The sequence below is a fragment of the Erpetoichthys calabaricus genome, chromosome 9 (assembly GCF_900747795.2).
Source record: "Erpetoichthys calabaricus chromosome 9, fErpCal1.3, whole genome shotgun sequence".
NCBI lineage: Eukaryota > Metazoa > Chordata > Cladistia > Polypteriformes > Polypteridae > Erpetoichthys > Erpetoichthys calabaricus.
In genome coordinates this window covers 72,237,904-72,382,082 of record NC_041402.2, presented here as the reverse complement: position 1 = coordinate 72,382,082, position 144,179 = coordinate 72,237,904, and the positions used below count along the sequence as shown (strand labels likewise).

Here is a 144,179-nt window from a genome sequence, read left to right as displayed (position 1 = left end):
ACACACACACGTACATACACACACACGTACGTACACACACACACACGTACACACACACGTACGTACACACGCATATACACACGTTCACACACACACACGAACACATACACACACACGTACGTACGTACGTACACACACACGTACGTACGTACACACACACTCACACGTACGTACGTACACACACGTACGTACACACACACACACGTACGTACACACACGTACACACACACGTACGTACGTACGTACGTACACACACGTACGTACACACACACGTATGTACACACACATATACACACGTACACACACACGTACGTACGTACACACACACACACGTACGTACGTACGTACACACACACGTACGTACGTACGTACACACATGTACGTACACACACACGTACGTACACACCCACACGTACGTACACACACACACGTACGTACGTACGTACACACACACGTACGTAGACACATGTACACACACACGTACGTACAAACACACGCACGTACGTACACACACACACGTACGTACACACACACACACACACACATACGTACGTACGTACACACACACACACGTACGTACGTACGTACACACACACGTACGTACACACACACAAACGTACGTACACACACACACGTACACATACACACGTACACACACACGTACGTACACACACATATACACACATACACACACACATACGAACACATACACACACGCGTACGTACGTACGTACACACACACGTACGTACACACACACACGTGCGTACACGCACATATACACACATACGTACGTACACACACACGTACGTACATACACACACACACGTACGTACGTACATACACACACATGTACGTACACATACACACACGTACGCACGTTCGTACACACACACGTACGTACACACACACACACACGTACGTACGTACACAAACACACACGTACGTACACACACACACGTACATACGTACACACACACACACACGTACGGACGTACGTACGTACACACACACATACGTACACACACACGTACGTACGTACGTACACACACAAATATACGTAAACGCACACACGTATGTACATACACACACACACGTACGCATGTACGTATACACACACACGTACGTGCACTAACACGTACGTACGTACACACACACACGTACGTACACACACACACACGTACGTACGTACACACACACACGTACGTACACACACACACACGTACGTATGTACGTACACACATACACTTACGTACACACACACACGTACGTTCACACACTCACGTACACACACACGTAAGTACACATACACACGTACACAAACATGTTCGTACACTTATATACACACGTACACACAAACACGTACAAACGTACGTACACACACATACATACACACACGTACACACACACGTACGTACGTACACACACACGTACCTACGTACACACAAACACACGTACGTACACACACACGTATGTACATACACACACACACGTACGTACGTACGTACACACAAACACGTACGTACGTACACACACACACACGAACGTACACACACACACGTACGTACGTACGTACACACAAACACGTACGTACACCCACACACGTACACACACACCTACGTACACATACACACGTACACACACACGTTCGTACACACACATATACACACGTACACACACACACACGAACACATACACACACACGTATGTACACACACACGTACGTTCGTACGTACGTACACACACACGTACGTACACACACACGTACGTAAGTACGTACGTACACACACACACGTACGTACACACACATATACACACGTACATACGTACGTACACACACGTACGTACACACACACACACGTACGCATGTACGTACACACACACACGTACACTCACATGTACGTATGTATGTACGTACACACACACGTACGTACGTACACACACACACACGTACGTACACACACACGTACGTACGTACACTCACACGTACGTACACACACGTACACACACACGTACGTACGTACGTACACACACGTACGTACACACATGTACACACACACGTACGTATGTACGTATGTACACACACACATACGTACATACACACATGTAAATACGTACTTACGTACACACACACACAAAAGTACACACACACACGTACGTACATACACACACACACACAAGTACGTACGTACGTACACACACACACGTATGTACGTACGTACACACACACACGTATGTACGTACACACACACACACGTAAGTACACACAAACACACATACGTACGTACGTACACACACACACGACGTACACACACACACGTACGTACGTACGTACACACACACACGTACGTACACACACACACACGTACGTACGTACGTACACACATACACGTACGTACACACACACACATGTACATACACACACTCACGTACACACACACGTACGTACACATACACACGTACACAAACACGTACGTACACACACATATACACACGTACGTACACACACGTACACACACACGTACGTATGTACGTACGTACACACACACGTACGTACGTACACACACACACACGGACATACGTACGTACACACACACGTACGTACACAGACACACGTACATACACACGCACATACACACGTACACACACACGTACGTACGTACGTACACACACACACATACGTACGTACACACACACACACGTACATACACACACACACACACACGTACGTACGTACGTACACACACACACGTACGTACACATACACACTAACACACACACGTACGTACACACACGTACACACACACGTACGTATGTACGTACGTACACACACACGTACGTACGTACCCACACACCCACGTACGTATGTACATACACACAAACGTACGTACGTACTTATGTACACACACACACACAAAAGTACACACACACACGTACGTACATACACACACACACACAAGTACATACGTACGTACACACACACACGTACGTACGTACACACACACACACACACGTACGTACGTACGTACACACACACGTACGTACACACACACAAACGTACGTACACACACACACACGTACACATACACACGTATACACACACACGTACGTACACACACATATACACACGTACACACACACACATACGAACACATACACACACGCGTATGTACGTACGTACACACACACGTACGTACACACACACACGTACGTACGTACGTACGTACACACACGTACGTACACACACACATACGTACGTACACACACGTACACACACACGTACGTACATACGTACGTACACACACATATACTCCCGTACACACACACAAACGTACGTACGTACGTACACACACGTACGTACACACACACGTATGTACACACACACGTACGTACACACACACGTATGTACACACACGTACACACACACGTACGTACGTACCCACACACCCACGTACGTATGTACATACACACAAACGTACGTACGTACTTATGTACACACACACACACACAAAAGTACACACACACACGTACGTACATACACACACACACACAAGTACGTACGTACGTACACACACACACGTACGTACGTACACACACACACACGTACGGACGTACGTACACACACACGTACGTACACACACACGTACGTACACACACACAAACGTACGTACACACACACACACACGTACACATACACACGTACACACACACATACGTACACACACATATACACACGCACACACACACATACGAACACATACACACACGCGTATGTACGTACGTACACACACACGTACGTACACACACACACGTACGTACGTACGTACGTACACACACGTACGTACACACACACATACGTACGTACACACACGTACACACACACGTACGTACATACGTACGTACACACACGTACGTACACACACACGTACGTACACACACATATACTCACGTACACACACACACACGTACGTACGTACGTACACACACGTACGTACACACACACGTATGTACACACACACGCACGTACACACACACGTACGTACACACACGTACACACACACGTAAGTACGTACGTACGTACACACACGTATGTACACACACATGCACTTACGTACACACACACACGTACGTACGTACTTACACACACGTACACACACACGTACGTATGTACGTACGTACACACACACGTACGTACACACACACACGTGCGTACACGCACATATACACACATACACACACACACGTATGTACACACACACGTACGTACATACACACACACACACGTACGTACGTACACACACATGTACGTACACATACACACACGTACGCCCGTATGTACACACACACGTACGTACACACACACACACGTACGTACGTACACAAACACACACGTACGTACACACACACACGTACGTACGTACACACACACACACGTACGTACACACACACGTACGTACGTACGTACACACACACATACGTACACACACACGTACGTACGTACGTACACACACAAACGTACGTAAACGCACACACGTATGTACATACACACACACACGTACGCATGTACGTACACACACACACGTACGTACGTACGTACACACACGTATGTACGTACACACATACACACACATACGTACACACGCACAGACACACATACGTACACACACATATACACACGTACACACACACGTATGTACACACGTACACACACACGTACGTACGTACACACACACACGTACGTACACACCCACACACGTACGTACACACACGTACACACACGTACGTATGTACGTACGTACACACACACGTACGTACGTACACACACACATACGTACGTACACACACGTACGTACGTACGTACACACACGTACGTACACACACACACACGTACGTACACACACACACGTACGTACGTAAACACACACACACGTACACACACACACATATACACATGTACATACACACGTACACGTACACACACACACATGTACGTACGTACGTACGTACACACACACACACGTACGCACGTACGTCCACATACACACGTACGTACGTACACACATACACACACACACGTACGTACGTACGTAAACACACACACGTACGTACGTACACACCCACGTACGTACACACACGTACATATACATACACACGCACACACACACGTACGTACACACGCACGTACGTACGTACACAAACACACGTACGTACATCCACACGTACACGTACACACACACGTACAAGTACACACACATTTACACACGTACACACACACGTACACACACACGTACGTACACACGTACACACACACACGTACGTACGTATGTTCGTACACACACACCCACACGTACGTACGTACACACATACACACAGACATACGTACACACGCACACGTACGTACACACGCACATGTACGTACGTACACACACACACACGTACGTACACACACACACACGTACGTACACACACACACACGTACGTACGTTCACACACACACGTACATACGTACGTACACACACACACTTACGTACACATACACACGTACACACACACGTACGTACACACACATATACACACGTACACACACACACACGTACACATACACACACACGTACGTACGTACGTACACACACACGTTCGTACGTACTTACACACACACGTACGTACACACACGTACACACAGGCATACGTACGTACGCACACACACGTACATACGTACGTACACACACACTTACGTACACATACACACGTACACACACACGTACGTACACACACATATACACACGTACACACACACACACGTACACATACACACACACGTACGTACGTACGTACACACACACGTACGTACACACACGTACACACAGGCGTACGTACGTACACACACACACGTACGTACGTACGTACACACACATACGTACGTACACACACACACACGTACGTACATACGTACACACACGTACGTACACACACAGACACGTACGTACACACACACGTACGTACGTACGTTCACACACACACGTACGTACAAACACACGTACGTACACACACACACGTACGCACACACACATATACACACGTACACACACACGTACACACACACGTACGTACACACGTACACACACACACGTACGTACTTACGTACGTACACACACACCCACACGTACGTACGTACATACATACACACACACATACGTACACAATCCCATGCACACGTACGTACGTACACACACACACTTACGTACGAACACACACACACACGTACGTTCGTACGTACACACACACACACACACGTACTCACAGGCGTACGTACGTTCACACACACACATGCATACGTACGTACACACACACACTTACGTACACATACACACGTACACACACACGTACGTACACACACATATACACACGTAAACACACACACACGTACACATACACACACACGTACGTACGTACGTTCGTACACACACACGTACATATGTACTTACACACACACGTACGTACACACACGTACACACAGGCGTACGTACGTACACATACACACGTTCGTACATACGTACACACACACACGTACGTACACACACACACACGTACGTACGTACACACACACACACGTACGTACACACACACGTACGTACGTACGTACGTACACACACACACGTACGTACAAACACACGTACGTACACACACACGTACGCACACACACATATACACACGTACACACACACATATGTACACACGTACACACACACTCGTACGTACAAACACACGTACGTACACACACACACGTACGCACACACACATATACACACGTACACACACACGTACACACACACGTACGTACACACGTACACACACACACGTACGTACGTACACACACACCCACACGTACGTACGTACACACATACACACGCACATACGTACACATGCACATGCACACGTACGTACACACACACGTACGTACGTACGTACACACACACACACACGTACGTACGTACGTACACACACACACATGTACGTACTTACTCACACACACACGTACGTACAAACACACACGTACGTACGTACACACTCCCTTTCCAATTACACACATACAGAAGAAGAATCTCATTGACAGGTTTGCTGTCAAACCTCTGTGCATGTCTTTGAGACTGCATACTAGCTGTCTTGTGGACAGGAATAGATTCAAAGCAGTTTTTCCAGGAGATAAACAGAGGGTGCTGCTACTGCTATTCAAGTCAAAAGAAGTTAGAAGACCTGCCTTTTTAACACTGGAATGTGACCAAAAAAAACATTAAGTATTAAACTAACATACAGGACAGGAAGACAAAAAATGCTCACCTCTACCTAGGCCTCGCTAAAAAGTTGGAAATCTACTTAACTGTAGAACAAGCGTGCCTTATTTTGTTGTACAACATTAGTTTCAAGAATCAGGTAGCCAGAACTGAAACTATGTTATCTGTCCTGATAAGGTTACAGTATATCAGAACTACAATTATCCCATTATGATAGCATCAGGATGAAGAATTTGTAAACCCATGGCACCAGCTCGAGTTATTTCTTTGTAGGGATTCCCCTTAGTGAACTATTTCATCATTGGACCCATTTCCTTCTTATTGCTGGAAGCCCCCAGTGTGGCTCTAGCCAAACAGGTATCTTCAATATTTTAAAAATACACAATCTACAAGTTAAATATAGTTTAAATTAAAAAATGAAAGAAATTGTAAGTAATATATAATTATGGTTAAGGTCAAGTATTAAAAATAGGCCATAACCAGCTTCTTATTATACAGGTTACCACATCTCAAGTACTAAATCTTAGACATGTTTAGAGAGGGCTCATTTTGCAACATTTCTATCAGGAGATTCACTGATACCAGTTTCAGGAAAGGAGGCTGTGAATGTGAAATTTAACTAAGTGGCCCAATACTTATAATCACATTTTATGTGTGATTCTTAGCTGAAGTCCTGTTTGAGTCAGTTTTCTTAATGTTTTTTTCCTGAGTGAATTGCCTGATTTACTATTAAAGAAATATTTTTATGGTGTTTAAAGTGCAAATTGGTGCAGCGTGTGTTGCTGGGTACATGAGTGTGACCTATGATCAATTACAGTCTATAGTTAGATAAGGAAAAAAAAACAGGTAACGCCTGGAAGGACCGGGAGAGGGACTATGCCAACCCCGGACCACGAGAGGGCAGCTGCCCTGGTTTGTATGGGGGCCACGGGAACTGAGCATGGAAGCTCAACCCTGTAAGGGCCCGTGGCCACCCCCAAGGAGAGCCTGGGGGATTGAGGAGCCTTGGACGTCAGCACTTCTGCCACACCCAGAAGTGCTACCAAAAGGATTACCAGAGACACCCGGAGTGCTGGAGCAGAGGTGGTGAAAGGAAGGACTGTTGCGAGGCCTGGACTTAAGGGTGTTTGGTGCAGGGGCACTGTTTGCTGTGCGGGACTTTATAAACACTGTAATTAGTGTAAATACGTGTATGTTTGAACTATCGGTGTCTGCCTGTCTGTGTCCGGGCTGAACTTCCACAACATATACATATACATATGTATATTTATATTTATATATTTATCATACTCAAAACTCATTAATTTGCTAGGAGATCTTTTCAAGTCCTGCACTCCCGCGTGATGAGACTTTTGTTAGGAGATTCTTTCAAGTCCTGCAGTCCTCTCAAACATATTCAACCACGCACATGGTCCAATCACCTTTCATTCATGTGAATGCTTTTGTCAGACACAGTTCCTGCGCTCTCAACACTCATTAGTTTGCTAGGAAATCTTTTCAAGTCCTGCACTCCTCTCAACCATATTCAACCATGCATCATTCACTGCTCAAAACGTAGATTTACACAATTCTGGACCATACGCTATGAGAATCTATGGTCCCAGAACTATTAAAGCTACTACAAGTTTAATTTCGAAGAAACCAAAATTCGGTCAGGTCTATATTTATGATCACAGAGAAGCGCTACAATATAGAATCAAAAGAGAAAAACGATTGGATGTATTAGAAATTCTACAGCCAATAATGGATACAAATCCATAAATCCAAAAATTCACACTTTACACAAAATTTATCTGCAAAATATGGACAAAGAAGTTTTCTTGGATTTCTTTATGACTCCGAAAGACCACGGTCGCATTTTTATAAACCAATATGTGACGAATTGTCAGCAATAATAGTTCCGAAAGACGGAGATATTAAAGACAGAGCTGATATTCATCTTTATCCAAAAGCATAGCATGAAATCTGTCTAATAATTCACCACATTCAGATCCTTTACTCTTTCCTTTGCTTTTCCCTGATGGCGAAACAGGATGGATGTATAATATGAAAGACACGAAATCGAAAAAACGAATAACACCCACACAATATTTCGGGTCAAAATTAAAGATATGTCCCAATGTATTTAACCCACTTCTGTCACCTCAATGTCTATCACAACATTACATTATTAATGCGTATCTAAAAATTGAAGCTAATCATCTCTTCTTTATTAAATCAAATCAAGCAAAACTTAGAACGGAACATATGCAAGGTCTCATTGATCACGTTCAAAATTCAAATATCAATAGTTCTGACAAATTCAAAGTAGGTAAAGCAGTAATATTACCATCATCATATCAAGGTAGTCCAAGAGCATTGTAAAAGTTATATCATGATGCAATGGCAATATTCCGAACTATCGGTTGGCCAGATTTATTTATTACAATAACTTGCAATCCACAGTGGCCAGAAATTCATCAATTCTTGAGAACAATTCCATTGACTACTTCGGCTCTGGATATTCTGACTTTTGTAAGTAGATTGTTTTATCAGAAAGTCTTAATTTTATTGAGAGAACTCGAAACGGTGTTTGATCAAATCAGAGCATACATTTACACAATCGAATTTCAAAAACGGGGTTTGCCTTACATGTATTTATTGGTTAATTTGCAAAATAAATTATTAACTGCTGATGATGTTGATCGGTTTGTGTGTGCTGAAATTACAAACAGAGAAACCTATCCTGAATTATGGTACAAAGTCATTAAACACATGTCTCACGGACCTCATTTAAAAGATTCAGCATGTTGGGACTCAAAAGAAAAAAAGTGTTTAAAGAAATTTCCTAAAGCTTTCGTAAATTCAACAGATATGCCTAAGGCTGGCTTTCCCGGGAAAGGGGGGGTGCGATGTGAGCAGGGGACAGAGTCCCCTAGTATATATATATATATCAGGGCAGCACAGGAAAACAGGAAATTTTGAAACTAGGTGTTGTCAGCCCTGGGGCGTCGGCAGTTGTTTGGGACCTCGTTTAGAACCCCTTGCCATTAGTTATAATGGAGCAGTGGAGTGGTGTGCAACAAGCGTTTGCTGTAAAAGCCTTTTATAAGAATGGTAAAAGTGTAACTGCTGCGTAAAGGGAATTTCTGCATCATTTCCAGTTAGGCCATCATGACTGTATCGTGTCTGCTCATGCAACTACAACATGGGTGCATAATTTCAAAGAAACAGGTTCAGCCTTAAAAAAGAAGTCCCCAGGTGGTGTTCAAGTATATAGAATATATACTTTATATATATATAGAATATTGAGGCTGTACGAGCTGCCATCATGAGGAGCGCTCGCCGCTCCGTTTGACAACATGCATCATCGCTACAGTTGGGGCGACAACTTAAAAGCCAAGTCTCCCACACATGTCCTGCAACCACTGCTAAGCTAAAAAGGAGGACTAAAGAGGAAATTGCTGCCATTCCTCTTGACATGTTACGTTGAGTGATGCAGAATTTATATATATAGATATATATATATACAGTATATATATATATATATATATATATATATATATATATATACTAGGGGGCTCTGCCCCAAGCTCGCTTCGCTCGCCCACCCCCGGGTTTGTTTTACCGGATATACAATTTAAAAAGATTGTTATTTACATGGGAATTGTTACATATGCATTATTTTCACTTTTCCTTTAAAACTTTTGTAAAAACAATACTTGTCCTTTATTTACGGCTTTGGGTGTGGTTAAATCTCTTTCTCGCAGGACATATAACGCTGCTCGCGTTGTGAAGGTGGGGCGGCTGAACGCACAGTAAGGAGATGCCGTCGGATCATGTTGTGTTGCTGCTGCTGCTGGGGAGTTGCATGTTCTGTTTGTCGCTCTGAGCATCGATCATTTAAAAGCCTGTACAGAACCTGTCCTTTTGCCACTTTGTGTCTCTACCGCTCGCGTTGTGACGGGGGTGGGGCCTAAACGCACGCTAAGGAGAAGCAGTCGGATCTTCTGCTGGCTTACTGTGGCTGCTCCTGGTGAGCTGCGCGTTCTGCTTGTTGCTTGTTGTTGTTTTAAGAGCTCGGAGCACATGAAGTGTGTATGTCAAAAGCATTACAACAACTGCTAGGTTGGATATCCGTGAACTTGTTTTAAATGTTGTCTCACTGCCTTGTCTCGCGTATATATATTAGTTTACTGTCAAATAATGCAAAGTGTATGCGACACGTGTTTCGCCCTTATTTGGGCTCAAATGCTATGAATATATATATATATATTGCGGCAAGTGGCTGGGGGTGGTACCCAGCCGGGACGCATGGAAGGACCGAAGGAGGGATTGTGCCTCCTCCGGACCATGAGAGGGCAGCCACCCTGGTTGGTATGGGGACCATGGGAACAGAGCATGAAAGCTCAACTCTATAGGGGCCCGTGGTCACCGCCAGGGGGCACCCGGATGCCTGAGGAGCCCTGGCCCTCAGCACTTCCGCCACATCCAGATGTGCTGGGGGGGAGAAGACCAGGGACACCCGGAGTGCTTCTGGGTGCACAGCCGGCACTTCTGCCACACCAGAGAGTGCCGGCAGAAGATCATTGGGAGGTACCTGGAGCACGTCCGGGTGGGTTTAAAAGGGACCGCCTCCCTCCATTCGAGAGCTAGAGCCGGGTGGAAGAGGATGAAGCCTGGAGGAGAGGAGTGGAGGCGGTCAGAAGAAGCAAGGCATTGAGGAAAAAGCCTGGACTTGAGGGGTGATTGGTACGGGGTACTGGGTTGTGTGTGTATTCACTGTAAATAGTTATAAATAAACGTGTGCTGGGTGATAAAACATCGGCGTCTGCCTGTCTGTGTCAGGGCTGTTCCCCACTATATATAAAGAGAGAGAGAGCGTATATAAGGTGAGACAATAGGAAACCAAAGAAACCTCTCCTCCTGATAATAAAAATACAGTTCCTTTGTATGTTTTAAAGATTTTATTAGCTAAATTCAGAAAACAAGACAAAAACTCAAAAGTGACTCAAGAAGAAAAATGCACAAAAGGCAAACCCAAGCAGCCATCATACTTCTGCTGTAAACTTAAATAATCCTGGAGCTGATACCTAACTACACCATTTCACTTATACAGTAGATAGACTTTATCCCTTTTTCGGTCAGAGTATACCCTGTGCCCTGCCTTCAATACCTCACGTTAACCACTCTGCCACGAGACAGCAACATAGAATGAAACAAAGGTATGATGAATCAAAACGGGTCAAGGAGGTCAGCATAGAAGTCTCGAATTGGGTAAGAGTTCGGAAACCTCATAGCAATAACAAAAGGGCCTCTTTCTGATCCTTTCCAGTACAAGTCACCCGACAGCTTGGCCCAGCCACTTTTGGTCTTTCTGACAGTTCTTGGTGGCATGCCACATGTCTTCGAAAGGTATCACCACCATCATCTACTCTAGAATTTCAATATGCTGACAAAAACAATGCAAGTTCCTTGGCTATTCTGAATGCTGTTGCCCAGCCTGATGTAACACAAACTGAAGCTGAGCCTGTTATTCAGCCACAGGAGCCACCTCCACGACCCACTTGGTTGCATTCTTGCCTTAGACACTTGCAGGACTTTGTTACTACGTTTCATTTTTCACTATTCTATTATATACTTACATTTCTTGGCTGTTTGTGGGAGTGGGGAAGAAATGTTATGTATATGTGCACTCTGTAATAATTGAATTACAGGGTTTGATTATGCAGCCATGTGCTGCAGGTCTGCTTCATGTGAAATGAGCTTGATTGCTTTGGTCTGAGAAGTGTGAAATAAAAAAATAAAAATAGGAGTTTTAGTGTTGCACTTACCAGCTGTCAGCGTCTCTCTCTCTGAGACATAATACAGTGCTTTATAGGAATCTGTAAAAAGATGTACTCTGACACACAAGAAAGTCTAAATCAAAGCAGCATTGCAACAACAATGGGAATGTATCATTTTTTTAGATCAAACGAAATGAAAAAAAAAAAACTCTTAAAACAAGGGCTTACAGAACTGGGTCTACAGGTTAATCCGGCCCAATCCTGGTTTAATCAGATTACACTGGTAAGTGAATTTATAGCTATTAAAATTGCCATGAAGTCACTTACCTGTTAAAAATACATTAAGATTGTTAACATTTTCTTAAAAGAAAAAGAAGACGATTATGGAATAAACCTAGTTTTTGGAATCTTCAGTTAGCATGCGGTAAACGTTTTTTTTTTTCTTATTGCAGAATGATTGTTTTTTTTAGCTGATCTTATTTCACAAGAAAAGAGCACATCTCATTAAACAACTGCAACCCGTGCCTTCTGTCCTCTCTGATGACCCGTAGCGCGTTTGCAGCACATCAACGTCGTGTTTCCGGCCGGTTGGTGCTTGTTTATTTGACAGGGTGGTCTGTATCATCCGCGCACACAGATGGCTGAAGGTACGCGGCTAGAGAACGTGAACCCGCTGATTTATCAGCGATCTGGTGAGCGGCAGCTTACAGCAGAGGACGAAGACGAGGACTTTGTCGACCCTATTGATGACAGAGAGATTTTTGATATCCTTTTCGTGGTTGTTGTTTAAGTTCATTTTTTTGCACTAGTTATACAACCGAAGGGCAGTTTAGCACAAAGGAAGGGGAGTTCCTTAACTGCTTTGGGCTGTGTTGTTTGTATAAATATTTGAAATGTGCAATTCCACCCATTCTCCTATTGATGATAAATTTGTGTTCATTGCTGAATGTTTTAGTGAACAGTTATGGTGTTTGGCATAACGGATTTTCGTTAATAAAGCCCTACGAACAGCGTGCACCATAACACGGTGCTCTACAGAGAAAATGAATTACCTGTAAGTACAGTTTGGAAATGCTAGACTTGAGCAGGCATAGTGTTGTAGAAACCAGAGTACACCCGTAACTTGTAGGGAAATTTGTCTGAGGTCAGTTGCTGACAGTGTGGCATTTGTGTATTCTTTTTCTGTTTTGGTTTTTCCACCCACATCTCCACGACGTGTGTGTTACTTAGGATTAACTGGTGATTCTAAATTGGCTGTATGTCACCCCATTTAGAGTTGGTTTCTGCTTTGCAGCCAGTGTTGCCAGGATCGGCACTGGCCACATGTGGTCCTGAACCAAATTAACATAACCTTCTAAAAAAATGTTTAATTTCTAAAATAAGGGATTATAGTTTATTCAAACGTTGTACTTAATGATTAGAGGAATTGATATATACAATAGAAAACAATAGGTAAGAAGAAAGTTACTGTATGCAATATTTGGTTGGGCATCTGAATAGCTTTGTGAATTTTGGAAGATCTCCATCATGGTGGTGATCCTGAAATTTCTAATAGATTTACCAGAGACTTGATTGAAAAGGAAGAAATTTCAAGTGTTAGAATGGCTACCTTAAAAGTTCAGATGCTATATAAATCTAAATCAGTTAAAGTAGTTCTTTATGGAAGGAGGTTGGAAGCATGAGGTGATAGTGCTATGCTGCACCCAGTACACACCGAACCACCTGTATTGGGACCCGAGTACAGTGGCTGACACCTCAGCACCCCATTGGAACACTAAGAGTTGTTTTTTTTTTTTTTTTTTAATGCGGTGGCTGGAGTGCCAGTCCTGCCACCAACCCCCAAGTTTTCCCTGTTAGAGGACCTGCTTGCAGATTAACCCATGACAAAGAAATTGCAGGTTAAGGTCCTTGCTCAAGGGCCCAACAGAGTAAAGTCACTTCTGCTGTTTACAGGATTCGAACCAGCAACCTTCTGATTGCTTGCACAGATCCCTAGGCTCAGAGATACCACACTGCCCATGCTGTATGAAAGAATGGGAAAAATCCTTAGCAGCTACTAATTGTAGCTGCTGAAGAATGTTCCTTATTTTTTGAATTTAAAGATATATTTAATGCCAAAAATGATATTTTGCTGTACATGAAACTCATACATGCCTTTTACAGTGCTTTTGCTTTTTATTCAGAAAAATATGAGGATTCATCTGCCAAATATCAAGCCACACAAAAATGCATGTGAATAGAACCAAGTGTGATATCACACATGGCAACTCGATAAACTGCCGTTGTCACCGAAGACAGCATTAGTGCCCATGTCACTAATGTTAATCTGTATGACTGTTTTCATTTGCAGTTTACACACTGTGCTGCAGAAGCCTTTTGTTGAGCAAAATAAGTCTGTGTGCCAATAGTGTAGTGAAGGCAATCACAGTTTGTTTGTCCTTCTCCGCTTTAATGCCTTCTGGAAGAACACCAAACACAGCGGTTAGTGGATTAGGAGGGATTGTGACACCAAGGCTGTCTGAAAGGCACTTAAAAAATTTTGTCCAGAATGATGTTAATTTGGTGCAGACCCAAAACATGTGACCCAGTGAGCCTGGAACTTGATTGCAGCGTTCACAGGTTGGATCTTGCCCTGGAAACATTTTGGACAATTTTAAGTGAGACAGATGTGCTCGATAGATAATTTTGAGTTGAATAATTGTATGCTTTGCACATATGGAGTTTGAGTTAATTCTCTGCATCGCTACCTTCCACTCCTTTTCTGAGATGTTGAGTGAGAGATCCTTTTTCTATTGTCCTCTTGGATCTTTGAAAGGGAGGGACTGTAAAATGGTTTTATATATTGCAGAAATGCTGTCTGAGTCCTCGAAACTGTGCAATATTTTTTCCGGCATAGAGGTAGGTGGGAGGTGAGGAAAATTGGACAGGTTCTGTTTACCAAAGTTTCTGATTTGAAGGTAGTGAAAGAAATGTGTTGCTGGAAAGTTACATTTGGAGTGTAATTGTTCGTAGGATTCAAAGACGTTGTCTTATGGACAGATCTCAAAGTGATTTAATCCCAAATGTTTTCCAGACATTGAAAACTGCATATGTTTGAGAGGGTGGAAAAAGGTGGTTCTCATGCAGAGGTGCCACAGATAAAAGCTTCTTTATCTTAAAATGCTTCCTACAGTGGTTCCATATTCTGAGTGAGTGAAGCACAATTGTGTTATTAGTATATTGGCGATCACTTGCATTTATTGGGGTACAAAGCAAAGAATATAAAGAAGTACTACAGGATTTTATTTCTATTGCGGACCAAGCCTGTGTATGTTCATCTATTTGTGTCCATGTCCAGGTTTTAATAGCTTGTATATTTGCTGCCCAGTAATAAAATTGAAAGTTAGATAGAGCCATGCCACCTTCCACTTTAGGTCTTTGTAGGGTCGCTGTTTGGATACAGTATAGTGAAATTCTTAATTGCAAGTCCAACTAATGTATTAATATACAGTATAATAATAGTAGTGGAAGTGTACACTACAAAATGCCAGATTTGAAAAATAACATTAAACATGCAGGAATACATTTTTGTTTAGTTAGCCATTTTAATCTTTATAATGTAGTGAAAAACTATGGAAAAAGTAAAAAGATTTTGAGACTGGAGAAACATGGATAGGATGGAATAGCAGAAGTGCAGACCATAATGAGGCTATTAACAGCCATTTTAGGAAATACATTAACATTCTTGTTAATAGGTATTGTTAAGGCAACGCAATCTAAAACTACTGGAGAATGACAGTAGATTCAGAGTTGCATAGTGTAATTTGACATGCATACCCACTTATGGTACCTGTAGTGTCCAGGGCTTATCAGTCAAGTGATGTGCTTTAAAAAAATATTTCTGTTTCATGCTTGTGGAATCAATAATAAAGTAAAGGATTTTAATGGCATATTCATTAGGCTAGAGAGGAACACATGTTATAGCATAAGTGACATGTTTTTGGTCAGTTTCATAGATTGTTAACCGTGTTAGCTAAAATAACTGCTGCAGGGCCTTGATAATTTAAGTCGTAGTTAGCAATATCTGAATGTTAATGGTACCTGTACAGTGATCTGATTTTTTTTTCTCCTTAATATTTTACATTTAATAAGATCAATTAATGATCCAGAACATCCTCTGTCATTAGAAGAATTAAATGTTGTGGAACAAATGAGAGTGCATGTAAGTTTGTTTTTCCTTTTGTCTAATTGTTCTGTACCCATTTAGTTAGCAACTACTCGGTCTGTTTGGATTATTTGAAGACCTTTGTTAACTGGCATTTTGAAGTACTGCCTAAAAACAGAGGAGGAGGAGGAGGTTAGGAACAGGCCCTGATATAGTGCATTGCCGCACCCACCACATGACAAACCACCTCAGGATCCCAGATTAGGACCCGAGTATAGCCATGCAACAGGTGACACCTCCGCACCACACTAGTTCAGATGGAATGGAATAGAGGTTTAATGTAAAATGTTACTAATTTGATAATTGAAAATAAATGCAAAAATTGTATGAGATTTTTCTGCATTCAGAGTATCAGTATTAAGTATTCAGTTGGTATAAACAGTAAGTTGCAATTCCTCTTTGTGCATTAGTTTATACATGAAAATAAAAATTGTATAAATTCTGAAATCACTTTTCTCTAGGTGAATGATAATGAAAGCACAGTATCAGTTGAGTTTACCCCTACAATTCCTCACTGCAGCATGGCTACTTTGATTGGTCTGTCAATTAAAGTCAAACTTCTTCGATCTTTACCAGAACGCTTCAAGGTTAGTTTTTTCTTATTTTCTGTTCTGTGCTTCTACAATATAGAAGACCCTCATGATTAAAACTACACAGTCTACATACAGTAAAGACTATAGCATCCTGTTTGTCTGAAGGTCATCAGCTGACACTATCAAATATGATACTTGTGTACTTTATTTTGCACTAGCTGAAATACCCAGCGTTGCCCGGGAAGAAAATAAAGTGTTTTTTTGTATTGTTTTTTTTAATTGTTTGAGAAAAGTATAATTAAAAAAAAAACACAACTTTAAATATAAAAATAAATCAACAAACAATGAAGACTCACTGAAGTGCTTGTCTTGCGGTCTTGTATGTATGTTATCATACAGTTGATGCTCGGAACCGACCAACTTTATTTAATTTCAAAAGCAACAGGGGCACAGTGGTGCTCAAACATAAGGAATGCTGGCAGTCACCTCCAGTTCTACCTCTGGTGGTTGTTCTGAGTGTCAACTGGATGTTAATGTGCATACAAGACCTCAAGATCACCCCCACCCTACCAAGAAGTGGGTGGGTTAGGTCTGATTTCACCCTACAGTATTTTTGGTTGACCAATGAGAAACATGTGTACCATGTTTCATGAAAATCGCTCTAGCCGTTAAGTGATGCTGGAACATGAGCAGTACTTAGAGCTAGTGCTTAACAACTCCATGCTCCTGGGTTTGAGTCCAGTCCTGGTTTAAACCTCTATAGACTTTGCAAATCTGTCTTGCATTTACATGGTTTTCTGTAGGTACTCTGGTTTCACATCTCAGAAATTTTCATATCAGGGTGAGTTACAGTAGTTTAAACACTCGCATGAGTTTGCCCAAGATAGAGACTGGTGTACCATCCAGGGTTTGTCTCTACCTTCTGGTTGAGTTAAGGGACTCAGAACAAAATTTCTTGGATTAGTATTTGTAGTATAATGTTATCTGTTGAGTTACATGGATCCATTCATCTTTTTATCTAACCTACGTATCCAGACCAGGGTCACAGGAGCCAGAATAGACAAAAACTAAAACCGGTTATCAGCTGATCATAGACCACATTAATGCACAATTCCCAGCTTGTAATGGGTCTATAAAAAAGCCATAATTTCAAAAGGAAAACTCACAAGCAGAATATGCAAACTCCACATAAGGCAGTAACCAGTCTGAAATCTAAACCTAGGAATTCATTCTTCTTATCCACATTTTTTGTTTTTTATGAAACATATGAAGTCGGCTTGAAGCTTGTAAAGTGCTCTCCACTGCTACAGACCTTATGAAATCATCATGCAGGTTTTTTCATTTAGCAATGTAACCTACATTAAGATGTACATACTGTATATGCCAATATTAAGTTGTTGTTTTTGTCAATTTTCTATAGTTTCATTAACTAATTATGCATAAGAAGCTATATTGAGGCTAATACAGGTAAAATTCTGTTACAACAAACTGCCAGGGACCTAAAAAATATTTCATTGTAATGAAAATTTCGTAGTAATGAGATTCTGTATTTGTCACTATAGTGCTTTCTTTAACTTGCGTCCAGGCGTTTGCAATCATGTGAATAGCTTCTTTCGTGTTAATTTTCATCTCCTCCTGTGTACAAGTTATGCTGACAAGAATTTTTCTCAGCATTTCCTTGCGGTAATACACTTTCTGGGTGCGAATGATGCCCAAATCCAGTGGCTGAAGCACTGCTGTGCAATTGGGTGAGAGGAATTCAACGCAAACTTATCTAAATGTGGAAGCATGTTGTGGGCAGCACAGTTATCAATCAGAAGCTGAATCATCCTTTTCTTGATCTTCATATTTTGAGGTTTCTGAACTCTTTTGGGACTCGCCCCCCACCCAACGGGACGACACGCCGAAGTGCTGTGGAAGATTGTTTGTCCGTTGCCAGGGCAGGGCAACAGTAGGCTCCCAGCGCTGCAGTGAAGCGCCATGTGTCATATGGGGAAACTGTTGGGACCATAAAATTACTTCGTTGCAATGAAAATTTTGTTGTAAAGATATTCGTTGTGACAGAATTTTACCTCTATATATATATATATATATATATATATATATATATATATATAATACGAGCTGTATATACCCGGCGTTGCCCGGGGCAGAAGTAACCTAATCGGTCAAACACTTACATATATACCAAAGTAAACCTAATTGGTTAAACAGCTTCATATATACAGAAGCGAACCTAATTGGTCAAACAGTTATGAATGTGCAGAATGATTTTACAAACATTATGTGTGTTAACAATCATTAAAAAGAAAATATTGAGGAACTGTTCTTCTATATGTGATGAAGCCACTAATAAGACAGATTTTTTTCAGGACCCAGCTGTTTCATAACTAAACTACTGCCACCCCAAAGTAATGCCTAATACTGGTTTTTGGGGTAGCTGTGGAATAAAAAGGGTGTTTTTTAGTCAGTAACAATCTGACAGTACCCTTCAGTACGGGCTGAAGGGTGCCTATGTAAGGTTTTACATCCTTCCCGTATGGAAAAAAAAACATACTAAACTTTTTTTTCATCATTACAGATAATCTCAGTCAAATCGAAGTACGCATTCTCAATTTATTTTTATCTAATTTTTACTTTTTCACAAAGCCATCCCATGCCAATTTGTATGAATAAACTTTTGCTAGAGAGTTACCAAAAGTTTATTCATGCACATATTTTAATACAGATAATCTATCTCTAATCAAGGTTCTCATTTTCATTCTAATTTAAAATAATAATAGATACTCATTTTTTTGTTCTGTTTTAGAAAAACCAATCTATGCCACCTACGTCTTCGTCAAGTCAGCTTCATCCAGCTTCATCACATATAGAAGAAGAGTTCCTGAATCTTTTCTTTTTAATGATTGTTAACACGCATAATCTTTGTAAAATTATTCTGCACATGCATAACTGTTTGACCAATTAGGTTTGCTTCTGTATATATGAAGCTGTTTCATCGATTAGGTTTGCTTTTGTATTTATGTAACTGTTTGACCAATTAGGTTTGCTTATGTATATAGATTAGCTGTTTGTCCGATTAGGTTCGCTTCTGTATATATGAAGCTGTTTAACCGATTAGGTTTACTTTGGTATATATGTAACTGTTTGACCGATTAGGTTACTTCTGCCCTGGGCAACGCCGGGTATATACAGCTCGTTATATATACATATACACATATATTTTTATATATATATATATATATATATATATATATATATATATATATATATATACACACATACATACATACATATACACACATAGATGCACTTACAATAACATAGAAATCAATATAAACAACATTAACATCATTATCATATGAGAATATGAAGTAATATATAAGAAGCACATTTCATATAAATATAAATTATTAAACAGTAAAATCTTCTTCTATAATTTGCTACCGTGGCTTTTCGTTGGTCTGTCCAGGATTTGAAATCACATGTAGCTTGCAAACCGTTTCACGTATTGACTTGAAATATGGTACACATATAATACGTCACGTCTGCTATCAGCTTTATGGGTGATGAATGTATTACTCTTTTTATGTTTATTTTATTTTAGAATCAACTCCTATCTGCGCACACCAGGGTGGCCGTGGGCAGATGCGTATGGTGTATTCACTCCATGTTATCGTGCATTGCGCTGTCACTGGTATTTTGATAAAAGAATTTGAACAATATATAAGAAGCGTATAAATTATTAAACAGTAAAACATTAACATTTAAGAAGTAAAGTTACATTGAGTACTACTGCAGTGCCTTCGGGTATACCTCATTTTTTCTTTGCCCATTACATGCTTAAATGTATACATTTTTTGGTGTACCTACCCGAGAACACGCGACATATAACCGACCGTGGGAGAAGCATGGATTTTAAACACGCGTTGAGTTCATCTGCTGGTCTCCCTCGTGGAATAACTGGTAATGTTTGAGTAAAATCTACAGCGAGTAAAACGACATTACCTCCTTTTTTTTTTTTACGATCTGTGAGATCTTGCTTTTTTCGGTTCAAGGCTTCATAAGCTCTTTTATGTTCAATGTTGTACTTAATAAGTAGTAATTATCCCAAACCATGATCTTTGAATGTTGCAAGACTTTCGCCTTGTATGTAGATCGGGGTAATTACATTCATTGCATTCCTAGTCTGAATCACAATCTGATTGTATGGGTGGTTACCTGGCACTGTAGGGTTGCCACCCGTCCTTTAAAATACGGAATCGTGCCGCGTTTGAGAATGAAATTGCGCGTCCCATTTTCAATCAATACTGGACGGGATTTATCCCGTATTTTTTGTATCATTTTTTTTTTAAAGCAGCGTCTCATGCAAATCATCCCACACGCATTTTATGAAGATGCCTCCTTTCCTACTTTTGATTGGGTAATACTTGATGTCATCGTTAGTTTGATTGGTGTTTTTAACTGTCCAGTGAGTAGGGCGTGTCTTTCAACCGTAAGCAGATTTTTTGCAGTGGTATGACTGACCTCGACGACGGCGACGTTATACGTCAAAAATGAATTACGATAAATGACGATTTAGCGATACTTTATTACGACGGGGGCTACATAGACACGATCAAATAAAAACAAAAAAATCAAATAATCATTCTACATTTTCAAAACGTCGAAAAAACGACGGAATGAAAAAAAGGCCCACCCGACGACCCACCCATTCCATTTTTATATATATAGATGTGTGTGTAATATACTAGTCATTTAGCCCATTACAATAACGGGCGCTAGAACAGTATTGCATAAACATTAGTAGGAACAGTCTATATTAAATGGCAAGGGACTTTGACCTCATTCTTTTTGTTGGTCGCATTTTTCCTTGTCATTCAGCCTTTCTTTTGTTGATGTTTACTTGCTGAGCTGACCGTTCTTCGTGGGCTGCCGCTGTGTATTGTATGTCTTTAATTTTCTGTGACAGTAATACTGTCTTGTACGGTCTATTCAATAAGGGCGCGCACAAAAAGGCGAGCTTCAAAAGGGCAACCTCAATTTAGCGCGGCGAATAAAGGCGTTCATAGATAATTTAGTTTAAATGGCTCTGGAATATGTGAAGAGCAACAAATGTGCAGATCTTTATTTACGCGCTCCTTTATTTGCTGCGCCCAATTGAGGTTGCCCTTTTGAGGCTTGCCTTTTTGTGCGCGCCCTTATTGAAGGATGCCGTCTTGTACGTCTGCTGGCTTGTACGTCCGTCATATACCTTTAGTTTTCTCTGGCGGTAATACAGGTATGCGCGTCGGTAATATGCCTTTAATCTCCTCTGACAGTAATACTGGCTTGTATGTGGCTGTAATATGCGTCACTGTATTGTGTACCTTTAATTTCCTCTCGCAGTAATACTGGTTTGTATTTCCGTAAAACGCCTCTAACTTTCTCTAACAGTAATATCGCGCATTGCACCGTGCGCCGCGCGTGCGCACTTCATCAGAAGACACCCACACACGGACACCTGGACGCACAAAGGAATTTTTTTTATATATATATATATATATAATATAGTAACATGCATCGGTTTTGGCACCCTTGCTGAAAATGTCTGTTACTGTGAATAGCAGATGATGAACAGATCACCAAAAGGCATAAAGTTAAAGATGACACGCTTCTTTAATATTTGAAGCAAGATAAAATTTTTATTTCCATCATTCACAGGTAAAAAATAATAAAAATTAAAAAGGTCCTGAAGCAAAATTTCGGCACCTGACATTATCAGTACTTACTAACACCCCATTTGGCAAGTATCACAAGTTGTAAATGCTTTTTGTAGCCAGCTTAGAGTCTTTCAGCTCTTACTTGGGGTATTTTTACCCATTCGTCCTTGCAAAAGGCTTCTAATTCTGTAAGATTCTTGGGATCTATCCACATATTTTCAATGATGTTTAGGTTGGAGGACTGTGAGGGCCATGGCAAAACCATCAGTTTGTGCTTCTTGAGGTATTCCATTGTAGATTCTGAGGTGTGTTTCAGATTATTAGCTTGTTGTAGGACCCGTCCTCTTTGTATCTTTAACTTTTTTAATGTTAAAGTTTTTGTGATGTTAGCTTCCAGAATGTGCTTGTATTTATATTAATTCATTTTTCTCTCTACCAATGACATGTTCCCTGTGCCACTTGCTGCAACACAAGCACAAAGCATCATCAGTCCCCCTCATGCTTAATAGTTGGAGAGGTGGTGTTTTCCTGGAATTCAGCACCCTTTTTTCTCCAAACATACATTTGCACAATGTGGCCACAAATTTCTATTTTGACTTCATCAGTCCACAGGACTTGTTTCCAGAATGTGTCAGGCTTATTTAGATGTTCATTTGCAAATGTCAGGTGCCGAATTTTGTGGATAGGACACAGGAAAGGTTTTCTTCTTCTGATTCTATTATGAAGGTCATATTTGTTCAGGAATTGCTACATAGTAGAACAGTGCACCACCAGTCCAAAGTGTTCTATATCTTTCTGAAAATCTTTTGCAGTCAAAAGTTGGATTTTAGTCACCTTTCTAGCAATCCAATGTGCTGTTCTTTCAGAAAGTTTTCTTGGTCTTCCAGACATCAGCTTGACCTCCACTGTTCTTGTTAACTGTCATTTCTTAATAACATTATGAACCAAGGAGACTGTTACCTGAAAATGCCTTGCCTGTCTTATTGTAGCCTTCTTCTGCTTTGTGAACATCAGATATTTTATTTTATTTTTCAGAGTTCTAGGCAGCTGCCTATGGCTGCTGATTGTTGGGACAAGGTTTGAGGAGTCAGAATTTATACAGCTTTGCAACTTGCATCACCTGGGGGGTCCTAACGATGACTGTGAACAAACTACAACCCTAATGAGCTAGATAAGGTCTGAGACCTTTGTAAATGTTATCTGAGACATCTTGGGGTGCTCAAACTTTTGCAAGGTTCTCCTTTCTTTTTGTCACTGCACAGTTGTACAAAACAAAAACAATACACTAATCTTGCATAAAATGCTGCAAAGAAATGTGCCATCTTTAACTTCATGCCTTTTGATGATCAGTTTGTCTCTGCCCACTTAACTATTCACAGTAACAGACATTTTAAGCAAAGGTGCCCAAACCTTTGCATACCACTGTAAAATATTGATAGTAACTGGAATATTTGTACAAAAGATAACTATACCAAGTGCAATCAGTGACAATTTGTTTCTCTCCAGACTGAGATTATTCAAAGTATACTGAGACCTTATGATATCTTTTTAGCATGATCCAATCCAGTCCATCTTGAACAGATTACCAGAAATACATCTTAGAATTATTGGTGCTGATGTGGATGACTTTATATGTGTGTACCACAGAACACTGATGATGAAACTGCAATTATTTAGGCTGATGACTTCCACCTGTTATATGTGGAGCCTGCCTTCAGTAAATTAGGATGGATGGTTGCCAATAAAGACTAGCACAAACTGCCAGGAGTTTCCTTCTCCCTGGTGCCATACATTTTTTAATGTAATATAAAAACATTATATGTACTGTAGCAAAGCACTAGAACTATAGGGACTTTTTCGCATGTGTATGGTGACAGTATCTGGTGAAACCAATGTTCACTGTTATAAGTAATTATCAAAGGAATACAAATGTGTCTAACTGAGAAATTTGAATGTGTTGTACTTATGTGCTTTTTGCTCTTCTCTATGTGAATGCAACCGAGCAGAGACATTTCTTGCATTCTGGTGTAAAAAAGATTGATTAAATAAACTTAACCTTAAGCTGTAACAGAAGAGAGAATTTTTCTTTTGTTTTCAGATTGATGTACATATTTCACCTGGGACTCATGCCTCTGAACAAGCAGGTATTTTATAATTTTTCCTCAGTCTTTTGATATTTAATTTTTCCATTATTTTTCAATAAAAATAAAAAGTTTTACTACACAAATTATAGCCAGTTAAAAGACAAAATGTAGATTGATGTATAGCTGAAAAATATATTTAGGATAAATGCTCTGCAAAGACTGTATTATCTTAACTGCTCTGTTATATGGTAGCATACCCTGATATAAAAAAATCTCTGGTTTTTCAAAGAAAATTTATTGATCAGTTATCTAGTAGAAAGTAATTATTTACTTAATAACATAATTGTAATTTTTCTTTCAGTAAACAAGCAACTGGCAGACAAAGAAAGAGTGGCAGCAGCATTAGAGAACACTCATCTCCTGGAGGTTGTGAACCAGTGTTTGTCTGCAAGAGTTTAATCTTGTTATTCCATTAAATGTCAGCACAGCCTTGCTGTGTTTTTATTTACTATAAATGTAGTTTCTTACATTTCTTTTGTAAGAGATGATGGTTTGCTTTCTAGGAAGGTATTTTATTGCCCTTATCATTGATTAAGAATGAAGCACTGTACTTTTGCTTAGACATTTGAGAAGTTCCTAGATTTAATAAACTAATCTGTGTTAACTGGAAATTGTTCCTTTTAAATAAAAAAAATTTTCTTATTACAGTTTTTTTTTTTTTTTTAAGTTTTACATTTCTAAATAGACCAAGTAAAGTTTAAATTAGTACCTTACCTGGATTCAGACCCTATCTCTTCTGTTTAATAACCAGGTATTAATTCTGCTTCCTCTTCCAAAGTTTTGCATTTTTCTAGGTATGTTTAGTGCATATGTCTCAATAATAAAAAAGTCATAATATAATCAGCTTTATTCCATTTTTTTTTTTTTTGTCTCCCGTATCTTAGATGTTAATTTTTGAATGTGAATGAACACTTATTCACTTAAAATCTATACCAAAGCAAGACAGACAAAACACTCAGAGATTTTGAGTACTGGTATGTACAATTGTAACAGAAAATATCTCTTAACATTATTTTCATCATACACAATTAGAAAATAATTTCTATCACATAAAACTTATTGTGTTATATGCATTATCAACAAGAAACTACACACACACACACCCAACAATTTAGGGAAGACCCCACTTTTTATCAGAGAAAGCATCTTTCAGTGACTTTGTTGCAACAGTGTTTGTTATGTTGGAGTTAACTGTTGCCTAGCATAAATAATCCCCTAATTTCTCCCTTAAATACTGTCTTCTGTCCAAGGTCATGAACAAAAGTGTTTACTTTTAACAATCATTGTTTACAGAATATTTAAAAAAAAAAAAATGGTAAAATTATTACATGTATGCATGCCTGGGTGGTGAACTAATTAAGAAACAAGAATTAAATTAGGTTTTGGTAACTTTATTTGCTTACTTTATTAACATTCAGTTAACATATGTTAACATTGTCAGGCCTGCTTATGTTACTTTTCAGTTTTAATGTGACATTTTTAAATTCATATATCCTTTATAGAAGTAACTTCCTCCTCGTGCTGATTTGTTCAGATGTATACAGTGCATCCGGAAAGAATTCACAGCGCATCACTTTTTCCACATTTTGTTATGTTACAGCCTTATTCCAAAATAGATTAAATTCTTTTTTTCCTCAGAATTCTACACACAACACCCCATAATGACAATGTGAAAAAAGATTACTTGAGGTTTTTGCAAATTTATTAAAAATAAAAAAATTGAGAAAGCACACGTACATAAGTATTCACAGCCTTTGCCATGAGGCTCAAAATTGAGCTCAGGTGCATCCTGTTTCCCCTGATCATCCTTGAGATGTTTCTGCAGCTTAATTGGAGTCCACCTGTGTTAAATTCAGTTGATTGGACATGATTTGGAAAGGCACACACCTGTCTATATAAGGTCCCACAGTTGACAGTTCATGTCAGAGCACAAACCAAGCATGAAGTCAAAGGCATTGTCTGTAGACCTCCGAGACAGGATTGTCTTGAGGCACAAATCTGGAGAAGGTTACAGAAACATTTCTGCTGCTTTGAAGGTCCCAATGAGCACAGTGGCCTCCATCATCCGTAAGTGGAAGAAGTTCAAAACCACCAGGACTCTTCCTAGAGCTGGCTGGCCATCTAAACTGAGCAATCGGGGAGAAGCGCCTTAGTCAGGGAGGTGACCAAGAACCCGATGGTCACTCTGTCAGAGGTCCTCTGTGGAGAGAGGAGAACCTTCCAGAAGGACAACCATCTCTGCAGCAATCCACCAATCAGGCCTGTATGGTAGAGTGGCCAGATGGAAGCTACTCCTTAGTAAAAGGCACATGGCAGCCCGCCTGGAGTTTGCCAAAAGGTACCTGAAGGACTCTCAGACCATGAGAAAGAAAATTCTCTGGTCTGATGAGACAGAGATTGAAGTCTTTGGTGTGAATACCAGGCACCACGTTTGAAGGAAACCAGGCACCGCTCATCACCAGGCCAATACCATCCCTACAGTGAAGCATGGTGGTGGCAGCATCATGCTGTGGGGATGTTTTTCAGCGGCAGGAAGTGGGAGACTAGTTAGGATAAAGGGAAAGATGACTGCAGCAATGTACAGAGACATCCAGGATGAAAACCTGCTCCAGAGTGCTCTTGACCTCAGACTGCGGTGATGGTTCATCTTTCAGCAGGACAACGACCCTAAGCACACAGCCAAGATATCAAAGGAGTGGCTTCAGGACAACTCTGTGAATGTCCTTGAGTGGCCCAGCCAGAGCCCAGACTTGAATCCGATTGAACATCTCTGGAGAGATCTTAAAATGGCTCTGCACCGACGCCTCCCATCCAACCTGATGGAGCTTGAGAGGTGCTGCAAAGAGGAATGGGCGAAACTGGCCAAGGATAGGTGTGCCAAGGTTGTGGCATCATATTCAAAAAGACTTGAGGCCGTAATTGCCGCCAAAGGTGCATCCACAAAGTATTGAGCAAAGGCTGTGAATACTTATGTACATGGGATTTCTCAGTTTTTTTATTTTTAATAAATTTGCAAAAACCTCAAGTAAACTTTTTTCACGTTGTCATTATGGGGTGTTGTGTGTAGAATTCTGAGAAAAAAAATGAATTTAATCCATTTTGGAATAAGGCTGTAACATAACAAAATGTGGAAAAAGTGATGCGCTGTGAATACTTTCTGGATGCACTGTGTGTGTGTGTGTATATATATATATATATATATATATATATTGATAAAGGAGTCCATTTTATAAAGATAAGGGTAAGCATTGATTCTTTATAAAATAAAAAGGTTATTTCACAATAAGCTCTGTAAATACACAAAGCTCCATAGAGCACAAAAGGAAAAAAGGAGTTGCCAGCAACGGCAAACCAAGGCAAACAAGCCGCAAAATAGAAATCGAAGGCAAGGTCAAAAGCAAAGTAAACAGGTCAAATATTCAGTAATTCATAAAGAAAAACAGAAAAAGGCACCAGAGCTCACCAACAGCAGAGCAAATCCACAATGAACTGCCAGGAACTGTGGGAGACACTCTAGATTTATAGAGTGAAGGGCAGTTGCTGATTGGCAGGTGGCCCCGACACTAAAAATGCATAGAACATAACACAGGCACCTTACATACATAAACAAAATCAAAAACAAAGAATAATGCACATAATCAAAACAGTAACATAAATCAGAATCAAAATGAACAAAGGGACATAAATCATGAATTTGCGAAGGTAGGAATCCTGGTTGAGACAAGACATTTTGTTCTCCAAAGGACTTCTTGTTATTTCAGTTTATTTTTTTTAAATTAATAAATCTTTTATTTATAAAGATTCTCTGTGGCCCTATGTGTCTATCTGGATGCTTCCTCGCTTAGTGGGCATTTTTGGAACTGTTCGGGTCTTTGAAACCATACAGCACATAACAATACTCTAGCATTAAGTCAAATAATAATGGAACCAATTTAAATTTACTGTTTTATTAACAAATACATAACCGTTAGATTGTGTAAAAAATGTGTTTTTGGATCTAAATCACGGGTGTCGAACTCCAGGCCTAGAGGGCCGCCGCAGTGGCTGCAGGTTTTCATTCTAACCGTCTGCTTTATTAGTGACCAGTTTTTGCTGCTAATGAACTTCTTTTGCTTTAGTTTTAATTAACTTGACTCAGGCTCCTTAGTTGTCTCTTTTTTTAATTAGCAGCCAAACAATAATGAGACACAAAACAAGCCGCCACATGACCAGCTCACCTGTGCCCATCACACAATATCTGAAAATAAAGAAAAGTGAAGGTCTCAGTAAAGTTGATCTCTCAGGTCACCAAAACATTTTGACAAACAGAAAATCAAAGTTTTGGAAATGTCTGCTGTGGCAGAATGAGAGCAACAACAGGCCACAGAATTAAGTAACGGGCTTAATTAACAGCAAGAATCTGCTTCTCATTAATAGATTGGTTGGAGTGAAATTGGTTGGAGTTTGAAATCCCAGTTTAGTTGCTCATCTGCTGGCTCGTTTCACATCTCATTTCTGTTTGACTACCATTTCATGAAGAAACTAATCAGTTCAGAGGACTGAATCCTTAAAAACAGGGCTATTAAAATTAAGGGAAAATGAGTTAATTAGCAGTGAAAACTGGTCACTGATTAGGAAAAGGGTCAGAATGAATACCTGACTCCACTATGGCCCTCCAGGCCTGGAGTTTAACACCCCTGATCTAAATGATGGGCATCGCCATGGAGAATCGAGAATTACTACCGTAAATCATCACTTGGGGGCGTCCACCTTGGAGAATCGTTGACACACGTTAAAGCGGTGAAATGGCTTTTGCTTAAACTACCCCTGCTGCGACCATTGCAAGACACTCCGCAAACCGTTCGCGACCCTTTTCCATTATTGTAACCCAATATAAGATAACACATGCCATAATTTAAAAACTTAGGCTATAGGGGGCTGACGATGTGAAGCTCGCGGGTAAAACTATTACGGCTTGTTCATGCTTGGTGTGTTTGAGTCGCCGCGAGGGTCTTCTAGGGTGCGCGTGATGTAAATTTCGTCAGCAGTCCGGGCACGGGGCAAGTGCAAATAGATATTGCCGCAGACCGGAGTAATCTGGGCAGATCAATAGGGGACTTCGTAAAATTACTTTTGGAAAGTTTTGGCAGGTCTCGGCAAAGCCCGCAAAGTAACGTCGGGTCAAGGACCCGTTCAGAAATTAAGAGATAAAAACGAGAAGGGAAAAACAGTACAGTACATCAAACCAAATAATGCGCATCTTGTGAAGTTCAGAGGGTTTCTGCCATCACGACGTGTCATACATCAAACTAAACAATACGGATCGTTTCTGTAAAATACACTATTAACATTTACGTTGTGTTCGGGTCTGTGGGAACCATTTCATATGTCGACAAAATTAAAATCATCAAGCTGTGTGTTAATTGAAAATAGTTTTTCGTTTACAAAAATATAAAGTGCAATATAAATAAAATGTATTATTATTATTATTATTATTATTATTACATTCATGAAACGAAATATACAATATGATTACAATGTTTACACCACGTTAGAGTTTAGTAAAACATTAATAATACAAGTTATTACATTTTTTAAAATGTACAGTGCAATATTGTTCTAAACCAATTTAGAGTAAACATTTAAGCCAATGGGTGGCGCAGTGGGTAGCGCTGCTGCCTCGCAGTTGTGAGGCCTGGGGACCTGGTTTCGCTTCCCGGGTCCTCCCTGCGTGGAGTTTGCATGTTCTCCCCGTGTCTGCATGGGTTTCCTCCGGGCGCTCTGGTTTCCTCCCACAGTCCAAAGACATGCAGGTTAGGTGGATTGGTGATTCTAAATTGGCCCTGGTGTGTGGGTGTGTTTGTGTGTGTCCTGCGGTGGGTTGGCACCCTGCCCGGGATTGGTTCCTGCCTTGTGCCCTGTGTTGGCTGGGATTGGCTCCAGCAGACCCCCGTGACCCTGTGTTTGGATTCAGCGGGTTGGAAAATGGATGGATGGATGTATTTAAGCCAATCTAATATTTTTAAACATGAAGAAAACGGCAATACATATTCTACACTGAATTATGCTATACTGTATATTAATTGGCTTATATAGAATTGCTCTAGTTTTTGTCACTTATTATTATGAATGATGGGCCATAAAAAGAAAAAAAATTAAAATACTAATAAGAACACAATTTATTTATATAGCACCCTTCCTATGCCCAAAATTCAGAAAGAACAACAGGACCTATATAATATTGGCTACAAATAATATCTTCACTAAATAAAGATACAGGATTTACAAAACATTGAAATAGAATAAAAGACAATAATCCAGACTAAAATACAACATGTAATACTACAAAAAAATCTTGAACAAATAACATAAATTGTGATAAAAATTCAAACCCTGAGTAACTGGACAGATAGAGGGGGTAAACTGAAAGAAGGGGCAGAATGCCAGGTCTGTTTAAAGTCTTCCTAAACAAATGATTTAAAAAAAAATGAAGTGAGTCAGCTGATCTCATTAATTTTGGGAGGTCATTCCACAGTCAGGGCGCTATACAGCTGAAGCTGCTATCACCCACAGAGTGCAGGTTAGTGGGGGCACAGAATCAGAGGACCTTAGTGGGCAGGTTAATAACATAATTTGATATTCAATCCTGTAAGGCACAGGGAACAGGGAAGGTGCAGCAGGATGGCTGTGATGTGCTCGCTGTTGGTGGTTCGTGTCAGGACTTTTGCAGTTCCCTTCTCTGTGGGTGACAGCAGGACCTTCAGCTGTATAGTGCCCTGACTGGCATTTCATGCCATTACAGATAGGCAACACACAGGCAAAAACACCCACAGCTCCATGAAGAATATCACAATCAGCCTAACATTCTCATTACCAGGATTTCCAAATGTGATTGGGGCACATGGGACTGATCAGAGTGGAGTTTGATCAAACATTATTTGGAAGATGTACCTCTCCTCCTGATGAATAATCAGACACAGTATCTTCATCAAATATTTGACCTTCGTCAATATCTCATTGGTCAGACACAGGTTCAAGGGATATGACATTCCCTGCAACTGACCCAACAAAAAAGAGGGCTATATGGAACATACCTATGGCACACATGGAGGATAAAGATAGATAGATAGATAGATAGATAGATAGATAGATAGATAGATAGATAGATAGATAGATAGATAGATAGATAGATAGATAGATAGATAGATAGATAGATAGATAGATAGATAGATAGATAGATAGATAGATAGATACTTTATTAATCCCACGGGGAAATTCACATACTCTAGCAGCACCTTACTGATACAAAAAACAATATTAAATTAAAGATTGATAATAATGCAGATAAAAACAGACAATAACTTTATATAATGTTAACGTTTACTCCCCCGTGTGGAATTGAAGAGTTGCATAGTTTGGGGGAGGAACGATCTCCTCAGTCTGTCAGTGGAGCAGGACAGTGACAGCAGTCTGTCGCTGAAGCTGCTCTTCTGTTTAGAGATGACACTGTTTAGTGGATGTAGTGGATTTTCCATAATTGATAGGAGCCTGCTGAGCGCCCGTCGCTCTGCCACAGATGTCAAACTGTCTAGCTCCATACCAACAATAGAGCCTGCCTTCCTCACCAGTTTGTCCAGGTGTGAGGCGTCTTTCTTCTTAATGCTGCCTCCCCAGCACACCACCGCGTAGAAGAGGGCGCTCGCCACAACCGCTTGATATATGCAATGACCATCCTTTACCTGAAATGAGGTGACCACTGCATCCTGCCACTGGTTCTGAGGAGGAGCTTCCCCCTGGAATGCCCTCAGAAAAAGGGCAATGGGCATTTTGCTGGAGAGCCAACTCTTCTGCAGGGGTTAGGTCTGGACCGCGTGGACCTCCACCTGTTTTTTGCTTGCCTGCCTCCTTATTAGCTTTAAAATTAATGTTTTTTTATATTATATATGATTCTTTATGGGCGGCACGGTGGCGCAGTGGGTAGCGCTGCTGCCTCGCAGTTGGGAGACCTGGGGACCCGGGTTCGCTTCCCGGGTCCTCCCTGCGTGGAGTTTGCATGTTCTCCCCGTGTCTGCGTGGGTTTCCTCCGGGCGCTCCGGTTTCCTCCCACAGTCCAAAGACATGCAGGTTCAGTGGATTGGTGATTCTAAATTGGCCCTAGTGTGTGCTTGGTGTGTGGGTGTGTTTGTGTGTGTCCTGTGGTGGGTTGGCACCCTGCCCAGGATTGGTTCCTGCCTTGTGCCCTGTGTTGGCTGGGATTGGCTCCAGCAGACCCCCGTGACCCTGTAGTTAGGATTCAGCGGGTTGGTAACTGGATGGATGGATGGATGATTCTTTATGTCAACAATTCTTTAAATAGTTATATACCAATATTTACCAGTTTGAAGTATATTCTTGTACTTCACTTTAACCTGTTCCCATGTTCTCCTTGTGCTCACGTTTGATCTGGAATTATGACATATTAAATAATGATTAATCTGACACATAGGAAATGAAACGCTGCATTCAGTAAGTACAATGCACACTACTTAGCGTTTAATTTGTCGGCCACTTTTTGCCAGCCGTCTTTTCTGGTCTGGGCTGCTTTTGCAGTGTTACCCCTTGTGCATATTAAATCTTGAAATTCTTCATGTCCTTCAAATAAAAGGTCTTGCACCACGTGTGTGAAAAAAAATGCGCCCATTCTTTCGTCATTTTGTTACAGCCTATCAAAGACTTGCTGATCATGTTTTCTAGACTCAATATATATGGGCTTTTCACTCAGCGCGGGCGCGCGCATTCATCTCGTATGATTAGATCCAGCTCGACTAATCTAATACACGGCTGCGTTTGAAAAACCGACCTATCCCGGATGAGTGTCACCGGCATTAACTTATCCATGATGAGGCACCTGATCTCGGATGATTTAAGCGACGTACGGAAAATACCCCCACGTCCGAAAAATAACCCCCAGGTTGAATTTGCTCTGCTGGACCAAACATTCAAAGGTGTCAATCTGGAGCACATCAGAGAGGCTGAGAGACACAGCGCAGATCAGTCACCGACACACACGGGACACTCCAAGGTGAGCATTGAATGTATCAAGGTCGGCATTAAAGATTCTCTTGAGTGCTGAGGCAACAAAAATCAGCGGGATAAACACATCTGGACTTGCTGTCGAAAAAGCATTTGCTTTTATCAGCAGCATCCCTCCCTCGTGAGCACATCTTCAAGGTCCAGACAGGCGATCAGTAAAAAGTTGTCTTAGTCACAGCACAGTGCAATAATAAAACATTTCCTAAAACATATAGTTGTCCAGTCTGTATCATTCCTAAGCAATCTTCCAGTTATAGAGGCGCAATCCCAGTTACTAACACATTTACTGTGTAGCTCTCTCCCCCCCCCCCAACACTCAAAGTAAGAACACATTCCGCCTTATTAATCTAATATTTAAAAATTTAAACCGCTAAACCCGCCATCAACAACTACAATAACAGTTGAAATTGTCACTCAAATATTTATTTTTTTTTTTTTTTTTTTTTTTTTTTTTTTTGGGGCGGCACGGTGGCGCAGTGGGTAGCGCTGCTGCCTCGCAGTTAGGAGACCCGGGTTCACTTCCCGGGTCCTCCCTGCGTGGAGTTTGCATGTTCTCCCCGTGTCTGCGTGGGTTTCCTCCGGGCGCTCCGGTTTCCTCCCACAGTCCAAAGACATGCAGGTTAGGTGGATTGGCGATTCTCAATTGGCCCTAGTGTGTGCTTGGTGTGTGGGTGTGTTTGTGTGTGTCTTGCGGTGGGTTGGCACCTTGCCCGGGATTGGTTCCCTGCCTTGTGCCCTGTGTTGGCTGGGATTGGCTCCAGCAGACCCCCGTGACCCTGTGTTCGGATTCAGCGGGTTGGACAATGGATGGATGGATATTTTTTTTTGTTATAGACATAAAACAAGATGCCCATTTCCATTTGATATATCTTTACTAGTGTTCTCGCCTTGCTCGCTCTCAGTCCACAGTGGAATTTGCTGTTAAATGAAAAAAAAGAAAAACAGACTCTTTCGGGTCACAATTCATAATGGGTGGACATGGGACCCGAACCCACGCAAGCCTTATTATGGAGCCGCAACGCTACCGCTGCACCACAACTGTTTTCAGCAGGGTAGATGTATATAATGTATGTATGTAATGAAGACGAAAACAGTTATATATAGATGTATACTATATGACATACGTTCAGTGTTGCATGAAAACGTTGCATGAGGCAAAGAATGGATATTTATGAGAGTATTATAGTGAGAGATGTGTCGTCACCCGCATTACTAAAGCTCTTCTTTGCAGCATTATGCATTCTACAAGTCGGCATTTGTATGATGTATAATTTGTAATTTTATTATTTGCCACTAAGTATTATCAGGCACAATCATTTAACATGTATGGATCATCCACAAACATTCATTTCAATGGGAATTCTGTCGAGTTTTTGAACTCTGTTGATGCCATATGTACTTCAAACCGGAGCTCGATGAATAATGATTCGAAGCACTAAGCAGACATGCACACTGGAATTGTCAAGCTTGGTTAGAAGCACTGAGCAGACATGCGTACTGAGATTGCATCATGACGGGGCTTTGAAGCCTCAGACATGAGTAGTACTGAGATTGCATCATGACGGGGCTTCAAAGCCTCGAACATGCGCACTGGGTTAAAAGAGGCTGCGAAGCCTCGAGCAGATTGGAAGCCTCGAACATGTGCACTAGGTTAACAGAGGCTTCGAAGCTTCGAGCAGACATGCGTAGTACTGACATTGCGTCATGCCAGGGCTTCGAAGCTTCGAGCAGACATGCGCACTGGTTACTGAATCTTTGTGACGCCTCAGCACACTCAAAGGCATTGACCTCTATATTTTTGAGAGTCTATCTGACACTTAACTCTCTACTTACATTTTGTACCTGTAATTCGTATTGACATTACACACTTCAGTTTATAGTTAAGTGACAGCCTGAAACTACAATTCAGGTAGTTGCTGAGAATTCATTATTGTTCTTGTGGACTGCTGTGATTTCCTTTGTCTGAAACATAGTGTCAAAGATATATTGTCATATATCAGCTTTATATATATAAAAAGATTAGGTAAATCGTGCAACCTTTTTATGGAACGCTTAATTTTGTTCCAAACCGTACGTCATATAGTATACATCTATAAATATATTTTTTTCGTCTTCATTAGGAGAATTACAACAATGATACTCTCGTGTCAATTAAACCAATTTAACGTGCATATGTCAAACGACATATTTCTACATCTGCCGCAGTAAGAACAGTAATAGTACTTCAGTTGTGCGGAGCGCATTAATTATCCCGATTAGGTGGCTCAATGGTATTGCAACTGTCTCTCAGTAAAAACACCAGGGATTCGCGTCGTTTATCCTCCTCTTGTGAAAGGTTTTATTTTTTTCCAATTCCTCCATTTAACAAAATTTTCGAACTGAAGGTTGGACCGCCGAAGTCGGGCAGGGGGCACACGTCCCTAATTATATTGTGTATGTAAAGAGTTTCACTGTAAAACGTAGTAAGCTTCATATTTGTGTGTTTGGAGACCCTGGTGTCATACTGAATTTGTATTGTAGAAAAACAAACTACTGTGCAGCATGCCTAAATGTGTCTTTTCGTTTCTGATCGCTATACGGCACTTCCAACTTGGGACAATTCGCTATAAACAGTTTCAGCCAATCAGCGCCTTCTAAACATGCAGAATGACAGTGTGAACCTTTATTGTAGCGGCGCAGCATCTTCGTTTCAGTCAGTCATCGTCCTGTTAGACTATTTACTGTTAAGTGCTGCTTGAGCTACCGTTTATAATACAACAGGTGGCCTACCTAGTTCTTAAGTCGATATTGAAATGCACTGCGGTGGGTTGGCACCCTGCCCGGGATTGGTTCCTGCCTTGTGCCCTGCGTTGGCTGGGATTGGCTCCAGCAGACCCCCGTGACCCTGTGTTCGGATTCAGCGGGTTGGAAAATGGATGGATGGATGGATGGATGGATGGATGGATATTGAAATGCACACACGTCTTCTAAATTATTTATTGAAAATACTACGTTCACAGTGTCCGTTTTAGGAAGTCGTAGTTTTCACTTGTTCCCGTTATTAGGAATTATAATTTCTCAGTGTCACATAATTATTCGTTACTACTCGCGAGTCCCGCATCATTGAGATTCTGCTTTATATTACTTGAACCGACTATAGCATACTTGTCATCTTCTTAAAATGACTTTATTGATTTGATATTGACAATTAATCATAAGGTCAAAAATCAAGGCTGTGAGTTTGCATTGACTGTGCTGTTTCTTTTTTTTCGTGACATTGCGTCAGTAGAAAGTGCGTCACGTTAACAATGCATTTTGTCCTAAATGACAGCGCACACGCTTTTTTATATTTCCTAAAGGCCAATGTGTCTCAGTTTGCTCATTAATATATGTTCACCTCTGGATGAATTCGCAAAGTTTCTTTACAACTTTATTGTCTCATTAACGCAGAAATCCCGAGGCTTTCATTAAATTGCAGAAGACAGTGTTGATGGCGCTGAAAGACAGTTGTGATTAGTTATGCAACACACGCTTTTACTCACATTGCTTTTTTGGAAATCCATAATACAAATCAGCTACAGATCTGGGGATCACTGAATAGTAAAAACGTTTAATGAGGAGTGTCTTGCGCATATACTGGTGTAATAACCACGTCGGCATTAGCCAGGTTTCCATCCAAGGAGTTTTTGCGAAAAAATATTTAGCGCTTCAAATTTTTTTACCGATATAGCTGATGGAAATGCTAATTATCGATAAAATGTTGTACATGTCGACATAATATTTTTCCGTTTAACTTTAGCGCATAAATTCCATATCGATACTTCAGATGTCGCAAAAACTACATTGGAAACAGTTTTTGTTGGAAAAAAGGGCTTTAACGCAAATAAATGTGTCACATTTTCATCACGTGCAATCAAAACGAGAATGGCGGAGCGGCTCGCATGGTCTGATGAAGAGAATTTTTTTTTTTGATTAAACGTCGTTATTTTGTATTAATTCAAATTTCAGTTTTAATTAAAAACCTTAAGGGAAGCAGTTTAATTCAGTTGTTATCGCACTGTGAAGGGATGTTGAAAGGTAGGCTCACCTGTACAGATCCGATGCTGCAAACACAGCTGCATCATGGGCACTTCCAGGAGTGCCAACGCAAATGTCTCGTATCATGCACCTGTCATCAACAAGGGCCTGGAGAACAATAGATGGCCACCCTTTGCGATTAATGTAATCGCGGTAGCCTTCCGTCGGGGGAAGAATAGGCACATGCGTGCCATCCAGCGCACCGTAAATCTGTGGCACAAGATGCACCAAGGAATTGCGGTATGCAATTTCATTGGCCTCCGCTACAGTCGGAAGTCTGATATAACGCCGCATTAATTTTTCTTTAATAGCGGTGCACACAGCATATACACATCGATGGACGGTAGTTTTACTAACCACGAAAGTTTCTCCAACTACTCTATACTCGGCGCAGGTTGCCAGCTTGTAAAGGGCGATGGCAATCCACTTTTGGTTTGGAACCGGTGGTCGGTGGCAACCTGTGATGGGCGCAACATCAGGACTGATGAATCCACACAACATCTCAAACGTCGGCCGTGTCATTATAAAATGTTGTAGCCAGAGATTTTCTGTTAAGTGTCTCTCCACCACCTCCTCCCAGAAGGTCTTATTCCGTCGTCTCTCCCATACCCGTGGGTTTCGTCGCACTGGGGTACTTTCTTCGAGCTCTAGGGCTATCAGACAAGCAACTGCTTCATTCTGCTGTCGTCTTCGGATATTATGTACAATTCCAATTATTTGTGAAACTGAAATAACAGTAAGCTGGCAAATTTCAAAAAACTGTCTGAATAATCTCTCCATTTCTTTGTTTCTTTGTTTAGTGGAGGGGGTGTAACGTGGAAAACAAAAGGTAGATAATTTGCGACATACACAAAATTATGTATGGAAACGGCTCAAGGGCAGATTTTTTTCGCGATACAACAAAAGTTATGCGACAGTTCGTTTTGGGGGGGGGGATGACGTCATCACGCACACCATTTTATCGATAAAAAGCCAGTTTGATGGAAACAGGCTGGAGACAGCAAATTTCGCACATTTTTTTTACGTATATTCTGTTGTCGATAACAAAACGTCGCAAAAAACTGGATGGAAACTTACACAGACAAGTACTACATAGACTGTTTTATACAAAATCCTTATTTTAACATATGCGTGGCCCGATTAAGATTCGAACTTACGTCAGCGTACTTTTCCGCTATAGCAAGGACAACTGCTTTTACACATTTAAACCAAAGCAGTTTGACGAGTATCCACCTACAGAGCATATTTTTTTTACGTATATTCTGTTTGTCGATAACAAAACGTCGCAAAAAACTGGATGGAAACTTAGCTAGTGAAGCGTTTCTTAGCCTCTCTGATACGATCGACATGGAGTAGAGTAGATTCTGTATTGTTATAATACATGCTACCTTACGCAAAATATGCTCATTAATTTGTTACAGATTTTTGGTGGACACGATTCTGCACCAAGGAAAAAGGTGCCCCATGTAAATCGTTCATACTTTTCATCACGTGCAATCAAAACGAGAATGGCGGAGCGGTTCGCATGGTCTGATGAAGAGAGTTTTTTTTTGATTAAACGTCGTTATTTTGTATTAATTCAAATTTCAGTTTTAATTTAAAACCTTAAGGGAAGCAGGTTACAGTACTAATTCAGTTGTTATCGCACTGAGAAGGGATGTTGAAAGGTAGGCTCACCTGTACAGATCCGCTGCTGCAAACACAGCTGCATCATAGGCACTTCCAGGAGTGCCAACGCAAATGTCTCGTATCATGCACCTGTCATCAACAAGGGCCTGGAGAACAATAGATGGCCACCCTTTGCGATTAATGTAATCGCGGTAGCCTTCCGTCGGGGGAACAATAGGCACATGCGTGCCATCCAGCGCACCGTAAATCTGTGGCACAAGATGCACCAAGGAATTGCGGTATGCAATTTCATTGGCCTCCGCTACAGTCGGAAGTCTGATATAACGCCGCATTAATTTTTCTTTAATAGCGGTGCACACAGCATATACACATCGATGGACGGTAGTTTTACTAACCACGAAAGTTTCTCCAACTACTCTAGACTCGGCGCAGGTTGCCAGCTTGTAAAGGGCGATGACAATCCACTTTTGGGTTGGAACCGGTGGTCGGTGGCAACCTGTGATGGGCGCAACATCAGGACTGATGAATCCACACAACATCTCAAACGTCGGCCGTGTCATTATAAAATGTTGCAGCCAGAGATTTTCTGTTAAGTGTCTCTCCACCACCTCCTCCCAGAACGTCTTATTCCGTCGTCTCTCCCATACCCGTGGGTTTCGTCGCACTGGGGTACTTTCTTCGAGCTCTAGGGCTATCAGACAAGCAACTGCTTCATTCTGCTGTCGTCTTCGGATATTATGTACAATTCCAATTATTTGTGAAACTGAAATAACAGTAAGCTGGCAAATTTCAAAAAACTGTCTGAATAATCTCTCCATTTCTTTGTTTCTTTGTTTAGTGGAGGGGGTCTAACGTGGAAAACAAAAGGTAGATAATTTGCGACATACACAAAATTATGTATGGAAACGGCTCAAGGGTAGATTTGTTTCGCGATATAACAAAACTTATGCGACAGTTCGTTTTGGGGGGGGTGACGTCATCACGCACACCATTTTATCGATAAAAAGCCAGTTTGATGGAAACAGGCTGGAGACAGCAAATTTCGCACATTTTTTTTACGTATATTCTGTTGTCGATAACAAAACGTCGCAAAAAACTGGATGGAAACTTACACAGACAAGTACTACATAGACTGTTTTATACAAAATCCTTATTTTAACATATGCGTGGCCCGATTAAGATTCGAACTTACGTCAGCGTACTTTTCCGCTATAGCAAGGACAACTGCTTTTACACATTTAAACCAAAGCAGTTTGACGAGTATCCACCTACAGAGCCACAGCACCATACGTCACCGCAGTTTCAGACCCGCAGTTGTAGACCCGCAGCTACAGACTAATTAGTATTTTTATTTTTTTCTTTTGATGGCCCATTGTTTATAGTAATAAGTGACAAAAACTAGAGCAGTTCTATATAAGGCAATTAATATATTGCATAATTCAGTGTAGAATATGTATTGTCGTTTTCTTCACATACATGTTTAAAAATATTAGATTGGCTTAAATGTTTATTCTAAATTGGTTTAGAACAATATTGCACAAATGCATAGTACATTTTAAAAAAAGTAATCACTTTTATTATTAACGTTTTACTAAACTCTAACGTGGTGTAAACATTATAATTATATTGTATAGTTCGTTTCATGAATGTAAATGAAAAACTATTTTCAATTAATACAGATCTTGATGATTTTAATTTTGTCGACATGTTAAATGGTTCCCACAGACCCGAACACAACGTAAATGTTAATAGAGTATTTCACAGAAACGATCCGCATTGTTTAGTTTGATACGACGTGATGGCAGAAACTCTCTGAACTTCAAAATGATGCGTATTATTTGGTTTCTAAACGGGTCTTTGACCCGACTTTACTTTCCGGGCTTTGCCGAGAACTGCCGAAACCTTCCAAAAGTAATTTTACAAAGTCAGTCCTGAAACGACGGAGACATCACTTCCGGGTCTGTAACTGCGGGTCTACAACCGCGGGTCTGAAACTGCGGTGATGTATGGTGCTGTGGCTCTGCAGGTGGATGCTACTCCGACAATTGGATCGACTGCGGACTGCGCAGATATCAATGACGTCATTACGCTAGTGTGCCTCAAAATCACGTGACGGGCGCATTTGACTCCAATACTCTCCTTCGAGCTCCAGTGCTTCGAAAGCTCGGCACAGTGTCGAAACCTCAGTATCGAGTGGCCCATCACTAGTCATACCTGAGTTGCAGTATTTATTAAACATTAAAATATACAAGCGATACACTTTTATTAAGATGTTAAATGTTATATCAGTGAATAGTTATACCAGCAGAGTGGCGCAGCGGAAGCGTGCTGGGCCCATAACCCAGAGGTCGATGGATCGAAACCATCCTCTGCTAGTATATTATTTTTTTAAATCTAAAACGTTCACACTTATTTCATCAACTAAGTTGGTTTACTTTTTTTACTGGATATAATTTACTTTTCCATAAACTGTCCGTGTCTACTCAGTTCGATTAAGTTACCTCAAATTAAAAAATGCTACCAATTTTGCATCCGTACAGCAACGTAACATTTTTAAAAATAACATTGCCATCTTGTGGACAGTTTTGGAAGTAGAGTCAGCATTTTAAGTGTTTTGCCCAGAGGTAAACAGCAAGAGTCGCTGCTTCTCTTTCCAAGTCTTAAATACAGATAAAACAGATGTTAATTGTTGGAGGGAATGATGCTGATCACAACAATATTTTGTCATCATTTAACTCAGTTGGAATCCCAGTCAAATTTACTGAATCAGCCCGCAATCTAGGAGTTATCTTTGACTCTAGCATGTCATTTAAAGCGCATATTACAAAGTTGTCCAAAACATGTTTCTTCCATCTTAAAAATGTTAGGAAATTAAGGCGCTTTTTAAATAAACAGGATTCTGAGAAACTAATTCATGCATTTATCTCTAGTAGGATTGACTACTGCAATGCGGTGTTCACTGGATTTTCAAACTGTTCTTTATACAGCCTCCAGTTAATCCAAAATGCGGCTGCGAGAATTATTACAAGAACAAACTCAACTCAAACTCATCTTGCCTGAAGAATACGAACACATAACTCCAGTTCTTAAATCCTTACACTGGCTCCCGGTTAAGTTTAGGGCAGATTTCAAAATCCTTCTTTTAACATATAAAGCATTAAATGGCTAAGGTCCGGCTTACTTGTCTGAACTTATCATGACTTACAAACCAGAGCGCACATTAAGATCTCAAGATGCTGGTCTGCTTATGATTCCAAGGATTAATAAAGTAACAGTGGGAGGTCGAGCTTTTAGTTACAGGGCCCCTAAACTGTGGAATGGTCTGCCTGCTACTATAAGAGATGCCCCTTCGGTCTCAGCTTTTAAATCCCGGCTGAAGACTCACTACTTCAGTTTAGCATATCCTGACTAGAGCTGCTGATTAACTGTACAGACTGCATCTCTGTTGTTAGTCATTAGCACTTAAACATAAGTAACATGACAGTTATAATTGGATACTAACCCTCACTTATTCTGTTTTTCTTCTCGGTACTCAAATGTGGCACTTGGTGCCATGGCCCACCTGCCAAGTTGTTTTGCCTGCCTAAGGAAAAGTCATCCCAGATGGAGGATCGCAGGAATCGTGGGAAAGAGGGGTCCTTTCATCGGATTGGCTGGCCCAGCACTGTTTCACCCGTGGAATGGCCAAATGGGGGAGGCAGCTTGAAGGACTCTACACAAATCCAAATCTTATTATGGGATATATCATCCACTGTTAAATTCTGCTCTGTACTTCTAAAATTTATATTTTTTATTTCTTACTATATTGAGGAATTGTTCTGTTCTGTGTACTGCATTGTGTTGTGTTCTTTTGACACCCACTAAACGCCCAACCTACCTGGAAAGGGGTCTCTCTTTGAACTGCCTTTCCTAAGGTTTCTTCCATTTTTTCCCCACAAGGTTTTTTTTGGGAGTTTTTCCTTGTCTTCTTAGAGAGTCAAGGCTGGGGGGCTGTCAAGAGGCAGGGCCTGTTAAAGCCCATTGCGGCACTTCCTGTGTGATTTTGGGCTATACAAAAATAAACTGTATTGTATTGTATTGTATTGTATTATTTTCCATGGATTATATAGTGGTTCCCGTGTTCAAGCCTGGGGGACCTTTGTTGACGTGGGATTTTTGTTCCAGCCAGTTTCATAACTGGTGAGTCATTTTCCCTCTAATCAATCTCATTGCTTAATTAACTGGTCTTCTATTTTTCTTGTCTTACTGTGCATTCAGAAAAGTGCAGTAGTAAGTGTTACATTTAGAATAAATTTAGAAATATGTATATTTTTGCCATAATTATTGTTTTTCTTTACCATTAGTTTATCTTTTCTGTTTCCTTAATTTTATCCTAATAAGGACAAGCAGAGCAGACACGTAGGCAAACATCTCAATACTGAAATGTACCAGCTCTTTTACACCTTTACTCCTTTAAACTGTATACCAACTAATAAGCTACGTGAAGGTTAGGGGGGCGGCACAGAGCCACAAACACACAAAACAGTCCTGGGTTCAAGTAAAGGGTGTTTATAATCCAAAAATACCTCTGTACAATCAAATAAACCAGTTCTTTCTCCTCCTCTCACTCTTTCTCTACTGCACTGCTCTCCTCCATTCGAGTATTCTCCTGGACAAGGCAGTGCGTTCTCTTTTATTAAGGACTGTGAATAGATTAAGGGTCTCCGTGACCCCTTGAACCCTCAGACTACACGTCAGACACCAGGTAAAAGTCCAAATATGAATATTTATTAGGACAATAACGTGCACAAAGCACCCTCCTCTCCACAATACTCAGTAATAAATCAATAATAATAATAATTCCCAATAAACAATAACCAATCCTCCACTCCCAGACGCGTTGCCACCCTTCTACCCAGCTCAGCTCGACGTCTGGGATTTCCCATAGTCCTTTAATAGTCCTTGATCCGGAAGTGTTTCGCCCTCTCTGTCCACGTGACTAGGAACACTTCCGGGTCATATAAGAACTCTTCTTCACCCCGGAGGCACGTCGTTTCCTGTCATGTGATCATGACACACCTCCGGGTTATAGGGCACGTAAGAGTCCGACAGCCTCCCTACAGCGACTCCTGGTGGCCCCCATGGTATCCAGCAGGGCTGTGCATATAAACTACAGAGTCCATGATGCCCTGCTGGAATTCGGGGCACGTCCACACTGCTGGGAGAGCTCCTCCTGTCGGCCTGGGGGTGAGGGCCGGAGTAGAAAGCCGGCAATCCTTCACAGGACCCAGGTGTACATGTGGTGCCAGGGCTTTGGCCAATTGAAAACACTTCCAGGTCATACTGAAATCGCAAATAACAGGGAGTGTATCTCCCTTCAGCACCTTCATGCAGAACCCACAGACCCCAGCAGGGCTGCATTACTGGACTACAATTCCTAGCATTCCCTGCTGGTTTCTGAAAGGGCACCGATATCTAGGGCCGCTGCCATTTAGCGTCCAGGGAGAATAAACATCCTCCAGAGACAGTCCTCTGTCCTTCATTTTATCCCGGTCAGGGAAGGTACTACTGATATCTCCAATTGGGACGCCTGCCCATCTACCTGGGGTTTCCCATCTGGGTGAAGAATCTTCTTCTTCTTTGGCTGGGATGTTCGTCCACCCACTTGGGGAGTCCCGTTTGGATATCGCACCTTTCTCACTCTGTCCACTTGGAGCCTCCCGTCCAGGTAAGGAACCATCCCCTCTCCATCCCATGTGGCACTTACAGTTTATTAGTTAACAGTTGTAGTAGTAGGTGTAGTATATAGAGAGACTGGTTTGGGGAGTTTGGGCAGCTTTAAATTTCTTGGAGAGACCATCACTAATGAACTGAATGGAGCATAACAAAGTTAAAGACTTATTGTCAAGGAAGTTCACCATTTCTTCTACTTACAACAACAACATTTATTTATATAGCACATTTTCATACAAAAAAGTAGCTCAAAGTGCTTTACATAATGAATAAAATAAAAATAAAAGACAAAATAAGATATTAAAATAAGACAACATTAGTTAACATAGAAAAGGAGTAAGGTCCGATGGCCAGGGGGGACAGAAAAAAAAAAAAAAACTCCAGACAGCTGGAGAAAAAAATAAAATCTGCAGGGTTCCATGCTACGAGACCGCCCAGTCCCCTCTGGGCATTCTACCTAACATAAATGAAATAGTCTCTCTTTGTATTTAGGGTTCTCACAGAAGGACTTGATGACAATGGTCATGCAGACTTCTGGCTTTTAATCCATCACTGTTAGAACATCATGGTGCTCTGAGTAGATGGTGGTGGTGCAAGCCACCAACAAAAGGACACCGGAAAAGGAAACAGAAGAGAGAGTAGGGTTTAGTACAGATTTTGGAGCCACCATGAATAGTTATTATAATGAATTGGATATACAGAGTATCAGGATTAAATTACAGTGAAGTTATGAGAAGGCCATGTTAAAAAAATGTGTTTTCAGCAGTTTTTTGAAGTGCTCCACTGTATTAGCCTGGCGAATTCCTATTGGCAGGCTATTCCAGATTTTAGGTGCATAACAGCAGAAGGCCGCCTCACCACTTCTTTTACGTTTTGCTCTTGGAATTCTAAGGAGACACTCATTTGAGGATCTGAGGTTACGATTTGGATTATAAAATGTCAGACATTCCGATATATAAGATGGGGCGAGATTATTTAAGGCTTTATAAGCCATAAGCAGAATTTTAAAGTCAATCCTGAATGACACAGGTAACCAGTGTGGTGACATCAAAACTGGAGAAATGTGCTCGGATTTTTTTTTTCTGGTTAGGATTCTAGCAGCTGCATTCTGCACTAGTTGCAAATGATTTATGTCTTTTTTGGGTATTCCTGAAAGGATTGCGTTACAGTAATCTAGTCGACTGAAAACAAACGCATGAACTAATTTCTCAGCATCTTTCCATGATATAAGAGATCTAACTTTTGCTATGTTTCTTAAGTGAAAAAATGCTGTCCTGGTGATCTGATTAATATGCGATTTACTTACTTGGGTATTGGAGGAAAGCTCATATTTCCTCTTTGTTCATATTTCCTTTTTTGTATGAAAATGTGCTACATAAATAAATGTTGTTGTTGTTGTTGTTGTACAGGTGCACAGTGGAATCCATCCTCACTGGCTGCATTACATCCTGCCACAGAACCTGTTAGTAAAGCTCTGCAGAGGGTGGTGAAGGAGGAGGAGGAGGTTAGGAGCATGTGCTGATACAGTGCATTGCCACACCCACCACATGACAATCCCAGATTAGCACCCAAATGCAGCCATGCAATGGGTGATACCTCAGCACCACACTAGTTCAGATGGAATGGAACCTGTGTGAGGGTTTTTATGGTGGCTGGAGTGCCAATTCTGTTACCAACCCTCAGGTTTTTCCCCTGCAGGTTGGAAGCACAGAATATTACCGGCACCCAGCTGCTGTCTGCTCAGTACATAACACTTGCTGCCATCTTGCATAGCTGCTTTTCTTATTCCTCCCTTCTGACAAACAGTAAAGGGCCATTGACACTCAGACCCCAGACCTTTCAGTCCACGGGTTGTAAGGTTACTGAGCAGCCAGTCACAATAATAATAATAATAATACATTTTATTTATTCGTAGGTGCCTTTCTAAACACTCAAGGACACTGAACAATAGATAAAAATCACATTATAAACAAAACTAAAATACAAAATTTAAAATCAGACAGAGCAATTGTAGTCAAAGAGAAAAAGCAGTCTTAAACAAATGAGTTTTAAGTTTAGATTTGAAAAGTGAAAATGATTCAAAATTTCTAAGCTCAGATGGTAGTAAGTTCCAGAGCTGGGGAGCAGAGCAAATGAATGCTCTGCTCCCCATGGTGGTAAGACGGACGAAGGGGACAGTCAAGTGGATGGAGGAAGAGGATCTAAGGGTACGGGAGGGAATGACAACATGGAGGAGGTCAGACAGATATGGAGGGGCAAGGTTGTGGATAGCCTTAAAAAATAACAGAAGAATTTTGATTTGAATGCAGAACTTAACTGGAAGCCAGTGAAGCTGCTGCAAGACGGGAGTGATATGGTGAACAGAGGGGGTTCTAGTAATGATGCAGGCAGCTAAATTCTGGATCAGTTGAAGCTTATAAAGAGATTTGTGAGAAAGACCAAAGAAAAGGGAATTACGATAATCCAGATGAGAAGTGACAAGGCTGTGAAGAAGGATAGCAGTGGTGTGGGGAGTGAGGGAAGAGTGAATACGATTAATGTTATGCAAGTGGAAATATGTAGACCGGGAGATGTAATTGATGTGGGACTGAAAGGATAAAGTGCTATCAAGGATGACACCCAGATTCTTAACCTGTGGGGAAGGGGGGACAGAGGAATTATCAATAACAAAGGAAAAATTATCAGTTCTGGATAATGTTGATTTTGTTCCAATGAGGTGAACCTCAGTTTTGTCAATATTTAATTTAAGAAAATTTGAAGAAAACCAGGATTTGATTTCTGCTATACAATCAATGAGTGAGGAGGGTGGAAAGGATAAAGTAGGTTTGCTAGTGAGGTAGAGCTGGGTGTCATCAGCATAACAGTGGAAGCTAAGGTTGTATTTACAAAAGATATTTCCAAGGGGAAGGAGGTAAATAATGAAAAGGAGGGGTCCTTGTGAAAGTTTTAAGCTGAACAAACTGAGTGCGGCCTGAGAGGTAGGATCTGAACCAATCTAGTGGAGTGTGGGTAATGGCAATGGAAAATAATCTATTGAGAAGGGTGGTGTGACAAATAGTATCAAAGGCCGCACTCAGATCAAGAAGGATGAGAATAGTGATTAAACCAGAATCAGCTGCCATAAGGAGTCATTTTGATAAGTGCCGTTTCTGTACTATGGAGGGGGCGAAAATCAGACTGGAACTGTTCATACAGATTATTTTGAGATAGATGAGAGTGAAGTTGAATTTCCACTATTTTTAGCAATAGCAGGTACTGTACATGTCATTCTGTGGTTGATTAAAACACATAGTTGCATTTGATATGACAAATTTCACTATCAGTCAAAAGTTTTAGAACGCTGAAGCTTTTTCAGTTTCAATGGAAATGCACACAGTTTAATGTCTTTATGTTTCATGAAATCAAGGCATACAGTATAACAAACAAACAAACAATGGCAAATAAAAAGAAAAAAATAAGTCAGGGAATCATAAAGTGTATAAAATTCTATTCAAATTTTGATTCATCAAAGTAGCCACCTTTTGTTGATAAAACAACCAAGCACACATGTGGCACTCTTTCTATAAGGGAAAAACAAATACTGGTCAGAAAGATCTTCCGAACACTGTTGAAGAAATTCTCACAAATGTGTTGCACTGGTACGTCACTTTCCTTTCACCCTTCTGTCCAGTTAATCCCATACTAACTCAATGGGGTTTAAGTCTTTGAAGTGTGCCTTCTTGTTCTTTTCTTTTAACGTAGCTCTGACATAGCCTGGAGGACCAACTAGATGCAGACCAGAAGATACTCAGTGGTGCTACAAAATGCTGTGATAACCCTTTTGATTCAGAATGCCAGTCACTCTGTGCAAATCATCAACTCTGCCTCCAGCAAAAGAACCTCAGACCATCACACTTCCTCCATGTTTGTACTCTGTTGAGTTGGTGAAAGGATGGTTCCTCTTGGTCCGCAATAGAAGTAAAATCCTGTAGTACTTCTCTATACTCCCTGCTCTGCTCTCCAATAAATGCAAGTTATCGCAAATATACTAATAAACCAATTGTGCTTTACTCACTCAGAATATGGAACCAACTTAGAAAGCATTTTAAGATGGAAAATCTTTTATCTGTGGCACCTCTGCAAGAGAACCACCTCTTTCAACCCTCGCAAACATATCCAGTTTTTAATACCTGGAAAAGTTTTGGGATTAAAATGCTCAGAGATCTTTATATAGACAACATATTTGCATCTTTTGAACAATTACATTCAAAATTCAACCTCCCAGCTACACATTTCTTTCATTATCTTCAAATTAGAAACATTGTTAAACAGAAACTGCCCAATTTTCCTCACCTCATACCCTCCACAATGCTAGAAAAATACTGCTCAATTTCGAGGAATTAAACACCATTTCCGCATTATATAAAATCCTATTAGAGTCCCTACCTTTCAAAGATTCAAGAGGACATTGGGAAGAAGATCTCTTAATCAATATATCAGAAAAGGAGTGGAAGGTAGCAAAGCAGAGAATTCACTCGAGCACAGAATTATTCAACTAAAAATTATATATCGAGCTCATCTGTCTCGCTTAAAACTGTCCAAAATGTTTCCAGGGTAAGATCCAACCTGTGAACGCTGCAACCAAGCTCCTGCCTCGCTGGGTCACATGTTCTGGGCCTGCACCAAACTAACATCATTTTGGACCAAAATTTTTAAGTGCCTTTCAGACAGCCTTGGTATCACAATTCCTCCTAACACATTAATAGCTGTGTTCGGTGTTCTTCCAGACAGACTTGAAGTGGAGAAGGACAAGCAAACGGTGATTGCATTCACTACACTTTTGGCACGCAGACTTATTCTGTTAAATTGGAAGAATCCTAACTCTCCTCTGATAAGTCAGTGGGAAACCGATGTTTTATATTATTTGAAATTGGAGTACTAGGGTGTTGTACCGTGTTAGCCATTATGAATGTAGAGAAAAGCCAAGCAAAATGACACCTTTTATTGGCTAACTAAAAAGATTACAATATGCAAGCTTTCGAGGCAACTCAGGCCCCTTCTTCAGGCAAGATGTAAATTGGAAAAAATCAAATTCTCAGTTAGAGAATCTGTACAGAACTTTTTCAAAACCTGGCAGGATCTAATCAATATTATTTTAGAATAAGAGAAATAACTATTAGCGCATTTAATTCCCTTCTCCATTTCTTATTTACCTATATATATTTCTCTCTTTCTTTTGTTTATTGCCTCATTAAAAAGCCCTAAGCAATTCTCCTTTGGCTAAGCTCTCCTTCTCAGGGGTGGGGTTTGATTTGTCTTCAATTTTGTTTGGTTATAAATTGATCTATTTGTATAAAATGATTACAATAAAAATTAATAAAAGAAATTAAAGAAAAAAAAAAAAGGATGGTTTCTCAAGTGTGTGACACCAACTATCAAACACCCTACATCAGGGTTCTCAAACTCCAATTCTGGAAGGCCGCAGTGGCTGTAGGTTTTCATTCTAACCCTTTTTTTAATTAGTGACCTGTTTTTGCTGCTAATTAACTTCTTTTGAATTAATTTTTGTTTCCCTGAATTTCTTCATCGTTCTGCTGAATTGCTTCATTTCTTTCCTTAAATGGCACCCAAACAGAAATGAAACGTGAAGTTAGTGAACCAACAGAAGACCAACTAAGTCAAGGCCTCAAACTCCAACCAATTTCACTCCAACCAGTTGCTTAATTAGGTGCTAAGTCTTGTTGTTAATTAAACCAGATTCCAGATGTGTGGCAGATATAACGTGGGGTCATCATTTCTGTATCTTTGATATTCTGATTCTTCTCTCACATCCTCACCATGTGCATATTCAATGGATTGGTGACTTTAAATTGGCTTGGTGTGAGTGAAGGGATGTGTACAGCTGTTCCCCGTGATGAACTGGTGGCCAATCCAGGACTGGACCCTGCCTTGCAGTCAGGATAGATGCTGCCTCCAACCCTGTAATTAAAAACAGAAAACTGATGCGGTGCTAGGCACTTAGTGTAATAAGGCTATCTGATGAAAAAACATGACATGATGAAACCTTCTAAAAACTCCTACTGCCAGTTTGAACATAAGTTATTATATTTTACCTGATGGGAGGCAACCCCAGTTTTGTCAGGTGCTTCCAGCCGTCAAGGAAATAGTGGGACAACCTGCGCCCCCGAGTGTATTGAAGGAGAGTTTTGGCAAGGATTGGACTCTCTCTGCAGCTGTATATACATATGAATATATTATTTAATAAAATAAGATGTCATTCAGAAAAGCACTTCAAAAATATAGTTATCAAACTTTATCAAATAGACAAAACAGCAGATTCAAAATAAACACACCTAAATGATTTAACATTGAACAAATTAGAACATACATTAAAGATCTTGATAAAATATCAATAACAATCTAGTTAAGTTAGCAGAAGATACCAAATGATTAGCTATGGCAGATAATCAACAATAATTACAGATTAATTTGGGCAAAATGTAGACTTGGGCAAATTTTTCCAAGTAAATGATACGTACCAGATGGCTCACAAGAAAATAGCCTACAAATCTCGGAGTCCCTGCTGGCATGATTGTTGTGACGCACTTGTCTGTTGTGATAATCACCCCATCAACTTATGAGGACTTCTTTCCATATGATTAGCAATGTCTGTGACAACCTCTGAAAGAAAGGGTTCTTGCTTTTGGTGTATTACTCAAAAACCAAGTAGTAAGCCATCTTTTCACCTGTTGCTGAACTGTATATTTTGGTGGAGCATTCACAATACAAAATTGTTCCACAAACTTTTTACATGTCAATTTAAGGAGGCCCAGACCCCTCATGGACCCCGTGATCATCAGAGGTGACTGTGTGCAGATGGTGCAGACCTATAAATACCTGGGAGTGCAGCTGGATGATAAATTAGACTGGACTGCCAATACTGATGCTCTGTGTAAGAAAGGACAGAGCCGGTTATACTTCCTTAGAAGGCTGGCGTCCTTCAACATCTGCAATAAGATGCTGCAGATGTTCTATCAGACGGTTGTGGCGAGCGCCCTCTTCTACTCGGTGGTGTGCTGGGGAGGCAGCATTAAGAAGAAAGACGCCTCACGCCTGGACAAACTGGTGAGGAAGGCAGGCTCTATTGTTGGCATGGAGCTTGACAGTTTGACATCTGTGGCAGAGCGAAGGGCGCTCAGCAGGCTCCTATCAATTATGGAGAATCCACTGCATCCACTTAATAGTATCATCTCCAGACAGAAGAGCAGACTGGTGTCACTGTCCTGCTCCACTGACAGACTGAGAAGATCGTTCCTCCCCCAAACTATGCGACTCTTCAATTCCACCCGGGGGGGTAAACATTAACATTATACAAAGTTATTGTCTGTTTTTACCTGCATTATTATCAATCTTTAATTTAATTTGTTTTTTGTATCAGTATGCTGCTGCTGGAGTATGTGAATTTCCCATTTGGGATTAATAAAGTATCTATCTATCTATCTATCTTAAAGGAGCCCATACAAATATACATCTCCATAACTGAAATATTCTGATCCAATATAAGACATGCTTTCTCTTCAGAAGTTATACATATAGTAGGACTAACAAAACTAAACAAAACATGAATGTGGACTTCTTGGTAGTGTCACCTGACAAGTTTGCTGCTGCTAAAACAAGGGACAGGACTCCTTACTGTGCACAGGGCTAGTTTTTTTGTGTGTCAAATTGTATTATACTGTGCCAGTCCAGGTTGGCTGCATGCTCCCAGGTGTTTCCACCAGCCTCTTCAACCCGTGGCCATCGATAGTCATGTATTGAGATGTGCCAGGCAAATGAGGACACATATATTCAGCAAGGGGTTGGTAAATATGTGCTTCTGTGCTTTTATTAAAAATGAAACAAAATAAAAGTGCAAACAGTGCATCAATTAGAGTCAGTCAATAAATAAAAAACCTATTAAAAACAGTGACAGTCTGTGAGTTAAAATCTAGAGTTAAATCAGAGTAAAACCAAACACAAATAGACAGTCTTCAGGTCTTCAATGTTCCTTCTCTAATCCCAGGTGAGCCCAGCACAAGTCACTTTTTGTCTCCCCAGCTCACCCATAACTCACTCAGGTGGTGGAGACTCCAGCAGCCACGGTCAACACTAATGACCCCCGTCTTGGCTCCATCAATCCATGGCAGCCAGACAACTTGGTAGTTGTACTCCTTCCTTCTCGTTCATCTGGAGTACCTCAGATCCCTGGGTAGGACTCCACCGCAATTGCACCCGTTCCTCAAAGAATAATCAGCGGGGATGTTCTGCCACTAGAGTGCCGATTCCTCCCTCCTTCTGTGAGGCATACAAATTGAGCAGCCTCTAACTCACTTACTGGTTGGCTTGTCCTGCTTCACCCCTGAAACCCCCCCACACCCCCCCCCCCCCCCCCCGATACTGCTGTCATGGCTCTTTGTTTCTGTTCTGTTTCTTTTCTCTCTGACTCTTGACTTCACTGCGGTGCAGGCAACTTATATATGACCTGATTGGGTGCAGATGTGATGCACTGCCTCCTCTGAGGTGTGAACGAGGCACCTGACTGATCCACTCACATTTGCAAGCGAATGTGTGATCAGCCAAGCACCCCAATAAACCTCAGAGCTAAGTGTGCTCACACGCACCCACTCCCGATCGGAGCCTGCATACTCCGGGTCATGATTATTTATTTAAAAACTAGACTTTGCAAAGGACCTCTCATCACATATACTCACAGTTAGGGGTCTAAATCTTGAATCTTGAATATACAACTTACAAAAGGACCTAGGAGGTGTAGCAATATCAATGCTATCATCATCTAGTCAGATAATCTGTCAAGAAGGCCAATAGGATGTTGCGTTATGTAGCGCCGTGTGTTGAGTACAAGGCAAATGAGGCTATGCTTAAGTTTTATAATGAGGCCTTGTCTAGAATATTGTTGTGCAGGCTTGGTCTCCAGGCTACAAAAAGAAATAGCAGTACTTAGTAGTAGTTGGAGAAGAGTGACTTCCAGGACTGTCAGGTATGATGTAAGAAGAAATACAAAATGAGTCGAACCTTTTCAGTTCCAACAAAAAATAGATTAAAAGATGACATAATTACACTATTCAAAATTACAAGGGCAATAAACACAATGGATCCAAGCTGTTATTTTCAACACAATTCTTCACTAAGAACACAGGGGCACAGATGGAAATTTATTAAAGGTAAATTTCATACATATTTTTCAAAATCTTTCTTCACATTGAGAACAACTAATACATGGAATGAGTTATCAGGTGAAGAGGTAATGAGTAGGACTTTAGGATGTTCAAATCAACCTGATGTTATTTTGGAAGAAATTGGGTGAATGGGACTGGCACGCTTTGTTGAGATGAATTGCCTGTTCTCATCAAAATTGCTCTAATGTTCCACTGTTGTACTTCTATTCATTCTGTTGTAATGTGTGTAATTCAAAACATAGAACTCTGTAACGATTATTGTCTGGATTGACGGATGACTATTTATACAAAAGGCATACTGTTACTGAGTGCTAATGAAATGTATGTCATATTTGTAATTCATCAACAGTGATTCAGAACTAAGAACTATTGTCTGAATCTGACCTATAAACATCTTATGAGTTGCTGCCTTATAAATCACACTTATTTTGCTCTTAGTAAATACAAATAAAAATTACATCAGTTATAATTAAGAACAGATCAGAAAAGCTGGTGTCACTTCAGTATACACAGTACATTATGATTGATTTTTCTTCAGATCTAATTACGTTGCAACCTAAAATGAAAATTCACTTGTTTGGAATTTTGTGTCAGTGAACTATAACATTGCACTAAAGCTTAAAAGTGGCATGGAAATTCTTAAACAAAATTTTAGAACTAATTAAACAATGAAGTATTTTGCTATGCAATTTCTAGATGGAATCCACATTTGGTCACTTGAACTGGTTAGCCCTATTCAAACTGTCTGTTAAGGTCCTTGAATGGTGGAATACTGGCATGTGCTGCAGCCACACAGCTCCAAAAACCTGGTATGAATTCCCAGCTCAATCCACTCTCTGTGCATAGTTTGAACATTTTTCCTGTGTTCTTGTGTGTTGTTCCTGGCTGTCTACTACATGTTGAAGATATGCGTGTTAAGTTAATTATCTGGATTCTGTGTATATGAGTATACCCCGTTGAGCTCTGGCTTCCCTTTCAGGGTTTGCTTCCTAACTCAAGTCCTGACCCTACCTATATAAATACACTGAGTGGGCTCAGGACATTAATGAATGAGTGGATTTCAAAGGTTTTCACAGCTGGATGGTGTGTGAGACCAGCATTGGTATTTTAAAAGAAATCCAAAAATTGCCCTGACAGGTTCTTATAAATGCTGGTCGTAATGAACAAGTAGTAGAATTTGGCTAGAGATTCCATTTATTCTCAAAGTTACTGTTGAACTGGTGGTAATTACAATCTGCTACCTCTATAGGCCTCTCTGACTGCCTGTACCAACCCTTAGTTCAAACAAATAAACAAGGGTAATGGAGTACCAAGGTGGCAAGACTTTGTCAGCCAATGTGGCACAAGATAATGGAATACCTCAAAGAAATTGCTAGGAGAAAAAGAGACCACTATACTGTCAAGGACAAAGCAAATATTCTTGCCAGTAAAAAAATAAAGGGGCCACTAGAGGTTAGAAGACCCTATCAATCTTCTTGTCGTAAAAACTGAAATGTCCAGCAGCACATGAATGAGAGAGAGAGGTCCTATGAGAGGAACCTAAGGACATTGTTTAGATGTTCTAGAGATCAAGTGATCCAGTAGGTGTCAGGTGGGTCTCATCCCCTACTCATCTAGAGAAAGTGATGCAATGGAGGGCTGTCAAGTAACCTGAAGGTCCATTGACCAGCACAAAATGCATGTCACGCTATGGTATACCTGTGACACAGAAATTCTGACACATCACAGTTTTGTCTTTTTTTGGTTGTTCAGTGATATCTCTGCATTTCAATTTTGGTTATTTTTTTTAGGCACTCTCATTTTGTTTACTGTAACTGAGCACAACTGCAAGTCACATGATTTCACTAAATAATCAAATACAACTTTTTGTGGTTGTTTGGTTAACAATTCATTGACTCAGGCGCCGCCGCGAGTGGCAGCCTTTCCAGCAGCTCCGTGTATGACTTTATCTTTTTACCTTTTTTCTGTATTTTTCTCTATTTCACTGTCAACTCCTACCACTTTCTTTTATGTGGACTAGTTCCCTGGGCACTTTTTACACTTTTTTACTACTCTACTACTTGGAAATGGATTTTTACACACCGAGACTCATCTATTCAAGTAGTCAACTTCAAGCTCTGAGAACAAATGCCTGAGCCGGTGTGGTCCCCTATTTACCTGACGAGGTAAGAAGGTCGTATTGTGGCAGCAGAGCCAGCGCTAAGATAAAAGCCAAGAGTCTAGAGAGAAAGTGGCGCTACAAACCTTCAGTGCCTTCTGTGATCCTGGGAAATGTGAACTCGCTACCAAATAAGATCGACGAACTGGCTGCGCTGGTGAAAAATGTCAGGACCTACAGAGAATGCAGTATGTTGTGTTTTACTGAAACGTGGCTAACAACTAACATCCCAGATGCTAACTTGGAGCTACCTGGGTTTAGCACAGTTAGAGCGGACAGAGACGCAAGTACCTGCGGAAAGCACAAAGGAGGAGGACTCGCTCTCTATGTTAATACAAGATGGTGCAACTCTGGACATGTAAACGTTAAAATCTCCTCTTGCGGCAGGGACATAGAACTGTTGGCCATAGGTTTGCGTCCCTATTACTTGCCCAGAGAGTTTGGGCACGTCATTGTTGTTATTGTATACATTCCTCCTCGGGCAGACGTGGAGACAGCGAGTGACATCATTCATTCTGCTGTTGCTAAGTTACAAACGCAGCACCCTGAGGCGCTTGTGCTAATTACTGGAGACTTTAACCATGTGACGCTGGACAAAACATTACCTGCCTTCTCGCAGTATGTGGACTGTAACACCCGGGGAAATAAGACTATTGATTTACTGTATGCAAACGTTAAAGACGCATACAGCGCCACCCCGCTGCCTGTCCTTGGGAAAGCACATCATAAACTGGTGCTGCTTCAGCCTCACTACACACCAAGAGTTAGGGTCCTACCTACTACCACACGCTCATTCAGGAAGTGGTCCCCTGAGGCAGAGAATGCTTTTAGAGAATGCTTTGAAACTACAGACTGGGATATCCTGCAGGGATCACATAGTGAGAACATTGAGGAGGTTGTTGACTGCACTACTGACTACATCAACTTCTGTATGGACATTGTAGTTCCAGTAAGAACTGTACGCTGCTATGCTAACAACAAGCCATGGATTACAAGTGACATCAAGGGCCTTTTGAACCAGAAGAAAAGGGCTTTTAAAGGCGGTGATCAGCATGAGCTCAAGCACGTGCAGAAGGAACTTAGAGTTCAGCTCAGGGCGGCGAAGGAGCAGTACAGGAGAAAGCTGGAGCAGAAGTTGCAGAATAACAGCATGAAGGAAGTGTGGGATGGGATGAAGATCATCACTGGCTGCAGCTCGAAGCGGGGTGTCACCATCGAGAGAGACGTGAAGAGAGCAAACCAAATGAACAACTTCTTTAACAGGTTTGACCAACCTAACCCACTCTCACTCTCACCTCGGAGTACTGTACCCTCCACACATCCTTCTGCTGATACCAGCATAGGAGAGACATCCCCACCCACAATTACAACAGCACAGGTGACCAGAGAGCTGAGGAGACTTCGTGCCAGCAAAGCAGTGGGTCCAGATTGAGTATCGCCACGACTGCTGAAGGTCTGTGCATCGGAGCTGGGGGGGTCCTCTACAGCGCATCTTCAACCTGAGCCTGGAACAGGGGAGAGTCCCGAGGCTTTGGAAAACATCTTGTATCACCCCAGTCCCAAAGGTATCACGTCCTAGTGAGCTGAATGACTTCCGGCCTGTTGCTCTGACATCACATGTGATGAAGACCATGGAGAGGCTGCTGCTTCACCACCTGAGTTCAACACGCCCTCGACCCTCTGCAGTTCGCATACCAGGAGAAGGTGGGAGCGGAGGATGCCATCATCTATATGCTACACCGATCCCTCTCCCACTTGGACAGAGGCAGTGGTGCTGTAAGAATTATGTTTCTAGACTTCTCTAGCACCTTCAACACAATCCAACCTCTGCTCCTTAGGGACAAGCTGACAGAGATGGGAGTAGATTCATACCTGGTGGCATGGATCGTGGACTATCTTAAAGACAGACCTCAGTATGTGCGTCTCGGAAACTGCACGTCTGACATTGTGTTCAGCAACACAGGAGCGCCACAGGGGACTGTACTTTCTCCGGTCCTGTTCAGCCTATATACATCGGACTTCCAATACAACTCGGAGTCCTGCCACGTACAAAAGTTCGCTGATGACACTGCTATCGTGGGCTGTATCAGGAGTGGGCAGGAGGAGGAGTATAGGGACCTAATCAAGGACTTTGTTAAATGGTGCGACTCAAACCACCTACACCTGAACACCAGCAAAACCAAGGAGCTGATGGTGGATTTTAGGAGGCCTAGACCCCTCATGGACCCCGTGATCATCAGAGGTGACTGTGTGCAGATGGTGCAGACCTATAAATACCTGGGAGTGCAACTGGATGATAAATTAGACTGGACTGCCAATACTGATGCTCTGTGTAAGAAAGGACAGAGCCGGTTATACTTCCTTAGAAGGCTGGCGTCCTTCAACATCTGCAATAAGATGCTGCAGATGTTCTATCAGATGGTTGTGGCGAGCACCCTCTTCTACGCGGTGGTGTGCTGGGGAGGCAGCATTAAGAAGAAGGACGCCTCACGCCTTGACAAACTGGTGAGGAAGGCAGGCTCTATTGTTGGCATGGAGCTGGACAGTCTGACATATGTGGCAGAGTGACGGGCGCTCAAAAGGCTCCTATCAATTATTGAGAATCCACTGCATCCACTAAACAATGTCATCTCCAGACAGAAGAGCAGCTTCAGCGACAGACTGCTCTCAATGTCCTGCTCCACTGACAGACTGAGAAGATCGTTCCTCCCCCACACTATACGACTTTTCAATTCCACCCGGCGGGGTAAACGTTAACATTATATAAAGTTATTGTCTGTTTTTTCCTGCATTGTTATCAATCTTTAATTCAGTATTGTTTTTGTATCAGTATGCTGCTGCTGGAGTATGTGAATTTCCCTTTGGGATTAATAAAGTATCTATCTATCTATCTATCTATCTATCTATCTATCTATCTATCTATCTATCTATCTATCTATCTATCTATCTATCTATCTACAGTTACAGTACTAGGGCGAAGAAGGGGCCAGTGTTGCGTTGAAAGCTTGCATATTGTAATCTTTTTAGTTAGCCAATAAAAGGTGTCATTTTGCTTGACTTCTCATTACAACAGTTACAGGAAAGAATGTCAAGACAATATCAGGAGTTTTGCTTGAATATTTCAACTTCTGCACATTGGGCTTTGGCGTTTGGTTCCCTAGTTTGAATCCCAGCTTCTTGAGCTTCTGTCTGACTTTTGACCTTGATTCAGTTCACTTCCTTATTAAATCCATATCCTGTTCGATTTTTTTTCCTCACCATCTTATAATCTGTACTCATGCTGAGATGTCACCCATTGGACAGTTGCACTCGGGTCCCAATCTGGGTGCTTCGTCGTGTGTTGGGTGCGTCAACGCTCTGTAATCAGCGCATGCTCCCAACCTCTTCCTCTCCTCATGCTGTATGTAGGTACATAACAATCCCTTTCTAAGATCATGTTGCCTTTTCAATGATGAGGACAGGCAGAAATCCAGTATTCTCCCTTCTGTCTTCCAGGGGGGCAGTACATGATCTCCAGCAAGAGTCTTTAATTATTCCTTATAGAGCCAGGACTTGTAGTCAGCTCCCATGTTGGCCATCTTTTTAAAGCACAGAATATTTGGTATAGAGACATTGGCCCATGTTGTTCACTTGACAGGAATAATGACGACCCATTGTGAAGGCATTCTAAAAGCATCTAAAAGAAGCTCTAGCTTGGTAACTCTAGGCAAGAAGGCTAACACTCACCCCAATTGGGATTGCAGGGTTGGTCTGCACTGATCTTGGGAAGGAGTTTTTAAGTTGCCTCAGGTCAGGGATTCACTGAGTCTGGAATCTGGAGGAGAGGTCTGGGACAAGCCTCACTAGTAGATGGAAGAAGTCAGAGTCAGAAGGAACAGAGAGAGAAAGGGGGAGATGTGTGCTTGCAAGGTGGGAAAATGGCAGAGCCCCACTACTGAAATAGACTGAGAAATTACTGATGAAGGCTGGCCAAGACAGATAACAGAATTTTGTTTCAGATTATTTTTTTCACATTGCGCTCTCCCTTTTTGAGTCTCCTTTGTTTTTTTTTTGTTTTTTTTTAACTAAAACCACACTATTTTTGAGACTTTGAAACTAGTTTGGAGATACTCCAGTTGAGCACTCTCATGCAAGATATTTTATCAAACTATTCGTTTCCCAGGCCACAATATTTGCCCTTTTAAATATGCAGACTTTGGTTGAGTATTGTCAGAATCCTCACAATAAAATATTATCCTGATACTTGGGTCACATTAATATTGGGATTTTTTTCAAATTCTTTTGATGTATTAAGTAATATGATTTGATTCTGTGGTATATGTTCACATTTATTCCATTGTTTGTTTGACAGAAGTTAGAACTGATATTAAATCCATGTAAACAAAAAAGGTCAAATTGATACAAAGAATAGGAACAAACTTTTACTCAATGGAGCAGTTTACAGTCTGTCAACATGAGTTTTACCAGTAATTCCACTGCTCCTATCTTTAAATTTCTATACCCATTGTCTGACACTACCATCACCCATGTAAGCATGTCCATATTAGAACATTCTAGACGAGAACGGGCCATTCAGCCTAACAAAGCTCGCCAGTCCTATCCACTTAATTTTTCTAAAAAAACATCAAGCCTAGTTTTGAAAGTCCCTAAAGTATTATTGTCTACTACACTACTTGGTAGCTTATTCCAAGTGTCTATGGTTCTCTGTGTAAAAAAAAACTTCATAAGGTTTGTGTGAAATTTACCCTGAACAAGTTTACAGCTGTGTCCCCGTGTTCTTGATGAACTCATTTTAAAATAACAGTCCAGTGTACTAATTCCCTTCATAATTTGAAATACTTCAGTCATCCATCCATCCATCCATTTTCCAACCCGCTGAATCCGAACACAGAGCCAATCCCAGCCAACACAGGGCACAAGGCAGGAAACAATCCTCAGCAGATTGCCAACCCACCGCAGGACACACACAAACACACCCATACACCAAGCACACACTAGGGCCAATTTAGAATCGCCAGTCCACCTAACCTGCATGTCTTTGGACTGTGGGAGGAAACCGGAGCGCCCGGAGGAAACCCACGCAGACACGGGGAGAACATGCAAACTCCACGCAGGGAGGACCCAGGAATCGAACCCAGGTCCCCAGATCTCCCAACTGCGAGGCAGCAGCGCTACCCACTGTGCCACCGTGCCGCCCTACTTCAGTCATGTCCCCTCTTAATCTTCTTTTGCTTAAATTGAAAAGGCTCAGCTCTTTTAATCTTTCTTCATAATTCATCCCCTGTATCCCTGGAATCAGCCTAGTCACTCTTCTCTGGACCTTTTCTAGTGCCACTATGTCCTTTTTGTAGCCTGGAGACCAAAACTGCACACAGTACTCAAGATGAGGCCTCACCAGTGCATTATAAAGCTTGAGCATAACCTCCTTGGACTTATACTCCACACATCATGCTATATAACCCAACATTGCTAGCCATTTTAATGGCATCTGAACATTGTAGGGAAGTTAATAGTGTTAAGTCCATTTCTTCTTCTTCTTCTTTTGGCTGCTCCCGTTAGGGGTTGCCATAGCGGATCATCTTTTTCCATATCTTTCTGTCCACTATGACTCCTAAATCCTTCATATAAGGTGTACTCTCAATTTTCAGAATTCCTATTGTGTATTCAAACCTAACATTTTTAATTCCAATGTGTAACACTTTACATTTACTGACATTAAATTTCATCTGCCACAAATCTGTTCAAGCCTGTATGCTGTCCAAGTCCTTCTGTAATGATATAATGGATTCCAAATTATCTGCCAAATCACCAATCTTGGTATCATCTGCAAATTTAACCAGCTTGTTATTTATATTCCAATTTAAATCATTTATATATATTAAAACAGCAGTGGACCTAGCACTGACCCTTGTGGAACACTACTCTTAACATCGGCCAATTCTGATAAGGTCCCTCGCACCATCACCCTCTGCTTTCTGTGTCCGAGCCAATTCTGCACCCATCTAAAAACATCACCCTGAACTCCTACTTCTTTTAGTTTGATGCCCAACCTCTCGTGTGGCGCCTTATTAAATGCTTTCAGAAAGTCAAGGTAAATAATATCATATGCTCCACTTTGATCATATGTTTTTTTTGCTTCCCCATAAAATTCCAGCATCTTGGTAAAACTTGACCTTCTTCTTCTGAACCCATGCTGACTATTCAGAAAAACTCCTTTACTTGCCATGTGCTACTTAATCTTATCCTTAATAATTCCTTCCATTAATTTTCCAGTGAAGCACATTAAACTTACTGGCCTATAGTTGCTTGGATCTGCCCGGTCACCCTTTTTATAATGGATTAATGTTTGCTATTTTTCCAGTCATTTTTGGAATTTCTCCAGTGCACAGTGATTCCCTAAAAATATGTGTCAAGGGTTTATATATGTACTCGCTAACCTCTTTAAAAACTCGAAGGTAAATATTATGTGGTTCTGGAGGACCTTTTGATTTCAGCATATTTAATCTGAGCAGTACTTCTCCCTCTACAATTTCCAAATCCTTCAGTACCTCCTTAGTAGTCCCATTTAGTGCTGGGATGTTATCTACTTCCTCACTTGTGCAGACCTCAGAAAAATGCAAGTTTATAATGTCCGCTATTTCACTTTATTATTCCTGATACACTTCTTCCTTGACTGTTCATTTACTACCAAAATACTGAAAGACTCTCTTAGGGTCATCTTCCACCTTATCTGCTATATTCCTCTCCAACTGTCTTTTATCATCCCTAATATCCTTCTTAATGGTTGCCCTCATGTTCTCATATGCCCTGCAATTCACTTTGCAGTCATTAGTCTTATATGCCTTATAAAGCTGTCTATTTCCTTGGCAGCTTCTTTTTTAACTCCTTATTAACCCACTGCAGGGTTTTTTTTTAAATTTCCTATTAATTCCAAATGTAGCTACTGTATGTACCTGTCCTGCATTACATGTAAGACATTTTTACCTTTTCCACTGCTCCTTGACTGTCTCCACGCTGAAAAGCTTATCCCAGTCTATCCTCTTTAGACTTTGCTGCATCTGCTCAAAATTTGCCCTACCCAAGTTAAACTTAACAGTTTTAGTCATTGCATCTGCACTCTTCCAAAACACTGAGACTTGTATTATATTATGGTCACTTGACCCTAGTGGTTCCATCACTTCCACACCCTCAATTCTGTCCTGATTATTACAAAATACTAAATCCAGACAAGCTTCATCCCTTCATGGTGCTTTAACATAGTGTGTTAAAAAACAGTCACTGATTACTTCTAAAAACTGCTGCTCTTGTGCTCCTCCATTTGCAAGTTTATCCCATTTAATGTTTGGATAATTAAAGTCCTCCATAACTATTATATTCGCCCTGTAAACTTGCCTTTTTAATATTACTAAAAAGATGTGTGTTGAAATTACTGTCTGCATAGGGCTGTCTATAACACACTATTAAAATATGGCCTTTTTCCTTAATGCTTTCCATGAGAAGCCACATGTCCTCACTAAGACGGGTCTCATCATCCAACTGAAGAGGACTTGTGTTTAAATTCTGTTTGACATAAAGAGCAACCCCACCTCCTTTTCTGTCTGTCCTTCCTAAAAATGTTTATGTTATACTCATTCCCATCTTTGTTATTTAGCCAGGTAACTACAAAAGAGACTTTTTGATGCTTAGTGGGTTTAAATGTGTCATCTGGTAGAGTTTTGACTATCATTTTTTGTAAAATATAATCTCATGCTCTTTTTTATAGTTGGTAGTGAAACTTTTTTCATATAACTATCTTTTATAGCATTTTAAAAATGAACATGTGGGCTAAATGAGCCATCAATCATAAATTTGCCACAAAGTTGCTGCATACATAACAGCATCAGCTCCAGTTTGGATGACTCAAACATTAGTTAAATGTGGATGTTCATGGAGAACACTGAAACTAAACAAGTCCCTATACACAGCCAGAGTGCTAGTGAGGTGAGTCAGAATGTGACTCACAAGCTTCTGGTCTTTTTGTCGCTGTTTGGAACACCTTGTCATTTAATATGGCATAGGTACTGCTAAATTAAAGAGACTTTTGAATCTGTATCATTAGTCTCAGTATTGGAACATGCAGGTTTAGTAAATGAAAGAATGTAATTTACGAGAATACTGTATATATAGTCTTTATCAGGTTGCACACCTGGTCAAGGATATACAGCTGTGATTTATTTTGAACCTTCTTTCCTTTTCAGCATAGAAATAACATTTAACCTTTTTTATTTGCAGGTGCATGCTGATGCATTCCTACACTAACTCCACACACACATACTGTGTTCTGTGTATATACTGTACAAGTATACAGTAAATGTATATACACAGTATATTGTATACTGTATAGTTAAGAATGTGATCATTCTGCTATATTTTCAGGGACCCATTTAACTAGATCACAGAAAGGGACTATGACTTTACCTGAAAGAGTGCTAAATCCTTCTGTTTCTATTACAGTCTGGAACTGGTTGGCCTGGAAGAAGAACTTAGCCCCAAACTGAGTTTGCCTACTGCTTCCTATTTTATATAGGTTAAACTGGCAGGGAACTCAGCTGTTTCAAAACCTGAATGGGGAATAATGACACCTTACTTCATAATTCCTACAAATTCATTAAAGTCAGTGCCACACATTGTTAATCACCAACTCTTTTCTCTTCTCTTGTCTTTGACATATACTATATATAGTTAAAGTTATCTGAACATCAATAATCCAAACTGTCGATTTTCTGAATTGCTGCCCCCCCCCCCCAACCCAGCCTTCCTAAAAATTATAGTATGTACTATCTTTACTGCTCTGGTTGTTATGCTGAAATAATACTCCTGGCTTTTAATGCATTTGTTTCTGATTGTTTATTCAGAGGTATATTTAGTATAACATAAAATAGTCTTAATTTGTCATTACAAGAGTTAAAAATCAAATGTTGGCTTTAGTTACTGTGTAAGCGCAGAATGGTTTCCCATAACCTTGATGTGTCACTGTCTGTTGATACTGTTGATTGTTGTGAGCACTGGAGTATTGGAGGAAGTGACGGTCACTAGTGTTTAGATTATTTCCGGCATTTTGTTTCTAAACAGTCACTGTTCTAGTTTTCTGTCATGGTTAATTGAAAGTGAAATACTGTGTCATTTTTTTATTTAATACTTCCACACTATTATGTTAATGTTGTCTACAGGTAAAATAAACCTCAATTTGTTTTCAGTCAAAGACAAAATGACAAATTTTGTATTTACAGACCATTTCCTAAATCACTTTTTAGTAATACTTTGTATTTCAAAATACAGTAGTAATATTCTTGCATACAATATTTTAAGTGTAGGCCTAATTATACTTTATTTCATATAACTGGGTATTCTCATGTATGTTTCATTATCTGAACTGTTTAATTAACTGAATCAACCCTGCTCCCAATTAGTTAAGATAATCAACACTCTACTATATACTGTATAATACAGAATATATGATAAACAAAAAAGTATAATGAAAAACATGCATTACTGACTGTTTCAGCAGCTGCCTGTTGCCATTGTGGTTGAAACTCAAGAATCCCAATGCAATGGCAGCAGATCCCTGAATCTGCTCAGAAGAAGATGTCATCAGATCACAAAGAACAGATACTGCATTGATGGAGATAATTGCAGACGGGATTCCTGACCTCGGCAAGAAAAGCACATCATCATGACTCAGAAATACAGTTCATCAAAGGCCACAGACAGTGGGCTATTTTGAAGTATCTTGGACTGTGAGTGGAAATCCACACAAACAATGGAAGGATATGAGATAAACAGACAGCTCAAATGTTTTATTATATATGATTTATTCTATCAATAGTTAACTAATTTTTAAATGTAAGGGCAATGTATAATTCATAATTTATTAAGCTAACAGCACTAATCAATTTATGATAATGATGACGACTTCTCCAAAATAGCAAGATGTGGAAGTTCACACACCAATTAAATTGAATTACAAAAAGTCAACTAATGGGTTGTATTCAAAGGGATCTAGCTTTTAAGCCCCCATGGAGGAACAGAAAAAATTTTGTTTGCACATGTGTATATACGGAAGGGTCTAGGGGCCTGCCCAAGCAATCCAGAAAAAAATTAGCAGTGTCAGGCACAAAGAAAATTTCACATACTACAAAAAGAAATACATTTCTGGATAAGAAATTGCATTGAGCCTAACTTGAAAAAGGGAAAAATATCATTATGATGACTGAGTTGAGTTTGCTGTACAAATTTGAAAAAGATATTACATTTGTGAGACAGGTTTATTACGTAAGTAATACTTACATTTACAATTTGTTAATATTTATATTACAACAGTGCCATCTGTTGGGGAACTGGGCCAGTGCCCCACCAGCCCTGAATGCATAATATTGATTATGCTGTTTAGGCTCGAATCTAAAAATGAATAATGTAGCTCAGTGAGCAGGTTAGGTTATCTGTTGCCTGACCTTATGAACACTGTTAGACTAAGCAATGATTTTATCTAATCTAATTGTGTTTTAGTTATGTCCTACATTTTTGCCTTGATAAAAAGCTACCATACCTGCTCTTGTATGTGCAAGACGTCCCACACAATCCGCAGCCAGAGCCAGGACAGGCTTGGAGTGTGGTTCTTCCATAATGTCCACAATAGTCTTAATCCCAAGAGCACGGATTGATGCAGGTTTTTGATCTGGTATGATGCTAGATAGAACTACACACTTAGAAAGGAGAAAGTCAGACTTTAATTCACTGTAATACCACTTTCTCAAAACTACAGTCAAGTTACGGGCATATTTCCTTCATTATTTAATCCATTTGTCACTAATGTACATTTCCAGTCCATTTCACAAATACTAGAGAAGCAGGGTTTGCAGTGAGACTTTGGTCAACAGAAGTGTGTATTAATACATACACTTGTATTCAAAAATAAATGTACATGTCTAGCTACTGTAATTGTCTTAATAGGCAAAATTTTACAGTTGAAATATTTTATTGACAGGCATTTTTTATTTAATGAATCTTTCTTCCATGGTCACTGTATGTAAGTTACACTTTAATGACCTGTTAGTCTGTCCAGGAGTGATTCCTGCCTTGCACATGGTGCTGCTATAATACATTCTGACACTCTGCAGCCACGTAATGGACCAGGTATGTTTGGCGGATAGATCAAAGGCATTTTCCTGGTTAAGACTGTAGAAAGCAAGTTAGTAACAGGAGCTAACATTGGATGAGAATCCAGTTCATTACATGGAACATTCAGAAGAGCACCCACAATGAGCTATACTAGTGTCTCTAAAGACCATGTCTTTGTAATACTGGAGGAAATCTTTGTGAATGCCACAAAGCAGGCACTCTGTACTGAATCAACATTTCACATGTTTGCCATGACAAATGAATGCAGCATTAATAACACTACACTCACACTGGGGAATCAAATGCTGCAAGCATTCAAGAGCCAGCAACCATTCCCATTTTGCCACTGTTATGGAAAAATTAAATGAAACACATATGTAATTTAAAAAATTAGTTACTAAATATTGAGGGTCAGTAATACATCATTATTCACTATCCTTGTGGGCATATTTTATCAAAAACCTCTAGATAGTAATGAAAGTCAAAACATGTGCATGATTTCCCTTTATGTTGAATGCATTTTGAACCTCCTACTCGTTTTTATGTCTCACCTTGAATGCTTGTAAGCTTTGTAAAAAAATGTATCAGACACCTGGCCAATTCAAAAGGTTTGGGATGGCATGACTTTGGAAGCTGTGCATGCAGTTCTAAAATTATTCACAGATGTTATGTTTCTCCTTTTAAAATATGACTCTTCCCTCCATTCAATCTCTATAATAAAAGGGTCATTTTCGTTGGTTTCTCACATTAATAATTCACAGCAGATAATATTTCCAGAGTCTGATAAATACATACGATTTCCAATGTATTTCCCCATTTTAATAAAGACAGATAGTTTTCTATTACATTCACAGAGGGCTAGACATGATGTTATTTCTAAAAACAGAAAACATTTCTAGGTAAATGTATTTTTAGCTGATCAATGCCAGGAAAAAGTGAGCAGGATATCATTTCAGTCAGACAGAGTATAATGCAAAGATTTCCTAGTGAGGAGTCACTCTGAAGCACATTCAAACTGAGAAATAAAAATCATTCCAGCAGGTTAGGTGCATTGGCGATCCTTAATTGTCCCTAGTGTGTGCTTGGTGTGTGTGTGTGTGCCCTGTGGTGGGCTGGCGCCCTGCCCAGGGTTTGTTTCCTGCCTTGTGCCCTGTGTTGGATGGGATTGGCTCCAGCAGACCCCCGTGACCCTGTGTTAGGATATAGCGGGTTGGATAATGGATGGATGGATGGATGGATGGATGGATGGATGGATGGATGGATGGATGGATGGATGGATGGATGGATGGATGGACAGTGCAGGTTGGAGCTAATAGGTTAAGAAAGTCTCACTTGCCAAGCACAGCAAAACATAAGAACACATAACCGGGCGTGTATCTGCCCTGGAGATTTTGTTGGAAAGTTTTATCAACTTTACCTGGTGTTTTTGGGCAACACTGAGTTAGCCTGAGTTTACCTTTTCTAAATATTTTTTCAAAGTAAAGAGATGGCACAGCTAGACATTGTTGAGTTTTATTTTCAATGTTTAGGCCAAATATGAACAACACATTTCTGGACAATATGTATAGGGTAATTAAAGAGTCATTACTGCTATGCTTTATGTGGCATAAGAGCATGTGATCCCTGAATAAGTTAAACACACAAAATAATCAATTTCCAGAAAATGTGTATCTAACACAATGGTCTGTTGAATAAAAGCTATCTTTAAATTGCATTTTGAACAGTACCCATGTACAAAAACACACATTCAGAACTGGATTATCTCTTTTTAGACATCTTTTCTTTTCCTAACAAAAAAAAAGCAAGAAAGGAGAAGCCAATGTACTCCAAATATAGCATGACCAGAAAATAATCGTTCTGGATGATTTTTTAAAAGTATTTTTTTTACGTAAAGAAATGAGGTGAGAAATTAGCTTTACATCACAGCTTTGCAAGTTCAGGGTAGTCTTTGAGTACTCTGAATAGAAGAGGGTAATTTTCTACTTCAAAGCAGGTATTTTCCATATTTACCTTAGCTAACCTGTTATCAATCTGAAACTGTTTAGAAATCACGGTTAATATTTAAGTAACCATTGCTGCACCTGCCAGTGCTTAGGCACTTAGTTTTGCAATAGGCAGACACAAATAAAAATGTTAAAGAACAGGACCTGAAGATGAGAAAAAATGTGGTCAGATACAGGTGAGGGTCTGAAGCCTAAAAGACTGTTAATCAAAGTACCACAGCCCAAAATATTAAACCAATCTTAAAGTCAAAGAAAAACATTCAAAGTCCTAACTCCCAACACTGAGAATAACTGAAAGCACCATGAGGATTTTTTTTACAATATTCAGAAACTTGGGCAAACTGGTCTATGCACCTCCATCTTAAATACTTTTGGTGTGATGATGTTATGTGGTGCACTTCCAGCTGTCACTTGGTATCAGTGGGGAGCTGTCACTAACAACAATGCACATAATCTGCATGGGTCTGATAAGGTATGATCCATTACAAACCGTTAGATTGTCTTTGCGGTATTAGATGTTATCGTCACTGTAGTTGATGATCTACCTAGGTCTGGATAAGCAGATGAACAGGTGCTCCTAATAATTTCCTCAGTGAGTGTGCATGTCAGACATTTGCATACTTTATGACAGTGAACATATGGAAGAAATTGTTATGATGCTAATTGCACTTTTTGTTGTTGCTTTTTTTCTTGGCATAGTGTAAAGCAGTGCAGGGCACCTATTTCTGCAAATACCTTTAATGTCCCCTTACATACTGTTGCTTCTGTTTGACAGATTTTATAGGACACTGTCAAAAAGGGCTTGATCCTTATTCTTTTCTTGGAACTTACAACTTAATTTTTCATTTTTAAAAATGTAGCATAGAGTGATAACAATGACAGAGTCTGAAACCAATTGAGACTACAGTGTCTCCATAGCCTAACTGAGATATTCTCAGGTTGGCAGGGCTTTACGTATGAAGTAGAAGCTACAGCAGCTGTACCACTAAATTACATTGCTGGTTCCACAAACCTTTCAAAGTAATATAATGCAAACAAGACAGGAATTTGGTTCAGCTTAGTTCCAGCTGGTTCTTAGTGCTAGTGGTAAAGTGGCGAATTTGGTTATAAACTGTCCTGCTATAACAAGGACCATCCATAGTGAGAAAAAGCAATAGCACTTGTTTGGAGTGTGTTAATTTCAATGGGTCAAAACATACTTTAAGATTCTAAAATATTGAAAATAGCTTCAACAAACAAAATATTTTGAATAAAAATAAAATGTAATCTCATGTTCAGCATCATTTAATCTTAATATTTTTTTGCATGCAGAATTTTTACTGAGGTATGGTTCATCTTATCACACTTTGTGTGAACTCTTGTGAATTCAATTATGGTAGGCTTGAAAATAATGTTCTTTAGTGTTAATAACTTTTATGGTAAAATAATATCATTTTAAAGTTATTATCTTTTCTCATTGGTTTTTGAATATTATTTGATAGTGGGCACTTTCATATTGTTGTCTGAAACCATGCCTCATTGCCTGTCATGTGTACGGGCACCAGAGTGAAGCATAACAACTTTGCACTTATACCATTAAAGACAGAGATTCATACTGTATCACCTGATTTCTGAGCTTTTGGATTAAAAACAAACACAAAACAAACTTTTCACAAAGGACTAGATAGGAAAAGGGAACCTTTTGGCTTTGTTATTTTTACGTATTGTTGTGGTTTAATACTCAGCATTATTGACTTTCCTGGCTTCTGAACTGTAGCCCGTTTTTCAACAAATTTTTCATTTTGACCCTGTCATCACATCCTGATCCAGTCTGCTCAAAAATTCCAATCTTTGTCTAATATTCTTGGGCACGCCTTTTTAACATCATGCGTAAGACCTCCAATCACAACTTTCCATTCTTCATTTTCTAGTGTGGTTGTAGTCAGGGAAGATTTTACTTCATTCTGTTTTGGTTAATTCTGTGAACTGGTGTGAATTTCAAATTCATATATGGGTTAGAGACCATTGATGTTATGGAATGTTTTCATGAAATGTTTCTCTTTATAAATGGAATACATGATTAATTAGTTTGACACCTCCTGGATTAGATACATACAAAGCAAAAGGTTTATAGCATTAGCCAAGTCCTTCCTCACCTGGAAGGCAGCATTCAGACGTTCAAGTGGGTCACTGGAAAGGAGGAAAGGTTGAAAATTGTGCCAATGCACCCCACCAGCCTCTGCTATCTGCTTCTGCTGAGCCATGTTGTTAAAGGCAAAAGTTGCTATAGCAACCCCAGCGAGCAGGCGCACTTCTCTGAATTGGGAGTACAGGAGTCTAAGGATGAAGCTATAAGTGAAGTCACTGTGGCCATAAAGAAGCTCTGCATTCCCACGGTTGCCTAGGAGGACAAATAGATACCGTAAATCAGAAGGTTTAAATGTTACAGAAGACAATGAAAGAGACTAATAAGCAGGGAAGTCATGGAGTTTTTAGGCATACATAAGAGGCAGCAGTACTTCAAAAGAAGCCGGAACAAAGGATTAGCAGTCTGCAAAACTTGGTTTTGTAAAGGAAGACGTGATTAAGTTTCTTCTGCCTGTCAAGTGTTTTACCGTGTTGGTTTATACCATTCTTAAACAAGTTTTAATCAACCGCTGACTGTTACGTAACATCTCAAAGGAGCAGTTTGTTCTTGTTTATTTAAAGTCAAGGCCTGGAAATTGCATCAACAAAAACTACCTTTGCTAACTGAGAAATAAATTTAAAACCACACTCTGACTGCCAAGTAGCACTTTCAACATATGGGTCACATTAAACTATTTTTTCCCTCTTCTTGCAGACATTATACAAACCATCCCTTTCCTGGTTGTCCAATTCAAGATTATGTGGACCCTGCGCTTATGTTGATAACATCGGGCACACATCTGGAACTAACCATTAGTGAGGTGCTGGCCCATTTTAGGACATACTCACACACATATGGTATGACAGAACATGCCTGTCTTTGAGATGTGAGACAAAAACTACAGTAGTGAAAGAAAATTCTGTACAAACATAGAAACTTTACACAGAAAATATCCTGGCCTGTATTACAACTCAAAAATCAGGAGCAGTGAGGCAGCAGCATATAACATACCACACTACATGTATAATGTACTATATACTCAAATACACCGATGCAGCAATTTGTGTAGGCAGATTTTCTGTGATATTCTGTTTTTGACATGCACTCTTAACCTACTCAGCTAAAGCACTGTACCAAAAATTTAGAGATCCAAACTAGATTAAACAAAACAGGATACTGCCACAGCTTTTTTTTATTTATTTTTTTTTTTTTTCATTTTTTATTTTGAAGTCCTTTCTAAAGAGGAATAGCCCTAGCTGATGGAATAGTTGGGCAACCTAAAACACAGAATGAGTCTTCAGAAGGTAGTGTTTTCTATGAGTGCCACAAGGTTTGGTTTCACTTCACCTAGAAAGTGACACCACTCTAGGCATTAAAATATTGCACTAAGCCAGAAACCCTGGAGTTTAGAAATGGAAAAAAGATGGCTCTTTAGTGGTCAGGAATTATAGATTAGCATTTAAAAGCTTTTGCCAATTCACTGGAAAATGTGTAGCTTTCAGTCTATTTATACATTATATGTTGTCCCCCTTATTTATCTGGTTATCATATAGTAACATCTATCTATCTATCTATCTATCTATCTATCTATCTATCTATCTATCTATCTATCTATCTATCTATCTATCTATCTATCTATCTATCTATCTATCTATTACAGTTGTATAATGGGAGCTTAAAAAGGGCACACAAGTGTTGGTTGGTTACTATAGCCATAGATGTTTCTTATATTCCATCCAATAGCACATTTCTGTGAATGCATTTTTCTCCCTTTTACCATCTTTTGTACTTTCGTGAGTGCTGCACCACAACATGCTAGCAGTACAGACCAATGCGTTTTGGAATGCTAGCAGGCTATCATTTATTGTGCAGTGTCTAAGCAGTTAGACCATTGAGCACAGAACTGTCAGTTTAATCCCAAGTCCTGTCTCACTGAGTAACTTTGAGCTTCCTGTATTTCAAATATACCTTCCCTGCATGTAAGTAATACTGTAGTTTTCAACTTTGAACATGTCTTTGAATGTTGTTCATTAGGGAAAGGTGGGACTTTGTGGAGATATACGAGTGTAACATTATCTACAATACTTGGCTTTTAATATAAATTATTACTAGAATAAAAAACCTACCAGATTTTTCAGTGGAAACATGAAATATATAATATGTTGCAAAATTAATTGTTCTATAATTCTATCATTGTTCTGTGTTGTTTCAAACCTTATTATTCTATTCAGTATTCTTTTCTGCTATCAGGCAATTAATTGCTTCCTTCTGATGTAATCGCTAAATTAATTTTGAAATACCTGAACAGTATACATGTATTTGTTTCAATTTATTTATTCATCTATTGATTATTTGATTGGCTGTATCATTTGTCCTGTGAGTCTGTACCCTTGTTTTTTATGTTTCTGCTGATGTATGTATCTGAATTGCCCTTTGAGATTAATAAAATTGACCTAATCTAATCTAATCTGGCTGTAAAATAGGAATCTGCCCTGGAAGAAAAGACAATATATTTCAAGGTACATGCTAAACAAAAGCAAAAGTAATCTTGCAAAAATCATTAGGTGTTACACTAAGCCAAGGAACCTCTAAAGAAGCCACCATTTGCAGAAAGATAAAAGAAAAGAGAAGCTATATGCATGACCATTTTTAGTCTGCTTACCCAACACAGCTGAAGCGAGAGCACAGGCTGCCTCTGCCTGCAGCAGATCCGAGTGAGAGTAAGACATCAGTGCTACCAGGAAACTTAATCCCTGAGAATTAAAGAGCATTTCTTGGTTTTCAGTATTTGGAATCCAGCCTGCAAAGAGTAAAGTACATACTGAACCACATGAACAATTATGGATTTTTTTGTCTACTACAACAATCTAACCTTCTAAACTTAAAAAAGAACTGTAAACTACTGTAAAGCACAATTCTTTCAATCTTAATCTGCCATTTGAATTTTCCTCCACTTGTGCAAGCAGCATCCATAACATTTCTCCCAGTGTGAAGAATTTTTGGCAGCCTTGACTGATTGCAGGTACTTGTTCCTAAATCAAAACGGGTTTGTTCATTTGGCTATTTTGGCAAACTATACCAACAAATTTGGGTATATGAAAATCAAAAAAACTAAAAACATTTATATGAAAAGCACAGAAAATGTTTTAACAGCACCCTTCCACCAGAACAATCAGTAAGCCTCAGGTACACATGGTTTGGAGACTTCACTTAAACTTCATTAGCCTTTGAAATCTCGTATGTGGTGAAGTTAATCCCCAGGTCTTGTCCTTTAGATTTGGGACATGGCAGAAGCAGTGTCATTAAACAATGATCACAGAAGTGGATTTTTTCTTTATATTATTGTATTATACATATTGTGTACTGTACAAATAATTTTGACAAGAATAGGCCGTACAGCCCATCATATAATTTGTGAATTTCCACTTGGGATTAATAGATAGATAGATAGATAGATAGATAGATAGATAGATAGATAGATAGATAGATAGATAGATAGATAGATAGATAGATAGATAGATAGATAGATAGATAGATAGATAGATAAAGTATCTATCTATCTATCTATCTATCTATCTATCTATCTATCTATCTATCTATCTATCTATCTATCTATCTATCTATCTATCTAATCTGTTTTTCTCCTAAACCATCCTCGATAACATAAAATCAATGCTTGGATGTCCACAAGACAATCCTTTCAACAAAAGCTGACGCAGGATAATCAGCTTTGTTATATCGTTAGAATGACCACAGAGAGGCGTGGAAGATAACTGGCTATGTCGGTTGGACCCTCTCTCTATGTATGAATGCTGGGCCCATATTGATTTGCTTTTGTCCTGCATCAACATCATTTCATTGGTTGTGTTTTTCTGTTCTCTTTTAACATGATGTTTTTGGGCTTTGCTTTGTTTAATCATTAATGCTATATTTGATGTGTGTTTGACTTCATACATAAATGGACAGTTTTACATTTTGTGGCATGTTGCAGGATATGAGCAATACTGCCTTGAGTGCCATTCTCAGTGTGTCACAGACTGTGTTCATTTTGAAAGGAAGGTTTCTTTAGATATGACCAGTAAAATACCAAAACTCCAACATGATTTATTGCATTAGGGTTTGTCACAATTGCTCCAGTGATCAGAATTGTGGCCTTCAAATTATTTTTGATCTGCAACCAGAACAGAGGATTTAGGAGGGCTGCACATGTGGTTCAAGGATAATGCTGAACTTAAAAAATTTGTCCAAGACAAGACTGAAGTTAGATACAGTAGTCGTTCATTGGAAAGGACAATATTTGACTGTTCGTATCTTCCTTTCAGTTTGTGAAAGACCATCACTATCTTAAAAGTTGGCTTGGCTATAAAGCAGTTATTGTGAAGGGTTGTAGAGTTGAAAGCTACCCAGTACCTATTTAAAGTGGATGACCCCAATAGCTTTTTTTAGTTCTTTTAAAACAGAGATCAAAACCTCTGAAGTAAAGATTACTATACTACTGTCCTTAAAGGTACCTTCAGACTTCAATAAGAGATTTTAACTCTTCATTGGGTGCTTCTTTTCATAATCAGTTCCTGGTAAGACACACAAATTCATCAGTCAATCTATAACATTGCGATCTAGTGAAGCTTATCATTACAAACTGTATTCATCTGGCTTATTTTAGGAAGAAGAGCACATTTTGCAAGCTATCAAGTTGAGATATGGCATAACTTTATTGTCGGTGGTGACTGATTGGCATTGTTTTCTGACAGTGTGTGTGGTATATTCAGACACTTCATCTGTTTGCAGCACTGCATAAGCAGACATTCCTTTTCATGCTTTTCCAAGGCTATGCAACTTGGTTGCAAAGTGGAGCAAATCTGTTGAAACGTGGGACACTTACTCTTCAGGGAGATTTGTTGGGAAAATCAAATATTCATTTACATATGCTGAATACACTGTACTGTACACATATCTGAAATTTCAAAATCTCCCTTTGAAAAGAATCAGTAAGTTTGCAGACTCATCTATCTTGAAATAGAGTAACATTCTGTGCGAAATGAACTGCAGATTAGTTTGCTGTTTCAAATTTACCTCAAGGGAAGTTGTGTCAAATCGTATATTTTATATATTTCCCTCTTTTACTCCCCCAACAGCTGCTCCTGAAGGCAAAGCAGATCCCCAATACAAGTTAGTCAAACGGCAGGACAGGCGTGCATGTAAGCCACTTGTACAGCAGCTCACTTCAAGTTCAAGTTCAAGTTCAAGTAGGCTTTATTGTCACTTCAACCATATACAGTTAGTACACAGTGAAACGAAACAACGTTCCTCCAGGACCAAGGTGCTACATGCAATATAAATTTACAACATAAATTAACAGAAAAACTAAACTAGCTAACTAAGAGGCCTCGTTAGCTGGCTAGCAGAGACAAGACAGATTGACCTAACATAAATTACCTAACATGAATTACCTAACATGAATTACAACATAAATCAACAAAAACTAACTAACTATCTAAGGAAGACTTTTTTAACCAGACAGCAGACAACAAAGTGCACGTGCAATGTGCAAACAAAAGCAACAAGTGACAGTGCGACAAAAACACAAACGTAACATAATAATATGGTGTTGTGGTGATGAGTTGAGGTAGTGGAGAAACAGTAAACATTCCTTAGTTTAGCAGCAAAAAAAAATTAGGAAGTAAAGAAGTTAGTGCAAAAAGTAGTCCAGTAATGGATATTGTGCAAAAAAAGAAAGCATTTACAGGTTGGTGTGTACGATAGTTTGGTAGTGTAGGTCAGTGTGTTTGCGCTTGTGTTGATTAGTCAGTCCAATCTCAATGTTTTGAGGTAGTTGAGTTAAGCTAAGTGATAATGTTTGGGTGTGTGTGTGTGTGCGTGCGTGTGTGTGTGTTTATCAGTCCAGTCCCTTTTTGTTGAGGAGACGGATGGCTTGTGGAAAAAAGCTGTTGCACAGTCTGGATGTGTGTGCCCGAATGCTTCGGTACCTTTTTCCAGATGGCAGGAGGGTGAAGTGTGTGTGAGAGGGGTGTGTCCGATCAGCCACAATGCTGGTGGCTTTGCGGATGCAGCGTGTGGTGTAGATGTCTTCAATAGAGGGGAGAGAGACCCCGATGATCTTCTCTGCTGTCCTCACTATCCGCTGTAGGGTCTTGCGGTCCGATATGGCACAATTCCCAAACCAGACAGTGATGCAGCCGCTCAGGATGCTCTCGATAGTTCCTCTATAGAAGGTGGTCAGGATCGGTGGTGGGAGCTGGGCCTTTCTCAGTCTTCTCAGAAAGAAGAGACGCTGTTGGGCTTTCTTGTGTAGGGAGCTGGTGTTGAGGGACCAGCTGAGGTCCTTTTCCAGGTGGACGCCCAGGAATTTGGTGCTGTCGACGATCTCCACAGAGAAGCCGTTGATGCTCAGCGGAGAATGGTCACCTCGTGTCCTCCTAAAGTCAACAACCATCTCCTTTGTCTTGTCAACATTCAGAGACAGGTTGTTGTCTTTACACCAGTCCGTTAGCCCCTGCACTTCCTCTCTGTACGCTGACTCGTCGTTTTTGCTAATGAGACCCACCACGGTCGTGTCATCAGCAAACTTAATGATGTGATTTGAACTGTGTGTTGCTACACAGTCGTGAGTCAGCAGTGTGAACAGCAGGGGACTGAGCACACAGCCTTGTGGGGCACCAGTGCTCAGTGTGGTGGTGCTGGAGGTGCAGTTCCCGATCCGTACTGGCTGAGGCCTTCCGGTCAGAAAGTCCAGGATCCAGTTGCAGAGGGAGGTGTTCAGGCCCAACAGGCTCAGCTTCCCGATCAGTTGTTGGGGGATGATCGTGTTGAATGCTGAGCTGAAATCTATGTACAGCATTCGAACGTATGTGTCCTTCTTGTCCAAGTGTGTGAGGGCAAGATGGAGTGCAGTGGAGATGGCGTCGTCCATTGAGCGGTTAGGACGGTACGCAAATTGCAGTGGGTCTAGTGAGGGGGGCAGCAGGGTCTTGATGTGTCTCATGATGAGCCGCTCGAAGCACTTCATGATGGTGGGTGTAAGTGCAACAGGACGGTAGTCATTGAGACAGGACACAGAAGACTTCTTGGGCACGGGTACGATGGTGGTGGCCTTGAAGCATGTGGGGACGACGGCGCTGCTCAGAGAGATGTTGAAGATGTCGGTAAGAACATCTGCCAGCTGTTCTGCACATTCTCTGAGCACTCTGCCTGGGATGTTGTCTGGTCCAGCAGCTTTACGTGGGTTGACTCTGTGTAGAGTTTTCCTCACATCCGCTGTAGTGAGACACAGCACCTGGTTGTTCAGAGGAGGGGTGGTCTTCCTCGCTGCCACGTCGTTCTGCCTGTCGAACCGAGCGTAGAAGTTGTTCAGCGCATCTGGGAGGGAGCCGTCACCGTCACAGGCAGGTGATGTCGTCCTGTAGTGTGTGATGGCTTGTAAGCCCTGCCACATGCGCCATGTGTCGCCGCTGTCTATGAAGTGATTGTGGATTTCCTGGGCGTGTGCGCGCTTCGCCTCTCTGATGGCCCGAGAGAGTTTGGCCCTTGCTCTTCTAAGGGCCACCTTGTCTCCCGCTTTGAAGGCAGAGTCTCGGGTCCTCAGAAGTGCACGCACTTCCGCAGTAATCCACGGTTTCTGGTTGGGTCGTGAGATGATGTTCTTGGAGACAGTGACGTCATCGGTGCACTTACTGATGTAGCTGGTCACTGATGAAGTGTACTCCTCCAAGTCAGTGAAGTCGCCGTAAGTTGCAGCCTCCCTAAACATGTTCCAGTCAGTGCTCTCGAAACAATCCTGAAGAGCAGAGATGGCTCCTGCTGGCCAGGTTTTCACTTGCTTCAGAACCGGTTTTGAACGCCTGACAAGTGGTCTGTATGCTGGAATTAGTATAACAGAGATGTGGTCTGAGTAGCCGAGGTGGGGGCGGGGCTCAGCCCGATATGCGCCGGGGATGTTTGTGTAAACAAGATCCAGCGTGTTTTCCCCTCTCGTTGCAAAGTCCACATATTGATGGAATCTAGGAAGCACTGACTTGAGATTTGCATGGTTGAAATCTCCAGCAACAATAAACAGTCCATCCGGCTGTGTATTTTGCAGTTCACTGATCTTTGTATACAGTTCCCATAGCGCTTCCTTAGCATTAGTGCCAGGTGGAATGTACACTCCGATAATGAAAACGGTGGTGAATTCCCGTGGTAAATAAAAAGGTCTTCATCTAACAGTCACAAACTCCACTAGCGATGAGCAATAACTAGAAACTAGCACAGAGTTCTTGCACCATTTCGCGTTGATGTAAACACACAAGCCGCCACCGCGAGTCTTACCGCATAGAGCTGCATTTCTGTCGGCGCGAAACGAGGCTAGCCCATCTAGCTGAATAGCGGCATCCGGTACTTTGTCGCTGAGCCATGTCTCCGTGAAAACAAAGACACAGCAGTCTCTAACCTCACGCTGTGTAGCCTGCTGGAGTCGGATGTTAAAGTTAAAAAAAAAACAAAAAAAAAAAAACAAGTAACTGAACTGGAAGTGAATGTAAGAGTACAGGTATTATGTGAGCATCACTCTCTAAGTGCAGAGTGAACAAATATGTGTGAAAATGCAGGTTCTGCTCCATGCTCCCTTCTTGCGTTTGGGAGCCTTTGAACCTGACACCATCGGTAATGTCACCAATGAGCTTGGCAGTGAGGCATAACAATGAAACAAGGGGATGGTGCAAAAAGTGCAAAGTGCTTTTATTAAAACCAACAACAAAAACAAAGTGTCCAAATAAATAAAGTGCAGTGCTTTTCAAAATCTTCCTTAAATAAGTCCTTTAAAATCAGAAGTTAAAAATACAGTCTCACTCTTCATGATCTTAGCACGCCTCCTTCTCTCATTCTCCCCAGCTCACCCATAACTCGCGTAGCTGGCGGAGACCCCGCAGCAACGAGCTCCTTTTGGCCGACCTCTGTCTTGACTGCCTCCGGACATCGCAGCCAGACCTCCTCATCCACCAATAATGGTAGACGCTAATCCTAGAGTAATTAGGAGGTCTGGTTTAAGATTGTGAGAGATTTGGTACAGGAGTGCTAGGGGTGCGAGTTTTTGTCATGTAGCTAGGATTAGTCCTGTATGTAGGGTAATACTTCTTAGGGTAATACCTTGTATTACTTCTGGCAGTCAGAAGTGTATAGGAGCTACTCCACGTTTAATGACAATGGCGAGGGTTATTAATGTGGATGTCAGAGGGGGACACTTTTACATTTTTTTTGTGCACTGGGTGGCTCCATTAGGCACCCACTGTTGGGACTGGGGGGGTGAGAAGTTAAAAGGCTATCTGTACCTATTAATGGTATTTGCTATCCTGCAAGGGAATCACTGCTTTGAAGTCTGACCTTAGAGAATGTTTGTATTTACCTGGCTTGGAAATATTGGTTTCTAATCAGCATATCTGTACCTATTAGTGGTATTTGCTGTCCTGCAAGGGAATCACTGCTTTGAAGTCTGACCTTAGAGAATGTTTGTATTTACCTGGCTTGGAAATATTGGTTTCTAATCAGCATATCTGTACCTATTAGTGGTATTTGCTGTCCTGCAAGGGAATCACTGCTTTGAAGTCTGACCTTAGAGAATGTTTGTATTTACCTGGCTTGGAAATATTGGTCTCTAATCAGCATATCTGAACTTATTAATGTTTGGTAACCATACATTTTGTTAACTTATGTTTTTATTAATTGTTAAACCCAGGCAATTTAGAGGTGCCATTGATTAGACTGTTTGTCCAGGACTGACAACAGAGGGGTGAAGTAAATATAAACTGCTGGCCAGCAGAAGGCAGGAGGGAGAGTCCACAGGAAACACTGCCAAGACACTCGGACAGGGCACAGGGGCTCGCAGGCAGACAAGGGTACCTGGCTGGCACAACGTGAGGCACAAGGGCGGCAACACTTCCAGGGAGGAAGAGACAGCTGCACAAGGAGACGCCAGATGTGGGTTCAGTGAGAGAGGGAATCTGCATGAAAGGACCCAGTAAAGCTGACAGACGAGGAATGAGGCGTGCCTAGGTCCCAGCAACACAAGGAGCCCAGAGTGGAAGAAAAAGGGACAACGAAGAGACGCTGACAGGGAGTCAACAATTTCACACAACTTCTGTGAACAATTAAGTGTTGGGGTAACACAGTGCCCAAACTGGACTCTGCACCACTAAAGGTTGTATCCTCCAATTCCTGTTTTTACGGACTTTTAGAGTGTGGACTGTGTATTTTCCTTTTACAAAAAAAGGAAATTAATTCTTGATATGTTTAGGTTCTGTTATGTTTGTTTATCTGTTTAATGTACCTTATATTGTCCTGTACAATAGAATTACTGTTGCCTTTTCCTGAAATTACTGTTGTGTCTTTCATTGTGTGTTTACTCACCGCCCAATTTAAAGAAACCTGTGTGCTATTATTGGTAAATTTCAGGAGTTCCCAGTCTCTTAATAAAACTGGGTGGCGTAGTCAGATATTTTAATGGTGTCTAAGTTAGATTACCTATAAGTGTGACCAGACACCTGTGACATGGATATTGATATATTTTGGATTAATCATTGTCCGGAGTGTCAGACATTATAAATGCTTGCAAATAAGAGTACAGCCGCGGCTGCGGCTTGGGTGATGAAATATTTTGTTGCGGCTTCTACTGCTCAGGGATGATGGCGATTTGTTATTAGTGGAATAATAGCTACTGTATTAATTTCTAGGCCTATTAATGCAAGAAGTCAGTGAGAGCTGGTGAAGGTTAAGGTTGTACCTAGTCCGAGACTAATTAGTATAATGGATAGGATGTATGGGTTCATTAGTAGGGGAAGGATTTTAACTAACATATTTGGGGTATGGGCCCAAAAGCTTAAATTAGCTGACCCTACTAGGAAGGGGTGTAATGGGAGCACTGAAAGTTTTGATCTTTCCGGTGGAGGTTCAAATCCTTCTTTTCTAGGCACTAAGGGGGTTTGAACCCCTATTTTCTACTCTATCAAAGTAGTCCCTAGCTTTCGGGCATTGTGCCTATAGTTGAGGTGGGGATCCTGCTGTTGAGATTGGGAGGGAAATGTGTCAGATAATTATAGCAAGAGTCAGTGGTAGAAAGTTTTTTCAGACTAAGTGTATAAGTTGGTCATATCGGAATCATGGATATGAAGCACATACTCATAAGAACATAATTCATAATTACAACATAATGCAAGAATTACTGTTTTAATAGCTCAGTTTAGGTTAATAGTAATTATATTAAATGATGGGCCAAGGAATAATATAGCGGATAAGGCATTTATTAATAAGATGTTTGTGCATTCTGAGAGGGAAAAGAGAGCGAAGGGTCCGCTTGCATATTCAACATTAAAACCGGATACTAGTTCTGATTCGCCTTCTATTAGATCAAATGGAGCTCGGTTTGTTTCAGCGAGAGTAGAAATAAATCATATTGTAGCTATAGGTCATGTTGGTAGAATTAGTCATACCGCTTCTTGTGCTGTGTTAAATGTGCTAAGGGTAAATGCCCCTGTGAATAAGATTAGAGATAGAATAATAAGACCTAGAGTGACTTCATATGAAATTGTTTGGGCTACTGCTCGTAGGGCCCCGATTAGGGCATATTTGGAATTTGAGGCTCAGCCGGAGCCAAGAATAAAATAAACTGATAGACTAGATACTGCGAGAATAAAGAGAATGGTTAGGTGTAGATCTGTTAGTGCTAGTGGTATTGGGAGTGGAATTCAAAATAGATGGGCGAGTGTAAGAGCTAATGTTGGGGTAATAAGAAAGAGTGTTGGGGAAGAGGTTGATGGTTTTACTGGTTCTTTAATAAATACTTTACTCCATCTGCGATAGATTGTAGGAGACCGTAAGGGCCTACAATGTTTGGCCCTTTTCAAAGTTGTATATAACCTAAAATTTTTCGTTCAACTAAAGTAAGAAAGGCTATTGCTAGCAGAATAGGAATAATGTATATTAGATAGATAGATAGATAGATAGATAGATAGATAGATAGATAGATAGATAGATAGATAGATAGATAGATAGATAGATAGATAGATAGATAGATAGATAGATACTTTATTAATCCCAAGGGGAAATTCACAAAAATTATTAGTGGGTTAATAATTAGTGTGATAATAGTCATAGTTAAAGAGGGGAGTTGAACCCCTGGTGTAAAGGGCTTAGGCCTTTTGCAATTACCAGACTCTGCCACTCTAACTAACCCTGCTCTTGGGTTAAGGGTGTGTTCTTTATTATCTATTTGATTTGGTTTCAATAGGTTAAAGTGGGACGTGTTTTTAATATTGGCCCCATTTATCCAATCCTTTCGTACTAGGATAAATAACTTCATAGACAGAAACTGACCTGGATTACTCCGGTCTGAACTCAGATCACGTAGGACTTTAATCATTGAACAAATGAACCCTTAATAGCGGCTGCACCATTAGGATGTCCTGATCCAACAACGAGGTTGTAAAACCTTTTCGTCGATTTGAGGACGCCAGGACCCTCACGTTGGGGAATCCATCACCCAAGCCTCCCGACTCCCGCTGTCTACCACGGTGAGCCATCCTTTTCGCTGGTCACTCCCGCTTCTCACAGAATGCTCAGCGGGAGCGACCACTACCAACTGCCCTAGGTGTTGGCCAAACACCCTGCTAGGGCTCACTCTCTAGCTGCCTACGATTGCTCACTCACTCGCTCTCTCTCTTTTTCCCTCTCACTCACACACCGGCTTTCTCCACACTGCTTTCTACTTTCTTCCTCTGCAACCTCCATCTTTTTCTTTGATTTTTTTCCTTCCGCCTCGCGCTTCTATATATTACAGGGACGTGGATCAGCTGTGGCAACTCCTAACCTGTTCACTTAAGCGAGGTTTGCCTGCATCACGAATCACCCCGGGAACCGATCCGCCACATTTAGCACACCCACTCTCTAAGCCACGAGTGCGTCGATTATTTATTTAAAACTGGCCCTTTTGACATGAGCTGTGGACCTGCTATACCACAATATGTACTTCAGTATTTACCATACAAAAAAACTAAATCTGCAAATCATAATGATTCAATGTTTCTCTGATGCTATAATTTATCTGCAAGACTCCATACCTGCTTTCCAACTAACAATTTTACTTTCAGACTTCAACAAGTGATTTTAACTCTTCATTGGGAACTTCTTTTGAAAATATTAAATCTGAACAACATTTAGTAATTGATCCCTCCCCGACTATCACCTAACAATAGATCATCAATCACTGCCATTTTTACATTATTTAAGTTGAACTCTGCTGTCTTTGTAAGATACTGAACTACCACAAGCCTATTAGCATTAAATTTTTAATTACTATATTGTAAAGTTCTGTTAAAAAACATGCATGTAATGTAATCTACTAAACGTTGCATTGTTATCACTGATATTTTTGCATGTCTCACTATTACAAAAATATTTAACAAACAAAAAAGTAGTAACTGTAGTAACTAATGTGTCTGAAATTGCAAGATTATGTTACTGTTCCTGTTCTATTTTTTAACTGAATTTTATTAAGGGGTAGGCAAGCCAATGTACAGCAGAAAACAACACTGTAACATTACATATTATACTGTATAATCACACAACAATGAAATTATCTCTATTTAGCAATGTTACACAAGGCATTAATTAAAGGGGAAGTTAATACATAGAAGGTACATAGAACTGTGAACTAAAAGAGAAAACTCTTCATTAACAGTAACATATTCAGTCATAGTAGCGAAGGAACAAAAACAAAGCAGCCTCACCTCTTCAAACCCAATGATTACTTGTTAATGAGTGCAATCATAGATATTAGTCTGCAATACCTAATTAAAGTAACATCTTTATTTAATATATGGGCCTTTACATCAGTATAACCAAGCCTTTTCATATTTAGGGAAGGTATTGTTCCTGTTCTATTTTTGAGGCTAAGTGGATAATGTTTGAGAAAACAGACATTCAAACAAAATAACATGGAGATATTTTTGTAGAGGTGTGCATATCTTGGTTACTGAAATAACCCTTTATTGAATAAGGAAGCCAAAGTGAAATTGCACTTCGACAAAGGAGCTTTGTGATATTTTAAAATGTCCTGAACGTTTTAATGTGCTTGTTCCAATTTTACCACCATCTGAACATTTAGGTACATTTTTATAGGCTTACCAAATTAAAAAACAGAGAAACACCACCTTAATAAATACTCACTTATGCTTAGACAGATGTGCCTCATCATCCTAACAGATGCCAAAACAATCCGCTCATTGTTTGAGTGCAGCAGTCTGACCAGGAGCTGTGGGACACCTGCGCCTGCCAGGGCCCTGCCAAAATCTTTTGGACCACTAGCCAATATGGAGAATATTTCCAAACCCAGCAACTGCAGGTCCTCAGATGGGGAGTCTAGAAACTCACTTAGATGTGTTATACCTGGGCAAGAAAAAATAAGGATATGTGATTTTGTACATTTCTACAAGTTTTAAATTGTAATATTAGCAGGTTGCTATGATTTATTTAGATTTTACAAATTTTCATTGTTGCCAGTTCTGGATTAGTTTACAGGAAACATCAGTATCCTTCATCAAGGGCACCCAAATGCAAACAAGATGAAGTACACTTCACTTATTGAGACAAAACAATTCATTCTTCTCCTCCTAAATATATGCGGTAATTATTTGAAATAACAGTTCATGCTTTCATTTTCACTTTGACACTCATTTTGATAATTTATAGAAGCATACATGTAGATTTTAGACTAATTTTAACATTGTAGCACAGCTTCATTTTCTAACTTTCTTACAGCTTCTTATATTTTCATCTTGTGAGACAACTCCAGACTAGCTGGTGAAATCCTGATGAAATCTGAGGTTGTTTGCCTTTCAAATTTCCCCAGGTTCTCTGCTTTCCATCCACATTCCAAAAACGCATCGTCACCCAAGTGTAAGAATCTAAGGGTGAGTGGGTCATGCTTGTGTGTGCATTGGAGGTAACTGACATCTCTTTCTGGATGCAATACGGATTTGAGCCCATTTGCAAGATAAAGTAGATATTGAAAAATGGAAAGATGGGTTATTGACCGTCTGGTTCTCTAATCTATTATTATTAGATTACTATATTCTATGGTAAAAATGTATTTTAAAGTAATGAACCTGAAATCAAATATCTCTATAGAGTATAGTCATGGTAGGCACTGAAAGTGTTTGATAGGCGATACTGTATATACTGTAGAATGGTATCAGATGCTTAAAAAAATAAGTAAGTAATATGTCTCATATGTGGGAAAGATCATATTCTCTGAAATAAGATCCAACAAATTCTTAGCTGGTTTTCAAGAAAGGGAATGCTGCTATTAGTCTATAAGACTTTAAAAGCCAGACAGAATAAATTAATCCTTCAGAAGCTTTGCTATTTACAAGGTTGTCCATATATGTTAAAATATCTAAAGAATTGCAGTTTTGTTTTCCTTTTCTCCATAATAAATCACAAAGTAGACAAGTGTGGGAGCACCATGCACTCTCTAAGACTCTGTGGTGCCAGCTCCTACCACCCTGCCTAGCATTGGGCTCCTGAACTATGCAAAATGTGTCTTTAAGGCAGTTCAGTAGAAGAGCAAATTTCCAAAACTAACTTAAACTGTTTGACTCATTTTTAAAATGACACAACATATCAGTTTTCCTAAACAAATGTTAAGAAGCACTGGAGGAAAAACCAAAAGATTCAGAAAAAAATACCAGTAAAAAATTAGGTACATTTTCAGTGACCAACTAATTTGGCACATTCCTAGTTATCCCAACATCATTAGCGTCCTTGTAAGGTTATGGAAACAATTTAAATAAAAACAGTACTGTGTACAATCAGTGTCATCACTCATCAGTGCCTCACTGGGATTTATGTTTTAAATGGTTATATTTTCAGTTTCTGAGATTTTTTGCTTAATTTACACATATATTTAGACTGCATTTACTGTATATACAGTACCTGTATGCATGTATTTTAGCTTGTACTGTAAACACTTAAACACCATTAAGGATGATTTTTAACCTATAAGACATGGCCCCTTTCAAATGGGAACATCTATGGACAAACTACTAAACCAGGCAGATCTGTGGGTCAGGTATAAGATTTTTTAGATGTAAAAATGTTCTGGGGCCCCATTTATAAAGCTTGTGCTAGTACACAAAGAGGCACAAAATGTACAAACACATCTTCCCACACAAACATTGGGATTTATAAAAGAAAACTTGAAAGGGAAACATACGTATATTTATGGCAACTCTGACCCATGTGTACGCACAATTTTCGAGAAACTGGGAAATGATGACACCCTTGATCAAGTAGGGAAATACATCCAAATCAGATAAATGATGACTTCTACGCAAAATTCATATCATTTAAATGTTATTATAATGTGTGTTGATGTGACAAACATATTAAAAATTCACATGTAATGAATATGATGCACAGACTGTATTTTAGTTCCCTTTTAAGAGGGCCAATGCTGCATGTTTGCACTAAAGAATTTATTTGGTTATTTGTCAGTTTATATCGGCTACCTGTTTTCACTTCTCAGGGAACTGGCAGACACGTCAGGAATATCTCAGTTAAGCTTCACTCCATCATGCCTGCTGTGCTGGAAGCCATTAGCCAACCGATGAGGTGCTACATCCAGTTTTTGCATGGTGTGGGAATACATACTGTACATAAAACATAATGTGTTTTGCCATCATAAAAAGGCAATTTGCAGCAGTGTCTGGTTCTCATAACTTTACAAGGATTTGAGTGTGAAAATAAGCGCCTACAAAAAAAAAAAATAAAACAGGAAAATGTATACACCAAAAAAAATCTGATTTATAAAACCTGGGGTATGCACATTTCTACTAAATTTACGATTTATAAATCACAATCACCTTGTAAATATGCATGGGTTAGTGCAGGGGTGGGCAGATTCAGTCCTGGAGGGCCGCAGTGGTTGCAGGTTTTTGTTCCAACCCAGTTGCTTAATTAGAAACCAATCCTTGTCAATTATTTAATTTCATGGCTTGCTAGTGCTGTAACGCTGCCATGTCAGGTCATTCTCATATCCTAGATTTATTTTCCTTTCTAAGGATATCATCCAAATGATTTGAAGTCTAAAACAGACGAGTAATTCTCAGTGCTTCACTTTTTTCTCTTCACTTTCCTTCCAAGTATTTAATTAAACCAAATAGTGCATGATAAATACACACAGGTGTAAATGAAAACAAGCTAAATGGAGAAATGCTGGTCTCTTTTGTCATTTGCATGGTATTGCTAATTAGGAGCAATTAAAAACCAAGAATACAGCTGTTTAAGACTAAAATAAGCAATAAGGGTTCAAAATCTTAACGAGAGAGACAATTAAAGTGAAGCTGAAGTGTTACTTGAGCAATAAGGGCTTCTTATTAAGCAATTGGGTTGGAGCAAAAACCTGCAGCCACTGCGGCCCTCCAGGACTGAATCTGCCCACCCCTGGGTTAGTGCACCTCAAGTACCACCATGGAACGTCCATATTCTCATACATATGCAATCATGATGCTGCAGACCTTCACTGACTATTAGAACAGCCTCTCAACTGACACGTTAGACTGACACATTGAGACCCTGACATCTGTATTCAAAAGTATCTCTCTTTGGTCTACACACACATGATCATGCGCAGCATTATAGAGTCTCTCCTTTGCATTTGAGAGGTCACGGAAAGGCGTAAGGCACCAGTGTCTTAGCAGGTAGCCGCTATTATCTGACAAATGTATTGACATGATTGCTGTTACAATTAACAGTGCAGACCACATGAAAGATGGAGGGTTCAGCTAGTTACATTACCAATAAGCAGTCACATTTATCAAAGCTATTTTGTCTCAAAATAAATTAATCATGGGTTGACCCACTGATCCACAATGTTTTTAGTTCTTATCTTGGCTTGCTCATTGTTCATTAATGGACTGTCACTAATCACGGTTAACAAAAGTGTCTTCATTCTCGCTAGGTGCCTCTGTGACAATATGAGTGCAGTAAATTGCTCTGATTATGTCAGAACTGGACACTGTTGCAAATTGCCTTTTTATGTTGGCAAAAAAAAATACAAAAACTGGATGTAGCCCCTCGCCAGTTGGTTAATGGCTTCCAGGACATTGGGCATGATAGAGTGGAGCTTGGCTAAGATATTCCTGAACTGTCTGAGAAGTGACAACAGGTAGCTGATATAAATTGTGGAAAAAAACCAAAAAGCTCTTTAGTGCAAATATTCAGCATTGGCCCTCTTAAAAAGGAACCAAAATTCAAATTCAGTCTGTACATCATATTCATCACTTTTCAGGTATAATATACTTGTCACATTATAATTACAACTCCGTGATACGTATTACTATACATGTGAGTCATCATTTAGCTGTTTTGGCTGCATTTTCTTACTTGATCAAGGGTGTCGTCATTTTTCATTTCTCTGAAATGTTGTGTACGCAGGGGTCAGAGTTGCTTTAAATACAGTATATGCATGTTTCTCCTTCAACTTTTCTTTTATAAATTCTAATGTTTGCGTGAGAAGTTGCGTACACACATTATGAGCCTCTTTTGTACGCATAAAAAATCTTATACCTGACTCACAGATCTGTCTGGTTTAGTAGTTTGTCCATAGGTGTTCACATTTGAAAGGGGCCTTGTCTTACAGCTTAAAGATCATCCTTAATGGTGGTTAAGCATTCACAGTACAAGCTAAAACAAAGGCATACATATATATAAAGTAACAGAAATCTAAATATATATGTAAATATAGCAACAATATCTCATAAACTGTAAACATAACCATTTAAATCATAAATCCCAATGAGGCACTGATGAGTGATGACATTTATTGTATATAGCACTGTCTTTATCTAAATTGTGTCCATATCCTTGTGGCTACTTTACTTGGCGTAAAGCCACACACATTTCCATGGTAGCTCATACCCTGGCATACACAAGTTCTCCGCTCTGTTTTGCAGACAGGCAGCACCCAGCGTCAAAGCAGTGCTACTGTTCCAGTGTGGATTCCCTTTCTTTTTTAGATCCACATCGCTGACATGGCTTTATAAATACACTGAAATTAACCGCATATTGTTTATTAGTTTAATGCATCTGATTGTAATTAACCTGTAACAATATAATGGTCCACAGAATGATCAAATTATTCTAAATACAATAGCTGCTTTAGCATTGTTACTCTCATTGCACCTTCTTCTTCTCCTTTCAGCTGCTCCCATTAGGAGTTGCCACATCGGATCATCTTTTTCCATATTACTCTCACTGCACCACTCGGAGTATTTATATCACTGTACATGAGTGGGGAAAGAGAATTATCAGTATACAGCATCAAGCACATGCTGCCTCAGCCATGCTGTCTATTGAACTGCTCTCATACGGCAAACACTTCAGAGCCTTTCCTCATGGTTCAGAAAGTTTCATCGCAAGAACTATAAACACACTCAAATCAGTCCATCAAGTACTCCTTGTAGAACCGTTTGTACAATTTCCTCACTGTAAACTTGCGATACAGTTATAATATTGCACAACCTGAGCCTTTATAAAGCGCGTATTTACATATGATGACGATATCATTTTTAAGATAAAATGCAGAAAAATATGTTTATTATATTATAAAGATAAAACTTTAACTTCATTTAAATAATCTATATCTATATATATAAAATTCTTTTCACGTTTGAAACGGAACTTACATATGAGCGTTTGAAACGGAAATTACGTATGACCACAGAGGAACAGGAAAACATTCTTAATAAACCTGATTCTTGCCGAGAGAGCAAATCGTGACACAGCTCTGGCTGTAGCGTCATCGGGAATCGCTTTTACATTATTAGATGGAGGCCGTGCAGCACATTCGGCATTGCAATTACCATTAAACCTCATTCACGACAAAAATCCAATTTGCAACATACGCAAGGGCTCTGGAAAGGCAAAAGTCTTGCAACATTCAAAGATAATAGTTTGGGATGAGTGTACCATGGCACATAAAAGAGCTTATGAAGCCTTGAACTGAACAATGCAAGATCTCAGAGATCCTACCAAAATAATGGGAGGTACTGTCGTTTTACTCACAGGAGATTTTCATCAAACATTACCAGTTATTCCACGAGGGACACCAGCAGATGAACTCAACGCGTGTTTAAAATCCTTGCTTCTCTCACGGTCAGATATATGTCGCGTGTTCTCGGGTAGGTACACCAAAAAATGTATACACTTATGCACGTAATGGGCAAACAAAAAATGTAGTATACCCAAAAGCACTGCAGTAGTACTCAATGTATCTTTACTTCTTAAATGTTAATGTTTTACTGTTTAATAATTTATATGCTTCTTATATGTTCTTCAAATTCTTTTATCAAAATACCAGTAACGGCGCACTGCACAATAACATGCATTGAATACACTTGACTTGAGTATTCATGGTTTTCATCCTCTCTCTCTGTATGTTTAGCATTCATTTGCTCAGAGGTTGATGTGCTTGCTGCTTCCTGAGCAGCTCTTCTTTACTCCACCCTAGCAGCCCGCTGCTTCTCTTTCGTCTTCATCTTTTCGCATTACAAATAACTTAGTTTTTGTGTTGCAATTACTTAGTACGTTTTCTTTATCATTTCACTTAATCTGGCACTTAAGTCTTCAATCTGCCTCAAGAATGATTAGCGAAGGCAGTAGGGAATGAGAACGGCGGCCGTGCGCGGATTCTACAATAAAATAAAAATAAAAAGAGTGATAAAATCATCACCCCGAAAGCGGATAGTAGACGTCACGTAGTATATGTGTACCAAATTTCAAGTCAATAGGTAAAACAGTTTGCAAGCTACAGGTGATTTAAAATCCTGGACAGACAAACGAACACCCACGGTAGCGTATTATAGAAGAAGATTTTACTGTTTAATAATTTTTATTTATCTGCAATGTGCTTCTTATATATTACTTCATATTCTCATATGATAAAGATGTTAATAATGTTGTTTATATTGATTTCTATGTTATTGTAAATTTGTTGAAAAATAAAATTGGCAATTAACAAACTTATAAATTCTATATTTTATTTTTTTCCCTTGCACACAGTGAGCGAAGCCACTGGGTAATCAGCTAGTTATTAATAATTAAACATGTGAGGACACGGTGTTGCAGCGCTAGTGACGATCTGGCGCTCCATTCACGGATTGTTCCTGCCTCTTGCTAGGACTGGTGCGACACTGGATGGATAGAATAATTTAACATGTACTACAAAGAAATTTCAATGTTCCTTAAAAGTTTTGAAGAATTGGCGTTCAAAGCTTACAGACGGCTTAACATCTATTACAGAGCTGATTGTGTGGCGATTGGGTATTTGGAGAAAGAAAAGTAAGGACAGGAATTGAGGGTTAGTACGTTTGAAAGAGACAGTACTGCTACAATAAAGTATTTCATCGAAGGTCGCGCATGGCGCAGCAAGCATCTTGCGTGAGACATGAACAATCACTGTGCCACCGTGTTCCCATGTTTAATAACATGCTGAACTACTATCATCATGAAAATGATATCACGTATATATCTCAGTATTTTAATTATTCAGAGAGCTGTAATATTACGAATGTAATGGATTCTGTGTCCTGTCAGAGGAAGAGAAAGCCCGGAAGCACGTAGTAATTCACACACATAGAGCACATAGAAGATCAAATACAAAACAAAGCATTTAACGTGCCACTTTTGTTATGATGGGATTTGAGAAACTAAACATTAAACGATTTTAAGATTAAGTTTATGATGTTCTACTTTAATGACAAAATAAACTATGTGATTAAAGTGGAAATTTAGAGATTAATGTCGACATTTCGTGCTTTTTTCCCCACTGTGTGCCAATTTTTTTTTCTCTGTACCCTAATAAGCTTTCATATGACACTTAGACGGTGGGCTACGACTCGTCTTTTCACGGCGACTTTGATATGTGACAACTTCTTTTTAATTTCAGGCACTGTGCAACTTTGTGAACTTGAGCTTTCGAGTTTCTCCGACTTGCTATGTCACTCGATCAACTTCCTTTTGTTGTTTATACCACTGTTTAAACCAACAAATAGTATGTTTTTCCTTGCCTCCACTTGGTATTCGCTGAAATTCTTCTATTTTCCCTCGTGCTCTTGCCATTGTCTTTTCACAGAAGGCTGAGCTTAAGGGCTATTTATATTGATTTGCATATTCAAAGAGGCATAATTCTGAGAGGAGCTGGGGCAGGACAGCAGGCGCGTGCGTTACTTTTCACGCTGACCTGGATTTATGGAGCGGAAGAATGTGGAAGCTGGCGTTCGCACAGATTTATGCATCTGGATTTTTTTGTACGAACATTTCCACTTTTGTGCTTACGCCATGTTATAGTGTGGGTTTTATGCACAGCGTTATACATGAGGCCCCAGGTCTTTAGACAGAAGTATAGACAATACTATAAACAACATGCAACACAACTAAATAGTTAATTGTGTTATGTTTTGCAAATAATGGTCGAATGTAAAGGTAATTATAGCACGCTGTATGACTTTTCCAGTGTCATTTACATAATCTTAGTGAGTCAGAAGAGTTGGGGAATACTCATCTGGACAGAGCACCAACACAACACAGAGTGAACACACACACACACATCAGAGACTTCATTAGCATCGCCAGTGCCCCTAACCTGCATTTCTTTGGACTATGAAAGGAAACCAAAGCAAAACCATAGGATGTACATGTAAACTTCACAAAAGCAGCACCAGGGGTGTGGCCCACCAGGCTCCTTACTACGAGATTACTGCTGCTTCATTGTGCTGCTAATTCATTGATTAACATATTTCTATTGACTAGGGCTCATCTCCTGTCCCTTTTCTACTTGCCCTTGTGGTCTGCCAAATTTACCACCTTGTGACAGAAAAAAAGCGACATGTGGAACTGATGTAATTACTTAACTAATGATATTTTGCAGGAAGGCACAGTACTGTGGTGGTCTACCTTCTTGCACAGACGGTCTGGTTGAATTTCAAGTCCTGGTCATTGTTTCTCTGGTGTTTCCTTGTTTTTCTTGAGGACACCAGGGTTTCTTCTCTTCAGTCTTGCCTCCACCTATATCCCGTAAACATACTGCACTTGTTCAGCCTAGTTACTCTAAACCAGAGCTTCCCAAACAAGGGTGCTGCAAGATTGCATTTCAGGGGTTGCGACAAAGAGAAAGGCTATGTCATGTTTCAGCAAAATTGAATGAGATGCACTGCCCGACTTTATAGTGGTGCAATTGGTGTTATGCAATGTGCTGCCTCATTTACAGCTCATTTATTAATTAGTGCTCCTCTTCTATGATATGAAAAGAATCAAGCATTAAGCATGCAATTGTCATCTGTGAAAGAATCACAGAAATGGACATTCTCGTGTGTTCCTTGCTATAGGTGGAGCGTTCATAAAGGCAAATAACTCTTTATAAGGGTATGGAATTCAGACCTTGCAATGATCTGTAGAGAAAAGAGATCTAGTATTGATTTCTGTGCAAGCCCTGATTGTGAAACATCACTCATTTTGAGGTTTGATTGACATTTTTTCCAGGTTGGAACAAGGGGCACTTAATTGGATGCAACACCTGCTGTGTACACTCAGCCCATCTCTCATGCTGGTGATCCTATGAGTAACACTGCAATTTTAACTGGGATGCGCATGTTTTTAAACTGCAGTGCAGGTGTTATTGGGGACAGAGGTCATTGACTGTTTCATTGCTAAGAAGTGCTGGCACCTGTTGCTTCATAGGGGTCTCCAAGCCCCCAAACCCCTCGATCATGTGTCATTTCCTTGTGGCACTTGATGCTTTGTGGGATACCACAACGCCGGGTTGTCAATTGAGTGTCTAAGCTTCACAGGGTGGCACATTTACAAGATTATAGAGATTTACTGTATAAACATAAATTGCTCAACTTATATTGAAATTTTATCCATCCATCCACCCATTTTCCAACCCGCTGAATCCGAACACTGGGTCACGGGGGTCTGCTGGAGCCAATCCCAGCCAACACAGGGCACAAGGCAGGAACCAATCCTGGGCAGGGTGCCAACCCACCGCAGTGAAATGTTATTCAGTGACTTAAAAAAATATTTTTTTACTTCAGTATGTTCACCCATAGTATGGCATGTGGTTCAATTTGTGGTTCAAAACTGAGAAATTTGACTTCTTCATCTTCAATTGTGATGTTATTTTTGTAGGGGATGCGAACATAAAGTAGAGGGCAGAGGAAAGGTTGGGAACCACTGCTTTAAACTGACATTTTGTACATGAATGCTAGTGTGTGTGTTAGAGAATGGAGTAGTGCCCTGTCTTGAGCTGGTTGTATCATGAATCCTGGTTTCCCTTGGGTCTCTATGACTTTACAGTGGAAAAGGCAGGTTCAGTTGAATGGAACTACTCTAGTTATTTGTTGAGTTTAAGATTAGTGTGGGTGCATGCTTCCATTTGCTCAGCCCTGTTCTTTAAGAGCTCTTGCAGAGTTTTCAGCTATAGTGCAAGTCCAGTGAGTGTATGTGTTTGCTTATTTCCTAAGGATGAAGACATGCACCTGCAGTTACTAGTGTTGGCATTGTTCTAACCTTTAGTGAATTCCCATCGGCAAGCTCTAGAGATCATATTAAATGTATATTAAACAATGATATATTAAACTGATACACTATGCCTCCATTGTAATATTACATGGTTGCCATCAATAATTGTTGCCCTTCCTTCACCACTGTGGCTAACATTAACACATAATCCTTATATGGCTGCTCCAGTTCTACTGCACTTCTTCTTCCTTGTATTCTTCAGTCATATAAACTCTTTATCACAATATGCAGAAACTTGTACTTTTAAATAATGAGACTGTGATTACTTTAATGTAGAGTATATTGTAAGGTAACTAAAAGAGAATGAGAGAGAGTCAGAGAACAAAGGGGTATCTCTTTGGATAAGGAGCTACCTAGGTGCATCTATTAGTCAATTACTGCTTTGTAACAAAACCTTTAAACACTTTATTTGGTTTTAATTAGACTAACAAAACACAAATTGCAACCTTGGAATGGAGGTTACCTACAGTATAGAGCATCTATTAGTCATTTACTGTTATGTTAAAAGACCTTAACAAAGACTTTCTTTGTATTATATAGCAATAAGTGACTAATAGATACACTGCAGTAAGCCCACATTTGAATATATAATAAAGCTAGAGAAAACTAAAACAAAATATAATGGCAATCTCTGGAGGTGGGGGGGGGGGGGGGGGGATTAATTGAACTAAAGTTAATATTTGAAGAGCATTACTTCTAATGCATCGTTTACAGCAGACAGTGTTACATAACTTAAGTAGTCAAAAGTAATGGATAACCAAAGCATGAAGGCAAAGCATAATAACAAATATCTCCCACAGCAACTAAACATGCCAGCACCTGAGTCCATCCACTCAGTCTTTAAAGGCCATAGTTGAGACTATGAAAAAGGCAAAGAAAGAAGAAAAATACAGTAAGTGAAGAAATACATACTGTATGACTGGTATATGATGGTTTTCATACAGTACCTATCATTGTGGCCATATTCCTCTGGTCATCAATGTCTGTACCTGCCAAGACCCAGAGTGCTCCAGCCACAGCCTCCTGTGTGCCCACCAGTCGACTTTTCTTCAGCAGCTGCATCAGTGGCTTCACCCCTCCCTGCTCCTGAACAAGCCTCTGTGCGGCCTCATTTCCCTCTGCCAGACTACAGAGAAAACAGCATTATGGACGCATAAAAATGTGAAAACTGACTGTGAGCTACAGGATGTTACTGGACACAATGTTAATAGGACCATTATAAGGAAGACAATGAACGCACAGTTTTCATTATTTCCTATAATCATTGTTCCAGTAGTGGCTCTAAAAGTAGTCACACTTTTGGACTTTTTAACATTTTCTTACAATATGAAATAATTATATCACATTCAGTTTCAACTTTATGTCATGCATACATGTATATAAAGTGTAAATCCCACATAAACAGTGATCAGGCCATTGTTAACACAAAATATTATAAACATCAATTATTCATTTTTTTTTATTCTGCTTATTCAGTACAAGGTGGTGGGAGGCACAGGTAACCTAAGGGGCCACAGAAATCTACAGCCAAAGTGTCGCTGGGCTCTACTGATCACAGTGGTGTTCTCTTCATTTACAAGTAACCATCCGTAAGAGTTGTTATCACTTGGAGTGTTTTTCAGCTCTTGAAACGCGCCTTTGTGAATTCAAGTTACATTCAACTATAACTCAGTGCCCCCTGAAAATACTGAAGTAAAACTGTTCCAAATGATGTAATACATAGTTCTCTAATGGGTAATAACTGTTTGGATGGTTTCCTAACTGTTAAAGACAGACTTGAAAAGAGAACAGAAAATACAACTTAATTGCTTATATGGATGCTTTCAAATTAAAATTGGGAAATGTTTAAAGGAAGAAGCACCGATAACAGCATTTTTGAACACTTATTGTTTTAAAAGCATTTACGTCTGCCCTAGCAATAAACTCGGGATCAACAAATCTTTATTGCATTATTAGATAAAAAAAAATCCTTTTAAATAAGGTGACCTATTGAGGCACATGTAGCACAGAAGGATTTATAACTTTGATTGGAAAGGCTGAACTTGATTATAAGGATAAAATTGAACAGAAATTGTACAGATTTTAAGCTCTGCCTAGTCAGGAATTAAGATCTTTGCTTGATTTTAACACCAACATTAAATTAAATTCACTCCAGTCAAAAATTTGAGGCGTTCTTTATAGATTTGAGGGTGCTGAATCCAAATCTGGCAACAGAATTGCTCTATCATATTCAGTATTTGACAAATGAAGGTTTAAAATAAAAAGCACTTTTACAGAAAAAAAAAACTTAATGCATTTATAAATTATACATATAATTTTTAAACATAATTATTACTTACAAAAAGTTATATCTTGTTAGCTTTTTCCCCTGTATAATCCTCTGAAGGTGTTTCATGGTGGAAGTCATACCACTTGTACTTCAGAACAGGTCATCCTCCTGAAGCTAAGCATGTCTGGACCTGGCCAGTACTGGGATGGGGGGCCATCTAGGAAAAGCTTGGGTTGCTGCTGGAAGAGGTGTTGGCGAGGCCAGCAGGAGGCCCTTACCCTATGGTCTGAATGTGGATCCCAATGCCCCAGTACAGTGATGGGGACACTGTTCTGTAGAAATGGCACCATCCTTTGGATGAGATGTAAAACTGAGGTCTTGACTCTATGTGGGGTCATAAAAGATCTCTGGGCATTCTTGAAGAAGAGAAGGGTGTATCCAGATGTCCACTATGGCCCAATCATTCTGGACCCTAAGCATCCCCTGTCCCTAATTGGCTTGTGATCCCTCTCACACCTTTACCACCTAACAGCTAATGTGTGCGGAGTGTACTAGTGCAAGAATGGCTGCCATCACATCATCCAGGTGGATGCTACACCTTAGTCATTAGTGATTTAAGTGGTTTTAATTTTGATTTAAGTGATTTAAGAGATTTTACTTACCATGTAAAACACTCTTGGGTAGTGAGAAAAGCATTATATAAATGTAAAGAATTATTTTTATTATTATTAATTTAATGTAGTGAGCAATAGTTTATTTTGTCATGGTTGTTATACAACTACTGTATGTGTGATGCACACACTTTTAGTTTTCTCTGTGTATTTATATAATAAGCAGTTTAATTTCTTCATGTAAGTCTGTTCAGCAGTCTAATCATGAAACAATATCAGGTGCTATATAAAAGTCAGCTATTATACTGCACTTTTTTGTGTAATTATAATTGTCACAGTGTGGCATATGTAGATATTTGTGTAGCTTAAGATTTTTGGCACCCTTAAGAAAGTTTTCTGTTATTTACCTTAAAGAATATACAAGTTGTATTTCAGATTCATGTGTTCGTTTGATGGATTATCTCTAGAAGTCGCCTTCAGTATGTTCAGCCACTTCCTCGGCACTGTTTACATAGTAAGCTCTCTTACAAACATTCAGTTGAGTGTGCAATAGTTTAAAAGAGGCGTTTCGAGTGATAGAGCTAACAATACCATTCTTACACCCCTAGTAATTATCATTGTTTAAAAAAAAAGGTTCAGATTATTCCTTCTACTGTTTAGAGCCAGTCCTATGCGTATAGTATAGCAACAGAACACTTGTGCTCTTTAGACTGTAAATGTTTGCTCTGTCACTAAAAACAGAACACATCAGCAAACAGAGTACTAGCAAACTCGAATTGCCAAACAGTTCTACAGAATATTCACTGCTGCTGCCCTCAGTGCTCTTCAGCATTCCTCCAGTTTATAGTAAGGACAGGTGACATAGTGGGTAAAATTACTGCCTCATTGCCCACTGAAAAGAGTTTGTCCCCTAATTCAGTGTGGGGAGTTTACACATTAATCAAGGGAATTTAATCAGCTTTGTTTTCACATCCTAAAGATGCTGTGTTAGGTTAGTTGTTGAATGTAAACTGGCAACTGTGACTTGTGATGATAGAAAGATCAGAATTTGGCACAAGTAATATTAGTCCATATTAGGGATTCTTCCCACCTATAGAAAAGATGTGAAACCTGTGCTCACATTTGCACTACAGATGGGGTAGTTATACCACACTGCCAACAGGAACATTTTCCTGCAGCTCATCTAATGTGGTCTACCAAATTCTGTGCATGACATGTCCCACCAATAGTCTGTCTCTATGTGGGAGAAACTGGAGAAACACTGCACCAAAGAATGAATTTACACAGGTCTCACATTAATCATGGCATCAGAGATGTTCATGTAGGAGCTCACTCCAGCAGCAATGGACACTGTAGGAATGATGTTAAAGTCACAATGCTTATTAAGCTAAACTTCAAGACATGGCAGGAAAGAAAGGAATGGGAAGTTAAAGTAATACTGAAATTTATTACATTACAACATAGAGACAAGAGTTGTATGACCAGATATGAGGACTATTTACATCACTCTGACTGGTCCAGGAGATTTGATTACAGATCCACATTGCAGGGAAAACTCAACAACTCAACTCAAACTTCAAAAGGCTTTGTTTAACAGTTATCAGATGATCTTGATCATGTGTTGCTGTCCTCTCTTGCTAAATGAATCTTAGGGTGTAGAGGACTGTTCATATTTGACGCTAAAGACGTCTGGCATACGCATTTTAGAATAATTTATCTTTCCTAGTGTGTATATAAACATAGTCAACTCCAGTCTCTGTATTAAATCTTGCCTGAAGAAGGGGCCTGAGCTGCTATGAAAGCTTGCATATTGTTATCTACTCTTTTAGCCAATTAAAAAGTGTCATTTTGCTTCATTTCTCATTGCACTGATGAATTTCTGATAGACAATATATACCTGAATGTTGTGCTGACCAAGTTCATCCCTTCATTCCTGCTGTTTATCTACACAAAGGTACGTCAGCCTGTTATTGCTACAGTGTGATAATTATGTTCAGCTACACATACCTCCAACAGCCATGTTTTATTTTTGATATTCCTAGCATTAAGTCACCAGGTGCATGTGTTCTTACATTACTGTTTGTACCTTTATGTGAAGTTATAAAATTCACTTAGAGAACCCTCAAGGGTTCAGGTGACATAATTTGATAATACTGTACCACTTTAGTTTTATTTTCTTGTTGCCTTGAGGTTTCATTTTAGTATCTTTTGTATTTTGTTTCTGACATTCTTCTCAGTTGTTCTATTTAAAATTGGTTAATTGGTCTCTTGTTGGTTTCATCTGTTAGCTTTAGAAGATTATTTTTGTCTTCTATTAATTATGCTGTTAAACTTTTAATTGTTTTCGATAGTGTAAGGGGTAATTAGATTACAGGCTCCAGATGCCTTAGGACAATGTCATGCTCCATGATTTGGAAGTGGAAGACAGTAGTCAGTGACTAATGAAACAAGATGTTGAATGGACATTTGTGCTGACTGCAAATTTCCAAGAGCCTCTCCTGTGTTTTTGTGCTCCAGAACTTCCGTTTTCCTTTGTTTTTGTTTTTTTTGATGTTGACATTACTCTTCAATATTTTGCTTCTTGTAGATTTGATTGGGGTCTTCTTTGTTTTTGGTATTGTATTAATTTTAATTCTGGCTGAGGATCCAGTTGTAGTCAACTCTCGCATATCATGGTTTGTGACTAAATCAAACCTCTTTGATGTTGACAAGGGAAATTACAGATTACTATGACTGAGTTACTGGTGATGTCACATTTCATGACTGGCAGTCGCAGGTGTGCACTACAACTGCTCATGACTTGCTAAGATTATGTAAATGAAAGTTATAAGTGAAAATTACTGTAAAAGTTGTGTAGTGTGACAGGGGCTTTAATGTCTTTGTTTATAACCTGGGCATTATTTCAAGAATTTCAGGCTCTGCATCAATGGAGTGGCATAGTTTCACTTGAGCAGAGCTTCTTCATTGTTGCTTTGTCCTTAAGAAATTAATACATATAATGGCTAGGATTTTTGGATCTTGACTTGTTTTTACATTATTAGCTAATTACATTTGATTTTATAATCTTATTTAAGTTTTTCTGTTTTCAATTTTGGCATTTGTCTTTGAATTGAATGGTTTGGGACTTTGGTTTGCTTTTCGGTTTGTTAGGTTTGTCTTTCTCATCTTCTATTAGTTGTATACTGTTAGAATTTTGTGTTTTGTATTTTGAATTTTGTAATGTTATACTTTGTATTTTTGGAATTAACTTTGTTATTTGTTATTCTACATTTGCTTTATAAAATTAACTTTAAAGTCTTTTTGTTTGGGGTTTTTGATGGTTCCCTCCCTTTTTGAGTAATAGTTACAAAAAATTAAGACCTGGAAGACTTGCCCTTATGGAAGGCATGGATTTGTTCAGGGATTCTTTAAAAGAATTTCAGGAGATGAAAGTGCAGGTGAGATGAGCATCAATACAAAGCTGCAAAACACACAAGTCTACAACAGGGTGGATGGGGATTGCAGGAATCATTGGGTAGAGAGGTCCTTTCTTTGGATTGGCTAGCCCAGTGCTGACTGAGCTGTGGAATGGCCAATAGGGGGAGGCAGCTTGATGGCTGAGGTTTCCAGGACTCTGAACAAATCCAAATCATATTATGTGATATCATCTACTGTTGAATTCTGCTCTGTATTTGTAATATTTGTATTGCATTATATTATATTATATTGAGAATTACTTGTGTTCTGTTCTGTGTATTGTATTTTATTTACCCCTTTTTTTGATACCCACTGCACGCCCAACCTACCTTGAACTGCTTTTCCCAAGGTTTCTTCCATTTTTTTTCCTACAAGGGTTTTTTTGGGAGTTTTTCCTTGTCTTCTTAGAGTCAAGGCTAGGGGGCTGTCAAAAGGCAGGGCCTGTTAAAGCCCATTGCAGCACTTCTTGTATGATTTTGGGCTATACAAAACTAAATTGTATTGTATGAGGGAAAAGAAGTGAAAAAAATGTAAATAGAGTTTTGCAATGGGTTGTTGAAACCCAGACATAAACCCCACTGGGTTGTTATGGCAGGACCAGAAGCCATTTATAATTATGTCTGCTTAAGCAATGTCAGGGTTGCAATGGTTGGGGCCTATCCTCAACAGCATTGTGTAGAAGGCAAGATCCAACCTTGAATGGGGTGCCTGTCTAAAACTGAGCCCATCTCATATATACACCCACATTCAGACAGGCATCAAACAAACCTAACACACAGACCTTCGGGATGTTGAAAGAAAACCATAATACACAGTGAAACATCCAGGCATACATGAAGATTATTTAGAATTTCATACCTTTCTTTTGTAACTGCAAGTATCAAGGTTTTCTGTTATTTGTTCACTTGGGGTTTCATATCTAAAATTGTATTTTGTTTGAGAATTAAAAAAACTGTGTTAACAGGCAAGAAATTGTATATCTACTTCAGTCATCCTCCTTTATGCGAACAGGAGGCAGGATAAATTGGCATCTTTTGTTACTGGCCTTGAAGACATGAAATAAGAAGCAGATCATTAGAGAACAATCTTTCACTTTTGTCACTTCCACATACCACAGGCCCATTGGAAGTGACAAAATGATATGTAGCGGTCTCCTGAATTTTAAAATGTAAACAACAAAATGACTTGATTGTAAGCTTCTGAAGTATTTCTTGAGAATAAACCATGCTGCCACTCTATTTCCAACAACAATTATAGCCGAAGAAAGAAGCAAAATGTGTGTATGTGATAAGCTAGATTGGTTTTGTGATGGAATAGGTTACTATTCATAGCTTACGCTTACCAAAATATATATCTTTGCACAAGCAATGAATTGTAAAAATGCTCTGGTATCAACACAATCACTGATATATATAAAAATGAGCATTATGTTAATAAGCTTAAACTTTTCCATTTAAATTGGACCTAAAAACAATAATTGTGACTTGTGATGAACTGATCAAATATGACTGCAGTTTCTTTTAAGTACTGAATTCTCTATAGTGTGTACAGGCTCCACTGCTTGTCAAGAAAAACATGTTGTACTTTGCATGCATTATCAGCAGATACAAGCAACATTATTATTTAATAAACAGTTACCTATTGTTTACTGAATTTCCCAGTCTGCAGTGTTTAGGACAATAACATGTGTTACCTGTTAAGGGTATTGATGGCACTCAACTGCACCTCTCTATTCTTCACTTTCACCAGAGAAATGAGAGGAGTGACTCCGTTCTTCTCGATAAATGCTGTTTGGTTACCATGGTGACACATGACCACACTGGACACTGCTTTACACAAGACAATCAGATGATGCTTTGAATTTGTTTCTTGAAGCAGCTGCACAAGTAGAGGGAAGAGTTCATTTTCTTTACTCACTGCCTCACGACAGCTGTCACTGGCCCTGGCTATGGCTCCTAGGCTGTTGAGAGACGCGATCAAAACATTGTCATCATGTCCTTCCCTGTCACTTTCTTTTGCTTGCCGTATCACCTTCAATAGTACAGGCAATCCATTACATTGTAAAAAGGTGCTTGCATATTTTTCATGTGAAACTATTGCTTCAATCATTAAAAGTGCTCCCTGGCATAGTGTTGGTGATTCTGTGTGAAGTAAAGAGATGAGGACGGTGAGCCCATCACTCTTATAGATCTGCTCCTTAACACTGGGGTCTTCTAAGACATTCATCAGGATGCTTAAAGCCTGCTCCTTGACCTCCTCTTTGCAATTCTTCTTCTTCATCTGGTTAATGGCTACCATAACCAAGCCACCTTTAATTAAAGAAGGTGTGTGCATTTCTTGGCCTTCTTGACTGCTACCCAAAGTCAGAATGGCTCTGCCAGCACACAGAGTCTCTTTGTCATCTTCTGAGATGAATAACTTAATTAACCTTCCATACACATCCAAGCTTGTGTTTTTCAAACTAATGAAACGCTCCAAGAGGTCTGTATATCCTTGAGAAGCACAAATTTCCACCACACCATAATTGTGTGCATTAAGTGCAGAGACATCAGCACCCAGACCTACTAGAACATCTATGGCCTGCTTACTATGTCTTAAAACGGCAAGCAGTAGTGGGGTGTTTCTTAGGCCATCCTGTGTTACAGTTTCAAGCTGGTCAGCTCCAGTTGTCTCCACGATTCTCTGCACCTGTTTGGCATAATTCCTGAAAGCAGCTTGGTGGATGGGTGCCCAGCCTTTGGACTCCATTTGGTCAACTAGATCATGTGAAATAGAATTACCTAAAATACAAAGAATGTTAATTGTAACTGGATAAGGCAGATTCTTATCAGATGTTCTTTCCTATTATGATATGTCAAACAAATACGTTCATGTCTTGTGCTAGCTCTGATTTTATACCCACACTATAAGGGTACATCTATATATAAACAGGACAGCCATTCATAAATCACACAGAATTAATGTGAAATATATTAAATAATTAAATGTGCACAAAATGAAAGGTAATACATTAAAATAGAGAGGACCTACAATGAGAAATCTGTGGTTTGGCTTAATGGCACTATGCACACTAGCTGATCAGACCTATAATCAAGTAAAAGTGTTTTGACCTTTACTGCACATAAGTATCTGATTTTTCACTGTTGAGTGATAAGGAAAAGCTGGTAACACGTTAGAGTAGAGGCTATCTAGGTGCATCTATTAGCCATATGTTGGAATGTAGCAAGACCTTAACAAAGGCTTTGTTTGTTTATAATAAACTAAAATACATTTTAGAATAGGAGCCACTTATTGTGTATCTATTAGTAACTTACTAGTACATAACAAGACCTTAACAAAAGCTTTTTGTGTGTTATGTAGCACTAAGTGATTAATACATGTTCTATAACAGGCCCTTTAAGCCTCTCTTCTAAAGATTTACTAAAGCACTTTGACTTTGAGCAAATTTATTAAACATATTTACTGCAGTAGACAGTTGGCAGAACAACTTTTTAAAAAGTTTATTTGGAAGACTAATCAGTGGTGACAGTTATTCACTAATTTGCATTTAATTGGACATACAGACGAGGGTAACTTTGTTGGTCTCCGTACAGCTCATTGAAAAAGTGTTCTATGCCTCCTGAAAAGTAATTAAGTGAGAAGAAATACCTGCATGCCTTTGATATGTCATTGAGTAAAGAAAAGCCAATGTCAAAAGAGATATTGTTTGTTCTCCAAAGAAATTCTAAAATGGCCTGGACACATTGGTTGGTTCCATAGAAAAGATCATAAATAGTTGGATTTAGTGCTGGGTGGTATGACCAAAATTCTACAGTATATCACGGTATTTTTCAAAATTATACCGGTTTCACGGTATTGAACTGTATTTTTTTCCCATGCATTAGTGGATGTTAACCACATTTTCCACTGCAATTACTGGCTAAGAATAACCTATTCCACTGTCACGAGAATTGTACATTGCGCAAAAAAACATTTTAATGTGCACAAAAGTATCAATACAGGTTTACATGGCCCCATAAAGTGATAGTTTTCAAGGGGGTGGCACTAATGAAGAGAAGGAATCACATTGCATGACAGTTGCAGTCAAAATATAGAGCCTTTTTATTGAACAAATTTAGCATTTTGCTTGACAAAAGTTGTGCTGCACTGAACATGTCTTAGAAAAGGAATAAAGAGTAAATATTTTTTGTAAAACATCTACACTTTCTGTTAATGTTAACAATCTCTGCCCACTGACAAGTTAAAGTGACTTTTTAAACAACTTTACCATCATTAAACTGCATAATATTTAAACTAATAAATAATAACAACAAAATAAATAACAGTGCAACTTCCAGTAATAATACTATTACTTCAAGACTTCAAGCCCAGGTGCATTACACTTCACCAAATAAAAATAAAATAAAATAAAACAAGTGCAACTTGGTGATGACATCTTTACCAACTGAACCATCACTAAGGTAAACTGCATTAATATGGACCTTGCTTCAAGCTAAGCTATATACATAAATAATAAAACTGCAACTTGCATTTATAATGCTATTTGTGGTATAGCCCTACGGAAGCGTATTAGGGCCACAGTGATGAAAAAAAATACGGACACAGGGAAGAAAAAAAACCTATACAGTATGTTGAGAATAAAGTCGACATGTTTACTTTATTCTCGACATTTTCACTTTATTCTCATAGTTTATTTTGTAATTAAAGTAGAATGTCATAAACTAAACTTCATCCTAAAATCAATGTTTAATTTACTAGATTTTTTGGATTTAAAGATCAGATGTGGACCATTATGTTCAAATGTTTGAATACTGTTTCTATACTACTGGATAATACTGCAAAGAATTAGTCAACATGTCATCACACTATTACACAGTACCCAGGTACAATACACAGTATTGAAAAAAATAAAACATGTATAACTTGGCTTGCAGTATTATCCAGTAGTATAGAAACAGTATTCAAAATTTGAACATAATGGTCCACATCCAACCTTTTAAATCCAAAGTATCTCCAGACAACAGACACGGCTCCTTTTTCCAGCAAAAGTTCTTCTGTGTTATCATGTTCAACTTTATCGACTGCTACAGCTTCAGTTTCGGAATGTTCTCTGTCCATTTTGACCGTGCAATACTTCCACTACCGCATGTACTCCATTGCATGTGTTTAGCGGTGTAGCAGTGAAAAAGAGCCCCCGCGCAACACCTCCAGTAACGCATGTACTCTGTTGCATGTGTTTAGCGGTGTAGCAGTGAAAAAGGTCCCCCTTAAACAGTTTCCTACTGCGCCACGTTCCAAATGTTGTTTATGCAATTTAAACCGGTGTTGCGATATAAGAAAAATCCATATTATAACAAAAATAAAAAACGGTTTTCAGTATGAACCAGTATACTGCCCAGCACTAGTTGGATTATAGAAATGTTTCAAACTAGCTGTTTTCTTTAGTATTACACATGTCTCCAACCGTGCAATCAGTCATTCAGATTATTTAAAAGGAGAAGAATAGTCACTTTGCTGTTTGGTATCATTGTGTGTCCCACACTAAAACGTGGACCAGAGTAGACAGCTGTCTGAGGAGATCAGAAAGGTAATTATAGACCAGCATGTTAATGTAAAGGCTACAAGACCATCTCCAAGCAGCTTGATGTTCCTGTGACAACAGTTGCAAATATAATTATGAAGTTTAAGGTACAGTAGCCAACCTAAATGGCCACAGCCACAAGAGGAAACTCGACCCCAGAATGAGCAGCAGGATAGCGAAAAAGGTAGGCAAAAACCCATGGACAACTTCTAAAGAGATACAAGCTGAACTCTAAGGGTCAAAGTCCATCTGTTGCTGATCGCATCATCCTTCGCTTTTTGAGTGGCAGTGGGCTCAATGGAAGAAGAATCATTGAAAGAAAAACATAAAAAGCCAGACTGGAAATTGCTAAAATGCATATTGACATGCCACAATGCTTCTGGGAGTATGTCCTTTGGGAGTTTTTTGGCAAGTCACACCAGCTGTATGTCCACAGATGAAAAAATGAAGCTTTCAAAGAAAATCTCATTAACTTAGCACAGAAAAGTGCTGGCATCCAATATGTTAATGCTATGCTTCCTACTTACCGATAGCACTTGCTCAGGTATCCAAGCACACTGAAACTTTCAAAAGGAGCCCATATTTCCGGAGAATTTCATAATTGGCTGTTCCTCACAAAGACAGTTTGACAGAGCAAAAGTTAAAAAAAAAATTACTAAATTATACAGACGACTAACCTGTTTGTCAGGCTCTGAAATATTTAAAAACAGGTCCTCAGAAGTATAGCACAATCACTGATACTGCTAAACAAGTGGCACTCTTCTCTTTATCCACATAGGATTTAAATGCAGAAACAGGTGTTTTTTCCAATCTCTGAATGCATTTTTACAATAGGCCAATTACGCAAGTGTGCTTGGCATATATGTATGTAAAAAAGTGCATCCGTGTAAATGTTTAACTTACGTCCCACTTAAATACAAATTTGCATAAAATGAGGAAATTGAACAGTTGCAGCTCTATATTTTTCATAGCTCATATTTAAGAAGCATTTACAGTTGATTCAGAAAGTATTCAGACCCCTTCACGTTCTGCAGAGTTTATTGTGTTGTACATTAATTTTAAATTTGCTATTTCTGCCCATCAGTCTACACTCACTAACTCATAATGCCAAAGAGAAAACATGTTTTCAATTTTATTAAAAATCAAAAACTGAAATCTCTCATTTTTCTAAGTATTCAGATACAGTGGTGTGAAAAACTATTTGCCCCCTTCCTGATTTCTTATTCTTTTGCATGTTTGTCACACAAAATGTTTCTGATCATCAAACACATTTAACCATTAGTCAAATATAACACAAGTAAACACAAAATGCAGTTTTTAAATGGTGGTTTTTATTATTTAGGGAGAAAAAAAATCCAAACCTACATGGCCCTGTGTGAAAAAGTAATTGCCCCCTTGTTAAAAAATAACCTAACTGTGGTGTATCACACCTGAGTTCAATTTCCGTAGCCACCCCCAGGCCTGATTACTGCCACACCTGCTTCAATCAAGAAATCACTTAAATAGGAGCTGCCTGACACAGAGAAGTAGACCAAAAGCACCTCAAAAGCTAGACATCATGCCAAGATCCAAAGAAATTCAGGAACAAATGAGAACAGAAGTAATTGAGATCTATCAGTCTGGTAAAGGTTATAAAGCCATTTCTAAAGCTTTGGGACTCCAGCGAACCACAGTGAGAGCCATTATCCACAAATGGCAAAAACATGGAACAGTGGTGAACCTTCCCAGGAGTGGCCGGCCGACCAAAATTACCCCAAGAGCGCAGAGACGACTCATCCGAGAGGTCACAAAAGACCCCAGGACAACGTCTAAAGAACTGCAGGCCTCACTTGCCTCAATTAAGGTCAGTGTTCACGACTCCACCATAAGAAAGAGACTGGGCAAAAACGGCCTGCATGGCAGATTTCCAAGACGCAAACCACTGTTAAGCAAAAAGAACATTAGGGCTCGTCTCAATTTTGCTAAGAAACATCTCAATGATTGCCAAGACTTTTGGGAAAATACCTTGTGGACTGATGAGTCAAAAGTTTAACTTTTTGGAAGGCAAATGTCCCGTTACATCTGGTGTAAAAGGAACACAGCATTTCAGAAAAAGAACATCATACCAACAGTAAAATATGGTGGTGGTAGTGTGATGGTCTGGGGTTTTTTTGTTGCTTCAGGACCTGGAAGGCTTGCTGTGATAGATGGAACCATGAATTCTACTGTCTACCAGAAAATCCTGAAGGAGAATGTCCGGCCACCTGTTCATCAACTCAAGCTGAAGCGATCTTGGGTGCTGCAACAGGACAATGACCCAAAATACACCAGCAAATCCACCTCTGAATGGCTGAAGAAAAACAAAATGAAGACTTTGGAGTGGCCTAGTCAAAGTCCTGACCTGAATCCAATTGAGATGCTATGGCATGACCTTAAAAAGGCAGTTCATGCTAGAAAACCCTCAAATAAAGCTGAATTACAACAATTTTGCAAAGATGAGTGGGCCAAAATTCCTCCAGAGCACTGTAAAAGACTCATTGCAAGTTATCGCAAACGCTTGATTGCAGTTATTGCTGCTAAGGGTGACCCAACCAGTTATTAGGTTCAGGGGGCAATTACTTTTTCACACAGGGCCATGTAGGTTTGGATTTTTTTTTCTCCCTAAATAATAAAAACCACCATTTACAAACTGCATTTTGTGTTTACTTGTGTTATATTTGACTAATGGTTAAATGTGTTTGATGATCAGAAACATTTTGTGTGACAAACATGCAAAAGAATAAGAAATCAGGAAGGGGGCAAATAGTTTTTCACACCACTGTAAGTCTGTTGAATAAGTCTGTACAACATTTGCACACCTGGAGTTGGGAATTTTATTGCATTCTTCCTTGCAGATCCTCTCAAGCACCACTAAACTGGATAAGAAGCTTCTTATTTCCTAGGCATAGTGATTAGAGTTCTGATCAAAGAGCTTTATTTTTATCTCATCAGACCAAAGAATCTTTTTGTTCATGCTCTCAAGAGTCCTTTAAAGGTCATTAGGCAAACTCCAAGCCGGAGTAAGCCTCTCTACCATGATTGATGGAATGCTGCTGAGATGGCCATCCTTCCAACAGGTCCTATCATCTCAGAAGAAGCTCTGCTTGGGTGACCACTGGGTTCTTGTTCACCCCCCTGACCAAGGCCCTTCTTGCCCAGTTACTCAGTTTGGATGGTTGGCCAACTCTAGGAATAGACCTAGTGTTATAAACTTCCTTTATTTCACAATTATTGAGGCTGCTTTGGTCCTGGACAAATTCAGGGCTTTATAAATGGCTTTATCCCCTTGCTCTGATCGATGGCTCACCATAATTTGATCACAGAAGACTACAGAGAGTTCCTTGGATTTCATGTCTTAGTTTTTGTCCTGACATGTAGTGTGAATTGTGGGACCTCATATATACTGGTCTGTGCCCTCCTAAACAATGTCCAATCAGTTCTGTTTGCCACGGGTGGACTCCAGTCAAGTTCTAGACACATCTCAAGGATAATTAAAGGATTCACCTGACCACAATTTGGAGTGCCACAACAAATGGTCTGAATACTTATATAAATGAGTATTCCAGTTTTGGATTTTTAATATATTTGCAACCCTTATTGAAGACATTTTTTACTTTGCCATTATGGGTTATTTAGTGTAGAATGATATGGGTTATTTAGTGTAGAATGATGGGTAGAAATTGCAAATTTATTCATTTAAAATTGAATCTACAACATAAAAAGCAGAAAGTGAAGGGGTCTGAATCCACTGTACAGTAGCTGCCAATTATCAATTTTGGACAGAGAATTATGTCCTGTCTCAGCCCCAGCCACGTGTCAGGGGTAAGTCTTTTGAAAAGGTTCAGCATGTTAAGAAGAAGTGATATTTCATATAGACCTTGAAAGGAGTTATTAAATATGAAATATATTCATAGTATATGTGGCTGAGAATAATTTGGTTCTAAAACAAAAAAAGTTCCTTAACAATACAGAAAAATAGCTTTGAGAGGAGCCAAGAATAAGGGTTACCTTGGACAGCACTTTTCACAAATAAGAATACATTGTGGACAGGAATATAAAAAATCTGAATTGTGAAACAGGAAGAAACAAAACAAAAATCATCATATCCAAATTAGGTCCTACCCAGGAGTAATTTTTCTGAAAAAAATAAAAGAAAAATTCTATCAAGAAATTGCATGAGTTAGATTTTGAACCTAGGACTCTTGGGGTGTGTGATAAAAGTACCAAACACTGTATCTCCTCAAAATCCGTTATGTCTAGATATTTATTTGTGACAAACTCTCACAGATATGATTACGTTTTTGTCAAAAAATCCAGAAGCACCTTAAAAACATACATAAACAAACTAAAATGCATATCACTAGTTTAAGACTCTGCCCTGGATCTAATTAACTGTTATGATTTAAGATTTAGATGTAGTACAAAACTGTAGTACCCTTCTAAGTTGGGCTGAAGTCTAACTAATCAATGCAGACTTCAGTGTTAACATTTGTAGTGCATCATGTATTAGATGTAATTTGTAATGCATTTAGTAATAAAATGCATTGCATTTGTTGTCCCAATGGATGGTGCATTACAACCATTTGTAGTAGACTGCTAAAATGCATTATTCCAAATGTTTGTGAAGTTCCATCTGTTTAAATTACAAATGCAATGCAAATGTCTCTGTTATATGCCATGTTTGTGATGTGTCATCTGTTGGAATGAAAGATGCAATGCATTTTATTATTGCAAATGTTTGTGATGTGCCATCTGTTGGAATGACAGAGATACAGCAAGTGGAAGGACAAAGAGATACACAGACACACAGGCACTTGTCCTTTTATTAAAGTGAATTGAGGATTAAGATGATCTTATTAAGCTTATCAGTATCTTATTAAGCTTACCAGTATTATTACCAGAGTATTTGTTATTATTTTCCACTGTATATGACAAGTGCGTGATAACACATAACAAGTAAAACAAATCCTTTATTTAATCCTGAAACTGTAGCCCTATTTTCAACATCAGAAGACCTTTGTGAGTCCAAATTCCTACTATACCAGTAATAATAATAATAATTCTTTGCATTTATATAGTGCTTTTCTCACTACTCAAAGCGCTCAGCAATTACAGGTTAAGGGCCTTGCTGAAGGGCCCAACAGAGCAGAGTCCCTTTTGGCATTTATGGGATTCGAACCGGCAACCTTCCGATTGCCAGTGCAGATCCCTAGCCTCAGAGCCACCACTCCGTCCTCCAGTGGCAAATGACTACAAGAAACGGATACCAGCTAGCACTGTGGTACAATTGGCATTGTGCAATGAAAGCTTGAATGGCAGGAACTGTAAATCACATAATGGAGCAGAAATAAAAGAGTTCAACTTACTGTACAAAATTGCAAAGTCTGATGTCAGTTTACTTACAAAATCTTGGCTTAGTAACAGAGACATTATTGCTACTATTTACCTTCTTCCACAAATAAATAAATGTCAGACAAAGAAATTAAGTTAGAATTATGTTAATGAAATGTAAATCATTTCAAAAATAGACATTTTTATATGTTTTAAGTATTAATATTATGTATTTAACCTGAAACACTCATATTACTATTTTTGGGACCTCCTGGGCTATGTTTCTTATTTAAGGTTGCATTTAGCAACCTTTTTTCAAAGCACTACCGGGTATTGGGAACAAGAAGTACATGAATGTGACCATCTGTATGGAGACAAAGGTTGAGGAGTTACTGTTTAGGTTGGCTGGCAACATTACATTGACCCTGTTAGTGAATGTGGGTGTGAGAGTAGTGAGGGTGCCCTGTAATAGCTTGTCACACTGGTGCTGCTGGATGATCTCAGGCCCCGTGGTCCTATAACTGGATAATGAGAGTTGTAAGTATTAGTACAATAGCAGTAGTATTTTTTTAAATTGCTAAATACCATTACTTAAATCAAATTAGAAGATAGCACATATATGTTATATCTGAGTGTTTGAAAAGATTAACAAAGAATGTTGAGAATAATGTGCTGGGGAAAAATTCAAGATTTAAGATAGTGCAGTTAAAATGAGGACCACTAGAGATACAGAAGCCAGTTACAATTGAAGAGCATGTGTTTGAGCCTGTCATGCATCAAATTAGAATTTCCTTTATTGTTATACTGTACTGTATATATCATCACAGAATAAGGAAACATTTCTATAATTTAAAATGTGTGACTTTCACAATGTCTTAAAATTTTTCCTACACAGAGTCATTGACCAAAGAGTGTGTTTTGTTAGAGCCACACTTCTCAGTCCTCCTCCTTCAGGAACACTAAGGCTATGTCCACATTACAGAATTTTTTAAATGAAAATGACATCTGTACATACGATGGGGTCACATTGTTTACAAAAACATGTCAGTCCACACTCAAACGGCCAAAAAGGCATATAATAAAGACATTTGATCACAATGGGCACGAGCACATCAGTGTAAGAATCTTGAAGGGCTAGTAATACCAGCCACAGCATCAAGCTGTAGCGACAGGTAAATTATTTAAATTTTGTGCATATATACAACATTAAAACTGTGCCAAAAGCAATTTAGATGTACACAGGTAAGGAACACAACAAGCACCATAGAAAGCAACTCCTGCATGTTCACTATGTTGAAATACGGTTTTCTTCTGTGAAAGGTGACTGAGCAGGATTCAATCCAGAGAGGGCTATGTTTGAGTCTGTTTTTTCAAAACTCTACGTCTTCACCTGTTCACATTGCAAACACCTTTCAAGAAACTATGACTCTGAAGTGCATTTCAGAAAGTCTCTGTTTTCATGGGTTAAAAAAGCTGGGGGCAGTGTGTGTGTGTGGCAAAAGGCCTAAATGGAGACTAATGTCTGTGTTTTTAAATGAAAATGTAGTAAAGTTGATGTAGCCTCTTATTTTCAGTCCACTTGCTTTTTGTAATTAGAGTTCATTTCATGTCTTCAATAGAAATGCTTGTTTCATTACTCCTAGTATTTGTCTATGTCTAAATTTGGTGTACAAATTCACAAGTATCAAACTACAAAAAGAAAATCTTGTAATCTTATGTTGGAATTAGGACTTGAGATAACAAAGTTCTGGTACAATTGTCTTTAATGGCGTTTAGTAGCTCACAACTTTGAACTGCCCATGATAAAAAAAAGCTCATTACTCGGGTAGCCTAATGTGAATTTGTGGATTTCCCCTTGGGGATTAATAAAGTATCTATCTATCTATCTATCTATCTATCTATCTATCTATCTATCTATCTATCTATCTATCTATCTATCTATCTATCTATCTATCTATCTAATGAGGAGGGAGAGACATGTCTTAAGGTCTAAAGCTTGATCATATTTGAATGCTCTCCTCAGTCATTCACAAGATGGTCTTTGGCAGCTGGTTTATTTCACAATATTTCAACAAAAAATACATATGTTTGAGACGTTGTGAGCATAGAACTAGATATCTGACATGAGGGTTATGAGACACAAGTAACTTGAGATTTTCTTTTTCACAAACATGATATTGCTTGTGTTTGCTTAGTGTTGGCCCATTTTGAAGCCTGCTATATCAGGGATTTTGTTATTTAGATTCTACATGTAAACAGATTAAAACCTTTCTTGGCCGTCATTACAAACACAGGATAACTAACAGATAATAGAACATCATCATTTTTGGGTCTGTTCCTCCATCAAAGCTGGAAGTTGGCTTCTGATTATGAAATCATTTGGGTTGAAAACTTTATAGCCGTGATGTTCCTTTAGGAGCTGGATTTTTTTTTTTAAAGGACAGTGTAGATTTCTTGCGTAATGAATGTTTATGAACATACTGTACTTTACTTTAATAAGTCAAAATACAACTTGTGCTCAGCTTGATGATTCTAAGTACTGTATGAATTTATGCATAATAACTGACCTCTTGATTTTTTAATCTGTTGACAAATGGCACAGCATACTTCTGCTCGCTGTTTCTGTTTTCTTTCAGTAAACACCACATAATATGCCTTCAGTTTCGTATGAGCCATTATTAACTCACCAGCTCAAGTCTAAATGTCATTTACTTTGTCAGGCTATCAGATATTCTGAATTTCTTTTGGTTGCACTTTTTAATTCTTCACAGCTCAAATGACCATTGAAGCACAAAGAACTTTCTTCTTCTTCATTATGTAGTAGTGTGGTTAAGATTGAAAAAAAAATGACTGCTGCATGGATAAAATGTGTTACATTAAACTGGCACCAAACCAGCAGTATGCATAACTGAGACATCTTTTGTATTTCTATCTATTTTAAAAACTATTTAATCTGCTTAATCCAGTTCAGAGTCACAGGGAGACAAAGCCTATTCTAGCAACAACTGGTACAAGGCTGGAACCAACACTGCATGGGAGACCAGTCCATCAGGGGGTCATGCATTCACACATACATAGAGCCCACTTGAAATTGCCAGTCACCCCAATGTGCAGTTATCTGTAATGTGTGAGGAAAACTGGGAATATTTAGAGGAAAACCTAAAAGAGGAGAACATGCAGATGCCACACCGACAATGACCTGGGCATCAGATTCATGAAATGGCAGTGCTAAACCCTGCTACCATGCAAGAATCTGTTGGGAAATCAATTGGTAAACCGAAAAATTTGTATAGAATTGACTAGGGGGGTCATGACTGGGCAGGAGGGAAAAAAGTTAACAGTATAAAATATATAATGCAAATATGCATTAAGTATTAGATAAAGTGGATTTTTCTTTTACTCCAATGAATTCAGATTATTAAAATAAAGCATCCTTTAAAGACAGGGAGTAAGAATATGTTTAAGCAGTAATCTGACTATTAGTCTACAGTATAAAAATATAAGAATTTCACAGAAAGCCTACGGCACATTTCATTTTATTTTCTTGTCAGTTTCAGACAAAAGTGTTCTTCTATTTTGACATATATGGAATTTAAACAAAACAGAAAGTTGTAAAAGAAAAATTATATAAACATCTCACACTGGGGTGGCACGGTGGCGCAGTGGGTAGCGCTGATGCCTCGCAGTTTGGAGACCTAGGTTTGCTTCCCGGGTCCTCCCTGCGTGGAGTTTGCATGTTCTCCCTGTGTATGCATGGGTTTCCTCTGGGTACTCCGGTTTCCTCCCAAAGTCCAAAGACATGCAGGTTAGGTGCATTGGCAATTCTAAATTGTCCCGTGTGTGTGGGTGGGCTGGTAACCTGCCCGGGATTTGTTCCTGTGTTGACTGGGCTCCAGCAGACCCCCATGACCCTGTAGTTAGGATATAGCGGGTTGGATAATGACTGACTGACATCTCACACTTTAGTGCATGACTCTTATTAATGATAAATGATTTAGTGCCTAAATAAAAAGAAAAAATCAAGTTGCTTAGCAGTCAGTAGTATTGGCCATTGTACTTGGTCACTGTTGTTACATTTTTGAGCTAAGTAGAAAGCAACATGGAACTTGCAGTTTTATTTATTATTATGTATTATTATTTTGCAGTTACTTATTGATTCACTGAGGCATCATTTAATAATGTAATTCATTTTTTTACCATCATTGGGTCATAGGGAGGAGGCACAAGCTATGAAACAGCCCTGAGAGGATATCACTCTGTTACTTAAATTCACACTCACTCTTACTTGCAGGATAATTTATTGTCACAAATTAATAAGTGAACACATGCACAAAAGTAATCAGTATTCATATTGAATAAGAGATTAAGAATAAAACACATGTGCAGTGTATTCCTTTGGAGATTACTGAAGAGATACGGACACTCACCGATCATGAAATCGCTGAGGCACTAAACGGTTTATTATGCACCGTGTTTATGTGCAGAGATCGGAATCCAGTTTATAAAACCTCTGGGTGCTGGCAATTAATTAGGTAAAGATTTAACAAAGTATTTAAAAACGTATAATAATTCTAAACAATGTGACTGAGATTTTACCAAGAAGCAACTATAATCAGAAACAGACTGACAAGATACAACATTTTTAAATACTGTAGTCACAAACTGCCTTAATAGAGAATAGGAGAAATATGCCAGGATTGTTATAATGGCTTTTACTTTGACATAGAAATAATTGTCTTAATCCGCAATAAAAATTCAAATTCTGTAAATGACTTGAAGTTATGAATTCTAACAATATAGATAGGTGGGGTTATGCTTTTTACGTAAGATAACATTTAAGACCTACTAATATTGTACTGCTAGGACGACGACGTTTCCAAGGAAGTGCGCAGTGGAGTACCTCGTGCCTTGTCCGCGAAATGAAACACCGGCCGTCTAGAGATATTCAAGGGAAGCAAGTAAAAAAATATTTACTTACACAAAACTTCAAACTAGAGTCCGAATGTGGAAGAACCGTTCATTTCCCATCACTTTCTCAAAGTCTAACAACGAGCCGCTCCTCTGTCGTTCACACTACCTCAGTTATCGGGCGGTCCGTATTTGGAAGATGGCTACCTTGGCGCCCCCTGCTGCATACCTGAGACTGAGGTATAATAGTTAATGATAGTAAAGTCATAATATTAGTAGTGACAATGGCAATTAGTAACAAATAAATATTAATAGTAATGTAGTATTAATAGTAATTAATTATTAAGTAATTAGTTGTAATTATTTAGATTAAGGTTCTGAAATGTACATCCTTTAATTATCTAGTAAATTATAGATTGCAGCCTATATATTCATTACAAAACCCGCCGAATCAAATTGGGTGTCGCTAATCCTCAAACCTCTTATGCAGCCTCGAAAGGCAGGAAAATATCCTGGATATGGCGCAAATCCATCTGATTACATTAGAACATTCAAATATTATTATTTTTTCCCTATGTGTAGAATTATCGCTATAGCAATATAAACCTATTCCATGAGTTGGCCAACTTTTTCTTCCCAATAAATAATATTTTCCTTAGTTGTCAATCTTTCAGTATTCACATGGTAGCGCCTAATGTCTCCAGGCCATCAGTAGTAGACCGTGCGCACTCACCAAAGGATACTCTTTCCACTTTTTACACAGAGATTGGGGTAAAGATAAGTAAATAAAAACATTTTTCTGAAATTTAAACCATGTGTACGCACGTTGCGGAGGTAAAGACACGTAGACACCGATTGCAAAACGATGACATACTGGTCATGTGGTATCGAAAAAATAGTCACTGAAATGTTTTTAACGTTTTGTTTTTAACAGGTGCGTGATTTGTGGCTTTTATTCGGATCAGTTCTGTGTAACGTTGCCAATAGACTTTATTAAGACTGCCTGGGTTTGCAGGACCGCAACAGTGAAAACGCGGCCACTCACAGAACTTGACGGATTGACGGGATGACCTAAAGAATCCTGGGGCGACGACACCAACATCATTCTGTGCTACAGTACCTCAGCAAAAGTCAAGTGAAAAAAGATCCTTGCATGTCTATTCAAATAAATGTTGACTGAAATGCAACCTTGATTTCACTCCGTCTTTATAAGAAGTAACATTGGTATGCGTTGAGGACATACAGGTACAGTGCATCCGGAAAGTATTCACAGCGCATCACTTTTTCCATATTTTGTTATGTTACAGCCTTATTCCAAAATGGATTAAATTCATTTTTTTTTCTCAGAATTCTACACACAACACCCCATAATGACAACATGAAAAAAGTTTACTTGAGGTTTTTGCAAATTTATTAAAAATAAAAAAAATTGAGAAAGCACATGTACATAAGTATTCACAGCCTTTGCCATGAAGCTCAAAATTGAGCTCAGGTGCATCCTGTTTCCCCTGATCATCCTTGAGATGTTTCTGCAGCTTCATTGGAGTCCACCTGTGGCAAATTCAATTGACTGGATATGATTTGGAAAGGCACACACCTGTCTATATAAGGTCCCACAGTTGACAGTTCATGTCAGAGCACAAACCAAGCATTAAGTGAAAGGAATTGTCTGTAGACCTCCGAGACAGGATTGTCTTGAGGCACAAATCAGGGGAAGGTTACAAGAAAATTTCTGCTGATTTGAAGGTCCCAATGAGCACAGTGGCCTCCATCATCCGTAAGTGGAAGAAGTTCGAAACCACCAGGACTCTTCCTAGAGCTGGCCGGCCATCTAAACTGAGCAATCGGGGGAGAAGGGCAGTTAGGGAGGTGACCAAGAACCCAATGGTCACTTTGTCAGAGCTCCAGAGGTCCTCTGTGGAGATAGGAGAACCTTCCAGAAGGACAACCATCTCTGCGGCAATCCACCAATCAGGCCTGTATGGTAGAGTGGCCAGACGGAAGCCGCTCCTTAGTAAAAGGCACATGGCAGCCCGCCTGGAGTTTGCCAAAAGGCACCTGAAGGACTCTCAGACCACGAAAAAGAAAATTCTCTGGTCTGATGAGACAAAGATTGAACTCTTTGGTGTGAATGCCAGGAGTCACATTTGGGGGAAACCTGGCACCATCCCTACAGTGAAGCATGGTGGTGGCAGCATCATTCTGTGGGGATGTTTTTCAGCGGCAAGGACTGGGAGACTAGTCAGGATAAAGGGAACGATAATTGCAGCAATGTACAGAGACATCCTGGATGAAAACCTGCTTCAGAGCGCTCTTGACCTCAGACTGGGGCGACGGTTCATCTTTCAGCAGGACAACGACCCTAAGAACACAGCCAAGATATGAAAGGAGTGGCTTCAGGACAACTCTGTGAATGTCCTTGAGTGGCCCAGACTTGAATCCAATTGAACATCTCTGGAGAGATCTTAAAATGGCTGTGCACCAACGCTTCCCATCCAACCTGATGGAGCTTGAGAGGTGCTGCAAAGAGGAATGGGCGAAACTGGCCAAGGATAGGTGTGCCAAGCTTGTGGCATCATATTCAAAAAGACTTGAGGCTGTAATTGCTGCCAAAGGTGCATCGACAAAGTATTGAGCAAAGGCTGTGAATACTTATGTTCATGTGATTTCTCAGTTTTTTTCATTTTTAATAAATTTGTAAAAATCTCAACTAAACTTTTTTCACGTTGTCATTATGGGGTGTTGTGTGTAGAATTCTGAGGAAAAAAATGAATTTAATCCATTTTGGAATAAAGTTGTAACATAACAAAAGGTGGAAAAAGTGATGCGCTGGGAATACTTTCCGGATGCACTGTATCTGTCTAATGTGGAGCTTCCACTTTTGCCATTGCGGTGTCGCCAACTCAGTTCCATCACCATGTCCCTCATAGCATTTTTTCTAAAGATGGATACAATGTGTTCATACGGTCCTGGTGGCACAGATACTAATGCTGTGCTTGTAATAAGTTGCTACTTCGCATCCACTTTTAAATCACACCAATATTTTCGTTGGTAAGGTCACTCCAAACTTCAGTGCGCACAGCATTAACGGCGGTGGTGCTGTTCAGGTCACTATGTGGTATTTGTTATACCAGAGCTTCCACTTCAAAGTACCACTCTCCAAAAAGACCGTTGGGCTTACACATGGATGAAATTTCGCTATTTGCATTTTTGATTTGTTTTGCAATTTTTCAATTAAAATAATTTGAATGTGATAATACATTTGATTAGTATTCACTAGATGTGTTTTTTGACTTTATGTGCACTATCATGAGCTTTAATTTAATTTTGTTCACATGCGCCAAGTTTCTCGCTGTGATTTATGAATGTGAAACTGTGTAATGAATGAAGTTCGTGCGCATGGTTTTATAAATCAAGACATCCTTATAAACACTTCCTCCATTTGGTTTTTACGCATACATATAATGTAACATGTCTGCTTCCACAGTTTTTATTATTTTTTTTAATGATTGCCATTATCTGCTTAAATTTCCCACGTTTTTTGTTTTCTGTCAATGTGAATTTTGCCAGGTTGTTTTCTTGGTTTGGTTCCCTAAGCTGGTTGCATAACTTCTTGTGATGTTCACGATGGTTTTGGGCCCCGCCAGAGTTGATTCCCACCTCGAACTCGACGTGATTATGAATTGGACAAAGTGGATTTGAGAATGAATGAATGGATGGATGGATGATGGATAACTCTAGAAAAGTTTCTGTTTGCCATCAAAATGTCCAAATGAAGTTTATTATGTTTGTCTTCGGTGCCTGGTACAGTGTTTCTGTTGATGGACTGAATGAGGAAACAGGAAAATAAACACATACAAATTATTTAATTCCATCCTGTGTAGATTAGAAAATTTGATAACTGCAGTTCTTTACAACTTTGTTATAATTACATAAATTTAAAATATCAAGCCAATTTGGATTTCTTTTATTTTCTATCTAGTAGACTCAAATAGATTGATGACATGCACCAGCGGAACTGAAAATGATTAAACAGCAAGCCTGTAAAACTATTCTTTTGACTTCTGTTAAATTAACTTCTTTATTTTTGACCTTCAGTATGCACATATTTTAGCTTTCAATGTAATATCTCCAAAATTGCTCTTCTGTCCAGCTTTCAAACTAAGAAATTTCAGGACCCAGCATTGCAGTGGCCTACAAGTAGTGATTGCCCCAATTGTGTACACAGTTATAATGTACATTTAATGAACTGTGTGTATTAAAAACACAATACTTCCTAACATTGTCTTAATTGTGTGCAATCTACTTTATTTTAACTTTCCTGCACTGTGTATACCCTTAAAAATACAAGTTCTTTAATGGTAGTTTATTGTTCTTTACTGCGTTGTGTGGTACCTCATTGAGCTATTGCTTGTCAAATCACCATTTCATTTTGGGAAGGGTTCTATGCATATGAAGTTATTGGTTCTTTGTGCTTTGATATGTAGAAAAAAGACATCTTTAATGTGCAATATAGACTGTCTAGCAGGACACTAACAGATTAAGAAAACCTATGTTACAGTATCTGCGGTGGGCTGGTGCCCTGCCCAGGGTTTGTTTCCTGCCTTGCGTCCTGTGTTGGCTGGGATTGGCTCCAGCAGACCCCGTAACCCTGTAGTTAGGATATATTGGGTAGGATAATGGATGGATGGATGGATGGATGGATGGATGGATGGATGGATGGATGGATGTTACAGTATGTATGCAGCAAGAGTCCTTTTGAAATCATAACCCATTGGTATTTCACAAATCTGTTACCATCTATTCATGGTTATTTACTGTATGGACCTGTTACAGGTCTAAATAAATAAAAGTTCTTGCTGGAACCTTCATGAGGATAGGTCTTTTGGCAACCAAAAATTGTTTTACATATGGCATTGCTCTGAAGAACCACTCTGGCACCTTTATTTTTAAGTGTATATAAGAATGAAATCTTGCTTCATCCAAAACTGTATTTTCCAAAAACTGAAACAGATGTACAATCATGAACGTTTCCATTACAGATTTTCTCAGTAGCTCAACCACACAGGTCAACACAGTACCCACATTCTCAAAATAGTCGATATAGCCCACAAAACACTAACATGTTTAAAGAAACTCCACACTCTTACTGGAAACCTCACTAAGATAATTAAAACAATAAATACTGGCAGCAAAAGCGAATATTCATGTTTCAGACAGTAGCACACATAGAATTCATTAGCTCACTAACATGTACAAGCAGCTTTTTTAGTCATTCTGATGTGTATTTGTTGTTTATCATCATATAATATTTATTTATTGAGCTTCTGTAAAATGCCAATGTTTCCCTTAGAATATTTAAGATACTATCTATTATATAGTGCCTTATCTATCTATCTATCTATCTATCTATCTATCTATCTATCTATCTATCTATCTATCTATCTATCTATCTATCTATCTATCTATCTATCTATCTATCTCAATGTGATGCTTGTTCCTTAACTGTGTGTAATGTCAGAGATCAGGACATTTATTCCAGACACGACAGACTAACATAATGAGATGCAAGAGTGAAAAGGCACATATAGTCTTCACTGCAAAAGACAAAACTGTTCATGCCTTTTTAGTGCTTTAAAAAATGCCATAGGATCTGAACAAAACTTTTTCAAGACTTGGCAGGATCTGATCAATAGCATTTTAGAATAAGCATTTTAAATTGAGGAAGTTGAATCTCTCCCCTTTTTTTCATTCTGTTTATTTTTATTCATTTATTTACTTACATATTTTTACTATTATTAAAGTTTTACTCTGCTGACCTAACTCTCTTTCTCATGGGGGTGTGGGGGTGGTGGATTTGTTTCAAACCTGGTTTTGTTAAACTTTACTTACATGTATGGAATGTTATCTGATTTTAATAAAATGTTATAAAATAATAATTATAAAATAAAGCCATACATATTTTATAACAGAAATACAATAAAATGATGCTCTCTGTTGATCAATTCTAGCCCTTAATTTTGGAATACTACTTACTTTCATCAATTCCTTAGTGATGCAGGTCTGAAGTGCCTATTCTAGCCCTGGCAGTCTGAATCAGTGATTGTCTGACAAGCTTCAGTCATTGTGTCCATCAGCAGCATTTGGTCATACGAATACTCGTCACTGACCTTCCACCTCCAGGTGGGAGGGGGACTCCCTGATAGGATTAAGAAACACTGGATATGGTAGAAGGTATTTCTATGAACTGAGAAATGAGCCTGAAACCAGTCTGTCACTAAAGAGGAGTGGTGAAACTATACATTGTCCAGTATGAAAAGAAAGTGGTGGCCATTGGTCATGGCATTGTGATCCTTCTTGGACACACACACAAAGAACTTGTCTCTAAAGCCAATCAATGAATGTCATAAGGCAATGGATGTTACATGGCTCGGTTGACAGGATTTATGCCCAAACACCATTGTCTGATATGGCTCTATATATTACAAAGTTTGCAGCTCATTCTGTGGTGTGCAATATTTGGAGAGAGAAAACTGTACTGTTTCATTCATGGGTGTCAAACCAAGTTACATACTGTGCAAGAATACATTTTCTGCATGATGATATACTCATTCTCATTCACTCGTGTATGTGTTGTGACACATCAGGCTAAACTCCTCATTGCAAAATTGAGCCACTTTTTAGAACAAGCAGTGGGGTGTAGTGATTAAGGCTTTGGACTTTAAATCCTGAAGTTGTGGGTTCAGATTCTGCTACTGACATTGTGTGACTACAAGAAACTCACTTCACCTACCTGTGCTGTAGTTGGAAAAGCAACACAAAATTTAACCAAGTGTATTTCTCAAATGTTGTAGGTTGCCTTGGATAAAGGTGTCATCAAAATAATAAGCAATATTAATAACTCTTAGGCCAGCCTCATACATGAGTGACCATGATTTTGGACATGGCCAAAAGCTATTTTTTGTACGTCATTAAAGACCTTTGTTTTTCCCTGTCATTTACCATGGGCTTTTCAGTTTACCCCTGCACTCTTCCTCGTCTTTGTCCTTGTCAGATTTGTGTATGCCCCCTCTCCTTCTGTTATGCTCAGATAAAGCTACACCACCAAACACTTTTATGTACATGAGTATGTACTGATTTGTCCCTCGAGATCTGCAATGATGGGCTAATTAACTACAAAACTGTACCTCTTTTTAGTCAATAATTTAGAATAAGCTATTATTTTACTGGGGCATTTAACTATGGTTTGATTGCCCTGATTTGCAATTGAGACTGTTGTCTATGCAGTGTGAAATGGTCGACTGTTGTTCTGAGGTAGTTGCTATTTTCTTCATATAGCGCTTAGAAATGACCAGCGAGACAACAGAAAAACGGTCACTGCAATGAACAGTACTTCTCTTTCACCAGCAGATGGCAATGCTTTATCAAACCCCATCAATTCCAGAGACTCGAGTCTCTCCACTTATGGTATTTTTCCTGTTTCGTATGCCTATTCAATAAAGCTAAAACGCATTTCCCATCATTCTCTGTGGAATACATATATATATTAAAGAAAATCTTAACGTGGGCGGAACTGCCATTCTAGTATCTCGCCCCTCACCCGTTCCCTGGCTTCCGGTGAGCTATCAGTCCGATAGCTGTCAGTCACTGTTTAGCTCGTAAGATCGGGCAGCCAAGAGTTAGAAAGTGGAGAGCTAAGGTTTTTGTTCGAGCGCTGATGTAAACGATTTACACGAGACCGATAATATTCTGTAGCTTGAGTTCGCTATTCAATAATAAACTGCTCAAAGAAATTAAAGGAACACTTTGAAAACACATCAGATCTCAATGGGAAAAAAATCATGCTGGATATCTGTACTGATATGGACTGGATAATGTGCTAGGAACAAAAGGATGTCACATCGTTTGATGGAAATGAAAATTATCAACCTACAGAGGGCTGAATTCAAAGACATCCCAGAAATCAAAGTGAAAAAATGATGCTTCAGGCTAGACCATTTTGCCGAAATTTCATTGCAGCAACTCAAAATCGTACTCTGTGGTTTGTATGGCCCCCACATGCTTGTATGCATGCCTGACAACGTCGAGGGGGGCATGCTCCTATAGACGACGGATGGTGTCCTGGAGGATCTCCTGCCAGATCTGGACCATGGCATCACTGAGCTCCTGGACAGTCTGATGTGCAACCTGGCGGCGTCAGACGAACTGAAACATAATGTCCCAGAGGTGTTCTATTGGATTTAGGTCAGGCGAGCGTGGTGGCCAGTCAATGGCATCAATTCCTTCATCCTCCAGGAACTGCCCGCATACTCTCACCACATGAGGCCGGGCATTGTCGTGCACCAGGAGGAACCCAGGACCCACTGTACCAGCATGCTGTCTGACAATGGGTCCTCCACAGACCAGCCTCCCCAGACCATCACTGATCCCCCAACCAAACTGGTTATGCTGAACAATGTTACAGGTTGCATAATGTTCTCCACGGCTTCTCGAGATCCTTTCACGTCTGTCACATGTGCTCAAGGTGAACCTGCTCTCATCTGTGAAAAGCACAGGGTGCCAGGTGGACCTGCAAGTCTGGTATTTTATGGCAAATGCCAATCGAGCTGCAACGCCCAGAAGATTCATTGACTAGATGCTATACAGTACTCTGATTAATAAGTGTTCCTTTAAGTAGTTTTTTGAGTAGTATATATATATATATATATATATATGTGTGTGTGTGTGTGTGTGTGTGTGTGTGTGTGTGTGTGTGTGTGTGTGTGTGTGTGTGTGTGTGTGTAAGGGGTTGCATCAGACTTTGGTTCATAGTATTTCATTCATCGTTTATAAAACTGCACCGATTTGGAATCCCAAATGTAACTAAGCCCATGTTTGTGGATGGTGTCCCCGTGTGACTGTGGCTTATAGTTTAGTTTGGGAAAGCCCACGCGCACACGGTGAAAATACAAAGCTTCACAAGTCGTTAAACAAGCCCAATGTTATGAAGCCAGAAATCCGTTACCCCGTGTTATCCTTTCTCCTGTGAAAGATCCTGCATTGTTTAGAACTTAATGTCCGAAACTGACATGTTGATCTTAAGCAAAGCTCTTTACCAAACGGATTTGAGGTGGATCTTAATCTAATTCCCTTCCTGGTTTTTCCTGATCTGGGCCAGTAACCTTTCTAAAATTAGAACATAACGGTTTTAAACCGAGGGGAGTAACCGATCGTGTTTCAGTATATAGGCTTGATTTGCTACGTTGCACCTATTTCAATATTGTTTAAAGAAAACTAACCGTATCTATTGAAGTGCGTTTCTTCATGAATTTTATTTTTCCGCGCCTGTTTATTCCAATATAGGTGCTGTCTGAAAAAGAACCAATTTTTTGGCGTGGCGCTAGTCCTAACGTACATCGGGATCATTCTGATTCGCTTTTCAGAATAACCTGAATTGAAATATTCAGGCTCGGACTTGAATCCAGATCTTGGGAGCCGTGAAACATTATTGCCACTCCGCTATATCATTTTCGACCAAATTAGTAGTTCAAGAAAGAAAGAAAGAAAGAAAGAAAGAAAGAAAGAAAGAAAGAAAGAAAGAAAGAAAGAAAGAAAGAAAGAAAGAAAGATCTGTGGGAAATCCCTTCATACGAATCCAAGGCGCATTTATTTCGTTGTATCTTAGTCAGCCTTAAGTCATTCAAAGTAATTCCTTCCCCGCCTTTATTCATGACACACATAAAGAGAAAGAGCATTACATCAGTGCGCGAGCTTCCCCGCATCTGGTCCAGTGGGAGGAGGAGGAGGACGACGAGAGGCGAGGAGAGTCCCTCTCCTCCTCCGCTCTATTTTTAATGAGCACCGACTCCCCCCGTCCTCACTAACGGACACACAGCATCCCTATTAAGAGACACGTGATTCGTACAGGCAAACCCTGGCGCTGACGTCACCAGGCAGGAGGACAGATAAATAAGAGCTCAGCGCGCTTCCAGCTCAGACAAAGTGAGAGCGACAGCTGGACGCGTGAAGCTCATTTTCAAGAGAACATAGAATACGGTGCTTCGGAAGGACAACACAGAGGATACATCAAGATAACAAATCAGAACATCATTTTTAAATGTAGGTTAACATTTTATGAAACTTTTGGTAAACTTATTAGTACTTTTTACTATTAGCGTATCTTTGATCATTAAACATTGCTGCATGAGATTTCCTTAGGGGTAGTATACAGAATGTATTGAAATGCTTCTCGCAAAACTCTATAGACTTGTGAGTGAGAAATCGTGCCACTGTATTAAAAATTATTTTCATGATTATTCAGTGCATGCCTATCATTTCTACAGCATATGTTGGAAATGTCCAGCCTAACTGGCTGAAGCGTTTTAAAAATCATTTTGTATGAATCCACATAATTTGTGGGGAATTTCAGTATAACTTCTTGATGACTTTGATTTTTGGCATGTTTAGTGAAGCAAATTTTGAATTAAGAACTCTAAATGCACATGCTTATGGAATGTTTTGTTGGAAGTATGTTAAACGCTTAGAATAGAAACAGATAGCTCCAAATGATTTTTGCAATGTATCCTATCAGCTGTAAGTATATACAGTACCATAAAACAAGGTTATGCTTCAATTAATCAATTAATTTCAATCTGAATAATGAGAAGAAATTATGAGACTGTAGTGATGTAATGAAATTAATTCAGTGTGTCTGAAGCTAAAACACATATTCAAGTCATACATTTGCTGCTGTTTCTCCTGGAAGCTTCTCCTGGAAGTAATTTTATTAAGGACTGTTCCTACAATATTGTCATCTTATTCAGATTATCATTATTGCTATTACATTTATTATCAAAATGAAGACATTCCAATGAGCATACCTAGAATATAGTGTATGTGTATGAATTTGTGAATGTGTATTCTTTGTCCTCTATTTCGCGGCATGCATTTCAAATGTTTTTTTTTTTTGTCTTTCAACAGATGACACTGAACAGAGGAGATAAACTGCGAAATCTAGATAAGAGGAGGGGGAGCATGCCTTTCCCACCAAATCAGCATCTTCACAGGAGAAGCATGCCTGTGGATGAGAGGGATCTGCAATCCACAATGCCTACATTACGCCTGGGCGAGCTGACTAACTTGGTCCGCTGTACTTCATTCAGCCCTGGGGAACCACAGGCAGAAAGCTGGGCTTCTGATTCATCAGACTCTGTCATCTCATCTGGCAGTGACCCAGAGAACCACATCCATAAAGTCGTGATGCTGGGGGAAAATGGAGTGGGCAAATCCAGCTTGGCTCGCATCTTTGGTGGTGTAGCGGATAACCATGAATGTGACGAAGCAGGTGAGTTTTCCCTACCATGTTTCTATTGATCTCTTTATGCATGAAATTATTCATTCAGTTTCACATATACTATTGTGGTGGAGGAGGGCTGTAGTCTGCCCAGCAGTTAAGATACTGTATGCAAGGTCTAAGCAGATATTTAGTTTAATTAAAAATCTTTGGCATTGGAAATTGGCATCAGAATTGTCTGAAAAGCTTTTTGTCCAAGCCTATTATGGTTAAAGTGCAATTAATGCAAACTGCGTGGCACAATAGGTTTCCTTCAGTCCTGTAATGGAAAAACAGGGTTAAAAAAATGGATGGCAGAACAGACTGAGTAAGCTTAATCCAAAACAAATGATGATTGTGCCTGTATAGAATGCACTTTTTTTAAACAAGATGTTCAATGATTGAGTCATTCTTTAGTTGCTCTTATAGTTTATAAAATGTGGTAAAGCCACAACAATGATATGGTGTTATTAATAGTATTTGATTTGAAATACTCAGGAAGCATGTAAAAGATGTAACGTTTTCAGCATATGGCATAATGCATTATAAGAGAACACAATAAAATTCTATAAAATTAATATCTCTTCTTATATCATTAATGATTTCCCCCAAAGGCTATATAATGCAAGAAACATTTTACCATTTCACTCACTAATGTTCTTTGATTACTGAGTAATAGGAAGCTGTATATATTTTTTTTGGCAATTTAATTGTTTAGTTTGGTAGATTTATTTTTATCCCTATTCCTCTCAGGTCTGATAAAAAATCTATTTTTAGCATGACATTGAAGATAACTCACGGAAAAACAAATACATTTAGCAGGAGTATCATGTAGGCAGACCCCTATTAGGATTACGAAGACTTCTTATCTTAAGCCAGCAGGTGCTATCAGCAATTGTCCAGACACTTACAGCTAAATAGCTCCAGGACTAAAAATGTGGCTCATATTTTGTTGTGAATTTAATACATCAGTGTTTCAACATATTCATTTATGCCCTTTTCTTTTTTTTTTTAAGGAAACACTTATGATAGATCAATCATTGTTGATGATGAGGAAGCATCAATTGTTTTATATGACATTTGGGAGCAAGTAAGTAATTGAGAAGTTTCATTTGTATTGTTATGATAAGTCATTATGAAGGTCATCAATAGTCATATCATTTCTGAGAACAATTGGGAAATTTAGACGTTTAATGTATTAAGCCATTATGACATGGGTGTAACATCTTAATGCACCTTATAACCACCAAGAATAAAAAAATTGTGAGGGAGTCAAAAGTGAGCTAATTGTTCCCTTACTGTAGTATGCTATTAATTGTGCATTGAAATATAAAGAAAATATTCAGCTGCTATTTCTTTTATATTAACAATCATAAATATTAATTATCTACATTGAATACATTGTACATTATATACTCAGTCACACAGACTATAGATAGACAACTATGGCCCCCTAATGAATGCCAAATGTAAATCAAGCATTCGGTAAATCATTTTAAAGCTTTTATACTTTGTATGGCATTCTCTTTAAACAACAGAGCAAGCAATTCTCATCTCGAACAAAAAAATGAAAACAACACACTTAGTCACACAATGGATGCCTGACACATATAGTGACAGAATTCTTTTTGTGTCATTTTGTTTTCAGGACAGTAGCCCTTGGCTCCAGGATCAATGCATGAAGATGGGTGATGCCTACATCATCGTTTACTCTGTGACAGACAAGTCCAGCTTTGAAAAGGCATCCGAGTTAAGGATTCAACTACGGAGGGCCCGGCAGTCAGAGGATATCCCAATTATCCTGGTGGGAAATAAAAGTGACCTGGTCCGCTCCCGTGAAGTCTCAGTAGATGGTAAGCCATCTTTCTTGAGTCTTCCATTGGGGTATTACATTTGGAAATGTGCAAGCCAGTGGGAAATGGTTAACAAGTGGACTCATATGTTAGCATAAAATGCCAAAATGAGAACTACTTTAATGACTGAATTTTGGGAATTCTGGAAAGCAAAGTGCATTGGTAATGTACAGGATTTAAGACTTTTGGCCCTTTGTGGACCCTGCAAACATTCATACATTACCTGCACAAACCCACTAAATCAAATTTAGGATCATAGTGAGTTTGAAACAACCCTAAGCAAGACCCCAGTCCGTCCTGGGACACTTTATAAACATAGTGTAAGAACTGAATATATCATGTCAAACTCTAGCAAAAATGATAGAGTGACTACACAGTTGGATATATTTTTACAAAAAACAAAATCACTATTTATTCCAATTAAAAAAAAAACCACAATTTTATATTGGAAAAAAAAAAAACATTTTAATATCTTAAATATTAATCTAATATGTGAAAGTAGGAAGAAGCTGGAGCATTCAAAGGCTATCTCCAAATTTCAAAATAATAATTTGAAAACAAAGTTCCCAAATCCCCATTGTACTTCTCAGGTAAAGGATTCATTGGCAAATTTCAAAAGCATTTGGGAATTTTTAGAAAATGTGTTTTGTTTTTTTTCCTGTTAAGTACAGTAATGTTTTGTAATCTCTAAACCATCATAATGATGCTATAAATTCTTTTTTAAAATATTTTCATGAAAAATGTAAATATATCTCCAAGATACAGCAAGGGTTTTAAGAGTGGAAAATTTACAAAATGTAAAGGAAAACATTTATTTTGAAGAGGTGTGGATCAAACATGAGGTGTTTTATTACATGATTCCCAGTAGTTTTAGCCCAGTGCTCCCTAGTCTCAAAGCCCTACTCTCTCCATGCACAAATCTCCATTTCCATTTGAATTTTAAAGTACTGTTTAGTGGAAAGGGTGGCACGGTGACACAGTGGTAGAGCTGCTGCCTCGCAGTAAGGAGACCTGGGTTCGCTTCCCAGGTCCTCCCTGCGTGGAGTTTGCATGTTCTCCCCGTGTCTGCGTGGGTTTCCTCCGGGTGCTCCGGTTTCCTCCCACAGTTTAAAGACATGCAGGTTAGGTGCATTGGCAATCCTAATTATTGTCCCTAGTGTGGGCTTGGTGTGTCAGTGTGTGTGTGTATGCCCTGCAGTGGGCTGGCGCCCTGCCTGGGGTTTCTTCCTGGCTTGTGCCCAGTGCTGGCTGGGATTGGCTCCAGCAGACCCCCATGACCCTGTGTTAGGATATAGCAGGTTGGATGTTTAGTAGAAAAGGGCCCAAGCATAAAGGTTGCTGCCGTCGAGGTTTACAGTTCTGTGAGGGTGCTTGCTAATGCCTGGAGCAGGCCTTATGTGTAGATTGTAGCCCTTAAAGACCACCTTGTGCTCTTTTTGCAGAGGGGAGAGCCTGTGCAGTGGTCTTTGACTGCAAGTTCATCGAGACATCTGCGTCCCTCCATCACAACGTGCGTGACTTGTTTGAGGGCATAGTGAGACAAATCCGGCTACGAAAAGACAGCAAAGAGGACAACGCCAGACGACTGGCAAACAGCAAGAGACGCGAGAGCATCGGCAAGAAGGCTAAGCGCTTCCTCGGGAGGATTGTGGCCAAAAACAACAAGAAGATGGCTTTTAAGCAGAAATCCAAGTCTTGCCATGACCTGTCGGTGCTCTGAGTATTTACAGCTTATTACTGCTGCTATGAAAACTGTGACTGGATGCTGTGTAGCACAAGACTTGGGACTGGGCAGCGAACTGAGAACTGATTAATGCAGTGTTTATTGAAATTTCCAATAAATATGAGCAAAACCCAAAAAGAAGGGGAAAAGGACAGTTTAGACATAACAAGTCAAGTATTCTGCATGATGCTTACTGAATGTTTTGATTTTTATTTCAAACGTTATTTGACATTTGACTCTCTGCCTTAACAGTACAGCTTGTGTACATTAATTGTACATTTAAACCAATGTACTCCTCCTAATGTGCCCAGATGATGAGTGATCGCTTGCGTCTTTACAGAAGGAAGGTATTTATAGTATTTTCTGCAAGAATTCATAAGCTATGTGGTGCAGACAGAGATGACATGGAACTGTAACTAGAAAGCAATGAATATAAGATGCTGTATGGGCAAGTTCACAGAGCTTTATTTTGACTCTGATGTATATACATACTTGAAATTAAGTGCGCGGGTTCGTACTTACTCTATTTGGAATATGCCACATAGGCTTAGTGGAGGTTATAACATTTTCTGGCAATTTGTTTTTCTTCTCTTTTATTCTGAGTTTAAAATGTGTAGAAAGAGCAATAACTTATAAGTATTGTGAATTTATTATTGTTTTAGGAAAGTTGATTTGCACTTCCATTTAATATTCTTCAAGAAATGATTTGATACATGTTTACAGAAATATTTTTTAATAAAATAGTCATTTGCAAAAGACAATCCTGAATGAATGTAACTACCGGGCTTCAGTTATCTATCCAGCAATCCTTTCATGATTTTTTTCTTAATCTATTTGGTCCAATATAAAGATATGAGGAGTCACATCATCAAGAAGGATGATCCCTGGATGGGATGGAATGCTCTTTCACACCATGTAGGTTATCCTAACATGTATTTGGGTGGGATTGGGGTGGGGGGGGGCAACACTGACATGAGAAGAACATGCAAATTTCACACAACATGCTTGAACTGAGTGCAGAAGCTGGGAAGTTGCTGAGCTGAACACTGTGCTGCCCCCACACACTCATCTTTGAATGGATGCACTGCACTTCTGGGCTTCCAGTGTTTTTTATTTGTATTTAAAGCCTGTAGTCATGGTGTTTTTCAGCTTTTGCCTAATGGGAATGTTCCTTCATCTTTCTGCGCTCAAGCATATACTGTGAAGCCTACTGTAGTAACACTACATGCTATTCTTAGGGGGGTGCAATGACACATTGGCATGCTTGTTAATTTCAAAGGTTTGCCACCAGATCCTTTTTGTAAGCCTCCTATTAACAGATGATGATTTGGAATAAGTGCAAAAGTGTGCATGACAATGAATTAGACACCTTGTTAAAGGATTTGATGTGATTTGCACCTGTATGCATTTAGCAGAGCACAACTTTCATTTAAGATTTAGCTGGAATAACCTATATAAATAAACATACTTAACCAATAAATCATACATTTATGAGCAAAAAATGTAACAATATGATCATTCGTCCTTGGTTTGAGAATCATCAGGTACATGGAAAGCAAAACTAGATGGGCTGCCAGGCATATCTGGGCACACAGCCACATTCACTAGGCTATTAATAGAACCTTTACATATTTAGGATGTGACAAGAAACCAAGATACCTAAAGAAAAAAGGAATAAACATGCAATTGATCCATTTTATACCATGCTAGGCATTGCTCCATTTTAAAACGTATGTTTCATTCATTAATTCCCAGAGTAAAGCTATCTCTGGGCGATTCATTAAGAAAATGCAGAAACGTTAAGACAATACAAAAACGACTCAATGTTTTGCAATAATAAGTATGCCCTCTGAGCGTAGAAGCGGATAAACAAAAAGCAGGTCTGACTGAGTAAGCTATTCTGCAAAAAACGCAGATTTGTTTTAGCTTAAGTGGATGGTTGCAGTGAAAACTTGCAGACACCTCAACCCGTCAGACGCGAGATGAGATGCTGTGGGAATCCTCTGATGAAATCGCTAAATCATCCAAACAGACAGATGCACGCTGCAGACTCAACGCAGGACAAACAGTTCAGGCGGAATAATGAAGAGGCTGTTCTAGCAAGCTGGAGCCGGCGAGTCTCGGGTTTTATTTATTTAGTCGAACTCTGTATCTCGGCCTGTGGGGAATCCATGCACATGATGGATTATTTTGTCCTTAGGAGACCTAAAATAAAGTTTGTGAACCATTCGCTGTTAGAATCGTACTGTTATTTGTCGACATACTGTCTGACAGTAAAGATGGGCAGCGTCACAAATAGTGGAGCTCAGGTACTTTAGAACACCCCGTGCAACTGCGGCTGTCATTTTACAAAATGTTGTGAAGTAGTAGACACATCAGTCTGCATCCCCATCATAATCTGTGAACACGATGGGAAGCCTGAGACCGCAAGTAGGCGCGGCTCACATCACATCACATGACATCACATGACATGACATCACCTGAGGTTCCCCTGTGCTGAGTTGTTGTCGGGATTGGAGCTCAGCAGTGCAGTTAGTGGAGGAGAACTTGGCGCGGTGTTAAATGAGCTGCTGTAGATTAGGCCCAGGTTAGCTACTTTTTCACACATTTTATGCTAATTCAGCGTTTCATGCTATGCTTTCAAATATATACAATTTTTAAGTATACAGCGATGAGTACCTATAAAACTGATCAGTTTTTTTGAAAAAAATATTCCACGTTTCCATTGCATGTGAATTTTATTATTCCCAAAACGGGTACACTCTTAAAAATAAAAATGGATCATGAGAGCGATACCGTAGGGCACGGGGTACTCAGTGACGGTCCTGGAGGTCCGTAGTGGCTGCAGGTTTTCACTGCAACCAGTTTCGTAATTTGAATCCAGGCCTAGCTCGGCTTCGTACTGGGTATGACGTTAATCAGCATCCAGCCCTCAACTTTCAGGGGAGACTTGGGGATTGGCGGCAGGGTTGGCACTCCAGAGACCGTAAAAAAAAAAAAAAACTCATACTGTACCAGTGTGGTGCTGAGGTGTCGCCTGCTGCACTCGGGTCCCAGTTCAGGAGGTTCGTCGTGTGGTGGGTGGGGCAATGCGCCATCAGCCAACGTTTGTGTTTTGAAATAAATGAGAGAGAAGGGAAGGACCACAAAACATATGGACAAACGTTCTCAGAAAACAAAAAAATATACATTTTTTTATCTTGGATTAATGAAAGCACTAATAGGCCCAATAATTTAATTCTACAGTAGATACGCAAAGGGGTGCTGTTTCTGTTACTGAAGAGGCCACACTCCGGTGGTCAAAGTCTAATAATAGCAACTACCTGATATGGACAACGATGGGCAACATCCGTCCACCTCGCCTTAGAGGGATTCAACCAGCACTGGATGGCTGATATGAAAACTGGCTATAAATAAAACCTAAACTCAGTAGTTTAACATGAAAACAGGCAATTACGTTTTCTGTATTGTAACAGGCAAGTTAACTAAAACATTGCTTTATTAGTTAATAAAGGAGTTCTAATTAAGAAACTGGTTAAAGTGAAAATTCCTTGGTGCTGACCTGGCAGAGAACCTCACCTGGTCTCTCAACACCAGCTCCATAGCCAAGAAAGCTCAGTAGCATTTACTTGGCGTGAAGGCTGACCATTATCCATGCTCACCACCTTCTACAGAAGGACTATTGAGAGCATCCCGTGCAGCAGCATCACTGTCTGGTTTGGGAGTTGCGCTGTCATGGAGCGCAAAACCGTGCAAAGGATAGTGAGGACAGCTGAGAAGATAATGGGAATCTCTCTCTTCCCTCCATCACAGACCTGACGCATTCCACGCATAAACTATTCACTCTCCTGCCGTCTGGCAAAAGGAACCAAAGCATTCAGGGCTTCACTACCAGAATATGTTATAGTTTCTTCTCTCAAACCGTAAGAGCCCTAAACCATCAGGGACTTGACTGATAACACATACACACCTTCCCACTCAACTAGATCATCCATCCATCCATCCATCCATTTTCCAACCTGCTGAATCCGAACACAGGGTCACGGTGGTCTGCTGGAGCCAATCCCAGCCAACACAGGGCACAAGGCAGGAACCAATCCCGGGCAGGGTGCCAACCCACCGCAGGACACACACAAACACACCCACACACCAAGCACACACTAGGGCCAATTTAGAATCACCAATCCACCTAACCTGCATGTCTTTGGACTGTGGGAGGAAACCGGAGTGCCCGGAAGAAACCCATGCAGACACGGGGAGAACATACAAACTCCACACAGGGAGGACCCAGGGAGCGAACCCAGGTCTCCTTACTGCGAGGCAGCAGCGCTACCACTGCGCCACCATGCCGCCCCAACTAGATCATGTCTTTATATTAATTATTATATTTATTCTCCTACTGTTACTTTCTTCCTACCTCCACTGCCATTTTACATATATTCTTTCTATTAAGATATTGCCACATTTTGGCACAACCTGCTAATTTTTTGTACCTGTAGATATCATAAATGTGTACTGGTCGGTGCTGCACTGTCTTCATTTATACCACTTTCTGTCTTTGCACTGTCCTGCAATGTTTTCCCATGATTGTACACATGCATAATATGTTAAAATCTGTAGTTTTTCTGTAGATCTTTGTTTTATGTAGCACCAAGGTCCCGGAGGAACGTTATTTTGTTTTATTGTGTACTGTACTAACTCTATATGGTTGAAATGACAATAAATAGCTACTACTAACCGTAATTGAGTATTCCTGGTTGCATAAGAATCATCCACAAGAAGAACCTTAATTTAATTTAGATTTGTAACAGGTTTCATGAATAACCATAGGTAGATGATAACAGATTTGTCACGTTCCAGTGTGTTCATGACAACTCTTGCTGTATACAACAGCACAGTCTAAGAACAGGTCACTGCAGAGGCCACTGCATTACTTTTCTTGTCACAGATTTGTGAAAAAGTACTGTACATCTGTGTTAAATTAAATATGACCTTTAGTCAAATTCACAAGCAAGCTTAAAATCACAAATCAATGTCTACCTATGTGTTTACCTGATAACATAGAATAAGCAGGTGTCTTATACAAATTGTGCAAAAAAGTACGTAAATTCAGCCTTCAATGATTTGGGCAGGTAGTTAGGATGCTCTCTGGGGATTATATCACTGGAATATAATGGGAGCATCTGGGTATTTTCCAAAAGAAGATGGAGGACAGGGTTGGGTGTAGGGAGGCCTGATCAGTGGTCAGTCCAGCTTTGAGTGATGATTCTGTGATGAATAATAATTTTTTAATTGATTCCATCCATCCATCAATTCATATATCCATCCATCCATCCATCCATTTTCTTATCAAGTTATCTAATTTTAGGTTATTGGGGTGCGCAGCAATGGGCATGAGACTCCAGCAGAATGCCAGTCCATTGTATTCCAGGCTCACACATGCAGTCACACCTAGCCAGTTTAGAGCTACTAGTTAAACTAACATCTCTTCAGGATGATGATTGGGATTAAAAATGCAAACCACTGGATCCTGTGTTACACCCAAAGTTGCAAAAATGGACAAATGTTGTTTTAATAATCTAACTTAATATTGTAAAATATCTTACATTTAAAGAATTTTTGCAAGCACAGGTTCCTTAAGTTTTCCAAGTATACTGTATGGACACAGCTCTCACTGTGATTATGCAGTTTCTGAACAGCCCTTATTGAGGGTCCTGAAACCCCTCAGAAAAACATCAGCACTGTTCTCAGTGGTTGTGGGAATCTGCCAGGGCTGTACTTTGTCTCATATACTGTTTGTGATGTTCATGGACAGGATATAAAGGTGCAGCTGGTGGGAAGAGGGTGTCCAGTTTGGTGGCCTTAGAATTTCATCTTTGCCTTTTGCAGATGATTATGGTTCTGTTGGCTACATTGGGTTGTGAACTTCAGCATGCATTTGGATGGGTTGCATCCGACTATGAAGCAGCAGGGATGAGGATAAGTACCTCCAAATCTGAAGTCATGGTCCTCAGTAGGAAAAAGGTGGACTGTCCTCTTTGAGTTAGAGGTAAGTTACTGCCTCAAGTTGAGGAGTTTAAGTACCTTGGGGTCTGGTTGATGAGTGAGAGGAAACAGGATGGTGAGATCAACAGACGAATTGGTGTGGTGAGTACAGTTATGCGGTTGCTATATGACCCATTGTAGTGAAGAATGGAGCTGAACCAGAAAGTCAAAGCTCTCAGTTTACCAGTTGATCTATGTCCCTTCCCTCACTCATGAGCTTTGTATAATGACTGAAACGACGGCCAAAATGAATATTCTCTGCAGGGTGACTGGCCTCCTTTAGAGATAAGGTGAGAAGAATTGACTTCCAGCAGTGGTTAGGAGTAGAGCTGCTGACCCTCGCGTTGAGAGGAGACTGTTGAGGTGATTAGGGAATCTAATATGGATGCTTCCCAGAAACATCCCTTTGGAAACTTTACATGCACAAATAGGTAAGAGGAGACCCCGATGAAGACCCAGGTCTTGCTGGGAGGATTATATCTCCCAAATGGCCTGGGAGCGCCTTGGGATCCCATAACATTAGTTGGCAAATCTGGCTTGGGAATGGGACATGTGGGCCTCACTGCTAAAACATTGTTACTCCTGTATCCTGATCCCAGATACAGTTAGCGGTGGAAACTAAATGGATGATTGAATGAATAAAAATTTCTAAAGCTCCAGCACACTACTTTGCCTGGGTGCCTATGATGCTGTAAACATGACCCTGTATAGAACTTGATTTGTCACTTTATCCTCCATACATCAGCGTGGTGTTGCTTGTTGTCCAGTGTGTTTGCTGTCATTTTAATGCTGTGTTTTGTTAGCAGGCCACCACAGAAACAGACAACCTGTAAATGTAAAGCTCATCATTTCTAACTTCAGTGAGCAGCTTACTAATGTCATTATCAAGAACGTTTATCCCCTTTTATGTCATCATTACTAGACAGGGTCAGATTGTGGAGGCCAATGGATTCTTGTCCTGCCACAAAATAGCTCATTGAAAAGCTCATAAATATAAGGGTGGCAGGAGGTCTTCCAGTTTTATGAGGAAAGATATGGAAAGCCTGAAGGAACAACATCACTGGAGCAGCTCATGTATCATGCAACTGGCCATGACACTATGTACATAATAAAAGAGAACCAACTTCTCATAGAGGTGGGGCTTCATTGTTGTTAACAATAGTTACAGTTATTGAGCATGTCCGGATTTACTGTGGTCTCCCATCAGGTCACCTTCAGCAGTAAGTTACCACTAGATTTGCATATTGAAGCAATTCACAAATGACACGCAAACATCTTTAACAGATATTTGTCTCAGGCTCACAGGACAATTCTTGAGCACACCCAGCTGCCATATTCCATAAATGCATACATTATGTCAGCACATTTGCCTGTATGGATTAATACAGTGCAAATGCTGATTGAAGTTCTGCAATTTGACCTAACAAGCTTGGTGCAAATGTGTCTTCAGGGTGTGAGGCAGACTGTCGCTGGCATATCAGAATGTCTGGGCCTGGTGACTTCGCATACTGTAGGTGTTAGTCATGGTCAGGAGCTGCCTCCTCTAGTGACAGACTAAATCACCTCTATATCTGACCATGCTGACCTCCCACATTAGGTTTCATGTAAACTGGACCACCACTTCTAGATTAACAATTAATAGTTTTTTTAAAAGAGCCTTGGATAAGCAGGTTAAGAAAGTGAAACAACAGTAGTTCACGTTAATAAACCATTCATATTTTCCCAAGCTGGTTGACTTCAGCTTAAATATGCTTGTAATGTCCTAATAATAATATTAGCATTAACAAACATAAGGTGGTGTTATTTCTTCTCCACTGTATCCATTCTTTTAAGAAGTTTTTCTGGCTCCCTTAAACTGTGCTGTCTTTCAGTTCTATTAAGGAGAAGGTCCTTGGGGAGCTAAACCTCCATCCATCCATCCATTGTCTCCCGCTTATCCGAGGTCGGGTCGCGGGGGCAGCAGCTTGAGCGGAGATGCCCAGACTTCCCTCTCCCCGGCCACTTCTTCTAGCTCTTCCGGGAGAATCCCGAGGCGTTCCCAGGCCAGCCGGGAGACATAGTCCCTCCAGCGTGTCCTGGGTCTTCCCCGGGGCCTCCTCCCGGTTAGACGTGCCCGGAACACCTCACCAGGGAGGCGTCCAGGAGGCATCCTGATCAGATGCCCGAGCCACCTCATCTGACTCCTCTCGATGCGGAGGAGCAGCGGCTCTACTCTGAGCCCCTCCCGGATGACTGAGCTTCTCACCCTATCTTTAAGGGAAAGCCCAGACACCCTGCGGAGGAAACTCATTTCAGCCGCTTGTATTCGCGATCTCGTTCTTTCGGTCACTACCCATAGCTCATGACCATAGGTGAGGGTAGGAACATAGATCGACTGGTAAATTGAGAGCTTTACCTTGCGGCTCAGCTCCTTTTTCACCACGACAGACCGATGCAACGCCCGCATTACTGCGGATGCCGCACTGATCTGCCTGTCGATCTCACGCTCCATTCTTCCCTCACTCGTGAACAAGACCCTGAGATACTTGAACTCCTCCACTTGGGGCAGGATCTCGCTACCAACCCTGAGAGGGCACTCCACCCTTTTCCGGCTGAGGACCATGGTCTCGGATTTGGAGGTGCTGATTCTCATCCCAGCCGCTTCACACTCGGCTGCAAACCGATCCAGAGAGAGCTGAAGATCACGGCCTGATGAAGCAAACAGGACAACATCATCTGCAAAAAGCAGTGACCCAATTCTGAGCCCACCAAACCGGACCCCCTCAACGCCCTGGCTGTGCCTAGAAATTCTGTCCATAAAAGTTATGAACAGAATCAGTGACAAAGGGCAGCCCTGGCGGAGTCCAACTCTCACTGGAAACGGGTTCGACTTACTGCCGGCAATGCGGACCAGGCTCTGGCAACGATCGTACAGGGACTGAACAGCCCTTATCAAGGGGGCCGGTACCCCATACTCTCGGAGTACCCCCCACAGGATTCCCCGAGGGACACGTTCGAATGCCTTTTCCAAGTCCACAAAACACATGTAGACTGGTTGGGCAAACTCCCATGCACCCTCCAGGACCCTGCTAAGGGTATAGAGCTGGTCCACTGTTCCGCGACCAGGATGAAAACCACATTGTTCCTCCTGAATCCGAGGCTCGACTATCTGACGGACCCTCCTCTCCAGGACCCCTGAATAGACTTTTCCAGGGAGGCTGAGGAGTGTGATCCCTCTGTAGTTGGAACACACCCTCCGATCCCCCTTCTTAAAGAGGGGGACCACCACCCCGGTCTGCCAATCCAGAGGCACTGTCCCTGATGTCCATGCGATGTTGCAGAGGCGTGTCAACCAAGACAGTCCTACAACATCCAGAGCCTTGAGGAACTCCGGGCGTATCTCATCCACCCCCGGGGCCCTGCCACCAAGGAGTTTTTTGACCACCTCGGTGACCTCAGTCCCAGAGATGGGGGAGCCCACCTCTGAGTCCCCAGGCTCTGCTTCCTCATTGGAAGGCATGTTAATGGGATTGAGAAGGTCTTCGAAGTACTCCCCCCACCAACCCACAACGTCCCGAGTCGAAGTCAGCAGCGCACCATCCCCACCATATACAGTGTTGACACTGCACTGCTTCCCCTTCCTGAGACGCCGGATGGTGGACCAGAATCTCCTCGAAGCCGTCCGAAAGTCGTTCTCCATGGCCTCCCCAAACTCCTCCCACGCCCGAGTTTTTGCCTCAGCAA

The 144,179-nt window shown here is 39.8% G+C and overlaps 3 protein-coding genes and 1 non-coding gene across 4 annotated transcripts; 3 read left to right on the top strand and 1 right to left on the bottom strand.

Annotated features, from left to right (window-relative positions):
- The first annotated feature begins 13,631 nt into the window (after window positions 1-13,631).
- On the top strand, window positions 13,632-26,283 carry ciao2b (cytosolic iron-sulfur assembly component 2B). The gene is made up of 5 exons (XM_051932059.1): window positions 13,632-13,821; window positions 17,179-17,256; window positions 17,721-17,846; window positions 25,593-25,638; window positions 25,940-26,283. Exons 1-5 carry the CDS (start codon window positions 13,693-13,695, stop codon window positions 26,035-26,037), a joined length of 477 nt encoding a protein of 158 aa, XP_051788019.1. The 5' UTR covers window positions 13,632-13,692; the 3' UTR covers window positions 26,038-26,283.
- A 16,394-nt stretch (window positions 26,284-42,677) lies between these two features.
- trnam-cau (transfer RNA methionine (anticodon CAU)) lies at window positions 42,678-42,749 on the top strand. Its single transcript has one exon. It is a non-coding gene; the product is annotated as a tRNA-Met (tRNA).
- Window positions 42,750-49,433: 6,684 nt separating this feature from the next.
- LOC114657814 (ankyrin and armadillo repeat-containing protein-like) lies at window positions 49,434-119,723 on the bottom strand. The gene is made up of 10 exons (XM_028809731.2): window positions 119,595-119,723; window positions 105,380-106,466; window positions 98,298-98,476; window positions 86,938-87,156; window positions 75,389-75,526; window positions 72,755-72,999; window positions 68,045-68,201; window positions 66,996-67,143; window positions 52,179-52,298; window positions 49,434-52,044 (listed from the first exon to the last, which is right to left on the bottom strand). The coding sequence occupies exons 2-10, from the start codon at window positions 106,432-106,434 to the stop codon at window positions 51,891-51,893; spliced, it is 2,415 nt and encodes an 804-aa protein (XP_028665564.1). The 5' UTR covers window positions 106,435-106,466; window positions 119,595-119,723; the 3' UTR covers window positions 49,434-51,890.
- A 9,594-nt stretch (window positions 119,724-129,317) lies between these two features.
- Window positions 129,318-135,172, top strand: rrad (Ras-related associated with diabetes). The gene is made up of 5 exons (XM_028809730.2): window positions 129,318-129,622; window positions 130,484-130,847; window positions 131,852-131,925; window positions 132,484-132,688; window positions 134,131-135,172. Exons 2-5 carry the CDS (start codon window positions 130,484-130,486, stop codon window positions 134,406-134,408), a joined length of 921 nt encoding a protein of 306 aa, XP_028665563.1. The 5' UTR covers window positions 129,318-129,622; the 3' UTR covers window positions 134,409-135,172.
- Window positions 135,173-144,179: the final 9,007 nt, after the last annotated feature.

What these genes read in the sequence shown, in the direction of transcription:
- ciao2b (XM_051932059.1), top strand. Translation starts at nt 13,693, where the DNA reads ATGGCTGAAGGTACGCGGCTAGAGAACGTGAACCCGCTGATTTATCAG. An exon ending in CTTTACCAGAACGCTTCAAG is followed by an intron (nt 17,847 to 25,592) that starts GTTAGTTTTTTC and finishes TTTTGTTTTCAG; the next exon opens with ATTGATGTACATATTTCACC. An exon ending in TCATGCCTCTGAACAAGCAG is followed by an intron (nt 25,639 to 25,939) that starts GTATTTTATAAT and finishes TTTTTCTTTCAG; the next exon opens with TAAACAAGCAACTGGCAGAC.
- LOC114657814 (XM_028809731.2), bottom strand. Translation starts at nt 106,434, where the DNA reads ATGGAGTCCAAAGGCTGGGCACCCATCCACCAAGCTGCTTTCAGGAAT. An exon ending in GCCATCAATACCCTTAACAG is followed by an intron (nt 98,477 to 105,379) that starts GTAACACATGTT and finishes TTTTCTCTGTAG; the next exon opens with TCTGGCAGAGGGAAATGAGG. An exon ending in GCACATCTGTCTAAGCATAA is followed by an intron (nt 75,527 to 86,937) that starts GTGAGTATTTAT and finishes TACTCTTTGCAG; the next exon opens with GCTGGATTCCAAATACTGAA.
- rrad (XM_028809730.2), top strand. Translation starts at nt 130,484, where the DNA reads ATGACACTGAACAGAGGAGATAAACTGCGAAATCTAGATAAGAGGAGG. An exon ending in TATATGACATTTGGGAGCAA is followed by an intron (nt 131,926 to 132,483) that starts GTAAGTAATTGA and finishes TTTTGTTTTCAG; the next exon opens with GACAGTAGCCCTTGGCTCCA. An exon ending in CCGTGAAGTCTCAGTAGATG is followed by an intron (nt 132,689 to 134,130) that starts GTAAGCCATCTT and finishes CTCTTTTTGCAG; the next exon opens with AGGGGAGAGCCTGTGCAGTG.